General features: G+C 36.9%; 1 long non-coding RNA gene across 1 annotated transcript; it reads left to right on the top strand.

Annotated features, from left to right (window-relative positions):
• The first annotated feature begins 3,843 nt into the window (after nucleotides 1–3,843).
• On the top strand, nucleotides 3,844–111,967 carry LOC115610467. The gene is made up of 4 exons (XR_003992246.1): nucleotides 3,844–3,948; nucleotides 103,392–103,502; nucleotides 105,652–105,730; nucleotides 111,708–111,967. It is a non-coding gene; the product is annotated as an uncharacterized LOC115610467 (long non-coding RNA).
• The last annotated feature ends 9,929 nt before the right edge of the window (nucleotides 111,968–121,896 follow it).

The following is a 121,896-nucleotide window of genomic DNA, read 5'->3' as shown; positions in this document are numbered from 1 at the left end:
GGCCTACAAACAATCTGGAGAGGGACTTTTTAAGAGGGCATATAGGGATAGGAGAAGGAGGAATGGCTTTAAGCTTGAAGTGGGTAGATTTAGATTAGATGTTAGGAAAAAATTCTTCACTGTGAGGGTGGTGAGGCACCGGAACAGGCTGCCCAGGGAAGCTGTGGCTGCCTCATCCCTGGCAGTGTTCAAGGCCAGGTTGGATGAGGCTTTGAACAACCTGGTCTTGTGGAAGGTGTCCCTGCCCCTTGCAGAAGGATTGGAACTAGACAATCCTTAAGGTCCCTATGATAGCACTACAAGTCTCCATCTGACCATGCATATTTAAATGTTGTTTATATACTTTTGCTCAGCTGTATTGGAAAGTGCTCATATGTTACTGATTATCCATTAGCGATGTTACAGAATGTTTACATACTGTCACTAGTTGTTATTTTAGTGTGCTTGTGTTGTGATTCAAGTCAAGCAAATATTAAAACATCCTGCTTAGTTTACTTTGTTCTCGCAGATGCAGGAGGGCTCTCTTTTGGCTGTGGCACACTGAAGTATTTTTGTCTTAGAACTGGGTAAAAGTTGCAGAGGGAGGAATTTCCTGGTTCTGCTAAATGAAGTTCCCAAGATACGCAACAGGATCCCACAGAAATAACATTTAAAACTATGTATTCAGAGAATGGGTGTTGGAGTAGTTGACTGAAAATCTGGAATAAAAAAAGGTATTTTGTCTTCTGAAAGAGATCACAGTGTAGTGTCAAACTTTCTGTGCCTATCTACCCTTAAGTATAGTTTACATGAGCTCATCTTCTGGGAAGGAAAATAATCATGGGCTTGGATGAGTAAGAAGAGCTGGTATTTGGAATTTTGGCATCTGGGCTTGCCTTCAAGGCTCTAAATGTAGGGGATTGCCATTAAATTATTTCCTCCCTTTCTTTGTGGCATGCATTGTATGTTTCAGTTGATTCATCTCACACTTTTTATTTCAGTGAAACAGATTTTAAACTGTTGACATCTTATGTATAGGCAGGAAGGTGTTTGGGGTTTTTTGTTTGGTTGGGGTTTTTTTAAACAATACCAGGCACTGGATCCAAATCGGGATTTTTCAGCCATGAAATCAAGTTTTATCAAAGGTTGCCTTATTCTGTGAAGACTTATATTCTTAGAATAAAAATGTACAATCTTGATATTTTTCCAAATTCTTATCTTCATAATTTAAAAAAAAAAAAAAAAAATTAAATTGCCAGTAGAAAAATGAGCATAAAATTGCTTTGTAGCATGAGAATACACTTATTTGTAAGGAAACTGAGATTGACAATTATGAAGTTGTTCCTAAGGAAGGATAAATACATTTTATATAAGAAATAGGCATGGGAAATAGTGTGGTTATCGATTCTCATCTAAGTGCAGAACTCGCCAATTCCCTTCTAGGCTTGAACAAATGTTACATGAGTGAAGGCTCTTGTAAAATGTTATGTTTTGAAATAGATTTCATTAAGTTTCTAGTGACAATTTATTTCTTCCTTTATGCCGATGTCTCTTCTTATACTAATAATGGATAACTTATTTGCATATAAATAGATTTTAGTATTTGCTGAAGTAGAGACCTAATATGTTTCTCTTTTTCCATAGACATTGTTCAATAAGATAGAATACTGCAGTGATCAACAGTCATGAATTGCAATAATTCTATTGATCAAAACTCTTTAGAGTTTATCAACTGTGACACTTCTGTGAAGACCTCACAGTTTAGATACCTGTAATAGTATCAAAACCATGAAACATCTTTTGCTTCTATAAAGGTATTTTTCATGCTATCTTGGAAGTATTTACTAGTAGATACCAAAACTGTTGTCTCTTTGGGTACCTGTTCTTAATTAGTACTTTGTGTTTTCTTGCCATTTCCAATCTAGTAGTATGTTAATATTTTTATAATGCAAACGTCACACTGCAAATGAATATAATTCGGTTGTCTTTTTTTTTTTTATTCCTTGGATTATAATGATCTCAAGCTTCAAATGACTTTAAATTAGAGAGATGCATTGAACAGAAAGCTTTCATAGTATCATTCTGATATACTGCAAAATAAGTAAATTTTAGTTATACACCATTAAGGATATATGAAACCAGAGATCACTCTTAAGACTGACTTTTATTTACTAAAAATAATGGTCAAATAATATTTGATTAGATCAGTTTATGAAATCTAAAAAAACCTTCACAAACTATACAAGGATTCTTTCCAGATTCAGGTGTGTCTTCCAGAAAGGTGAATGGAAGAAACTATTCTGTACCACAGTATTACCCCAGACCTATATGTAAAAGTAAACTCCAGGCTTATACCTCATATGCCGCTAGTTATTCAGTAGCTGCTACTTGAAATATGCTGCCTCTAAACCAAGTTCTAGCTGTACAGTTCTTTAAAATCCTCTGGGAGAAAATGCTGCAACAAGTTTAGTCAATGCTTCTTGTACACTAACTGCCTGAACATGCAAACATCTTAATTTTATGTATACATCTATCTGATAGAAAGAAAAATGAGTGTGAATGTGCTTTTGTGTGTGTGTATATATACATGACTTACACTCAAATGTGCTTTCGGTGGTTTTAACGTGTGTGTCTGTAAGTTATTTTTACCAGCAGAGGTCACTCAGGCTAAAGTGAACAAATGCTGCTTCTTATAAGGAAGACATGAACTTCATTAATGGCTGTGAGATGCATACTGAAAAGCATGCATCTTCAAAAGCACATATGCAACCTACACTTGCTTTTCCTTTCTTTCACATCTCGGTTGCTGCATGTATTGATAATAGAAGATTAAAAATATTAAAAACTTATAGGCTTACACCAATGCATACCAGAAAGCAGTCAGCAAAATTTGGGGCTGTATGGGTACTTATTTTTTACTATGCTTTATAAACCAATATGATAAAGATGTAATGTTTATTTCAGATATCGATTTACTACAAAGAGGTAGCTTTCTGTGTGTTCACCTAATTTCTTGAGCAAAGTCTCATCCCTTACCATGAATTAACACTTCTTGTTTTCAAAAGATCAGTAAATAGTAATGATTACCTGGAATTTATGATATCGCGTACTTTTTCCCCTGTGCATGATGACTTTGTAAATGGTGTTCTCTTAAGACATTTTCTTCTTATATATGTTTAATGATATCTAACACAGTTACAAAATGCATCTTAAAATAGATTTTATTCTAAGCACTGCTGTTGTAAGACAGCTTTTTGAGGAGGAGGAGGATATATTCCCATGTAATATGAATACAGTGACTTGTGCAGTGTAACTGAGACTATACCGTCGCCTGCTGTGATGAAAGGGTACGCTGCAAGATCTTTTTTTATTTGATAATGATGCATAAGCAGAAAATGCCCATCATGCTGTCAGAGCTGAGACTGACAGATATTTGTGAACTGAAGTAGTTGAAAGGTGATAAAAGTAGAAACTGATGTTGCAGTTGCATTAACTTTTCTACATAGAATTTCCTTTAAAGCCATAATCAAAATAAAAATAAAAATGAAGAATCAAAGTTATAATATACTGCAGTTGTCATGAATAAAGTTAAATACGACATGCCTTTCCTGGATACCAAATTGAAACCATGTGTCCAGTTGTCAGTCCACCCAGAAAAGCTAAGTTACCACCTATCTGAAGAAAATACACAGGGTTTTTAATGTAAGTGTATGACTGGTTAGAGGATGGTGTAAGTCATTCTGGAAGGCTTTGTCATACCATTTGACATCAAAATATCGTACAGTATCTAGGAAAAATATCGGAAAATAAATTATTTCAGTGATATTAATGCTATTTTTTGTATTTTTTTTTTCTTTAGATACATATGCCTGGAGGCCAGGGTCTATGTGATTTCTCTGGGACATTCAGAGGAGTCCACAGAATTAAAGCTCATACACCAACTGAGTTGAAAAATTACATACGGAGGAGGTAAGGAGTAAACCTAATAAGTTTTTATCTATATGTATGTCTTGTGGTTTTCTATAGCTTACATCTCAATCTGATGTAAAAGAACTTCTGAAAACCAAAAGAACTATGTGACCTTAGAGGTCACCTTAGAGGACCTTCTATTTAATTTAAGCTTTTAGATTAAGTCATAAGATACCTGGGAAGCAGTTTCCCATGGCGAGAGTATTTGCTTTCCCTTCTCTTTGTCCTGTTGCCTTTTTTTTTGCTTGGATGTCTTGGTTATAGAGTTCAAAAACTCCTGAAGTTGTAAGAATTGTAAAAAATAAAATTTTAAGAATGCCATAAGTAGATACTTGTACTCCTCTATATCTGGTGAACGTCTCTGATACTCAAAGAAAGAGAAGTCGTGTAGTTCTTGAGCAATTCAGTGGGAAATGATTGCTTTCAGTCCTTCTTGAAACCAGATACAAATATTTGCATTTATCTTGTACAATACCAACAGTTTAGGTACTTTAGAAAAGAAGAGGATCATGTTCTGAGAAAGTTTTGTGCTAGGGATGTATTCAGACATATGATACTGCAGATACTGGTAAACTTCTGCATCTTTTTCATTTTTAAGTCGAAGATAGTAAAAGTTTTTTAACTTTCACTTTGTAGAAGCTTCCAGCTGAATGGTGCAATAACTTCCTAATTTTCTGTAATATAGGGGTATCTTATCCTTTATGCAGTACATTTGTTGTTGGTGAGCTAATAATATGAATGAGAAACATGCAAATAATTTACATTAAGAATACGAAACCCTAACGTCCTTAATCAGATTAGCCCCATAAAATTCTTCTGATTCATATATTCTTACTGTCCAATTTAATCCAACTACAGTTCCACACACTGTAAGAAGTAACTCTATACAATGCTTTTACATGCTTCAGGCACTAAAATTGAAACAGCAAAGATTTTTGTTTTCTTTAATTGTTTCCCACCAGAGCTTCAGGAGCCTCTTAGGTTCATAAGTCTCTGCTTTTGATTCCCGTCCCTTTGTCTGGATACAGAGCCCCTATAATGACACCCCAAACAGTGTTCCAGTGCTTAAGTAGTCAATGAGCTTAATTGGTTTACAGCAGCAGTGTTGTGGTTTAATGGATACTGCCTTTTGGCTTCTGGAATCTTTCTTCCACTGCTTGCAAAAGTGTGTAGTGTGGAAAAATGATCTTGCTGTTATGTTTCTAGAAAACAAGATAGGAAACCTCTTGCCTACTGCTGTTTAGAAGCCTACACCGCATAAATGTGATTTTATATCTACATTTCCCCTCTATTCGTATCTGCATTCATCTAGAGTTTAGCATGCCTCTCCTGTGCCTTAAGAATTACAACATAATTGGAGTAACCAGAGCCCATAAATATATTTACTTTCACGACGCAAACAGGAGTGGTAAAAGATGAGTTTTGCAGCAAGTTTAGAGAATTGAGATGTTGAGGTTCTGGAGAGACTGTTCTTTCAGCAGCTTGTTCTTACCACATGCCTCAGATCTTCTTAACCTCTAGGGTATTATCTCATAACCTATAAAAAGATCCCTTAGACAAGCATATAGAACTTTAACCTTAAAATGAGAAAGCTTACTAGTATAGTCACAAATTACAGAATTACCCTTTGTAAAACACAACAGCCAATTTACTGCTTTCAGCTTCTCAATAATGGAAAATCTTAAAATTTAATCTTGACAAACATGTGAATAATTGCTGTAAAGTCCTTGTCCAAATGGGAAAACTTTTTTCTCAGGAATGAGTAGATAAATGTTCCCCTACCTTCATCTTTCACCTGAGCATCTCATAATCTTGCAGAACCTATTAGAACCCAAATGGTGCAGGAGGGAAAGGGACCCTCTTGGCTGGTTTGTTGGATCCTGCATGCAACCTTCATCTCAGAAGGGGGGACTTGAGCAGAAATATGCGGAATAGTGTCACTGATAGGAAGAAGAGGGATGAGAAGCTGGAATAGAAGACAACTTTGCTATATATGAACCTTTAAAGAAAGTATCACACACAGTACAGTGGGAACTTTATTAATGAGTTACACATTGTAAAAGATATAGGCTATAGGTACAGATATAGGGACTAAGGCTGAGAAGAGAGTCTGCCCAAATTCCTAATGTCTACTTGAGTGAAGACATTGGCACATGGTATCTGTATAGTTGTGATTTATTTTAAAAATAGAGAAATAGCCTTAAATGAATTGGAGCCTAGAGTGTCTTTGGGGTATTGTGTTTTTTTCCTGTTTGTGGTGAACTCTGACTCTTCTACCTGCCTGACTTAATCAGCTGAGACCAATTAAAAGCACTTCTAGATGTAAAAGCTGCTCTGTTGCAGTGACAGTTTTCTTGAACGAGGGTAACAGTCTCTTGTCTAATACGGTTGTAGTTCAAGTAAGATATCTTAAGATTCCCAAAGAGGGTGGTCCTTTCATGGCCTAGCAGCACTAGAGTTTGTCCAGCTGTGCAGGCTCTCACTTATTTGAGAAGCAGAGAAAAAACTACTGTCAGTGGCTTGGTAAGCAGAATAATGTGGGAGCATGAATCCTAATAATTCCATTTACAGCTCCAAATTGAATTTGGAGTCTGCCATGTTATTTTCTGAATTGTTGTTCGATTAATTTAATTGTCCAGTAATGTTTTTTGAACAAATCTTCTACTTAGTTGAAGGGATTAATGTAGCCCAAACAGCATCCTAACAAGAGGCTTCAGGTTGAAGTGTTTAAAATTGTGTGCTTTGTTTTACTTGTAGGTAAAATGTAAGAGATTATTTTTGTCATTGGTAAAGATTTTGGAGTTGTTTCATATTCATTTTACTTGAAACATTCGGCAGTTTCTCCTGTAATGCTTTGATTGTTTATAGCCCTGTCATGGTTTAACCCCAGCTGGCAAAAAAAGTACCATGCAGCCACTTGCTCACTCCCCGCTTCCCCACCGGTGGAATGGGGAGGAGAATTCAAAAAAGGTAAAACCTGTGGGTTGAGATAAGAATGGTTTAATAATTTAAATAGTTAAATGTAATAATAATAATAATTATGGTAATGAAAAGGGGGACAACAAAAAGAGGGAAATAAACCCCAGGAAAAACAAGTGATGCACAATATGGTTGCTCACACCTGCTGACTAATGGCCAGCCCATCCCCAAGCAGCAATTGGCTCCTTACGGCCAACCCCCTTTCCCTCCACGTCTCCCCCCTTCCCCCCCCAGTTTTTTATACCAAACGTGATGTACGGTGATACAGAATATCCCTTTGGCTAGTTCAGGTCAGCTGTACTGACTGTACTCCCTTCCCTCTTTTTGTGCAGCTTCTCGCTGGCAGAGCATGGGACACCGAAAAGTCCTTGACTTAGAGTAAGCACTACTTAGCAGCAACTAAAATCATCAGTGTGTTATCAACATTATTATCATACTAAAGCCAAAAACCACAGCACTGTATCAGCTACTAAGAAGAAAATTAAGTCTATCCCAGCAAAAACCAGGACACCCTGAAATAATTAATCTAATTTCCTTATTGTAAACAAGGATCAGACCACACAAGTCAATAGTTTGATACTCTTCCATATCTCTGTTTGTATGCAATATTTTACTTTGTGTATTTCTTCATGTTTCATTGAAATATAGATTAATAATAAATCTTTGTTATTTTGTGTCCTGTTCTTATCCAATACCTTGCCGACAAAAGTATTGGAAGAATAATAAACCTCCTGCTTCTTAGATAGGAATATATTATCTCCATTATACATTCATTTTCCCATTCCTTACTGCTGCATCAGAGTTCAGGGGAAGGAAGATCAAAATGTATCAGAAACATAACTTCTCAAAACTCCTCTATGAAATTACACTTTATTGTTTGTCCTCTAATATACCTTTTTATGCCTCGGCATTCATTCACTGTAGATTTTCTAGCTTATATAAAATCTCATTAAAGTAGCAACCAGTAATGTAGAGGAACAAGTGAATAATATGTGGATAACATACTTCCCTCATCACAAAGACAAATTCATGCTTCTAATCTAGTTTGGATCTGAAATCTCTTATTTGCAAAAGCAATAATTCTTCAGACCTCTTCTAATATGTAAGATGCTCAGAATGCGAAGCCAGAAGTACGGATTTTCATTTTAAATTGCCCATTCCACATGTTCTCTGCTGGCTTTTTTGCCCTGTAGCATTGGTTGACATTTCATAGAGAGTGAGCTACCGTAGGGCTGGAAAGAATATAATTATAAGACTCGCCCACTTTTTTATTTTTCCCATTATATACCAATCAGAATGCAGACATACTTTTCATAGGTATTTAGCTTCCAGTGAGAAGTTTTTATTCTTTTTTGACCTGTGATTAAAGTGTGGCATTTTAGTAAATAAATGAAAGATACTTCCTCCATAATTCATCTCGGAAGTTATGCTTGAGAGGCTATGCAGGTCTTTGACTTGTATCATGTTAGTGGCAGCATAAGTAATTGAGAATATATTCTTAGGTAAAAAAGTGTATAGTACAGAAAATACTTCATGTTTTAAAGCAGGTATAATACAGGAATAGGAAAAGATGATATTAAGCAGCTTGTCAAATTATGTCTTTTTTTTTTTTCAATACAGTGAGAGTGGTTTAAAATATAATAAAGTTAATGAATTCAGTAATTCTAAATTTTTAATAGTATTAGAAGTTATACACATGCTTTGAGATGGTAATATTTTTTATGTATGGGTTTTTGGTTTTTTTTTTTTAAGTACATAACAAATACTAAGAGCAGAAAACTTGTTATTTATCAAACCACAGATAAATAATTTTCAAAACTAGTTCACTAGTAAATGTGTGTTCATGTTCTATGAACTTAAGAAGGTCTTGATCTTAAGATGGTGTGTATTTTTCTTTCCATTCAGAGTAGCCATGGTCTAGACATACAGTTCCTAATAAATGAGATTCTGATCCTGTTCAAATAGACTTCATTGTTTGATTGAACCCTACATGCAGTCATTTCCTGGACACTGTCTAGGAAAAATACTCGTTTTTTATCACAGCAGTGCCTGGGAGCCCTGATCAAGGCTCTGTTGTGATAGTTGCTATACAAATACCTAAGGTAAAGATCACTGAGAACACGAATGTTACACATCTGGGCTTGGAAAGAGATCAGAAAGTAAAAGGGGGAAAAATACATGCACAGTGAAATTGCAGATTGTTACTGGCAAAGTGAAAATTATAAAAGAATGATTTCCCGTGTAGTGATCTTTATGTAGCAGTCTCCTACTTTATGGTTAAAATTAAATTAATCATGAAGCTCCTGTCCTCCATTAACTAGTCACTGTAAGAAAAAACACCATTACGCAGGAAAGGTAGAAATGTTGACTTGGAAACAATATGAAGTGTTTTGCATTTATGCTAGGTAACTTAGTATTTGAATAGGAAAAGGAACATATAACTCAACATCTATCCTGGTGTAGTCATAACCATATTCAGTAATTCTCAGACGCTGGAAGGCAACAGCGTACATGCAATAAATAAGTATGAAAAGAAAAAGAACGTGTAAAAAAGGCTATTGTTTAGCTACCAGATAAGAAGCTAACATATTTTTTATAACTCATGTTTTGAAGTGAATATTATCACTTATCCATAAAATTAATGAAGTATCTGTTCTGAAAGCTTGAGCTCAGTTTGACATTTTTCTTCTTGCTTCCCTTTTCTGTTGGTCGTACCAAGCTCATAATTTGCTTGTATATTAGGTGCACAAATGCACTATGAGAGCCTCACTCCTGTTCCCTGTTTTGATATTCTCAGTATGGATGGTTTAGAAGGAAAGGATTTTTAGCTCAGTTCTGTTTAGTTAATAAAGTCCATCCTGACTACTATTAAGAACATATGATGCTTAACAGCTGAGTAAACAGGTTTTGATCTTTCTGTTCTCTAACAATGTTTTCTAAAATATTTAAAAATTCTTATAAGAATGTGTTTGAAGGAAGAGAGTAAAGTATTTAGATTTGCTATCATGAAATGTTTAGTCAGTGTGCCTTCCTGTTTTTTGACTACATTGTCATCAGCTCTGAGAATTCCAGTAGGGTTTGGTTAGTTGGGTTTTGAGTGACGATTTTTATGTGTTTTCAAATACTTTTTTCTTCCTTTTTTTTTATTCTTTCTTTTTTTTTTTGGGTGGTGGTGGTGTCTTTTTTAAACAAAGTACATATGTATATGCAGAATCTGTATTTTTCCCTAATGGCATTTTAATAATAAAAAAAACAAAACAAAAACCCCCAACTGAAGTATTCAAAGCTTTTTGGAAAACACAGCAAGAAAATTACAAATATAAAGTAAGGAAATTTTCATTATTTCAGCAGTGGTGTTTTCCAAATTTGTCATAGGCACATAGGGATACAGCAGTTGTTTTCGTATGTTCATTTTAACATACTCACTGAGGCCTTCTGTTTAGCTAATAAACCAATATTATTGAGCAAGGAGAACTTTAACTGAGGGTAAGATGGTGGCAAATCTCCAAGACAAGACCTGGGGACTTCACTGAATCAAGAGTATGCTCAATACACACATGTTCTCTGATATTTTAATTGAAACTAGCTATGCCAAGTAGATGGGCATTTGTTTCAGTTTAAATGCTGCTTCCCTTTACCCTGGCAGTATGGGAACAAGTCTGTCAGTCCTTCCCTTAACAGATTTGTGTGAAAACTCTTTGTGGTCTAGATGGTAGTTTTTTTAGTTTCTTGAATGTGGACCATTTGCAGCCTTCAGCAGAGGCAGCACTTACCATTTTTCTGTCATCTAATTTTGCGGAAGTGGTAAAATCTGGAGAAGTTTGACAAACTATATGAAATCCTATGCATGAAATACATGTATTTAAGAAATACTATGGTATAAAACATACAAATATATTTACTTAGCTTGTAAATATTATTGCTATGTGTAACATTTTATTGACAAACAGTTAAAGTGGGACCCCATTGCGAGAAGATTAGAATACACTTCTTTTTAAGTTTGCTGACTAATGCAGTATGGCATGCTTTCACATGTGAAAATTACACTTAGATTAGACAAGTATTCAGAATAAGTTGGAATAATATTTACAGTGAATTTCTGAGTGAAAAAAGGCTCCTTTTATGGAAAATTTTAATGAGATTTAAAACCAAGATTGTAAGAACTGTTCTGGCCTGTTTACTAAGTGCATTATTTTCTTGTGAGATAAGCAACAGAAATTTTGGGATGAGGTCATGTTGATTGTGTTGAAGTTTTAACTTAGTCTTGAGTTGTATTTATTTTCACATCCTATATTCACCACAGTAGACTAAGATTGATTCTGAAAAATAGAAAATTGCAGATAATACAGAAGTCATACTTTCTGTCATGGAAAGAAACATGGTGTATAAAACTCAGTATTGTAATTGCTTTTTCTAGATCTAAATACTGCAACATCAAATGTTGTATTCCTACTTTTATTTTCTTTTCAGGTATAATGGCAATGATCACTTACTGTATTACAAATCTTTGTTTTATTTGTATAGTTTATATATTAAATTTGTGGGTAAGATTTAGTGGTTTTTTTTTTAATAGATCATATACTATAGTATATTCATAGATAAGATGATCATATCTCCTTGTTTCAACTCCTGTTTTAACTGTGAAGACTACTATATATTTGTACTACTACGTATGTAGTAAAGCTTTGTTGAAATACTAGATTTCTTTGGGAAGCTTTCTGTTTACAATACAAGGTTGCAATCAAGGTCACAATATAAGACCTCAGAAACCTCACTGCACAAGAAAAACGTACAAACGCAAAAAGCGTTAGGTTATATAATCTGTATGAGTTCTAAAAGCCAGTCCATTGAGAGGAAAAAAGGGTGAGATAATCCTTTGAGAGAAACGGTTAGTCTTCAGTAGGCGGAGATTAGCCTAGCAGTCTTGTCACCTAAACACTGAAAATGAAAATTAAATTTTTATGGTAATTTAGCCTATCTCAGTGTGAAGATCATCTGAAAAATGGAGTTTATTTATCCATTTATGAGAGAAGGAATTGGGGAGTTAGCTTTTAACCTTGATGACATAGTCATTGCAGTTCAGGCATACTGTAACTCCTCTTGTGGAGTTGTGAGTTTAATCATCAGAATATTAGAGATTCCAATAGGTCTACTTGGGTTTTAGTGTGGGCTCCCATATGTATTTTTGTATACGTTCCCCAACGTTTGGCTTGATACCCTTGAAAGTCGTATTTACCTTTGTACCCTTCTCCTTTCCCAGCTTCTATGCTGTCTCTGCAAGGTATTACACTGTCCTATGCATCCATAGTGTTAGTTTCTTGCTCAGATACTGCACAAGCGGTTTTTAAGACAGACAGCCACAACAGTCAGTGTAAGAGCTCATTAAGTGAGGGCATTTGAGAAGGGAAACTGGTGTAACTGGCAAAGAGAGACTGAGTGTTTCTCTTTACTGAAGGAAAGAAAATTCATTTGTTTATGTGGTGCGGTAATAAGCTTCCAGGGCATGAACTGCAGCTTCAATGACCATTTGCTTCAATGCTGGATGCAGTGATCCATTCAATGTCTTTCATCATGCTGCCTTCTTGACAGAACAAGCTTTTTGTGTGTTCCAGGGTTTTCCTGGTTTGCAATGACTAAATGGTATTTTTCAGGTACTTCAGAGGTTTTGTGCTGATGGGATAAAAACCATCAGGAAAATACAAATTTGTGTTTATTTTAAAGAATGCTGGATACAGACAAAATTTATTGAGCAGCTTTTGAACTCAAATCAATACTGTAGTGCTGTTGGCTTCAGCAAAGCAATCTCCTTTTAAGCTAACTGGATGTCTGATGTTATGTTTCTGTTTTAAACTTTCTGAGAATAATTAAACATTGGTTCTGATATTATTTTTTTGAGTCCTCCTCCACTTGCCATGTAAAAACATAAAATACTATTTACAGAATACACACAGATTTGGACAAATTTTTATCCTAATTTGTAAACATATTTATCTTTCATTAAAGATATCTTTCATGACTTTATATGGTAATTTAAATGAAATAGTTGATTTCCTCCACCTAAGTTACCCGTGACTGGCCTTAGTATGTTCATCTTAATTATCAGCCTAGTAAAGTTCATCAAGATATTCTGATTGATTCTTCTGCATTGATTGCTTAGGACCACTTACGTGGAGGAAATGTAATGATGTTTAATGGTGTAAAACAAAAGTAGTCAACTTGGTTCTAATTTCATAATTTGTTTCAGATACTGTAGAGAATGAATAAAGCAAGACCTGTAGTAATTGCAATGCAGAATGAAATATTCCTAGAATACAACAACATTTACAAACATTATGTAAAATAGTTAATAAAGGAAAAAGAGTGTGTCCTAGAGTAGTCCTAGTGTAGTCCTAGAATACAACAACAGAACAGTTTGTATTATTATTATGGAGTTGCTAGGCATTGGTTAGTTTTAACTTAATTGCTTTTTATTCAAAACTCTGTTGCAGAATTCAATATACTCCAAAAAGCTTCATTTGTCCTCTAGTTCTTTGTGATAACTCTGTTGGGAGAAAGAGCTTTGGAGATTGAGAAACACCTTGTGCAAGCCAGTCCTAAGTTCTGTGGCTGAAGAAAGCAAATGGAGAGAGTTCAGTACAAGTCTTTATTTTTCATTACTTGTGAATATCATGGGTATGATGTTGCTCATGATTAAGATGTAAAAGAACGTCAAGAATGAAACAGATTTCGAATTCTTCTTTGAACTTTTGTTAGTAATTTCCTATTCTTTCCCCTTGTAATCTTAAAGTCTTAATTATTAATAATTTGAGGCAGAGGAATGTATTAAGTGCTATGGAAAAAGGAGGATTTTATTACTCATTTATCTGTAAATTTAACAGTGACCTTTCAAAAGTAGAGAATACTATTTGACAAAGTAAGCAAATAAAGTAGAAGTTCCTATCTTTAAAAAAAAAGGAGCAAGGAGTGTTTATTTTTTGTTGACCTAAGGGAAGCATATATGTAGCTTAATTATACACTATACAAATCATTAATGCTCTTTGTGCAAATCAGAGGACAAACTTTTACAGGAGCATTCATAACATTTAGGGAGCTAACCAGCAACAGTAATTCAATCACTTTGTATCCGTTTGTATTTTGAGAAGAGAGATCTTTCCTTTTATTTAAGTTAAAAAAAAAAAAAAATTTCTTCCTCTAAGGGAAGAATAGTATTGAGTAAGTTTTCAAAGCTCTGCAGAGGGTTGGGGGTGTGTTCTTTGGCATTCTGCTTTAGTGAAAGTTCCCTAATTAGACTTTCCCTTTGGTTTGATAATGTGCACAAGACTTTTATCCTATTCAAGAAATGTAAGTATTTGGATAATTAACTTAATTAATAAGTTTGTGTTTATGTACCACTTCTGAAAGGAAGCATATTTACTTAAGAGCCCATGTTTAGATTTAGCAAGCTGTATTTAAGCAAGATTTAAACAAAGCAATTGCAACCCTATAAAACAAAATAGCAGAACTGTATTGCACACACTCTTTTTCCTTTATTAACTATTTTACATAATGTTTGTAAAGAATGCAATTGAATTTGCTTGACAAGACTGATATTAATTATTCTAGTGATGATTACCGTTGGGATAACCTTTCATAGCAGCTCACAAAAAATACTTCTGGAGAGCGATAATGTTCTTACCAAATGTATGTAATTTGCTTAAATAGTAAGCAGTTTCCTGTAAAATTCAGAGGAGTGGATACACTGATTCATGGGGACTTCCTATTTTTTTTGTTAATTGAAATGTATTGATACAAGTAAGTATTATTGTGCTTAAAATTAAGATTGTCTCCATGGAATTTGTAGAAAGACTAGAGAATGGATTAAGAGACAAAACAAACAATCTAGCTATGGGACTTTGGGGAAAAAAAAAACCAGCATGGCTGATATATTGAAACTACATTTACTAATTTGGACAGAGAAGAACTGAATCTTGTATGTAATTTGATGGAAGCTACTGTTTTTTAAAAGACTGTGACTATGGGAGGAATGCAGATTTAAAGATTATAGCCAGATGCTGAGCCAAGTATTTGGGAGATGATTTTTATATATATATATAAAAATAAAAAATGTGATTTTTTAATATATGTATGATATATATATTAAATTTAAAATCTTGGTGCAGATTAATGCTATTATGTGTAGTAAGTTTTCAAGAAACCATCTGAGATTTGGGCCTGGGGAAAGAGAGAAGTGGGAAATAGAGATATCCATTGCTATAGGCTTAGGGTTGATTGGTCAGCTCACACAGGAAACGAGTAAAGAAGAAGCGAGGACTGATGGAATGTCATGGAGAGCAGAGAGGGAAGAAATAAGATCTTGATGACTACTGTGAAAGAGCACAGAAAACAAAGCAAAGGAGGTACCTGGAAAATCTGATCAATAATTAAAAAAAAAACCAGCTAAAAGATTTAGGAGTTTCACAGTAGAAGATTCTCTGTATCTTGCCTGTTAAGTGATTATTAAAATATAGGTTAGGTATAAGCAAGTGGATGACATTTCAGCCAGCAGAGAATGTAAAAATGGCCATACTAGTTCAGACCAGTGGTCCCACAGGAGGGGTATTCCAGGCAGCTGAGTATCCCTCCTGTGGCAATAACAAAATACACAGATATATTTGACCCAGCCTTAGAGCAGAGGGCAAGCTCCTCAACTTTCTCTGTTTCTCTGTGACTCTGATGTGGTGTCAGAAGTGGGAGTCACGTGGGAGAGAATGGTTTGGAGAGAATCAAAGGAAGCACTGGATGGACACGTAAAGAAGACTGTGGTAGGCAGATCTGTTTGAAAAGAGAAGAAAGTTTACTCAGTATTAGTTGATGCATGTAACAATATCTTTGATCTGTGATACTATTTATATTTGAGTATTACTTTAAATGCTGTATTGCTTTTTTAAAAAGACTTTAAAAATAAGAATTCTTAGAGCCTTTTACTCTGTTGTCCTTAGTTTCCTTGGTAAGTGATCATTTTTAGTTATTTACATATTAGCTCCTATTACTTAAACAAACTTTTGTATTTTTACCTTTGTATTGCAGAATAACAAAAAATAAGGAAATGCAAATGTGAGCAAAAGCATAACATTTGCATTATATTTTGTTAGAAAAGAATCTTAACTTGTTTGATGTATTACAGTAGATTTTGGGGCTGTATTTTAAAATAAGACTGCAAAATGTAATATTCAGTAAATAAATCTTGTTTCCATAATGTAGAAGATTTTTAAAAAATTAAAATTTGACAACAGCAGGATTTTATTAATATCACTTCATCCAACATCAAAGTGGTGGTGTTTCTTTTAGATAGAAAATATATGCCTTTAACCAGTACTTTAGATAATAGTTTAGAGCAAAAATTAATGTGTTTTATCCACTGTAACTGCAAGGATAATTTTGATGGAATATATTGCTGGCTCTACATTGCAATGCAGAATTTTTTTGGGACATCAAGGTGCAAATCCTAACCCCTATGCAAGGGACAATCTCTTTTGTAGTCTAACAATATAAGTACCAATAGAATAATATATATTGTTGTGTACTTGATTTTGTTTTTTGTTTGACTTAAGATGTGGCATAGAAAATCTGATTCTAGTGCATTATTAGTTGTCTCATTGGAATCCTAAGCTATGTGGTTTATCTCTCAGTACTGTGTTATAGCACTGCTTCAGGCTTAATCAGAAGGGGAGAGGAAACTATGATTTTTTTATTTTTTTTTTCTTGTAGGACTTGGCTTGTTAAGTTTGAATTCCTGCAGAATTGCATTGCGAAGTTGTTATCTGCGGCTATCAGAAGGCATATTCTTAAAAGTTTATTTTCTACTCTCTTTAATATTAGACTGTTAAAATTATACATTATTTGAAAAACACATGCCTCCGCATTATAGCCAGGCTCCCCTGAAAGCAATACTGTGTATTTATTGTCACCTGCAAAGGGCAGGCTGTGAGGTCAGATTGTGCTGGAACTAATGACTTTGGAGGAGTTTATACTTTGTGGACTTAAAAGGTCTCCCCTGAGCCTTCTCTTGTTCAGCCTGGAGAAGAGAAGGCTTGGAGGAAACCTTACAACAGCCTTCCAGTACCTAAAGGGGGGCCTGCAAGAAAACTGGAGAGGGACTTTTTACAAGGGCATATAGTAATAGGACAAGAGGGAATGTCTCTAAACTGAGAGGGTAGATTCAGATTAGATGTTAGGAAAAAATTCTTTACTGTGAGGTGTGACAGTAGCACAGGTTGGCCAGAGAAGCTGTGGATGTGCCATCTCTGGCAGTGTTCAAGGCCAGGTTGGATGGGGCTTTGAGCAACCTGGTCTAGTGGAAGGTGTCCTCGCCTATGGCAGTGGGGTTGAAACTGGACAATCTTTAAAGTCCCTTCCAACCCAAATCATTCTGTGATTCTATGACTTTAAAAAAATGGCCAGCAGTTTTTTGAAATAAGCTTTAATGTCATCCAATGCATAATCTCTACATTTGAAATAAAGTCAAAATAACATTTCCAGTCCATCATTATGTTTAATTAGAATCACAACAGATGGTTTCCCACAACAGATAAACTCCATAAACTGGTGACATTTTAAGGTTTTTTTACTGCTGCAAAATTAAGTTGTTTCAGTAAAGGGCTGTGATTTTTTTGATGGAAATTATGTAATCTCGCTACAGTGGGTCAATTGTTTTGACTTCAAATTAGTTTGGATAAGGATTAAAATGATATAGCAATGACTATATTGCTCTGTATCAGGATTTTAAAGATGAGTGAGTGGGGTACTTGCTGAGACTCAGGAAAATAATACAACTGGCAGATCATATACACCACCTGAGAGTCAGTAATATATACAATTCACTGTTAGAATGGGTTTACTGTAGAGGGTTCTGATTTATGCATGGTAAGGGATAATGCTCAGTTTTGTCCATGAAACTAAAATTGCAGCAATGCTTTGCTAATGTCTGCACTTTCATATGCCCCGTAAGAATGTCTGTACTAGGTTAAATCAAAGGTTTGTAGCTCAGAATTCCTTCTCTGGCAGTAATTAAAAGCAGATACACTAAGGAAACATGTAAACTTGGGTCAAGTAAAGAGCAATACATGTATGAAATGACTCTCCCGGCATCCAACAGTTCACATCTCAAGGACATTGCAAGTGTTATTGCTGTGTATTTCTTTAAGTAAACTTCAAATTTGTTTCTTCATTAGGCTAACTTTGCTTTGAATCTATGTGAACTTCTTGCAGCAACATCTTGCAGAAGGGAGTTCTGCAGCTTAATTTTGTTATATGAACAATTCCCTTCATTAACCACTTGGAAATCCATTAGCTTCAGTTGCTCCTCCTTAGGTCATTTATTGGAAGAAGCAGTAAGCTGCTGCTTCCTACCCAATCTCGCCATGCCTGACATGATTTTATGGACCTCTGCTATAGCAGTGCCTCTCAGTAATACTGAAAAATAACAAGAAATTAAAACAGTCCAAAATTTGTTTTGCTGCAGAGTGTACTCATAAATTTTATCTAATCTTTTAGGCCATGTGGCATTGCTGTTAGCAAGTAATGCTTGGGAATTTTTGTGGACATCTGTCTCTGCAGTACTAGCCTGTTTTAGTACTAGCCTCACACAATTGCATGTAATTTTGGGGGTTGAGACTATCATAGCAAGACTGCAAGAGATCTGCTGCTGCAAAAGAAGTGGGGAGGATTGCTTTGCAAATTTGTGGCCTTTCCATGTGTTGGAATGGGACATGCAACAGTTGCTGTTGATGACGTGATAAGGAAACCTTTATACAAAATTCACTTGGTTTCTAACCCAGAATGTAACAATACGAAAGAGAAACAGTGTTACTAGTGGTGTTTACAGAATACACTTTTATTTTTTGAGATACCTAATTATCATGTTTGCCCAGTCTTTCTGTGGCAAAAGCACCATATATAACAAGTACTGGAGGGCTACACTGCTGAAATTATACTGTAACTTATAAATGGGACAAAATTAACCACAGTAGTATTATACTTAAGTCATCATTTGTTGTTTTCTGTGATTAAATTTGTCTCATAACTATAATTGGTTCTGCATCATTTGTTAAGAAAACAGTAGAGTTATTAAAAAGCAATAAAAACCTTGGCACTTTGTCCAGTAGTCTAACACATTTAATTATTTAGGTTTTAAACTATTTTAGTGTGAATTCCCATTCTTTGGTTACTTTTTTTTTTTTAAGTAACTTTCAGTGGCTAGTTATTTAGGCAACATACCTACTAAAAATTTAAAGCATTCCTTTGGAAAATAGGCAACTTCCCTGGCATTTTAGTGGGGTGGGGGATGCCCTATATAGTAACATAACCAATATACTGTCTTTATTGTAATTTATTGAACATTTAAGTTTTCCTGTTTTGTTGTAGTAAATCTTTACATATATGGGGAGAGGGTCTGTGTTCTAAATGAAAATGATCAGTCTGCTGCATATAACATCACCAGATACTCTAATACTGTTCAATAATTACTGTAGTCTTTGTATTTCCCATGTTTTGTATTGTCAAAACATCTATCCCACATGCGCATATATTTCAGCTGGAATGAGACTTCCACTGCAGTGGCACAAGTGTCTCTGTTGACTGCAGAACCAGTGTAAGTGACTGGTTTGGACCAGACATCCAATTTATTTTTACACAGGTAAAGTTAGGTTAGATGATGGTACTCAGTGTTCCCAAGTAATTTCTGAAAGGTTATTTTAAATTCTACAAAAATTGTAAGCTACTCTTATCTCTGTAGGCTGTGTGATCTCTGATATTGTTAAAATTAAATAATACATATACATTTATTGTGTGTGTGTGTATATATATGTAAACAACTAAATGTTGGGATTAACAAAAATGCATGTGTGAACAGTAAGTTTATGGTTTTGTATGGAATGTGTATTTTTTGCTGGAATGTGTGGAGTGCCTGCATGAAACTTTACTGTGAATAAAACTCAGGTCACTTCAGTAGAAATTTCTCTGAGAACAAATTCAGGGCCTAAAGCTAATTTTTTCTCCTTTTTAAAATGTGAAAGTTGAACAATCAGTCCTTACACAGGAAAATTGCGATCAACAGAGTCAGCAGTTTTTAAGTTGTTGTCAGTGATGAAAGAGCAAAGATAGAGATTCATTGTAAGCCTGAGTGAGCAGCTTGGACAGTAGAAATGTCGTATCGGTGTTGAGGGTGCCCTTAGCATTGGTGTGCTTTTTATCAGTACGCCGGCCTTGGCAGTCTGCCGTTCAGGAATTTCCTTCAAAAGCTAAACCTCTTATTTTAACCTAAGTGCCTTACTTCATGTAGTTCGATTTAGTAAATTTGCTCTGTGTTTTTAGGATACAGCTAAAGGTTGCAAGGACTATGAAAAATATTATGACATTAAATTTTAGGTAAAAAGCTTCAATGGATTTAATAAAAAGGATCCGCCTAAAAATGTGTTTTTACATAATAGGGCTCTATAAAATAATTTCCTTGTTAAAATGGAAACAGTAGTATAAAACCGTGCTACTTGTTCACATTTTACCTTGGATATTTGACACTTGGCAGATTAAAACAGTTTCTGCAGTATGAATGTGGTGAACCTCTGCCCTTCCAGAAATGTTTGTTGTAACTGGCTGATAGATCCACATGTGGATGCAAAATTAACTGCTTTAAGCCCAGGTTCCTTCCTGCATGATGTAGTGGTTACATACCCTATATTGAAAATTGGAATTTTAAATGATCCCTGGAGGGACTAAAATACATATCAATGCAGCTACAAGACTTAATTAAAATCTGCCTTCAACCACTCATAAACGCTGTTAGATTAGATTTAGACAGATGGGAAAAATTATTATTATCATTATGAGGAAAAGACACTATCATGAAAACGAACATTCTCCCTTGTCTCATCTCCATTTGTAAACACCATGCTAATAGAAATCCCCAAGCTAAACTTCTCTGTAATAAATAACTTGTCAGTAAAATTTTATGGGATTGCAACAGCACAACAAAAGATCTATTACTGAAAAAAATAAAAAGTTCAAAAAACTAGGATTAGTTATTAAGGCCCAATTTTTTCATCTGACTGTAACTCTCTTCAGTGTTGCCAGCTCAAGGCAGATCTGGTTGCTGTTTTGCTTAGGAATCTGTTTCAGACTGTGAATCCATACTAGAATGGAAGGCTTTCATGATTCCCCTACATTTTAAGCACAAAGTGAAACAAGACATAATCCTGAAAATCTGTTTACAGTCTCTGACAGCAAACAGGTGTAAAGACCCTTCAAGTGTAATATTCCAGTATTGCATAAATACTGGAAAATCAAAAGGATGTGGAGAACCTTTCTCTTTGCCACAGTAGTTTTTGGTCATATTGATATGAGGGTTGTTAGCAACAAGAGCTGTCCTGCTACTATGAATTACTGCAAGGGGATTAAGATTGCAAAGATTTTCAAAGCTATTAGGGGAGTGCACACACACACACACACATATATATACACATACCTGCATACTTGGCAAAAATGGGTTTTAAGGTGCTTTATCTTTTCCTTAGAGCTTTAGATGTATCCAGTACATCACTGTGAATTCAGTATCCTAACAAAGAAACCTGTATGTGGCTGGAGGGAGGAGGTAGTTGCTTGCTCTCCTTTAGTCATTAGTTTTAGTCAAGGTGCCTTTCGGGGAGATGGGATAACAGATAGGTACTGTCCCCACTGTCAGATCCACTGTCACGGGTTGCATTTGTAGGGGGACAGCAGGAGACAGAGTGCATGGGGATACAGGTGCAGCTTTTCCAGTGTGGTAGTAAGATGAATGCACCTATTGTCACTGCTCCCTTGCTTTTCCGTGGCCATTAGTATGACAGTGCTGTAACTGATTACCTGACATAAGACCTGTTTTGAAATTTTTCTCTTACTTGAAGCTGTCCTTTGAGCTTTTCAACAGTGTATGGTTGTCGACTGTGTTGATGCATTGGTCTTTGTAGTTCAAGCTGTGCTATCCTTGTAGTGGCTGAAAATTTTATGTACTTGAAACAAAAGGAGGTAATATTTAGGTTTGATAGCTATGTTAATGGCTGTGTGTGGCAATGGTCTGTTATGTAATAATAGCAAAGGTCAGGAAGATATTTATCAGGGTAAGGAGAATTGTCAATATAATTTAAGTCATCAGTTTACTGTAGCAACATTCTTTGCATGCTAAACCCTTTATTTTACTTAAATGTTTCCCTCTGGGTACACTATTCAAAATGGAATAGAAAGAGTTCACTAGTTCTGCTTGAGATGATGCTACATATCATAGATCATCGCTATGCATTACACAAATTAAATGCATTGGACTTGAGAGCAGTCCATAACAGAATGGCCAGATTATGAAAAACTCATTTTGCTTCCATTCTTATAACTGCCTGGAAAATATTGAATCCTTCAGAAACTATTGGGAAATATTTTTGAATTTAATTATGCTTTTTTAGGCTTTACCTTAAAACGGCTCATCATCTCATCAATAGAACACATATGGGAATATATTAAAAGAAATGTTGTTAAGTGCTTCAGTAATGTCCACAGAATATTGCCATATTTCCAGTACAAAATCTCTTCACTCAGTAAGTTATTTTCCTACCTTATCAGGCGTTACTGGCAGTTGCAAGTATTTATGAAAATGTATTTGGCTTTTGATTTGAGATTTATTTTATTTATTGCTCTTTTAAATGTGATGCTTGCTATCTTAAGGCAAGCTGGAAAAGAAATCCTTAGCTCAGTAACTTATTCCTAGCCACATGTTTTGTGGGGAAAGGTGACCATTTAACCCATGTCGAGACTTGTTTACAAGCTTTCACTCGGCAAATCAGTTTCTAAATGTATAAATATTTTTATATATTCCTATTCCTGGGGTATGTTCTAGCAAATTTAAGGATGGCATAGTGTAGATTTAGCTTTAAGATTTTTTGCTTCTAGCTTAATCCAGATAAGCAAAAGAAAATCCTACATCAAAGTAGAAGGCAGCTTTTTAAATAGGGGTGGACAGAAGGATCTGTGGGCTCTCATCTCTTGAATCTATACTTATAATTTTATGAAAGTGTTCACATGCTAAAATTACTGAGAGTTGTTTAATTATTTTTTAATTCCTCAAAGAATATGGAAAGAAAAATACCTTTAAGAAATAGAAACCTGCTATCATAAACCCCTGCAATAATTGATGAGAAAAATTGGATGATGTAATGTTTAGATGAAATTTTACCACAAAGATAATAACACTATGATGATGTTCTATGTTCAGAAATAACTACAATCAATCAAATAGATGTTATATTAAGTTTTTTATGTTGTACTTACTCCCAAGCATAATAGTTGATGAAATTTTCAGAGGAAGACGAAGTTCATAATTGTGTGCTTAACAAAATTCCTAAAATTGCTAATGATACTTTCTTTTTATATTATTCCAAAGAGCTACATGAACCCTGGTCATGGATAACTTTGATTTATGATAGCAGTCATATTTACAATGCTTGTTAGTCATTCAGAATTGTTTGTTTGGGCAAACTGTTAATGTCAAACTAGTATAATTTTAATGATGTAATTATTTCTTTCATTACAGCAGTGCCTGCAAGCATTTCTATAGTTCGAGTTATATTAGCATTCTGTTCTAAACTACATATTTCAAGGATTTATAAATTAGCACTAAAAACTTGCTCCAAGCTGTCTTGATATATGAAGCATGAAGCATGTATATAGTTTTGGAAAAGTTTCAGAAGACTTAGTATAGGGGTTTTTTTGTTTGTTTCCCCGCCCTCAAGATACTGTTATTTCTGAGGGGTGGGCAGAAAGCCTGGAAGAAAGGTATCAAGAAAAGTATGCTTGTACATATGGAGTTGAGAAAAAGGTTTTCAGCTTTGAAAGGAGGGAATATTATCTTAATCTAAATCCTTAACTCAGCCCTTTGTAATACTTGTTTTCACTTATGTGTTAAGGCAGATAATGCTAACTGATGCGTTTTACTTTTGATGGTGGTCATACAAAAAGGATCATGGAAGGCTCAGGGTTGTGGAATTCAAGTTTCGTTCATGTGCTGCCATTTGAAAAGCTGGGTCTGGAGGCATGAAGGTGTCTTGTCATTCAAAAGGTTCAGTGTCTGGGTAGAGCTGTTACTGGCAACTGTGGGAAGAAATGTGTATAAAGAGAGAACAGTATTAAAACTGTGATGTGATGCCACATTTGGCATAATACATATTCTTGAATTTTGTTTGATAGAGAAGGGAGAAAATACTGAATTCTCTCAAGTGGTGCACTTGTTTTAGTTAAAGCCTGTAACTGAAGCATGTTACATACCTTAGGACATTTGTTCAGGAAACAGTGAATGAATTTACACATATAATTTATAAAGGTAGTTTTGTGAAATCATACATGTGATTTTTGAAATCAGATTCAGACTTGATAGTATCTTTTGCATTAATTAGACATTTACAAATGCTGTACATTTTAGTATGAGGAAGTCAGTAAATTGGGGATTGCTTTGCAAAATGGAGAACTCTGCATCATTTCCATATGCAATATACTTTTTTTGTGGATGTGGCGACCATAATATGCATCCTTCTTGGTCTCTCTGTGTTATTTTACTAGAACTACCTATTCATTTGTTCCATTTTGAAAAGTGATTGACAGCAGCACTGTAAGGGCCTATATTGGTCCGTTGCTCAGTCATTTCCAGGGCTAATATGCTAAACTTAGAATAAGAACAGGTTGGCTGGTTTTTAATTTGCTATTCCTCCAAATTATCTCTGGTATGAAAGATAAGTTGCCCTACATCTCCAGTGGAAAGTTGTCAGTGATGGAAGTTCTGCAGTCCAGATTTCACCCCTGCTTTTATCTCCTCCTTTTCTGTGAGTGCAGCATGTTTTTGTCACTGGCAGTCTGACATTTTGTTCTTAACATCACCCAAAAAGTGAGGTAACATGGTGGTGTGCATCAATTATGGTGGGAAATATGGTCAGTAAAGTCTAGTGTCATTCCTGATTCTGTTTCCAGTATGATCCAACCCTTCTAATACCTCTTTGGAGGCTCATACATTTTACTGTGAGCAGTTTTTTGATGTTTCCAGGATTAAGTCACAGTTCCCATGATGGCCTTGTTTTATTTCCTTGTCTCTTTCAGCTGTGATATGGTGTCTAAGTGTATTAAAAAGTGAGGTTTTGGCTACTCTGGCAAAACTGGGTAGCAATTATTTTTTAACACTGAGAACGGTAGACAGGGCAACTGCTGATTTTTACTGAAAAGGACAATTTGCGTGGGTGATTCAGAACAACTGTGCCCTGTACCGTTTCCCTCTGCAAGACTGAATTTGTAAAGGCCTGTGCCTGACTGTTAGCTAATGTATCCTAAGGTTATGATGAACCTGGTCTTCCTTCATAGCTTTCTGGGCACTCAAAGAGCTGTAGCAGGCTGTTTTAGGGTCTGCTAAGCATAAAGACCATAGCGGGAATGTGGGTTGGAAAGAAAAGTACCCTAAAACTGTTATCCACTCTCAGAGACTTCTGCACTGTTCTGTCAGAGCTCAGGGCGTTCCAGAAGCACTGGTATACCTGCTGTAACTTCAGACAACAGCTCTAATATGCGTAGTGGATTGGTTAAATGGTGGTTTTGATTCCCTGATAAAAAGGCAATAGCAACTCCTGAGAAAAAAGATAGGCATCATGTTGAGAAAGTTTCTTTTGTGTTTTGTTATTGTCTATTCTGCCTGCTGTTTGGAATGTGTAAAATGATTCTGACAAGCTTGATATGTGTCAAAACCCAGCATGCCCACTGGTGGGAAGATTATCATAACCCAGATACAATAAAAAGTTTCTAGAAAAGTGCCTCTAATGATGGGCTGCTTTTCTGGCACTGACAGGGATTTCTGTTTATTTTAGCAACACCCGCTAGCACCACTATAGCCAAAGGCCTGTTAGCATTTTCATTAGAAATTCATTTCAGGACTTTATAACTCAGCTGGAAAACTTGGTTTGAACTCAAGAGCTGCAAAGACTTTTAGAGAGACTGTTTTTTATTTCCTTGCATTTTTACATTAAGCAAAAGTAAATCATATTTAGTCAATAATAAATAAATGAGGAAAACCAAAACATGTTAGCTTCTAAGAATTCCACTCAGGAAAACACATAGGAAGTGTTTGATATCATCATTTGAAAACTAGAACTGTGTATAGGTATTTGTTGGATCTGGGCTGATTGTTGTGGTGTTTAACCCCATGGAATTATATTCCTTATAGTAGTAAAATTGTGCTAAAGGCACAAACGTGTGGTGTTTATCTACTTTTCCGCCTTAAAGCACATGTATGAGTTTAGCAGTTATGATTTTGAATAGTATCACTGTTTATAAGTAACGATCACATTTTGTGTCAGATCCTGACTGTCTGCTTTGTTCTCGGCAGTCAAACATGTTACCTCAAGTGACTTGACTATTTTCTTTTTTTTTTCCTTATATTCACTGGGATGTAAAAAGTAAACTCAAATTAAACGATAAGTACAAAACTAATTGTGTAATTGAATGGTTCAGTGAAAAATGAATTTGGATTTAATATAAGAATAGACTCAGGAAAAATATAATCCCATGGAAGGCCTGGCTATACGTAGATAGAACACTGTTACTCTGTAAAAAATAACTTATACGCAATATGATGGTATTTTCAGATTATGTATAACTTATTTGTGAACAAGTATTTACAGCTTCTGATTAATATTTTAAATTAATTTACAAGCATTTTTATTGGATTTCCCACCAAAACTGCTTGTTAATGTGTAGCATGTACAGTATTTATATGATGCCTAGAGTAAAAGCAGCCATATCAAAGTCCAGATAGAATGGGCTAAAACCAAATATATTGATTGTTGCTTTGTCAGTGATAAAGCAACTGATAAAGACAATTCAGATGATAGTGTTCAAAAGCTGTAGGTTTTTTATGTACACAACCACAAATATATTATGTGAGATCATCTTGGTGTTATAGTGGAGATACTGAAAAGGCTTCTTCATTCAGAGATGTGATCAGGAAGATATCAACCAGGAAGACAGCAACAGAAGGCTCAGTGTGTAAGTCAGGGGTGTGCCCTGGCAGCCAAGAAGGCAAACTGCATCCTGGGGTGCATCAAACACAGTTTACCAGCCGGTCAAAAGCGGTGTTTATCCCACTGTATTCTGCATTGGTGCAGCCTCACCTTAAGTACTGTGTGCAGTTCTGGGTCCCACGATTTAAGAAGGATGTGAAGGTCCTTGAATGTATCCAGAAGGAGGGCAACAAAGCTGGTGAAAGGACCGGAAGCAGGATCCTATGAGGAATGGCTAAGGACTTTGGGCTTATCTTGTTTGGAGAAAAGGTGGCTGAGAGGCAACGTCATTGCTTCCTACAGCTTCCTGAGGACAAGTGGAGAGGAAGGTCAAACACTGGAACAGGCTTCCTAGAGAGGTGATCAATGTCTCAAGCCTGCCAGTGTTTAAAAGGCATTTGGACAATGCCCTTAATAAAGTGCTTTAACTTGGTCAGATCTGATTTGGTCAGGCAGTTGCACTAGATCATCGTTGTTGGTCCCTTCCAACTGAAATAGTCTATTCTATTCCTCTGTATTTCACTAAGCAGCAATACATTATGTATTATATTCATGTACATAGACGAATTTCTCTTGACTTCAGCCAAAACTGAACCTGGTATTTCAGACAGGTGCAAGTATGTGGCATTCTCACTCACCATGTAGAAGAGAAAGTTCAAACACTATGAATCCTGATATGGACCCTCTTTCTTACACAGTTTCTAGGCCAGTAAGAGACTGCTCTTGAACAATGAGCTTTTGCATTTGCAGAGTGATAGATTAGAAATAAAATCAATATTGGTCATTAAAACAGACTAAAGCCCCCAGCTACTTCTCAAGGTAGTGTTTGCTGATGCATTACCAAAGCTATTCAATTGATGAAAAAGACAGTTACATAAAGAGGATAAATTTATCCTCTTTACTTTTCCATAAATACTTTTCCATACACACTGCATTAAGTGAGATTTATTTTGTATGTGCTATTGAAATTTGCAATAATGTAGATGGCTCAAGAATCTTATTTTTAAGTAGTGCCTCTCAACAGCTTCTTGAAATGTTATCCATTAAAATCTTTTAACTGATGGAAAAAATATTGCCATCATGTTACCATTGTGTAATCACAGCAAAAATAATTTTAAAGTAATGTGTAGAAACAAAAGAGCTTACAAACAATTTAAGAGAATTTGACTCTTTAAAGTGTTGAAATTTTTAAATGCTTAAACGAACATGTTTCACAAGTTAGAGTGAGAACAATGTTAAAAGAGAAGGTAGAAAAGGTAGATCTGTAAGAGATTCTTCTCCAAATTTTTAGCTGTGTTGTACTGAAATGGCGGCACATTGATGGGTCCCACTGTGCCATGAGCTTCCAAAGTGCGAACACCTTTTAAAATTTATTGGTATGTGCATCGCATTCATGTTGCTTTCATTAAAATATCTGCCACTTCTGACATTGTGTTCTGTCTGTGGAGGTCTCGCGTTTTCTTACATTGGTAAATAATGACTACTGGTTTTGGAAGAAGGTACTGGAGAGTTGATTCTCTTATAAGGGCATGCTATTGGGTTAAAAATTCCCATGGGGATCCAGAGCTGTGAGAACTTGCTAATGAGTTCCCTCTGAGGAAGGAGTCTCCTTTTGAACTGTTACCTTCTCCAGCCCACCAGTCTTCAAGGAGAGTTATAATTTTCACACTTCCTGAGGAATGAGGACACTTAATCTGTTTTAGTAGCACAGCTATCAAGGCATATTCCTGGAAGGCATATTTTAGCTTTAATTAAAGTGAGAGAGATTAATTGTTTTCAGGAGAAACCAATATAATGGTGTGCATTGACCTCTTGTACAACCCAGGCCACAAAGCTTTGCAATAATTCTCACATCCTGCTCTTAACTTCTGGCCAAGGAAAATGTGCCTCTCAATTTGAAGTCTCTGATGATAAACAGTTCACATACATCTTTAGATAAATTGGTCTTGTTGTTCATTATCTTCACTGCTAATTCATTGTCAGTCTTATTTGTTTAGCTTATTTCTGGCCTTTAGACCTTATCATGTCTTCACCTGTGTGTATCAGAAATCTGGTCCCTACTGAAGTACTTTCACAGAGTGTCCCTTTTGAATGAAATTGAATTTGCTAAGTTTCCCATTGAGATACATACACCCTATATTTTGGGTTTTTTTCAGTATAGTTTGACAAAACCAAACTGAGGTTCTTCAGATAACTTAATCATTTGGTTTGGAATGTGAGAAATCTAAAAATCCTCGTGTTTTATATATTTTAAATATAATTTGTTTTCCTGACTGTTGATTATAGTTTCTCTGGAAGTGTTTGCGTGTGAGAAGGAAAGCAAATATAATGACATGTTATCTATCATAATATTTCTTTTAAATGTTAGTCCCATCTCTCCTTTGAAACTTAGGGCTTACTGATTTCATGAATGAAGACTACACAATACTTTAAGGGAGAAGGTGAAGGAAAGCATGGAGCTGAGTTCTGAGATTTGTAATCACTTTTCAGATTTCAAATTAAACAAAACAAAGAAAACATAAAGAACATCTATTTGAATGTTTTACTGAAATAATTTGTTTCAAGATATCTATTTTCAGGTTCTTTCCTCTCGTTTTGCTCCAATCATACCAAATGTGGAAACTGAGACCTAGAAAAGCTGTTCAATTACAGTACAGTTATGAAGAATATTCCTGGCAGTCCTACTGGATGGGCACAAATACTGAGACATAACATTGTCCATATGCAGCGGTTAACATCACAGTTCCTCTGATAAGAGGGCTGCTAAGAACTTTAATCTTTCAAATGAGTATAATGTTTATGTGTCTTCCTACAACAATAGCCTTTTCCTGTGCCCCTAAAGTCATTCAAAGGATGGGTCCAGCACTAATTCACATTGGGTTTTTTTGGGTTTTTTTTTAGGAGTTAGTAATATTTCTTTCTTCAGAGGGAAGGCTTTTGATTGTCATTTTAAACATTGAATAAATTTACCAGTTAGTGACTTGTAAAATTTTATATATGATAGGATGAAATCCCTGGTTAGGCACTGGCTGTAGTGGTTTCCAATAGTGAGCCTTAAAATTTTATTTGTGTCCCAGGAAAGAGGAATGTGTTTCTTCATGAATTCAGTAAATATAAATTTGATTTGAAATCACTGGAACAGGAATTGTGGTCTTTAAGACCACAGAGGTTAAATATGGCTAAATAAAGCTAGCTTAGTTTTACCAGAACAACCTTTTTTGTTCTTGCTATGACCCATTCATTTTATTACAAAAAAAAAAAAAAAAAAAAAAAAGTAAATGATTATTTTAAAAAGAAAACAGGATTTTTTTCTTAGACCTTAAGAATATTTTTACAGATACCTCTTCATGCTTAAAATGATTCAAATTTGAAAAGTACACACAGCTGTTTAACTGTAACATGTTTTGCTGGTTTTCACAGCCACAGACATTCTACTGAAATTGCTGTGCATGTGCAAGTTTAGTTTGAATTTACATATCAAGACTCTGTTATAAGTGTTTTGTTTTTAATGGAGCAGGCAATATTCTGTACATGTGTGTGACATTTTTATTTAAAAGTAAAAAAGCCTCTGTTATTCCTCGTCATGACCTACTTGATTTGTCTTCAAAACACAATTCATGCAAATAATGTCTAGCAAAATTTCATTTACAAAGACAGATGCTATTTCTTGATACGTATGTTTTAATGTAATGCATTTCATTCATGTGTCATCCATATAGGCTAGAAGCTACTGAACTGAGGAAGTATGATTTCAACCTCAAACAGCTCAGCTTCAAATGTTAATATGCTAAGAAATGCAAATAGATGATGCATGAAAAGAAGAAAATAGAAGGTGAGAGAAAACCTAGTAATCCTGGTTGAATAACTCTGTGGGCAGTATCACACGTAGGTGTTTTTAAGAGGAAATGGCATATTATTTTCTTATAAGACATTAACCTTCTCCACTAGCACTAAGTCAGACGCTGTTCCGTTTGGGAAAATACTTGGACCTAAAAGGGATTCTGTTGCAAAATATTTCCACCATATTAAACATCAGAGTAAACTGAATTCAGAGAAACTTGCAACTTCTACTTAGAACTTGAGGTAGCTTATGTGTTACTTCTTTAAAACCTGTGAAGTAAGGTTTGCAAGAATTATACAGTACAATAACAGTATAAAACTTATATAGTATTATTACGGTATACAGTGTCATACAGTAACAGTATACAACTTTGTTGATGCACAAAATGAGGCAGAATACAATTTGCCTAGTGTTGATTATAATGATATACAGGTCTAGCACTAATAAAAAGTGGGAGGAACTTTCATCAACAGAGGAAGCAGATAGAAATGCAGGATCATAGAATCGCTTAGGTTGGAAAAGACCTTTAAGATCATCAGTCCAGCAGTTAATCTAGCACTGCCGTCTAGCACCAGTAAACCATGCCCGTAAGTGCCACATCTACACATCCTTTAAATACCTCCAGGGATGGTGACTCAATCACTTCCCTGGGCAGCCTGTTCCAATGCTTGACAACCCTATAAGTGAAGAAATCTTTCCCAATATCCAATCTAACCCACTCCTGATGCAACTTGAGGCCATTTCCTCTTGTCCTATTGCTTGTTTCTTGGGAGAAGACAATGACAAACACCTCACTACAACCTCCTTTCAGGTAGTCATAGAGAGCAATAAGGTCTCTCCTGAGTATTCTCTTCTCCAGACTGAACAACCCCAGTTCTCTCAGCCATTCCTTATAAGACTTGTGCTCTACGAAGCTTCATCAGCTTCGTTGCCATTCTTTGCATGCAGTCAAGCACCTTAATGTCTTTCTTGTAGCGAGGAGCCCAAAACTGAACACAGTATTTGAGGTGCAGCCTCCCAGTGCCAAGTACACAGGGACAATCACTTCCTTAGTCTTGCTGGCCACACTATTTCTGATACAAGCCAGGATACTATTGGCCTTCTTGAGCATATGGGCACAAGCTGGCTCATGTTCAACTGGCTGTTGACCAACATCCCCAGGTCCTTTTCCACTGAGCAGCTTTCCAGCCACTCTTCCCCTAGCCTGTAGCCTTGCTTAGGGTTGTTGTGACCTAAGTGCAGGAACCAGCACTGAGCCTTGTTAAACCTCATACAATTGGCCTTGGCCAACTTGGTGTAGTCTGCAGACATTCTAAGAGTGCACTTGATCCCCTTCTCCAGATCATTAATAAAGATATTGAAAGAACTGTTGCCAGTACTGAGCCCTGGGGAACACCACTTGTGACTGGCCGCCAACAGGATTTTACTCTGTTCATCCCCACTCTTTGGGCTCAAACATCCAGACGGTTTTTTTTACCCAGGGAAGAGTACAAGCTTTAATAAACAAACAGAGCATATATATTGATTTGGAAGGTAAAATACTTATGTATCCCTTTTAACAATGGAAAGGCAGTTTGGTGTTGCATCTCTCTAATTAAGAGAACAAAGCAGCGGTTATATCTGCAGATTTCTGTTCCATCATCTTTGTAAACACAGCTGTCACATGAAGTGGATTGATAAATGCCAGACCTCCCTGGAGTAGGAAGAGCTTCCCCCCTCCCCCACTGCAGCAGAATCTGAAATAACTAATGTGAAGTGCTTTCATTATTTCACTTTTTTTTTCTTTTTGCCATAATGGAGATTAGACTACAGCTGTATTGTACCTGCTATGGCATTTGAAAAACAAATTATTTTCTCATGTTCTGAAATGTTTCTTTCAACCTTCCTCTCCTCCAACATTCAATGTTATTTCAGCTTTTAAAAGAATACAAATCATTATAAAACTATCAGTTGAAATAACATGTTCAAATACTGTTCATCTCTATATTAATCTGCCTTTATCACCGTTGATTTTTTTTTCTTTTAAATGAAGGCTATTGTTTGTGGTCTATTCAGTTAATCTTCTTAAAACAGAAGTATTGCATTGAAGAGTCTTTAATAATATATGCTCTCTCACTAACTTTCTGGTATCCTTTCATCACTGATTTCTAGAACTGCTTAATTGCTGTAAGCCTCATAGTTCATTACTTGTTAAAGAAAATAACTTAAATCTAATGAAGCCCTTCATTTAAGTGAAAATTGTTTTTTAATTATATGAGCTTGTACTTACCATTATGCAGCAGTTGTTTCAATGTCTTTTTGGCACAAATCTTCACAGATACTCTCCAATGAGCTCTCTAGCTCAACTTGTACCTTGGCTAGTGCAGTTGCCATCTGAAGCTGCTGCCAGCTTAGCTGCCAGAAGATCTCTCTTGCAACTGTGCAGCCCTGTCATACCCTACTGCAATTGCTAGCAACTGTCCATAAACTTTGCATTGAGTTTGCAAGGACTGAGGCTTGTCGACTTGCTCTCTCTGAACTCTTCTTGACCTCCTTGCAGCTTTGCTGTACTTGGTTTAGCTGTGGCAGCAATTTCTCTAATTGACCAGATGTCAGTGGCTAATTTGTTTTAATTTCTAAAAAATCTGTGTAAGTATGACAATAGTTTCTTATAGATAGCTGGAACAGGAAATTGTTTTATGTAGAATGAGATTTTTATTATCTAAGACAGTCATCATGCAATCATAGAATGGTTTGGGTTGGAAGGATGATGTAGTGTAGAGAAATACAGTCCTGGTATGATAGCAGAGGCCTAGGGAAGGATACACTGTGGAAGAGTACAGGATGCATTGGAGAGGTGTACTGATGTGGGATGATAGGAGATGGGGGGCACAGGCTTGGCACTGTAAACTCTGCAGGTATAAATGAATCGCTTATGGTCAGTTAAAGAAATGAAGACCTAGAACTGGGCAAAACGAGTTTTAGGGGTTACAAGGAGAACAAATAAGGAGTATCTCACCTGCATAAACACCACCACGTATGTAAATTCAGATGTCTTGTATAGCTGCACACCAATGAAGAGAAAGCAAGGTTTAAAAGCATGTTGGGAAACATAAAAAAATGACCCCAAGTTCTGGGTTTAGACAGAAGAGAAAGCCGTCAACAGGTGATATCAGTAACCATTGCATCACCCATTGCAAACATCGGAATGACAACAATTGTCTTAGGACCCACAGGAAGCAAGAGCATAATATCAGAGAAAGGAACAAAGATTTCTGTGTATAATATTTTTAACTGTATTATTATTAAAACTTTCTTGAATAGAAGCATTTTTTCTCTTTTCCTTATACCAATTGCATGCATACTCATAATGATTCTTGGATTAGACTGTCAAGATTTCAATAGTAATGCCATGTTAGATTATTATACTAATGATAAATTCTTGGCTTTATATATAAGGCACTTTTTTCTCTCCCCATAAACAAGATTTTGAGCATAATGCTCTGCAGTGGTCAACATCTATTTGTGTCTCAGACCTTGACTGATTCCAGAAACCTCCATCTTCTAAGCAGGGAGAGGCAAAACTATATCTGGCTTGCAGAAGAGATTTGATCTGAGTTTATATATGACCTATCCTCAGATGTGCATTTAAGGAGGAAAAGTTCATCAGCTATATTTCATTGTTTATTCTTCTTAGACTTAGTCATTAACCTACTGATGTTAGTTTTGGATTCTCCTGGTTAAGCGTTTCCTTAAAGGGAACAAAAGATTTAACGGTCCAGGCTATTCACATACTTAAGTATGAATTTTACAAGCGTCTATTCTGGGTGTATTTCTTTTCTCACTAGCAGCCAGCCTTCTCCCAGAAGAAAATGAGTCCTATTCTTATATTTAGCATGATGACTCGGCAAACAACATTTTAATTTAGCTTTGTTTGTCCTGAAGCAATATTGTGAAGCTGTTGGATCAGCTTGTATCTAATACTTAGACAAAAATGATTCATATGGAGCTTCAGCAGATTTCTGATCATATGTCACTTTGGATACGGTGACTACTTCCAGAAGGCGAAATATGTTTTTATAAAAATAAGTAGATTACAGCTGTGGCAAACACAGTTCCTTTATGGAAGGATCATCATTGGGTCTGCACAGCTGAAGATCACTTCTTAAAGTCTTCTTTTTACAGGGCCAGGCTCCAGGATTTCATTTAGACTATTTTGATCTATGCCAATATGAAAGACTGTGTCCAAAGGCTTCAAAAGTGAAATCTAAATTAAGCTGAAATTATACTTAACAGCAGATAAGTGGTCTGAATTTCTCCATCTGCTTTTACTTGAAAGTTCATATTAACTAGGATAAGAGCTTTTTGACTGTTAAAGTTGCAGTAATATACAGACTTTCCATCTACAGACATTTAATCAATTGGGTAAAGTAAATGACTTGTTAACTTTGCTTCCTATTTATAGTTGGTGGGGGCTTCTGCCATAGCTGTTACGTGTGGGATCTTTTAGCCTGGAATTACTAGGAATTGAAATAAATGACTGTAAAAGCCACCTGGGAGAATGCACAGTAGTTTTCTCTTAATGCCTGTGATTGTGTTAAGATTTCAGTGAAAACAGTGTGCCCTAGAGAAACCAAAACACACCCCTGGTAGGTACAGTGTGGATTCTAGAGAATTTAAAGTGGATGAAGAGCTGCTGTCAAAGACACAGAAAGGTAATAAACAAGAGATATCACTGCTGAGCAAAATTAGGCACTTTCTGTGGCTCAGAGGTGTCAATTGACTTAACATTTGTGACACTGTAGAGCTGGGGATGGTGCAGAACAGTATCACTCAGTGCGGAGCTCTGTGAAGAGTTTGCCCAGGTTCACCTAGTGTCTCTACAGGGTGGTATAAATGCATCAGGACTGACTCAGGTATTTAGATTTATGTGTCCTTGGCCTTATGCAGTTCTGCACAGAGAGAAAACTTATTGCACCAACCCCATGTCCTCATGCAAGCAGAAATTAACCAGTGGAAAGCACCAATTGTTCTTATGCGCTTGGCACAGGAGGTGCACAATTGTGTATGTAATCTTTCTTGCCAGTGATACATAAAATTACCAAGATTTTGTAAAGGAGGGTTAACATGCTGCCTATCTTTTCTGTAATGGCTGAATAATTGCAGTCTATGCCCAGGAAGTGAAAGATCTGGTTCAGTTCTCTTTGAGCAATCTCCAAATTACTGGTAACTTTGTGTTTTACTACTAACTTTGTTAATGAGTTTCACCCTGTGACTTCTTAATGTAAAGAACAGAAGCAATTGCTAAGCTGTGCTGTCAGCAGTACCTGAAATAGCTCATTTAGAATTAGCCATGATGTTACTTGGATACGGCATTCTATTTTGCAAATTAGACATACCCACAGCTTATTAAAGCCCTGTCTATTTTTGTCAACTGAATGGTAAAGAGTGCTGGAGCTGTTAGCAGTTTTCCTTCCTGGGATACTAAAAACAGTATAACCGCTACTGGGAGATAAACTTACTAGTTCAGATGCAGCGTCATCCTAATATTAGTGTACTACTTTCTACATAGTATTGCTGTGTATTGTGTAGGCAGATAATCTTACTGAGCTCCCTCTGCTGTACTCCTCAGTGTACACACTCCAGACTGCTAACAATCCTCATTCTTTATTAACTTCAGCATAAGGTTGAATGTCAGTTTAGTATTCACTGTGGACAAATTAGAACATTTAAACAACCTGTTCCTTTTTTTAGTCAGATTGTTACATGAAATGTTTTCAGATGTTTTGGAGATTTGCCCTACTACTGGACTCTGTCTTGTAACAAATGTGTTTTCCCTAGACTAAAATGCTGAAGATATTTTCATAAACATGTAAATCCTTGCCTGCTTGATTTTAATGTCTGTTCCCAGATTTTTGACTAGAAAATAGCTGAAAATTCTGCAGTCTACAAAAACTTGATGATTAAGAAAATAAATTGTTTGTTTGTTTGTTTTGTTCTAATATATCTCAGAAAGTTATTCTGTTCTTTTGTAAATGAGAAAACAAGTCTTTGTTGTCTTACAAGTGGACAACAAATGGTTTCAGTATAGGTTCATGCTGCTTTGTACTAGAGGATAAAGCTAAGTCACTTTCACCATTTCTTCTTTTTAATTTTTGAGGATGAAAGGCGTGGATGTGCTTCATTGGTTAGATCTGACTCAAGCCAGGGAAAAATCAATGAGTGAAGAAGTGGTGTATCATCTGGTAAACTATAATAATTTCTTTTAAAGAAGAGTCTGTAACTTGTCAGTACCATGTCAGATTTCACATTTTGATGAAAGTGAACCATGAAACAAAAGGATAAAGGAGAGCTGTGTTCAATATTCACAACTTGTTCCTTGATGAATATTTTTCCACCCCTATTAAAATATAGAAGAAAATGTAGAAGAAAAAAAGGCAATTGATTAGCAGATTGAAAGACTTCAGAGATTTTTACCTCTTTGACGCAACATAACATTATGTACAAAGCATTCAGGAAAATACCTATTTCTTTTGTGTTTCATTTTAGGATGCCTTTTTGAAAGATATATAATATTTTGAAAGCTGACTTTCATTTGTTTGCAATATTACTCTGCTGACTTTTCCCATGATCAGTCACATGCCAAAATATAAAAGGTCATGTAGTCAAAGGGATAATGAAGTGGAAAATAACAAGAATGCATTGAAGTCTTTCCTTAGAAGGGAGATACAAGGCACATGTTGGGTAAAAACCATGTCTGTAACGGAGTGTGAGTAATAGCATTGGTGCAGTATTTTACCTTTATATTTGTTGCTTGTGTGGGTGAATATAAAACAATAAGATTCACATAGAACATGAGTATCTGTGTCTGTTTGTAGAAAAGTGGCACCATATGGAGTACTTTAAAAAGCACTAGGCTTGCAGATCATTCTAGTTCCATCTCATGGTAAAAAGTCTTTTCAACAAGTCCATGAGATGTAGCAGCTCTTTCATTTTAGTCTGTGTTAGTACTCTTATTAATTTTTCTATTTCCTTTATTCTTTATTACAAAGTGCATGAAAATGTTTGCTTTGCAGCTTCTGCAGCTTAGTCCCTGTCTGAAGAGCCCTGGCTGTATGATACCAATTTAATTTCCATAACAATAATTTATAACATTGAAAGAAAGGACGATGGATTAATTTGAGAGAGACATCAGAACAGGCATATTGTTAAGAATGTACTGTTAAATTTCTCCTCCACACTTACTTTTCAAATTCCTATGCCCTCCATTTTTCATGAGAAGGCCATTGATTTGAAGCGAAAATAATTTGCAATCACAATTTGACCCCCCAAAGGACTCTTCTAGTTCTCAAGCTTTGAGTGCAAAAAGTTTTTATTTATTTTGCCCTGTTCTCTCTTTTCATAAAATGTGTAGATTGGTTTAAGTCATAAGTTTGCCCTGTTTCTTCTACATAACCCCGATGATTTCTTTCTCTTAGCAGCCATGATTCTGCAAGTGGTTGCCCATGAAGTCTTTGCCAGACTTTATTACTCTGTGTGTAGTGATATAATAGTGCTCTAAATTGTGTTTCTAAAGCAAGAAGACTAATGTGGATTTTGTTTCAGAGGGTTTGTGGCTTTCCTGCAGTTCAGAGGGATATAAGCTGCTTTTGTGGTCAGGCAATCCATGAACATTTCTTAAAAAAAAAAAAAAAAAAAAAAAAAAATTTCTGATTTTTAGAGAGGAAAAACCTCCCAAAATAGATGCTATAGTGTGCTAAGAAAACACTAAATATAACCTTTGGAGAGACACTGAGGCCAGACAAAACTGCTACCTGCTTAATTTCTCAATGAAAAAGAAAACATCCCTCATGTTAACATCTGATGGTTGCTTGTGGAAAAGTCAGCTATGTCATATTTTGCAAAAATAAGTTAGGGATATTCTTACTCATGTCTTGTAACTTCTCTTTTTAATAATCATGGGTTAATTTAAATTTAATTACTGTTTTTAATTTTGGTGTTAAAAAGGGATGGTATTCTAGTACAGGCTTTCAATCTCAGATAATTTTTGAGGCAGCTACACTTTCTGGATAGGATCATGTAGGCTGTCTTATAGCTAAGGCTAGATCAGTGTTCTTCATTTGTCGGGTTTAGTCTTGAAAGAAGTCAGGTTCATCTTTGCCATTGACACATTTTTATGCCAGGTGCTCACCTGGAAAAAGGAGCCATCTTTTTTTTTTTCAGGATTGAAATAATACCCAATTATCCATTATATCAATGTGTAGATAATATTCAGTATTACATTAGTCATTTTAGTCATTCCTAAAATACAATATTGTCCAATAAGCCAAACAGAAAAAGGGAAGATTTTACTATTCAAAGGTTGGATTAGGGTACAGAGGTTCCTTAGTCACAGTTCTTTTAATTCTAAAGTCTTTTGCTTGTTTAGCCCTCCAAGAATACTCAGGTGAGATAGACCATTAAGGGCAGTTAGTAAGACCTGCATGAGCCATAAAATGCCACTGACTCCCACAGTAATCTCTGATATGTGTTTTGGAAGTTGTTCTGATTTAGATACAGACAAAATCTGAAGAATTCTCCATATCTTTCTGGACCTAGACTGAATTCTGATGTTTAAGGATAAAATAAAAAAAGATATTTTTAAATCTTCTGGTATGAAAGGTATTTCAGTTTCATAAAAGTGTAAACTAGCACTAAAATTAAATGAAAGAAGTCTGATTGCATGTGTTTCAGTGCCAGACAGCCTCCAGATTTATTCTGCAAGAGATGTGACAGTTTTGAAGGCACCAGGTTGAATTAGTGGTTTCTCTAAAACACTTTGAGCACTTTATGCTTTTACGCAGTAGTATTTTTGAGGCACAGAATGTCGTCACAGACTCACACACTTAGGCAAAGCAGCTTTGGTGTGAAAATCTTCATTGCTTGCTAGAATGAGGTTCTGTCCTAAGTAAATTTATTTTCACAAATCTATGCTTTCCACCATTCTTCAGTGAAATATGTGGATCTTCTTTCAAATGATTGCCCACTGCTGGTGTAAGCATGCAGCTGTCTACTTGAGCTCAGTGTCTTTGCCCAGCAAACATGTTTCCAGAGATTATTATTGCTTTGTCGGGAAAACTGGATAAGCTGTACTTAACCTTTCTCTCGGCTGTTACCTCAAAATGTAGTTTCTTGTTGTCTGAATTTAGGAAACTTATGTTTCTTTGGAGTTTTAGTAAATTATCACTACCTACTGTTGGTGACGTTGAAGCCTCTTGCCTTTCAAAACTGCCTCACAGCTACAGATACCTGTCAAAGGTTTTGGCTTTTGCGAGCAAAGCATCATGAACAAGAGCCTAAAGAAATCCTCTATCCCTGGGTTTGCTCTTTCTGCAAAAGAAAGCCCAGTTTTAGATTTATCTCTGGAGTGTATCTGTGAGGAGGGGAGTAGAAGTCAAAAGTCTCAGGGTTGTTTGCACAGTCTTCAAAACCTCAAAGTGTGCAAGCTCTGCAGTTCTGGTTTGTAGACCACAAGCTTGTACTCTGGATGTGGCTACTCTGTCCTGCTTTGACAAGATAGAGAGTGGAGCTCAGGTGGAGTTCCTGAAACAGCCTTCCTTGTTGGTTATATTGACTGTAAGGACTGACATCAATGACACAGGAGCCATCTCTCCCATTCTCTCAGGTCTCTGTTCTGTAAACCTTCACGGAGGCCCTCTGAGGTCTTGACTTTTGCTTCAGCTGGATGAGATGATGTAGCTTCCGCCAAAGCTGTGGTATGTGTCTGATCAAAGTATAGCTTTGTTGGGATAACTGAACTCCAACTGAAAAATACTAATCTTGCATTCTGAAGCTGTGCTGGATGCACAACAGTTTTTGAGTTCGTAGCTCAAATAATGAGTTTACCCATCCTCTGTTGCTGTAAAATGTCACTCTTGTTACTCCATCAAACATTTCCAATCTTTGAGTGACTGCTGCTGTCATTTCTAAGACTGCTTTCTCTGTTCACTGAATTGAGGTGACTTGGTTTGCTACCTCACATCACAGTATCTCAGCTTATAGTAACTGAGACACTGAATCCTTGAGATTCCCCTTTCATAAGGTACTATTTATGCTAGTACATATTTTCTGCTATTTTATTGCTAGCAAAAATTATACTCCTCCATGGGTTTAGACTCTTCAAGGAGTATGAGAGAATAAAATGCAGTATTAGTGGCTATGTGCTATGCTTTTGGCTCCTTTAACAATTATTTTATATTGCAATTCAAAATGGGAACAAATCCATAATGTAAATTCCTTGCTGCAGCCATTTTCTGCTGATACTGAAGGTGCTCACCAACTCTCAGGATAGGATTTTTAGGAAGGTTAGGGGAGACGTCACAAAATCATTCACTGGTGATGCCATCATGCATTAAAGATGAGAAAGTTGATAAAGACTATTAGCAAGAACTGAGGAACAACTGATCTGTGTTTATCCTAACAGAACTGGATCCACATTTTTCCATTGATGGTAGCAGTGATGATGTTTATTGTGTAACTATCTTTTTACTTCTGTGTAACAGATCTTTTTACTTCTATAATAGGTAATCAAGTAATATAGTAAAATTTGTAATCCTTGCTTATGCTATCAGTATGGAGGTTATAATTTGTTGTTCTTAAAATGTCAAAATGTATGAAAAATAGATTATTATGGTGTTCTAAATGTTAATGCAAGTTGTTTAATTTATTTTGTATAATTTCCTTTTCTATATATTATACTGGAATTTATCTGCAGAGTATCCTTAAGGCATGGGTCTCTTCATTTAGGCTCTTACATTTTTAAGGGCTGGAAATAAACCCCTTTTGCCTTTTTTTCTTTTTTTCTTATATTAGACCACTGCACCTTTTTTCCTTAGTTCTATTACTAACTGAGAGGAAAAAAGTCAAAAGATACATATTCTGCTTTTCTCACAGTGCACAGCCTTGCACTGTCAAAAATGTCACAGGTTAATGGTACAACTGAGCTCCATTTATCTTATTCTGACAGCTCGCCCAACCTCGTACATCTAGCGACAGCATCCCTCCTAAAGTAAGTGACATTTTTAGCCTTTGTTCTTTTCATATGGGCCTGTTAAAAGGATTTATAGTAATTCTACATTGAGTTTATAAGATGTCAGTTGTTATTATATGAAATTACAGTTGAGAAATTTTAGGCTAATTTAGTTCCATAGAATAATTAATATAATGTTGAAAATTAAAGTCTCAGCTTAAAAATCTGAAATGATAGGAGTGGATTTTGTGAAAAATGATGGCATGTATTTTTAATTTCACAACTTTTCTATTACACTTGTTTAATAATTTATGGAAGCTAAAAAAGGCCGCCATGTGATAGACAGCAACCTAATTTTATCCTCAAAAAAAGTATGAGTCCTAACCAGTGGTTTCTTATTAATGACTTATAAAATGTATCAATTTTTTTTTGGCTGGAGTGAGTTTTATAAAACCAGGGCTAACTAAAATCTGAATATTTCATATTGAAAAAAATATTTTTTTCATTAAACATGTTAAAATTGACTGTTGTGTCTTTATAGGCAATTGCTGTTTGAAAGCAAACTGAAAGCCCTCCCAAACTTGTCATATTTTCAGAGAAGCTTGATTAAATTAAATTTAATAGATATCATCTTTAACTTTGGATTGCAGAAACAGTTGGTATTTTTACTCTTATAAGAAGCAGCAGTTGAAATCATGTGGTGTTTCAAATGCTTTCTTCTGAGTCTGGATAAATACGGTGTTTGATACAAAAAAGGATATTTGTCTTTTATGATCTGGGTACAGTGCAGCTTTATTGAATTTTGTGGAGACTAGAAAAGAATAGAATAGTACAACAATCATCTAGTCCAGCTCAAAAGCTTGGGCAGAGTTCTGGGTACCTCTGTGTTTTAAGCAAGTCCATTTTGCTCTTAAAAATGCAATTCTTCATTTATAGATTTGAAGTAATAACTACTTCCCTTGTGAAAGATCTGAAATCTTCTAAAGAAAAAAAAGAAAAAAGCATGTCTACTTACAGTTTTTCTTTTTCGTTCTATGTTTTGTTCAATATTTCATTTGTTCTAAGCAGATCACATAATCATTCCAAGACTATTTTGTAACAAATCTGACAATTGTAAGAATATTCCCCTCCTCCTATTTACATACCTGGAACAATCCATTTTTATTTGAAAATATTTACCATTACTTTACAATAACCATTCTTTGTGTTTCCACATAATTTCATGTTTTAGTATTATTTAGTAGAAAGTGTTAAAGTTAATGACATTTCTTTATCAGTTTAAAGTTTTGGAAAATGTTTACTTTTCATAAGGTTCAATATGCATGTCAGCACAGCTAATTTGAACATCCAGGAGCAAAGAATGAAAGTCAGGGACACACTCTGAAAATACGATTCACTGGAGAAGTGAACCCTTAACAGAGGCCCATCACTATAGAGCACTTAATCCATCTTTCTCCAGAAAACAGCCAATCACAAATACCTCCTTCTTAAAGATTAATTTTGAACTTTTACAGAAATACTATGGCTAAAAAGGCAAATATCTTTGGGATTTTTTGTGTGTGTGTGTTTTGTTTTTTGCATGTTTGCTTTTTATATCTACATGTTGACATGGGAATTTTATCTTTTCTATGTATGCAACATAAACAAGCTTGAGATGGAACATTAATAAGCTAAATATATGAGTTTGGTGTTCCTTTTCAAGAAAGAAAATTCATACTGGGATCGATCCAGGGGATAATTACATAATACAGAAACTTGTGAAAAACAGATTTTGTGAACCTTAAGGAAGAACAGTCTGAAAGTCAGATAGATGTAATCAAGATAGTATGGGCAGATAGACAATTAGAGGTACAGTGGTTTAAAAAAAAAGGCATAAACAATCCTGATATTGCATGAGAGCTGGATACTGTCCTGTCTGTATTTACTCAGTGATGTGCTGCTGGGTATTTCTGTCTTTCAGATAAAGGCCCCAGGATATCCAAGGTTTGAACTTACGCAAGTTAAACCGTTTTTCTATCATATAGCAAATTAAGTTTTGAAAAAGATTACCAGATACCATTATCTCGGGACTTGAAAAGCAGAACAGTTACCTTTAAGAAGACATGATTTTTCCACTAAACTGCATGAGAATAAACTGAGAATGAGGTAAAAATGAATGCAGTTTTTATGTCTGAAATCAGGAGATTGTTGTTTCTGGCTTTTCCAGAGTCTGTCAATCCATCTTCTGGTGAGAAAAGTTAAAATACATAGTAGCAATGTAAGCGTAAGCATAAATAAAACCACCAGCATTGCTTGGCTGGAGTTTGTTCCCTATAATCAACAGTGACAGATGAAGGAAGATAACACCAGTCTTCAAGGTGATGTCAGCTTTTCAATGTATTTTAAAGTAAATTATGTTGTTAGCTGAAAATTGAGCTACTTTTTCTTCAGTCGATCGTTGCTAATAGATTTCTAACATAATGGAAGTTTTATGACAACGGCTCAAGTTTCTTCAGGTATATTATTGTAGCAAATTGACATATGGTAATAATAACCAAAACTGTTTTATTTCAACATTAATAGTAGTTCTAAGAGATTAATAAGTGAGATGAAATAGGCTTTTTGAGTTCTTGCATTTTACACAGAGGTATAGATATCTATTAGAAATAGTGCTGCTGTATCATCTATGGAAGTTATTGTGAAGATATTTTGTATATGCTGAATTTCATGCTCTAAAATTTTCTTCTTTGATGACTTCAATTTTAATTTTAAGATATAAAAATAATAATATTATATTATATGGATTAAGGGGTTCTGCCAACTAGTTAGTACAAGAATAATTAGAGTAAAATTCACATTAACCACAAGTATTAACAGAGCAAATTTTCACATAATTACTAGCAAAATTTAGTGTTTAAATTAATGAGTTTATGCAGTGATAAATGTATTTTTTCTGTAGTATTGGTGGATAGTTTTTCCCTTACCATTTTTTTTCTATTGTATCATCACGCAGCCATCTGTCAACATCATATTGTGAACATTTCTTTAATTTTTTTTCTTTTAATTACTTGAATGGCATCACCTGCAACTAGCTGTCAAACTAAGTGAGTAGATTCCTTTCAGAGTAGGTATTTGTGCTCTGTCAGTGCCAAGCTACCCCAGATAGACTCTTATAATTTAGAATCAGAAGGAGCTTAACTAAGTTGCTATCCAAGTTTTACTGGCATGTAAATAGTTTAAATATTATTGACTATTTCAATAATGGGTTTTCAGTCAGAAGTTGATTTAATATTGTTGTAGTTTAAGCCCAGCTGGTAATTCAGCTGAGCCTAGGACAAATATATATATTTAGTATATGACATGAACCAATATAAAATAACCATGAAAATAGCATTTGAAGTAAATTAATTTTAAAGCAGTTAATCAGAAAATGGTTAAAATTGTGGATGTATAAATGTATCCATTGTGTTTTGTAGCAGCATAGAGCATCTCAAGTTAGAAGGAACCCATAAGGACATTGGGTCAGACTCCCAGATTCTTGCAGGACTAATTAAAACTAAATCATATGACTAAAAGTGTCGTTCTGTAATTTCTTACAGGTGTAAGATGGGCTGTTTAATACACCAAATATCAAAATAGTGGGTTTTATTTTAGCCTGATGCAGATGTATCTACAATCCTGAGCTATTCTAGGTTTACTTCACTGTAACTGAGACTACTCTGACTTCCCCACAGCTATCTGTCAGGCCAGTAGCACAGCATAAATAAAACCAAGGTCTTTGTAGTTCCGTCTGCTTTCTTCAAACATGTATCAATAAGAGAAGAGCATCAAACATCCTAAAACATTGGTTTTGTTATTTGACAACAGAAGTCTTCTCCAGAATGATATATTCCTTCTCAGTCTTAGGAATTTGTTTGCTTTGGTGGATTTTCTTTGTTTGTCTTGTGTATCTTGAGGTCATCACAGTTTCTTCCCTTAGGTACACTGTTTGTGAATTTATTCTGCCACAGGAACATATTTTGAAGGGCAAAGAATCCTGGGGAAAGAGTGAAGGACACTAGGTATGAGGTAGATCTACAGTCTGTTCAGAAATGCTGCATTAATTGCTCTGTGTAACAGTTTTACAGAACCTGATTAATTTCTCTATTTTTCTGTATTAAAATGCAGACATTTCTCACTCAGTGGTAGGACAGACTTTCTTAGACATTACAGAAGAATTTTAAAACTGTGGATGAGAACATTGTCATTATTGAAAGCTGGAATTTAGCCAAGAAAATGGAATAAACATGTCTATTCCTGGAAAAACCATTATATCCAACTACTCAGAAAAATAAGATGTATGTCTCTTTCAAAGCACTTCCAATTCGTTAGTTATTTTTAGCATAACAGACCCAGCATGTGAGGACTGTATAGAAGGATTGGCTTGGTACTGAGTAAAAGGAATACTTCTGAAATGAAGTGCCAGTGCATATTGTAGTTTGCACTCATCCTTCATGGCTACACAAGATCAAATTTTCAAGGGTATTTTTTCTCTTTTTTTGCTGTAGAACAGGTGAGTTTGTACACTGTCATCTGATTACAGTACTCTGCTTTTTCCTTACATTTCTCATTTTCCTGTGGAACATACCTCCATTATTACAGAGTATAAATCTTCACAGGAGCATCCCATGTATTTTTATTTTGTTTTGTAGAGTTGAGCTTTTGTTATGGTATCATGTCACAAATAAGCATTTTTAATAGGGTTTAGACTTTGTATTGAAAGCTTGGTAGTATGCTGCTCTACACTTCATCTTACTCTGAGAAGCAGAGGGATCATATTGCACTGTGAAAGCAAAGGAAACCAAATATTTCAGCTACCCTGTTTGTCTGATATTGTGCCATGTTTTAAATATCCCTTGAAGATAGGTTTTGCAAGTCAATTCACCCAGACATGTTGCCATCTGAAGTGATTGATGTTATTGTGTCTGATCTTAACCAACTGGGCCAATCATCTATAGTGACATAGTAATAGAAATCTCTTGTAGATGTTCCAAATTAGTTTATTAATGTATGTAAGTATAAATTCATATAAAGCGTAGGTGAATGGAGATGTTAACATTGAAGAGTTAGCTAGCTGGGGGAGAGCTTGCCGAGTGAAGGCCAGTCAAGCATAGAAGATAACAGCTAGTCAGCTAGTATAACTATTGCAGCTTCAAAGAAGGGTAGGAGGGAGGAGGGAAGTCAAAATCTTTTCCTCAATGTGTTTAAGGTAAGTAGGTTTGGGCAAAGGGAGGCTCAGTCTTATTGGGATTTCTGGAGAATCCCCCCGAAGGGTATAACTATAAAATCTTTCTCATGAGATCAGGGTTTCCTCTGTGGTATGAACTGGTGATATAGGACATGCAGGAAGAAATAGTTATTCGTTAGGGGATGCAGGGAAGAAAAAAGATCAAAACAACTGAATATGAGCAAGATTTCTAACCAGACTTCCAGTTCTGATCTCAGTGTAAATAAACTAACCCTGATTTTTCATTCATGTCTTTAGCTATTCTGTAAAGCATTTTTAATTCTTCAGTCTATTTTGGATGTCAAAAGTAAATATTTTTATATTAACCTGGTTTTAGGTTAGGTTATCTCAGTATACTGTCTGACATCAGTGTGTTCTTCACATAACTGATGAAGCTAAACATTCAGTGACCAGAACACTATTTAGGACCCAGCTCCTCAATCTGTTACTCACAGGCACCTGGAGGATATGAGAGTATGCCTAATGTTTCGCAGGTCAGTTTTGATTGCAGGTACTATGAGGATTAGGAAAACAAAAAATGCCATTGTTGAAGCATGAGTATCCTGAGGAAGTTTTGGACAGCTCCCCAAAACGTGGTTTCAGGAAAGGCAAATTCTCACAATACTGTTGATTTTCAAAAGCTACATGCAGTTACTGGACACATTAAAAGCTGTGTCTGGTTTTAGCAAGCTTGCTTGGAAAAATTTGGGTTTAGGAATGTGTGAGAGGTAAGTGACCTTTTAACTATTCAGCATCCAGTTTAACTGGTTTTCACATTGCAGTTTTTCTAAGTGCTTTATTAGTAAATGTATCCACATTCTTCGTAAGCAATCTGGAGTCTCATAACCATGTTGTTACAAGCCTTTACTGCATCACATTAGATGGCAGTAATATGTGGCAGGGAAGGAAAGAGATAGTGTTTGCTGTCAAGAATGGGCTGAGCTTTGAGGCTGATGTGGGTATGTGCTGAGCGGACAGCTAATGTGCAGCTATCTTCTTTCTGTACCCTTTGATTCCTTTTGGTGTGCCTACTATGTCCAGGGCTATTATAAGGGAACATTCATGTGCTTAGTGGAAAACAGCTGTGGCTGCTGTTTTATGAAGTTGGTTTAGTTCCCAAATCTGTATGACAGTACTAGGAATAATAACAGTTTGGTCCATTATTTTTTGCCAGCAGAATAGCCTAGCATCACATATTTAAATTGCTATCAGTTCAATTTGCTAACTCTTCCTCTGTTGATTTGGCAGAGACGACCAAGGAACAGAATGCTGTTGTCCATTTAACTGATTGAAAAAAAAATCCCTATATGTAGATAGCTAGAGCTGGAATAGAAGATTCTACTGAAGTGAGATGTCCAAGGACTGAACCCAGTCTTGCTAAGCACATGTGAAATAGGTACAGAGAGGATGTAGGTTGTCTTTCTTTTGTTTGAAAGTGTGAAGGTTAGAGAGAGCACTCATCTAGAAGCAAATACCTCCATTTCCTAGGACCAAGGGACCACCCAAGGGAGTCAAGAAGGGAGTCTTGCTAAAAGTAATCCACTGTACTGGGAAAAATACCAGATTAATGAAATATACAAAGTTAGGGGCAGGAGAATGTACAAGAGCTCTGCCTGGCTGAAGGAAATCCTGGGTCCCAGTTCTTGAGACAGGGACAAGAATCCGGCTTTACCACTTCCTGGTCAAATTCTTTATTTAAATGCTTTTACATAATGGCGAGCAAGCTTATCACTGCTTCCAGCACCTCTTGCACCATCTCTCCTCATTGGAGCCTTTTCACTGCGAAGGCATGCCTGAAGTGCAGCACTGCAGGAAATAGTGTTGCAGTCTTGTGTGTGTACTTAACTTTGTGGCTTTTCGTTTCCGATCAGCTGACTTAATGCCTTCTTCCCTGCCAGCGCCCTATGCTGAATCACATTTTTAAATGGCCACCTTTCCCTATTCATTGCATTGACAGTGCAATCCTAAAGTCTCTGTTTGTGGATCTCATTCTGGACACAGATGCTGAGAATCTTGAAGTGGTGGCACTTAGTGTTAATTTAATGTGATAGAAACATTAACATCAGGCAAGTTCACGTCTTTCTGATGTTGCTTGAGATGTCATTATTGTTATGGATTATGATCAAATGTCTCATTGCCAATGCTGAAAAATTCTTGTAATTTGCAGCTGCTGAATAGATATGAGGTAAAAAAATGTTTGTAGTTACTCACTTAGGAAGACAGTACAGTGATTGCCTAATGACATTTTTTTCCCCTGTAACTGTACTAAAACATAATTTCAATGAGTGGAGTCAAAGTCAGAAGCTATAAATTGTCAAGAGTATGAAGTGTGGACATAAACATATGAAATCCTGCAGTAATGTTACTGGTTGAACAATTTTTCAGTTCTGTTTGAATCCTTTACACAGACAAAGCATCATTTGTCTTACATAAAAATAATTTTTTTTATATATGTAGGCTATGATCTTTTATGACTAAAGAACAGTCTTCACAAATTTTGATGTTTTTATTATATTGGAAATAAAACCAGCCACTGGTTGATTCAGAAGTGTATTATTTTTTATTATGCAGCTCTTTCAGTATTGTCCATAAAACAAGGTAACCATCGAGGCGGTGTATTGCTACTCTAATTCTGACCTGCAGTTTTGTTTCCCCACTGATAATTATTTTACATGCATTACAAACCTAAAAGAACTGTGTTTCTTGCTGGATATATACATATAGGAGAAAGTGCATATTGGCCTTGGGATGGCTGCTATATAATCCTGTATAATCTTGACTTTCTCAGATTCCAAGTTAATGAAGCTAAACCTGTAGTAATTGCTTTCATAATGTGATTACTAGTGGCATATTTGGGCAATTGGGCTATGACCCAGCAAAACACTTAAGCACATGCTCATCGTTGAACATGTGAGTAGTTTTGAGGAAATCAATACTAGTCTCACTGCTGGGATCCTATTTTTGCCTTGAAGCACTTTGCTGTATTTGGCTTTTGATAAATAAACAAGCAAAATTCTTGAAAATGCTCTATTCTTAATTACAAAATATGTTTCAGTCATGCATTTGACAAGTTTTAATTAAAGTAGTTTTATATAAATTATATGACTCTGGATTTATGTACCCAATATACATTTATGTGCTTAGAATTTATCACAATGTCTTTTCAGTATATAAACGTTATTGTATTTATGTTCTGTAAAAGCAATGAAGTCATAATATTATCCTATAATAACATTTCATTTTGCTGTTAAGCCTTTGGTGAAAAATGTAGTGAAGTATTCAGGGGGTTTCATTATATACTGCACATCTGGAAAATAGATTAATGTTTTCTGCATGTGCAATGAAAGTCTAGGTATTTAGCTAGTGTTAATATCCCGCAGAATTAGTTCATCATTTTGCTGTAGATGTAAATGAATGCTAACTTGATATTGGAAAGAGTAGGAATCAATATAGGGAAACTGAGTTAAGACTAACCTTCTTGTTCAGAACCAAAGTACTGTTTCATACCTTGTTTTGTGCTACCTTGAAAAAAAAATGTTCCTTTTCTGCAAGAAGAGGTTTTTTTTTTTTGAAACCTGAGTGTCTGGTTTGAGTGTGTTCCAATAAAAAACCCAAACACAAAGAAGTTGCTGTTTTAGGCTGTGAAAATACTTCATGAATTTGATCATGAGGGATGAATTTGGATTTATTTGACTATTGAAAGAAATTTTTTAAAAGAGCTAAGACTGTAGACACAGTCAACTGTTGTTCCACCACCATGGAATGTACTGGCATCAGACACTTTGGAATGCGTGTATCTGAATCAGCAGTAACAGTTATTCAACCAGAATATATTTCAGGATGGTTACATTTTTTTGGGGGGGAATTTCAGCTGTGATATTTACTTCAGCATAATGGCCCATCACAAATTATCAGATTCATTCAAAAAAGCAATGACTGTATATTTAAATTCTCAATGACTGTGTACTGATATTAAAGATTGTCTATTTCCAAACCCCTGTCATGGCCAGGGATACCTTCCACTAGATGAAGTTGCTCAAAGCCCCATCCAACCTGGCCTTGAACACTGCCAGGGATGGGGCAGCCACAGCTTCTCTGGGCAACCTGTGCCAGGGCAACCTTTCTACCCTCATAGTAGAGAACTTTTTTCCTAATATATAATCTGAATCTCCCCTCTTTCAGTTTAAAGCCATTCCCACCTTGTCCTGTCACTACATGCCATTGCAAAAAGCCCTTCTCCAGCTTTCCTGTAGGTCCCCTTTAGGTATTGGAAGGCTGCTATAAGGTCTCCCCAGAGCCTTCTCTTCTCCAGCCTGAATAAGCCCAACTCTCAGCCTGTCTTTGTATGGCAAGTGCTCCAGCCCTCTGACCATCTTCACGATGATCATGATGATCGTTGCTTGAGCAAGTCCACATCCTTGTTATGTTGGAGGCCCTAGAGCTGGGTTCAGTATTCCAGATGGGTCTCACGAGAACAGAGTAGATGGGGAAAATCACCTCCCTTGACCTGCTGATCGTGCTCCTTTTGATCCAGCCCAGCATACGGTTGACTTTCTGGGCTGCAAGTGCACACTGCCAGGTCATGTTGAGCTTCTCATCAACCAACACCCCCATGTCCTTCTCCTCAGAGCTGCTCTCAAACCATTCTCTGCTAAGCCTGTATTTGTGCTTGGGAAGTTTTTCCAGGCAGCAATGTCAGCGATACAAGCTGCATTGAACTGGGATGCTTCCTTCCCCCTGTCCTGAGATCCTTTTCCTGTGTAAGTGCATGGACAGATATAGCAGCTTGGGAAGTATAGTAGTCTTCTTCAAACCCATGCTAAAAATCAGGCTGGAATAGCATTTGGATTTCCAAAACTCCCAACCATAATTTTCCTGTTAAATACCCAGCACAAAAGACAACAGACAAAATGCCTGGCATATTTGGGAATCTTTTCATCACACAGCTACATTCTTCCTACACCAGAAAATCTACCTGTTAAGTATGGCAACCTTGTATTAGCCTTATCACATATTAAGTGTATCAATCTTTTTGCTGGTGATTGTCCTTAGTTTTGTTACTCTGTCTCCAAAATAGCACTGAAAATATAATTTTCTGTACATATCATTACAACTTTGGCACTTGCCCTTCATGCCTCTGGGCTTCTGTATCACGTATATACTAACTTAAGCCTTTTTTTGGTGTAGTGATCTCCCTCACTCTTTTCCACTAGAGCCTCAATGACCCTGTTGGATATTCTGCTCTTAAACCTGTGTTTATTCATATAAAATAATGAAACAGAGATTAAAATTAATATAGTTCTGTACTATTTGTAACCCATTAAACATGCATAAAGAAAAAAGTATTCTTTCTTCTTGTTTTACCCTCATCAGTGATGTGACATTTGTAGTCCATATATTGCCTGTAAAGTAGATTGTATGCTCTATGGCTTGTCCTCAGACTTGCAACAGGTTTTCAATTTATATGCCGAGAAGGACAAAAAACCCCACAAAATAGTCGTAGATAAGCAGTTGTCCTGGGTTCAGTTATAGCAGCCATTTTTCTCCTTCTTAGTAGCTGGTGCAGTGCTGTGTTTTTAACTTTCAGCCTGGGAACGATGCTGATAACACTGATGTTTTTAGTTGTTGCTAAGTAATGTTTACTCTGACCAAGGACTTTCTCAGTCTCATGCTCTGCCAGGGAGGAGGGGAAGCCAGGGGGAAGCGGAGACAGGACACCTGACCCAAACTAGCCAAAGGGGTATTCCATACCATGGCATGTCATGCCCAGTATATAAACCAGGGGGAGTTACCCGGAAAGGCTAGATCACTGCTGAGGTTGGGCTGGGTATCAGTCGGCGGATGGTGAGCGATTGTATCCTCTCCCCTTGTTATTTCCCTTATCATTATTATTATTAGTGGTAGTAGTAGCGATTTTTTATTATACCTTAAGCTTGGTTACTGGACTGCTCTTATCTCAACAAAGGCTGAAAGACAGCAACTCAGTGAGAAAATACGGAAGATATTTACTGAGAGGGAAATCTTTAATTTCTGAAATGGATGAGGAGCTGGCATATGCTGCCTAAGTATTCGGTTGATGTTGTTGTGTACATAGAGGATGTAGACTGTAGCCTTCACCAGAAGCTGAATGGTAGTGAGTTGGAATTTGAAGAGCCCATAGAGGAAAGAATTGCAAATAATCAAGATAAAATGAGCATGGGACATCCATGTTTGTCATTTGAAAAGAGTATTCGTGTGGTGGTTTTAGGTCTGTATAATCAAAGACAATTATTTAAATCAAGCAATTTCAATTGAAAAATAAAATCTAAGTGGTTCTGCAAGTGTATTTATAGATCACACATAGATTACAAATTTCATAACGAGGATTTTTTATTTCAGCTTTAATTCCAATCCTAAGTAGGATCTGATACTTCTGCTACGGCATTTACTCTGCGATTTTGTAGAAGCAGTATAACACAAACATATAATATATATCTCTTTAGAATTTGGATAATTTATTTCTGATTTCAACACAGTTTTGTTTTCTACTATATAGTTAAAATTATACAAGAATTTTTAGCCACTGTTATGCTAAAGAGCTGGTTGTCTGTTGTACACAGGTTTATTTATGGCTAGTGGCAGTGATAGTTAGCTGGTACTTATACAGCCTGCCATTTACTCCAACCATCCCTTATATATGATGATTTCACCTGAGAAATTCTCTTCTGAATTCAGTGACGTTACATGAATCCAAAAATACATGAGTACCTTAACACCATTGTTGGACCAGATAAAATCAATATGGACATCTACTTTTCATTCATTGCTAGATGATTCTGAACTAAAGAGTTGTAATAGATGAGTATTTTATATATTGCAAAATATGTGGAGGCCCATTTCTTACATGTCAAAGGTGTTTCTGCTGTTCAGTTAAAAATGGGGCTGGCTTTAAGTTATTTTCACTTTTCAGTCAGATTCAATTTAGCTAGGCTTGATGACGTTTTGGTTGAAACTGAAACTGTATGTTTTACACTAGATACTCCCTTTTGCAGAGGGTCACTGTGGGGTCAAGTTTATGTTTTAGGATTGTATTTGTATTCCTATGCTCATTTTAGCTCAACATGCTGACCTTCACACACTATTCCAGATGGAGCTGCTTTTGGTCTGTTGCTTAGTTTCTGGATAGTTACAGAAGAAAGGTGCAGGGTAGAATAAAAAACATTTCTTGTCATTAACTGGGTATTTCTACATGTGTTTTCCCTCTTAGAAGCATTCAAGTCACCTTAGAAAGCTGGTAGTATACCTTCCCTGGTTACTTTTGACTAAATACTTCCCTCCTCCAATGCATGTTAAGTTTTTTGGAAATCAGTGAGGTTTGAACACTGATGATAAATTTCTTGCCCTTGTTTTGTGTGGCATGATTTTACACTGCATTTTTATAAACATGCTTTCTCTTCCTGCAAATGTTGAAGAGTGCCAATTCTGGCATCCTTCTGCTCTCCAGCTTTCTTCAGAAAAGGTTAATTCAGCTCATGTAGTTCACAAGCTGTGAATTTCCCTGTTCAATACAAATATCTGTGCCTGAGGTTTTCCAGTCTGTGGTCTGAGAACTCTGTAGATAGAGTTTGTTAAGAGTTTTGAACAAGGCAACCTTCTGAGAACACCATAGGAAAGGAATTTATGACACAGCAGACTTCTTAATTGAGACACCCATCATCTTAGAGTCCAATGTGTTGCTTTTTACTGCAGCCCATAGCATTTTACACTTGGGCATGCAGTAGATGCCAGATTTTTTAATACATGTTTTATATGACATAATGTACCCCAACTTTCACATCTCTGCAGATTATGACCCTAAGGCATCTTTGAGACTCTTGGATGAAGTATATTGCACATGTGGGAAATATTATTTTTTATTAAAGGGAAATAGCCTTAATTACTGCTTTAGCTATCTTGTTATTTCCCTTTTAAAACCCAGAGTGATAAATATGGCAATTTCTAGGTGTTTAAAAGCTAACTGAAAGTGTTTAAATACATATTTTATAAGATTAAAAAAAAAAATCAGTACAAAAGCTAAGGGCCAAAGGAAAAAATGCATGCAGATAAACAGAAAAATTGCATAGTTATTTTTACCTAGCGGCTTTTGAATAACTTGTAGTTTTTACCTCATTTTTTGCTACTTTCTTGTTAAATGTGGTGGTACCTCAAATAATTTGCACACTTGTTTAGTAAGACTGCTACTGTCTTACTAAATGTGTTGGCCTCATAAAATTTGTGCCATTATTTATACACAGCATCAAATGTTAAGGATTATAATTTATTTTAGCCTTTGAACTGTCTTTTTAAGCTCTAGAGTTTTTAAGTTTTGATAAAACCTCTTCTGGTGGCTACTTTTATTTTTCCACCTTCAGTACATGAGAGTTTAAGATATGGAGTGACAGTGATGTGCTTTGATTTGTTTTGTTGTGTAAAGATTTTATTGCAAATGTTTAATGTGTTGCTATTGATATTACTAATTGCTATAGTAACAGAAATTTTTATCAGTCACTTTTTCTTGTTTCTGTCCTCTATTTCTATGAAGATGCTACTTAAGAAAGCTTAGAATGACTAAGATGCTCTCTGCAGTTTCCTTTCCACTGCATTTTGGCATAAATCCCACGTATAGTCCAAAATGACTTTGATGCTTATGTATGTATCAGACTGCTAGAATGCCTGCCACATATAGTCAGTGATGTATTTGTTACAGCTGCATACGTAGGGAACTTTATTTTTATTCTACAATTTATATACAAGTTCTCCGAATCCCTGGAGAGACTTAACACTTTTATGGAATCCAGATCCCATAAAAGAGAGAGGAAATCTAACTGTGGAGCTGTTAATCTTTCTATCCAGGAAAAAGGTGAAGTCTGCAGTATTTCTTTGTTATCTTTGTTGGCCAACATACCATGATTTAATAACTGTTTTTCTCTCACAGGTCCTGTTTTAGGAAAAAAAAAAAAAAAGAGGTTCAGTGGCCTCTATTTTCACTTGACCTTATATATAGAATTACATTAGGCAATTTTGCCGCCTTCTTTTCTGTACCACACTTCCTAGAGAGTTCTGTAAATCCCTAAACTAGCAGATCCTTTTTCTTTAGCTGAAAAACAGCTACTTTGGTGCTTTTCAATCTTTCTGACATTCTAAAGGTCTAAAAAACCTTTATGGAGTTTGGGAACAGGGAAATAGTCATCACTGTGAAAGTGAAAGTTGTAAGAATATCTGTAATGCACTTTAAGCTTACAGTCTGAGATACTGGCCTCCACTGCATTTGATCAAATACTGTCAGAAAAAAACTACAAACACACAATTTCATAAATTTTCTTTCTTGTACTTCTACAATTAGTTGGTTGTTTTATGAAGACTGTAATGGATTGTTGTTAGCAGAGTAGCTTATGTTGATTTGACCTTAATTCCTATTGGTGTATAGAGTAGATTCTGAATTCAGCATTTATTTGAAGTTTTATAGTTTAACATAGGTTAAACTTTATGGTCATCTAATTTAACAAATGAAATCCCAGTTATTTTATGCTAAAAAGCAACAAAACACACAAGGGAAGAAAAAAGTATGAAATAATAAATTTATTTCTAAAGCAATTAGTAGAAGAAAGCTATTCATTTTGGTATTTGTGTAATTCTTAAGTTCCTGGAAATGTAATTTGCTCAAGAATATATTTATTTATTTATTTTTCAGAGTGGAGAGAGTTTTGCCATCACATTCATGGCATTTTCTGCAAACATCAGGCAAGTAATAAAAGTGCTGCTGATGTCTCCAGATTTTGGTCCAGATATATGTTTTGCTTTTGAAAAACTTCTTTCAGCACCCGTCTTCTCTTTGCTTTGGAAATAAACTAAGCCAAAATGAGAAGTGAGTTCCCTGGCTCATGTCCCAAAGTTTGAGGAGATAGTTTCTTGCTCATGCAAATTCAGAGGGATTTAGCATATTTTTCTGCTTAATTCACAGAATATTATTTCTGATTCTCTGATTTATTAAGGTCTTTTACCATTGCGAGAACAGCAAGGTAATGCAGATTGTGTGAATTCAGGTGCAGAGTGTTTTCAATAGCCTACAAATCATAAAATGTAATTTTCTTTTTTAGTTCCTAGTTCGTAATACTAAATGGTTTAGAAAATTGTATTAGGCAATTTTCTTTAGTGCATTTGATGTAAATTGCACTAATATTGTGAAATGCCTTTGTTTAACATATCCTTTGTAAGTTAGATAAATGAAGGTTTCTGAAGGATGGAATTAGCTGAAGCTCATTATGATGAACAAGATCCCATTAAATTTGGTTAGTTCTTTGTGCTAGCGGTGCCAAGCCAAGTAACTTCACCGTTCCTTGTAAGACTGGTTTTGCCTGTCTATGCATTGAAGGAAATTTCTTCAGTCATGTAAGCATCATCTAACATGTTTTTTCCTTCGACCTTACAAAATTGTTATTATTAGCCAATGACGGTTTTCCCATGAGCATAATGATGGTTTTGAACATTTTGTAGTTCTGAAAAAGAAGTGGAGACCAGAGAGCGAGACCATGAAGGAAAACATATATGGGCTTTGTAACTTCTGCATTAACGAACACTGGCCATTAGCACTAGATTTGTCATGTGGTCTGAAATGCAGATTGTGTCCACCTTTTGCCCACTTTGAATAAGGAAGAAAAAACACTTTTCCGTTTGTTTCATTTGTGGCCTAAGTTGGGTGTGGGTATTAGCAGTTCTTATGCTTACAACATCTGAAAGCACAGAAGGGGGAGAAAACATGGCTTTGTGTTAATACCCTCTCTGATTCCTGCTCTAAGTGGATTCGGTAGATTGAGTACATACTGAGAACTACATAGAAACTGTTAATGGTAATGGGTTTTCTTTAATAATGAACTTAAAATTTGGGATTCCTACTGCTACCAAAACAGTGGTTCATTTACAAAAAAATCTGTTATTCTTTTTGTGTGATCTTTACAATGAAGAATTGCTGGAATTTAATGGGACTACAGAAGTATTAGAACAATGCATATTACATAATTTGTTGCACTTGAGAGCTATTTGGAGTCTCATACCAACTGTTCATTGGTAACTGCAACCAGAGTAACAAACAGGAAGTTTCTGATTTTTTTTTTTTTTTTTTTTTTTAATTTTTCTGAGAGTTGAACAACCAGAGAGGAGAGGGGAAAAAAAACCCCAAAACAAAACCCACATGAATTAAAGCAGTTTTTTTAGGGTTGGACTTGAGAGCTGTGGTACGAAAAGCCTTTTTTGTCAGAATTCTGTGGTAGGACATGTACAGTGGTATTTCACTCTAACTGCAAACATAGACTTTTGTCATAGTATGAAATTGGAGTTAGGTCTCAATAAAAGTAAATTGTAAACTTTTCTTACTGTGGATCTGATATTTTTCATATACTTCTACCCAGTAGGTATATGAGACTTCGTGGATACTACTTGTTGTAGAACCCTATTTTCTTTGCTTTTAAGAATGAATCCTATTTTGTTTAGAGAAGATGCCGCACAGGCATTTTCTAGTGAGGGAAGGGTCTGTTTAAAAAATAGATCAATTTTCCTTCCTGACTTCCGGGAATGACAACAAAGAGCTCATTCAATCCATCTAATAATGTCATATCAAAATTCAGCTGACCATGAGTTAAGGATGCTGCCTTCCCATGAAGCAAGGCAGTACCTCCAGCTGGGATACATCATTTACCAAACACAGTTTATAATAGGCCTGAAGAGGCCCATCACCTCCTTTTATGAGCCAGTTGTGCAACTGAATGGCCATGATAACATAATGCTAGATCAACTGAGTGACAAGCATAATAGAGGAGATACTGGTAAGTGGTCAGGGTAGGTGTCTGAGGAAGGATGACCAACATTTAGCACATGGCACAGCATTTAGACTTCTGTCACACAAATAACCACGTTTCTTCTTTATCCCATCCTTGGCCACTTAAGTCAAAATAGCCACTTATATTCAAAATGATTGTGTAAAACACATTTAATTGATAATTAGAATTTAATAGAGTAAACAACAGTACAAATGCTTGACATGTGAAACATTTTTCTATCTTTTTGCCTTAATATAAAATATTGCTTATATATTGTAATAACTTATGAAAATATCTTGATTGTCTGGCATAATAAATATTGTTCATGAACCTTCACGCAGTTCTGTTTGTTTCTTTTTCCTGAAAATGAAAATGGTCTCAGAAAAACTAAACCAGAAGATTATTTTTCAGAAAGCAGTAGGAGGTGATGCTTATTTTAACAGGAGTTTTGATTTTGGTCTAATGGCCTTCATATTTTCAATTCCATTTTATGTTTTAATGCTGTATCACTCTTTAAATTCTTTTGTATGCTAGTGTCAGATAGACTCTCATAACGGCTAATCACAAGTGATGCTTTTGTTACCAATAGAAATAAATATTTTGGTATTAAATAGACTTTAAAATAAACCCTGTCTGTATTAATTTAGAGATGCCAAGTAAGGGTCTGGAACAAAGTCATGAAAGCCAAGTACCAGTTAGTCAACAAAGTGAAGAACATCCCCAAATGAGAAGTGAGTCTGTGAACACACGTAAGATCATGGTTGGAAGGTGGCAAGTGTTGAGTGCAGCTTTCAGGGCTGGGCCCCTGGGGATGTGAGGGTTAGGAAGAACAGGGCATGTGCCCTGTATCATACAATCCCTTTCACAAATTTGTTCAGTGTCACCATGAGCGTCTGATGAATGATTGTACTGTTCCATTGCTCTCTGTCCCTTTGACCTGACAGACTGGTTTCAGACTCTGAAAATGTCTATTTCAGTAACTTTTTGTTGCTTTGACTTCTCTCTAAGTGAACTTTCTATCACTATAATTTTGCAGTTTTTCTTTCCTCTGGCTTCTGCCACTGGAATCCAGTAGTTAAATCAGATCTTGTGTCTTAATGGTAATCTTTGCATTTAGTCATTTTCTACAAGATGATTTTAATTACGATTCATTAACTGCATGTAAATTCATAAATTATTCCCTCTGTTTTATAAAGTAGGGATGTGTGTGTTCATAAGGGACTAGAACAAAAAGAGGTGTAGTTGAATTAACTGGTACAGAAATAAGGAATATTAATGAGAAAGGAGAAGGTAATCTCAGCCTTTATGAAGGAGAAATTCATGTGATGCTACTCTCTAATTCATTATGTTTCTAAATTATTGCAAGATAAGGTTTTAAAAAATAAGCTGACAAAATATATTAATATACATCAGTAGATTCAACCTGAATGCCAAGGAGTGGTAGGGAATACGCTTCTGCACAAAATACAAAAGAAGCATAATATGAAATTGGAAGAAAAGATAATTGCAGAATCGAACACACTTTTTCTTTAAGAGTATTTTGAGACTGGTCTGCGCATGCCCTTTTTAAATACTATTGATGCAAAGTCAGCTCTGATTTTATAAAGCATTTGCTGGAGGCAGCTGATGATTTATGCATGTCCTGTTTGCTTCATTAAGCATTTTTCATGCATGTTTCTGAAGACAGAATGCTGGACTAGATGCACCACTGATATGCTGTGTTATGGCAATTACATTCTCCATTTTCCTTCCTGTGTACCGCTTTTTAGTCACAGTTTCCATTTATTCAAAAAATACCTAACCATTTGATACAAGTTGTTAAATGTAGTTCTTTTTCTTCACTGGTTTACTAACTTTTACTCTTTGTTACTTTGGAGAGTATGATTAAATTCTGAAAAGAGACTTTTTAACAGATCTTCCTATTCTGTGTTTATTACCCATAGACGATTTTCAGTATGAAAGAAGTCTGACATTATTAATAAGATTAATAAGAAGTCTGACAAAATTTGGTATCATTTGCCAGAATGCCATTCTGAAGTCATAGTTGTTTGTGCAATACCAGCTCTTCATTGTTACTAGTTGTTAATTTTCTGGTTTTGAGTAACTTTTTTCTGTGTTTCTAATTCATTTCCTCAACATATGTTAAGTATTATGATAGAATAAACAGTCATATTAATAATTTTTTTCTCTCCAGGACATTCTTATGGTTAAACTTGCTTGAGGTTTGTGCAGTTATTACATGAAGTGTCTGTAATGGTAGCCAGCTTGTTATTAAGAAAAAGATAATGAATGAGAGTAAAAAAACCTGAATAGTTGTTTCTGTTTGGTTTCTGTTTGTTTGTTTGTTTCCTTTGTTCTATTTTGTATTAAGAAGCTTTTTGAGAATGATGTGTGTTTTATATGTATAACTTTCAGCATATACTTTTTAAAAAAAGCACAGTCATCAAATTCAAATTTGTATTTGTCAGAGTCTTGAGGAGTTTTCTCAACTGTCAGATTTATTTTTTTCTGTTTGTGAAAGGTAATTTCCAATCTGGGTCATCTTCTGGTGTTTTTGCACAAATGTTGAGCGCTCCATTTACACATTTATGTTTCTGTTTCAAAGCTGAAGCATTTCCTTTACAGGTGATGAAGAGATTGACTGCTGTCTAGTGCATGTTGAGGGTCTGTAGCAGGATATCTTGATTAAATTTTAATGGAATAGTACACATAAATTTTAATTTTAAAGTGGTTTTGTATCATTTCATTAGGTAACTGTCACCTACAGTATACAAGAGATGACTTTTTGGATAGCAGTTCTATTATATAATAATACATCAAATGTCATCACATGTCAGAGAACAAGTAGTCTGGCAAATAGGCAAAATATATAGTCTGGCAAATACATGTGAATCTCCTTGAGAGTTAGCATAAGATACTGTTTTACTTTTCATGCTAAGAGCGAGACATATAGAGCACTGAACTTTCAGTTTTCTTAGGTAGGTTTGGTGTCTAACTACCACAGTTTCTTTGGCTTTCTTGGGCAGTGTCTGTAGCTGTTATGATACTACTACTCAGTGCTCAGAGAAATCCATGTAAGTATTATTATGTTCATGGGGCAGCTTGGCAGACTTGTCAAAGTTTTACCTGAAAAATCCAAATCAGTGAAGGGGTTGGTGGTTTATAATAGCTTTCCATCAGCTGTGCTTGACTGGTATTTAACCTGGTAGGGAAAATGTACTTTTCTAATCATAGTGTATTTCCTCCACCAAATTTCAAATTTCCTGTGAGCAATGGCATCAGTTGAACTTCTTAAAAAATAAGCAGAGCCTTTTAAATCAGTGTGAAGCAACCTACATTTCAGTTCATTTGCAGTTCCTCTCAAAATATTTTTCTGACACCAAAAACATTATGACTTAGCATACTGGAATATGTAAATTACATAGCAGTGTTTATGATGTACTCTTGAAGATGAGGCTGATGACTCAGATGTTGTGATATGCATTCCATGGGATTTTGGCAAAATGATTAGACTTCCTAACAGCCTATATATGTGTGTGTGTGTGTATATATATATATTTATTTTTTTTTTTTCCCCTCTATAAGTAGTCACTGGCCTTCATGGAGATTTATAATGTCATAAATATTAATATGTTTTTTCAGGGTTATAAATAATGGTTTGCTTCTTAAAAGCAAGTAATATAGATTTTTAGCAGAATTGTAGCTTCTATATAATAGTGCTGTCATGCCTTCCATTTACCACGTCTGATGATTTCTTTAATATCAGAATTAGTAATTAGGTTCTTGTAAATGGAAAATAGGGAGTGACATGTGAATCTGCTTGAAAGTTAGCATTGAGGCACTGTGCATGCCCGTGTCATTATATTCATCTGCATCCAGAGAAGCATGTATTCTTCTTAATCTGCATTTGGCAATCAGCTAACTATAATATACAGTACAAAACGGTCTTAATAATGCAACAGTGAACTTTTCTGTTTAACACGTCCTAGTAGGTAGCAGAGGTTATTTTTCAGATTATTTCAGTATTTTATAGACTCTTGAAGTGAGTTGGACGATGTTTTCAGCAACAGAGAAACTTAGTGATTCTGAAGGTTACATTCTTTACATGTTGGCCTATACATTTGTATATGCCTTTACAGGAAGCCTATAGATTTCTAAAGATGTCTTGAGAATAATTAATTCTCAGCTATGTTTGGGTATTCTAGGGAAAAGGTATTGAAATATCTTCAATGTAAGTAATGAAATGTAAGTAAGGAAATGAATGTAAGTAAGGAAATGAAAGTATTCTATGTTGCTTAGTTAACAAAGTGCATAGTCCAGCTGGGAGTGTTTTCTATCCTGAACGTAGTAGTATTTATTTTTAGCCTAATACTGTGATTAAAATGATTTTCTATTTATTTGCCTTCTTGAACTGAAAGATGTTTGGTTGTGTTTTGTTTTGTTGGGTTTTTTTTGTCCTCAGAATTGACTAAAAGCACACCTTTAATAAAAGCATTACTGTAACGTGCATACAGGGAATTTTCACACAATCTGTGGAATAGAAAATTGAAGAAGCTTCAGTTTCATTATGTCCAAAGACATTTTTTTACTCTTAGAATATCTTAATTCCACTTTTAGACATCTTATTAGACATATCGTGTATTCATTTTTTTTTCATAAAGAATCAGTTCTTGCAGTGTTTACTCAGAAATTCCTGTTATGTTAAAGAGATTTCTATCTAAGTATAGGTAAGAATGTTGACCCTAATACTTTTATCTTTTGTTTAAAAGTTAAAAACCCGGTCTTTTATGAATATATAGGAAAACCTTTTTAGTAGATGTGCAATAACAAACTAAAATTGATATATACCAGAAGAGACATTTTGCTTTGCATATATTCAGGGTATTAAGTTACAACTTTCATCTTACCTTGGTAGGAAAAAACCCTATAAGAATACATAGACGTTATGAAGTACTATAGAATAAAAACTGTTCTGATTAAGTATCTTTCATATAAAGCTGTAAACAATTGCTAGGAGAAATAATGCTTTTTAAATGTGGCATTTTTAAGAAACATGCTTAACACAAGAATTCAGAGGGGATGAAATTTACTTTTATGAAGAGAATCAACTGAAGTGTTTCAAATCACTTAAAGCTCAATTAAACTGTTATGAGAATCTGAGTGGAATTATGTGTGAATTTTATTCATTACTATTTTACACCAGTTGATTAACTATTGAAATACTCTGTCTAATTGTCATGTCCAATATTAAGAAACTGTGTTAATGACCTTTGAAAAGATTCCTAAAATAAGTCTAAAAAATTATTAGGATTTGAGTTACTTAATCTCTTTCTTTTAATCAAAAGCAGGTTAATCATACCAGACATCATATATATCTGCAAGAGCCAGGTCCACTGAAAGATGGAGGTATCTGAAGATGGCTTGGCTGAAATGGTAGCAACTAATGTCAGTACTGCAGTCCTGCAAAATCTTTGCTCAGATGTCACCACTTAACTCTTGACATTCCTAAATTCACCGGGAGCTTCTTCCCTGTGTGGGTGACATTTCCACATGTACCATGCCTTCTCCATGTGCCACAAGCTGCTCATGCTGAGTAGCTCAGCATTTAGTGTAGCCTGGCTGCTGCCACACACTTGTCACGTCTCCATCCTCATCTCAAGAAAGACCCAGATATATGCAAGCAAGGTTTATGATTTATCCTCCCTCCTAACACAGGAACCTTATTCTTATGTATATGCATATGCAAGCTATGATCTAATGCAAATTCATTTCAATGGAGGCCTAGAAAATCAACAAATATTGAGAGTCTGCTGGTAATGCCTGACTATGTGGCAACTAACATATATTTGGCATGTAAAATTGCAGGTAACTTTCATTTCGTTTACAGCTCTTAGAGTTTGCTGTATTCCAAAAGAAAGAAAACATTGTGCTTCTGTCCTTGAAAAAAATATAGATACAAAAAATTTGTTTAGGACAGTCATTTAGGTGGTTAGTGTTTTCACATGATTTTTCAGGACCTCTTGGAACCCAAATATATGAAATATTTCAAGTTTCCCATCTCAAAGTCATTCTTAAGTTATATTGTCCATGTTCAGTCATATAAGACCATTTTTTTTTGCCACCCAGAGAAGTCAGATTCACTGGGGGGGTGTGTGGGGGGGGGGGGGGGTGGGGTGGGGCTGTGTGTCTCTGAAAAGACAGGGTGACTCTTTGGTCACAAAGATGAAATTTGCAGCTGTCTTCTATTTTAAAAGTAGCTTCATGGTTTCTCATTAGCAGGAGATACACATCAGTTAATGTCTATTCCAGTAGTCGTATTTGGGGTACGAGAAAACGTGTATATGCATGTGTATGTCTTCGGTTGTTTGCAAATATTTCAGTATTTGGGGTTTCATTTGTATATACAGATACTTGTAATGTGTTTTGCTTAGTAATCACATATCTGTAACTTACCCAGATTTACATGCTGATATTTCATATTTGAAACCACAAATAGGTTGATTTGAACCCATTTTTTCCTGATGCTTCTTAGCATATAGGTGAATTACAAACTACAACTAGGAAGCCATATTTGCAGTTCTATGCATGCGTATCTATGCATCTTTGCGTCTAACTTCATTTTGTATATTTTTTTCTATTCTTAAGCAATGTAATTTCACATAGAGGTGGAAAAGATTACTTTGTAAGCAAGGATGTGTGAACATAAAAGGATGAAAACCTTATTAAATGTCTGCAATTAAACATAGAAATATACTGTGGGTATTTTGGAGCCTTTGTTTAGGAACCTTTATTTCATTTTGATTCTATGATTTTGTTCCAACTATTGGGCTATAACGGTAAAGTTTGATATCATAGTTCAGTCAGGTCCAATGTAACTATACAAGCTGTTTCACAAAATACATGAATTTTGAGTGTCTAAAATTATCTCTGACCCCAATTTATTTGTTTTATAGAATAAGCCACTGAATGTAATGGAGAAGTTAAACTACTGATGATTTGGGATATTTTAGTACCAACTGATTCCACAGAAAAAGCTGCCACTAATCCTACGTGAGACTTGGGATTCTCAAAAGCCAGGGCTAGGTTTCTGTGACCATTTTGTAGATAGGCAAAGGTGAGAAAGTGGATGGTCATAAACACGTAGGCAGGATCTGCCAAGTCTGGGTTCTTTCAGTGGTTACTTCTATTGCAGTTATACCATAGCCAGACAAAAGAATTCTTGGTTCCTGTCTCGTGACTTCAGCTGGAGGATATATGTGTTAGGACTATGAAGCTCACACTTGCTTCATATATCCATTTACCCCCACCCTCCCACCCCCTCCAACCTGTGTGCTTAATAATACGATTTCAAACCCATGCATTTGAAAGAAATAGTGCACAACACATGCGCATTAGTACGAATTATATCCTTTGTTTCTCTGGCTACTTTTAGAGAGATTTGATTTTTTTAAAGTTGAATCAAGGCTTTGTTATGTGAAACATATATATGTATTTTTAATTTTACATAGGATTGCTTTTTCTAAACATATAGTTAGTGGATTTGTTCAACTGCTTTTAGACATAACAGGCAAAACTCTTATCCACCTCAAGTTTCTAATTTTCTGTTGCTGTAACAACTGTTCTGAACACTAAATTTGCATGGAATCAACAAGGAATCAAATATAAGACCTGAGATAGATAACATCATATAGTATGCCAATAAGCAGGGGAGGGAATGCGGCAGAAAATCTGTGATATAACTTAGATTTCCACAAACTGTTTTGGTCTTGACAGAAATCTGAGGCAAATACTCCCCTATTCTTAGCTTGGGCTGACTTTTGTTGCAGTACAATGATAAGATAGAAAGGTGCAAAGGATACATGAATTTTGTTCACTATACCTTTAGACTGTATCCAGCACAGAACTTTTCAAAGTTACTCTTACTAGCTTTCGGTGCCAAGAACTCTTTTTGTTGCAAAGATGCTACCAGCATCCTTACGTGTGTCTGCTGAGAAAGGGAGGAAGCTTAGGGACCATTGCAGTCATTCTGTATCACTGCAATGCCCATATACAGGAAGAAAATACCATGGGGAAGGCCAGGATGCTGTTGCACTTCCTTTGTACTTTCAGAGTGAAATCTAGGGGAGCGGGAGGAAAAGTTCCATTCCCTTGTGTCGATTGCTCACCTGAAACACAGTGTTATTTAAGTTTCTGTTATGAACCATCTGTTGTTTGTTATTAGAACTGCAGTAACTGATCTTTCCTCATTATTGTTTTTGCATACGAAATGAGCTCTATTTACTGGCTTCCCCCAGGCTTCAGTCATTCTGTTTATTTTGTTACATACTTATGAAATCTTTATGAAAGAGGAATGAAGTACATTATGCATTGTATAAATGTCTTGCGTCTGCAAAGAAGCTTTCCAGAGAGACAAAGCATTGCTCAAGTTTCTTGTGTTTACTTTATACAGGTTAAGAAACTCTATAGTATACCCTTTCCTTCCCCCTTTTTCTTTTTGGGGATTATTTACTAATGGCTCTAGGCTTTCCCAATTGTTTGTACTGATTTGAGATTTGTTCTTGTGAAACAAAGCATTGCTAGAAGGGGAATGAACTGTTCTTTCCACTGCCTTGTCTCCAAGTTTAAGATTAGCGCCTGATAGATGGATTTATATGTCAAAGGTTTATGTTCTGTGATGTCAGAATACATAATTTGAAAATTAAAAAACATGTTTATCTGTGTTCAATTCATATGTCTTAGGCCTCATGGAGGGGGTAGTCTAGAGCCTGATCCACATTCTGGCTCCTGGGAAGATTTATGATGTGCCGAAGCACTTGCACTGACTCCAGAAGTGTTACATCTGAATCCTTAAATGTACAGAGTGGAAACTCTGTTTTTGTTCATGTGGGACAGGTTAATTCACCTATAAACACTTTATACATTAGATTGTCTAAGTTGTTTTAAAGATTATCTGGCTCTAGACAATGTTTGTTATTTTTAAATAGACTTGAAAATGCCCACTACAGTAATAAAGTAACTGGGGTCACCTGTTCCCTAACAATGCACTCTTTGATCATAATCTACAGTAGAAAATGCATATGTAAATCTTTAATGTCTGTTTCTATACTTGTTTATTCTCATCTGACATGCTGGAATTGCTTTCTATGTTTTTAATTCAACACAATATTTGTATGTTCTAGGTGAACAATGCTTCTGTTCATTTTGATGTATTTTGGTGTTGTATAATTCAAAGGCTTCTCTTTTATTTTGGATTTCAAGCTTAAAGTAATTCAACTGAACTTAGATCTACCTTGATATTTCTGATACATTTTCTTGTCTGCTTCCCTAATTAAAAGAAAAAAATCAAAACATGTTAGCATGATGCTTCATGGCTGTCTTACCCCATATCAATTGGATTTGCTTTAACCTAAATCTTCACATTAATGGTGTCCGTGTTAAGAAGGTAGTTAATCCTTCTGTGGTGTTGTACTGAGCTATACATAATTTTTATTTTATATCTTTGATTTCCTGTGTAGAAGGAGGTTATTATGATTTCCAGTCTGATGTAATTAAGTAACTTTAAGATCTCCTTCAATTGTGTCACTTAAGGAAGCAACTTAGTTTAAGGTAACCAAGTGTTTTCTTGTTTTGACCAGTTGTTTTTCATTTGTTCTGAAAATACATTTTCCTCCCAGAGGAGCTTTGATTTGTTTCCAGGAGTATATGCCTACTAAGTTGCCATTGACATACAGAAATATTATTTCTATCTCTGTTTTGTATGAGTTTGTATGAGTCATCATAGCATGAAGTTGTCAAAAGAAATTTTTTTACAAAGTTGGAAAGAGCACTTCAGAGGGTTTTACTTTTGCTGATTTAGTTCTAGGAAAGCTAGGCCTGAAGATGGAGTATGTTTAGGATGTTCAAATACTAATTCTTTCTTCAAAGCAGCTTTGTTCATAGGATTAGTGATGGGATAACAAATTGGTCATTCCACAAAGGCTAGGCTAGCATATTCAGAATTGAAAAGTGATGGTCAATACTGTAATATTATAGTGCATTACATTAGAATCAGCTTCCATGTTATCAGAGAACTGAGTGTACAGGCTATAGATACAAACCATTTAAGTGATAGAGAAATACCACTGGGTATCTATCTTCTGCTTTCAATATCTGGTTATTTAAAAGCACCCAGTTCTGGTGGGAGAAGAAGAAAGCTGGCAAAACATCTGTATTTATAGATGTATGTATTTATATATTCATAAGTAGTGTATGGGTGTTCTGTCGTATCATAGAGGATGTGTAGCATTAATTTGGCTGTACTGGCTGATTATTCTGAACAGGTAAAAACTTGCCAATGGAATTAGTTGTGTTTAAACCTAAAATTTCTGTATGACATTTTTTCCACCACAAAGGCCCTCTGGGATATATTTTTAAAAGTAGTATACTATTTATTAAAGCAATCTTTTCTTAGCTGCATTCTTTTCCTAATCAGTGTTCAAATATTCTTGCTTTGGCAGAATAGAAGTAAATATTGCTGTCAAATTCACTTTGTCCTTATGAAAACAAGGAAAAACATGAGACGTATGAAGACATATACATCAAAACATACATCAAACTGGCAAGCTGGAAGCTAGAATTTCTTAATAGGAGCAATAGAAACACTGCTCAAGCATGCTTCTGAAATACATTAGTACCTTTTAGGTAATCAATCATACTAAGGAACTTCCTAGTCTTAAAGATTTTCTGTGCTATTTTAACTGATCTTACACAAGAACGATAATTGTGCTATTTTACTGAAAATAACCTATCACTGAATTCAGTATTTATGAGAAACAGATTGCAGAAAGATATGGTTGAAAATCAGCACACTTTTAAATATTTATGAATCAGTTAAAATATCACCCATATTTTTGCTGTTCGTTTCAGATTGTAAAATAAACTGCAGTGATTTAAAATGTGGTTTTGGCTAAATATAGAAGTAGTTTATGGCTGTAAACAATTAACAGCCAAGTGTTGATAATCAGCTCTTGTTCTTGCAAAACACCAACTTAGCTTTAGGTATGGCGATTTGATATGGTGATCTGAAAATATGTTTTCCTAAGAGAGTTAACTATTTACCTACTGAAAATGGTTATGCTACAAGTATCAAGTATAAATTTAAGGAAGGCTATTTCTCGACCTGGCATTTGCAGACGGGGATGTGAAGGAAGTAGTGTACTGTTACAGCTAGGTCTTAGGAAGGAAGGGAAGTATTCAAGACAAATTTCAACGCAAAATAAACCTTGTGAAAAAGCTTAAGACCACTCTCCATCTCTTCACTTATGTGCAAGCAAAAAAATAATCCTCCCCCTTGAGTACCTTCAGACGTATTGAAAGCCTTTTAAAGGATTGATTTTTGAATTAATATCACATAGTTGTGTATTTCTTTTCATGTGTATACCAAGAGTGAATAACCTACAGACATTTTCTGAAACTGCATTATCTCTGAAAGGGGTAATTTCATCATCTTAAGCATGATGTTTAAATGTACTGTAAAGACTTCAGAATCCCAAAGATACCTGTGTGGCTCAAGCCAGAAGCACTCCATACTTGTTTGCTCACAGTAATCCCAGCTATTGCACAACATCACGAATATGTTGTCCAAGGAATTACTCCTATGTCATACTTCAGTCATCAGACCATGAGGCAATGAATTGTCAAGATACTGGTGGTTCCAAGTCAAGGAAAGTCAGCTGAGGAATTTTGATATTAAGGTACTTGATCCATTAAACCAGTTTATTGAACAATACATGTTGGGTATGAAAGAGTAGTTTTAAATGAAAAGAGGAATTAATGTTCAGTATTCTAAATTTGTAACTCAGAATAATACTTTGGGAAAATAAATCCAATTGAGAAAGAATAAAGTAAAATGATTTGTAATGGCAAAGATCTGTATTCCGGATAATGTTCCATGATCTCTATAATTTACTTTAGAAGACGTGTGATAATTGAAGAAATCCAGAAATGCATTTTGTTCTGAGTTTCAAAGGTTCTAAACAGAGACTCAAGATTCATTACTACCATCTGCTGCCTCCTAAATGGCTTTGAAAATTTGCATGCTTTTTACTAAATGCTAATGAGATTTTAACATTTTTCTCTGTGAAAGAACTGAACTGAGCAAACCTAGTACTTTTTACCCCGATTCTCTCAACCTCTTTTTACTGAAACAGAATCATTTGATAGTATCAGCCATCAATTTCACATAATTGCCTTTTTCATTCATACTTGTTTTGTCTGACAGTATACATCGCAGACAATGCTTGTGTCAATGTTTTTGTAGTTTCTTAATTACGCACTGTCAATGTTGAATGAATGTTTTAAGAGTCTCTGAGTATCTACATACTCTTTTGTCACCTTTCTTAACTTTGTATGCCATATTGAGGACTCCTAGTAATTACTGTAATATTACTTCAGAGAAGTTATGTCAGCCTGCACATGCCATTAATGCATTAATGTGTCAAAACAGCAGTGAATGACACAGCTCTCAGCAATCTTAAAAGCTACTAATGGTAGGCCAACTCAGAGAAATTGATTTGTAAGCAACACTAAAGCTATAAAACTTTTGTTCTGAGATATGGCTTCACAAAGTCTTTTTCTTACATTTAGTGCATGAGTAACAGCTGCTTGAATAAGTAACAGTCTGTAAGTTCAAATGCTTCATGCTATCATGCTAGGGTGTTCCTGCCAGAAGAAAGGTAGCAGAATGACAGAACAGTGAAAACAATTCAGTTGTTAACATTGAAAAAAGAAAATCCCAAATACTGCAGTGGTTCACCAGCAGGAATCTAGAGTAACTCAAGAGGTGAGAGGAGTAGATCTTGATTTGAATTTTAATGAGTGAGATTGGACTCTAATGTGAACTATATTTATGAACTTGTATGAAAGCCATTTAGTAACTAGAATTATAAATAACTGACAGTTAACATTAAAACAGTGGAAAAAAAACCCCAAAAGCCACCAAAAAATAGCTGGGGCAGTGGAACGGTGATACAGATATAGGGAAAATAGTTTTCTAATGGCTCTTGAGTTACGACCTTTCTATGTAGCACCCACTTCAGCAGCCTGGAATTATAGTTTGCTGCTACCTGACTGGACACAGGGGAAGGAGAGAGCACATGAGAGAGGTCTCCCTTTCAGAAGACAAAAGTGGTTACAGCTGCAAAAGGTTTGAGGTATGTAGTTTCTAAAAGGTAATACATTCAGAAATGTGTCTCATGATTCCTACATCTACATATTATGTGTGGATATGAGACCATTTTAATTTTCCTGAATGGGGTGTGCAGTTTAACTTTCCTGAACTTATTTTTATCAAAAATCCATGTGCATTTATCACAAACATAGGAGAGAAAAGTGTCTGAAAGTTTCATATCAAATGTCAGTAACCAACTAAAATCCTGGCTATTTTGATGTCAGTGGGAGCTGTGTTACCAACTTCAATGAAACCAGAATTTCGCTGTATATGTTCACATATATCTTATCTCCCTGCAGAAGTGAGGGCTGGTAGGAAAGCAGATGGGTTACTGGAAATGAAAAATAAACAAAAAGCAGCATAGAACAGGTGAGGAGAAAGCAGGTTAGTTTAAATGAAGTGAGAGGCAAAGAAATAAGAAAAAGAACAGAAATAAGATAAGGCAAAGGAAAGCTGAGAGAAGAACAAATGAAAAAGAGAATTATAAGAGTTTCCTAATATTTATAAGAGTGAGCTGAGAAGTTTAGAATCTTTGATCCACATAGTAAAATGTTCTTTCTGTTCAGTGTCAGGATAGCAAAAAGCCAGTGACAAATACAGCCATTAACCTGGGGGTGCTCTAAGGGCTCTCGTGTTTAATGAAATATGCAGTTGGGGGGGGGAGGGGGGGGAAGGAGACAGCAGAGAGGGGAGTTTTCTGAGCAACCGTCTCTTTGTGACTCCAATAATATTCCCCACCTGCCTCCTATAACACCTGTCAGTAAATCATGCTAGGAAAGCAGAAGTATTTTCTACTACTTCATTGAAGAACTTCATTGAAGAATTTTAATTTCTGAAAAGAAGCGGAAGTTACTGAGAGCTAAAAAGAAATTCTTCAGTCTTTGTTTTCCTTTCTTTCCTCTTCAGGTATTTTTATTGTGGTCGTGCTGGCCTGAGGGCATAGGCAGATTTATATGCACCTTTTATTAGAGCAATTAGTGTTGTTTGGGAAGAAAGAGACAAGCTTTTGAGGAAGCATAGAAAAAAAAAAGGAAGTCCTTATGTATCCAGAAACTTGTCTACTTTTTTGTCTTGAAAGTGTCCATTCAGTGTTTAGGAACTTGATGTCCTTCCCCTTACTGGCATTTGATGGGGATAAAGGGAGGAAAAAAGTTATTAAAAAAAAGAAAAAAATAATCCAGACATTTCATCTTTCCTACCTACACAATTAGTCACTGTGATTTTCTGGTGCCAGAGCTGAGCTCCATCTCAGCAAAGGCTGACAATGACCAGAAAGGTACACAAACTCTGTTTTAATGCACAGGAAGTTTTTTGTTATTATTTTTAAGTTGCTTGGTACACCTATTCATAAAGGGAGGTTTGCCGTAGGTTTTGTTAATACCTGGACTTTAAAAATGAGCCATGAAAAGTTTGTGGAAAATGAGATATGACTAAACTTGATTAAAAAGGGTTCTGCAAACCACAAGATACTCTAGTGGTCATCCATGCTGAGTTTAGCAGATTGCTGTCATATTATTATTAATGGTAAATGCTGAACATCAAAACCAGAACTGTTTATAATTCGTAAGTTCAAGTGTGAGTTCTCCTGTCTGTTACGCCCACACTGTGTATTTTGGATTTTTCAGGGTATTTCCAATTAAGTGTACAACATAATAGTGTTAAGTCTTATGCCTCTCTTAAAAATTACTAATTTAATCTTTGAATCCAGGGTTCTTTGAATCCTTTTTAGCTTAAAGTCTTAGATTTTTATTTTTTTTTGGGGGGGGGAAGAGAGAAGAGAATTTATGTGCTACTCTTATGAGCATCATGAGAAAAATCTTCTAACAAACTTTTATTTCAGTTTATCAAGACCCACATTTTTTTCTTAACTATTTTTCATGTCCTATAACTTCTTCACACAGAGGAATGCCATTTCGTAGGATTAATTTTAAAAGATACACTGAATGCCATGCTACAGCAGGAATCCACAATGGACATGGTTTAAAATGACAGAAAGAAACCTTAAATAATCTTTTGGATTTGCAAGGATAAAGTGACTGAAATGTTCTCTTGGGAGGGTTATTAGGTAATGCTAAGTATTTTAACAGAAATTACTCTCTTTTTTTTTCTTATTATGTGTGCAGCATTAATGATTATCATGTCATTAATATGGATTATCTTCTCCGTAAGATGGATGTCATAATTATCATTGTTTAGGAATTTAACATGTAACATTAAGCAAGCTCATAACAAGAATTAAGAATATTTTGCGATCTAGAAGCAGTCTTTACAGATATAAGAGCTGTGTAGTAGCGGTCCCAAAGATGCTGATTATTCTTACCACTGCATTAAATCAGTGTTTATTTGCTTAATCATTATTTCTTTTTTTTTGCTGTAATTACTTTTTCAGCAAAGTTATACCATTATTTTCACCCTGTCCTTGGTATATTTAATAATGTTTACTGTCATAACAGGCAGATAGGTCAAATAAAAACATTTAGCTTTGCACAGAAATGCATTCCTTCACAGTGGAGAATATATTTTATTCAGTACTTCCTGCCACCAGAACTAGTGTAGACATTGATGCACAGGTACTCAGGCTTTTTTTTCTTTTTCCTGCCAAATATCGTGACACAATATATAGCCTTAAAATTATTTTGGTTTTAAACAGAAAGTACTTTTATTGACTGGCATGACTGAATAACCTCAAACTCCAGGAAGATTTAGATCCTGATTGTACCTGAGGGCTTTTTCTATAGAAGAGGTTTGAGAGAGACAGACATCAAAGGTCAAAAATCTAGATCTAAACTTTATGACCAGCTGTAGTCTTGGAGGTGTGATGCAATTTAGAGTTTCAAAGCAAATAGTTTATCCAAAATTTGTAACAGCATGCTTCTAGCTGTTGACATAGATTCTGGATATATGACAGCCATACATTTGCCTGGGGTGAAAAGTGCATTTGCATCGGCTTGTCCTCAGCTCCAAGGAGCAGCAACGTGTTACTCTCACAATATTGTTAGCTACAAATTCTGAATCAGCACCTGTCCTGAACAGTGTCAACCTGGGAGATGCTTCTTACAAGCTGGTCAAGCTTAGAGTTGCTTTCTGTTGCCTTTAAATCACCTTCATATCGTGACTTCATGTAGCTAATGAATATTTTAATCCAAAAAGCTGTACGGAGATGCAAATAGCTAGAACAAAGGCTTCATTTCTTACTGCCGTTAAACCCAAAAGTTGATGTCAAAAAGGTGCTTTGGGAAGCACAAATCCAAGATTTGAAACCTTTATTGCATTTACGTAAATTTGCTCCTGAAACACTTAAAAATTTCTTGGCAAGGTTAGACAGACCTAGAGACAGCAAATTGTTTTAAACCGCTTATAATGCATATAGATGAGGTAGGCTTTTTGCCAGAAACCCTTTTTTCCCCGCTTTCCAGAAAAATGTCCTGCTAAGTTCAATCCATTGAATTGTGGCATTGCTTAGATGCTGAATTATTGGAACAATATTGTAAAAGAGCAAAAGTTGATGTAGAAAATAAACATACACTGAGAAGACTATAAAATGTTTAATAGAGCTGCTGTCACAGTTGTGCTTAATGGTTCTTAAATAATAATGCAAATATTACAGTACCTCCGAGTCTTCAGAAATATGCATTTCATTAAATAGGCCTTTGTAATCAGTTGGGACATAATGATTTCTTCTACACAGTTTTTATTATGAATAAAATGAATTGTAGCTTACTCCTTTAGTCCTTCCATTTCAGAAAGGCAAGTGAAGCACCACACTCATATTACACATAAAAACCAAATCTTTCCATTTGCTTAAATTCCATTTTGGTGTAAAATTTATGTCACTCAAAGAAGTAGTGTAATATTCTAGAAATACTGCAGTGTCATAAATGTTTGTCGTGGTTTGAGCCCAGCCGGTAACTCAGAACCACACAGCCGCTCGCTCACTCCCCCCCTTCCTCCCCCTGCTCCCAGAGGGATGGGGAGGAGAATTGGAAGAATGTAACTCCCATGGGTTGAGATAAGAGCAGTCCCGCAACTAAGGTATAATACAAAACCACTACTGCTACCACCAATGATAATAATGATTAGTGAAATAACAAGGGGAGAGGATACAATTGCTCACCACCCACCGACCGATACCCAGCCCGACCCGAGCAGTGATCTGGGCCTTCCGGGTAACTCCCCTTGGTTTATATACTGGGCATGACGTGCTGTGGTATGGAATACCCCTTTGGCTAGTTTGGGTCAGGTGTCCTGTCTCTGCTTCCTCCCGACTTCCCCTCCTCCCTGGCAAAGCATGAGACTGAGAAAGTCCTTGGTTGGAATAAACATTACTTAGCAACAACTAAAAACATCGGTGTTATCAGCGTTGTTCCCAGGCTGAAAGTTAAAAACCACAGCACTGCACCAGCTACTAAGAAGGAGAAAAATAACTGCTATAGCTGAACCCAGGACAGTATCCACCCCTTATTCCATACCATTCACGTCATGCTCAGATCCCACATCTCTCAACACACCATCACCCCTGTCCCATATATACACATATATATACACCCACACCCACACACAGAGAAAGATATCATTCCCTAGTCCATGGACCAATCCCTGTAAAATTGCTGAACTCATCCAGTCCATGATGTCAGGCTCCATCTCTTGTAATAGTCTTTCAGGGCAGGAGGGACGGTATGTAGTGTTGGGTTGTTGCCTGCTGATGATACCGCCAAACTCGTCTGGTCACTGCTGAGCTCGTCTGGTTTCCTCAAAATTCATTCTTTGTTGAGGTGATGATCGGAGGGAAGTCAGGGTCAATTGCTGGTGACCTGAAGATATCTAGCTGGTGGGCTATAAAAGTGTTATAGAGCAGGCAACAGCGTACAATTGAGTTCATTGGCTGTTTTCCCCCAAAATCAAATCCCCTTGAGGTACACATCGGACTTCCCCATCTTCCCCCATTACCCACCAAGTATATCCAGGTCCCTGAGCAAAAGCAACCCCACGAGTGGGTTTGCCTTTACCTGAAGCAGGAATAACCCAGACTGTCTTCCCCAACAATTTCTTTATGTGCACCACAGGAACTTTATCCCCCTCTACAGTATGTAAAAGTTCTGATTGGGCTGGGCCAGCCCTGTTGGCAGATCCCCTACTGTTGACCAACCAGGTGGCTTTTGGTAAATGTGTATCCCAGTGTTTGAAAGTCCCACCACCCATTGCTCTCAGTGTATTTTTTAACAGCCCATTGTACCGTTCGATTTTCCCAGAGGCTGGTGCATGGTAGGGGATGTGATATACCCACTCAATGCCATGCTCTTTGGCCCAAGTGTCTATGAGGTTGTTCCGGAAATGAGTCCCATTGTCTGACTCAATTCTCTCTGGGGTGCCGTGTCGCCACAAGACTTGTTTCTCAAGGCCCAGGATAGTGTTCCGGGCAGTAGCGTGGGACACAGCGTATATTTCCAGCCATCCGGTGGTTGCTTCCACCATGGTAAGCACATAGCGCTCGCCTTGGCGGGTTGGTGGGAGTGTGATATAGTCAATCTGCCAGGCCTCCTCATACTTGTACTTCAGCCATCGTCCTCCATACCAGAGAGGCTTTAACCGCTTGGCTTGCTTAATTGCAGCACATGTTTCACATTCGTGAATAACCTGGGCAATAGTGTCCATCGTTAAGTCCACCCCTCGATCACGAGCCCATCTATATGTTGCATCTCTGCCTTGGTGGCCTGAGGTGTCATGGGCCCACCGAGCTAAAAATAATTCACCCTTATGTTGCCAATCCAAGTCCATCTGAGCCACTTTAATCTTAGCAGCTTTATCCACTTGCTGGTTATTCTGGTGTTCCTCAGTGGCCCGACTCTTGGGTACACGAGCATCTATATGGCGTACCTTCACCACCAGGTTCTGCACCCGAGCAGCGATATCTTGCCACAATGCAGCAGCCCAGATGGCTTTACTTCTACGTTGCCAGTTGCTCTGCTTCCATTGCTGCAACCACCCCCACAGGGCATTTGCCACCATCCATGAGTCAGTATAGAGATAAAGTACTGGCCATTTTTCTCGTTCAGCAATGTCCAAGGCCAGCTGGATGGCTTTCACCTCTGGAAACTGACTCGATTCACCCTCTCCTTCAGAAGTTTCTGCAACTTGTTGCAGGGGACTCCACACAGGTGCCTTCCATCTCCGATGCTTTCCCACAATACGGCAGGACCCATCAGTAAACAAGGCATATTGCTTTTCACTCTCTGACGGTTCATTATATGGCGGGACCTCTTCAGCACGCGTCACCTCCTCTTCTGGTGACATCCCAAAATCTTTGCCCTCTGGCCAGTCCATGATGACTTCTAGAATTCCTGGACGACTGGGATTTCCTATTCGAGCTCGTTGTGTAATTAGTGCAGCCCACTTACTCCATGTAGCATCAGTTGCATGATGTGTAGAGGAGACCCTGCCTTTGAACATCCAGCCCAGCACAGGCAACCGGGGTGCCAGGAGGAGCTGCGCTTCAGTTCCAATCACTTCTGAGGCAGCTCGAACCCCTTCATAGGCTGCCAGTATCTCTTTTTCAGTGGGAGTATAGCTGGCCTCGGATCCTTTATATCCCCGACTCCAAAAGCCAAGGGGTCGACCTCGAGTCTCCCCTGGAGCTTTCTGCCAGAGGCTCCAGGTAGGACCATTCTCCCCAGCTGCGGTATAGAGCACATTTTTCACATCTGGCCTGGCCCGGACTGGTCCAAGGGCTGCTGCATGAACTATTTCTCGTTTAATTTGTTCAAAGGCTTCTTGTTGCTCAGGGCCCCATTTGAAATCATTCTTCTTCCGGGTCACGTGGTAGAGAGAGCTTACAATCAGACTAATTTGGGATGTGCATTCTCCAGAACCCCACAACACCTAAGAAAGCTTGTATTTCTTTGTTGTTAGTTGGTGGAGACATTGCTGTTATCTTGTTGATCACGTCTGTGGGGATCTGGCGGCGTCCATCTTGCCATTTTATTCCCAAAAATTGAATCTCCTGTGCAGGTCCCTTGACCTTATTCCGTTTGATGGCAAAACCGGCCTTCAGCAGGATTTGGATTATCTTCCTCCCTTTCTCAAAAACTTCTTCCGCTGTATCACCCCACACGATGATGTCATCAATGTATTGCAGGTGTTCTGGAGCTTGCCCCTGTTCCAGTGCAGTCTGGATCGATCCATGGCAGATGGTAGGGCTGTGTTTCCACTCCTGGGGCAGTCGGTTCCAAGTGTACTGGACGCCCCTCCAAGTGAAAGCAAACTGTGGCCTGCATTCTGCTGCCAAAGGGATTGAGAAAAATGCATTGGCAATGTCAGTTGTGGCATACCACTTGGCTGCCTTTGGCTCCAGTTCATATTGAAGTTCTATCATGTCCGGTACGGCAGCACTCAATGATGGTGTGACTTCGTTCAGGCCACGATAGTCTACTGTTAATCTCCACTCTCCATTAAACTTTTGCACTGGCCATATGGGGCTATTAAAGGGTGAGCGGGTCCTGCTGATCACTCCTTGGCTCTCCAGTCTACGGATCAGCTTATGGATGGGAATCAAGGAGTCTCGATTGGTGCGATATTGCCGCCGGTGCAGTGTTGTGGTCGCAATTGGCACTTGTTGTTCTTCGACCTTCAGCAACCCCACAACAGAAGGATCCTCTGAGAGACCGGGTAAGGTGGACAGCTGCTTAATTTCCTCTGTCTCCAAGGCAGCGATACCAAAAGCCCATCTATACCCTTTTGGGTCTTTGAAGTACCCTCTCCTGAGATAGTCTATGCCAAGGATGCATGGAGCCCCTGGACCAGTTACAATGGGGTGCTTTTGCCACTTCCTTCCAGTCAGGCTGATTTCAGCTTCCAGCATAGTTAACGCTTGGGATCCTCCTGTCACTCCAGAAATATAAATGGGTGTCACCCCTTGATACCTTGATGGCATCAGAGTACACTGTGCACCGGTATCTACTAGAGCCTTATACTTCTGTGGGACTGATGTGCCAGGCCATCTGATCCACACAGTCCAGTAAACCCGATTATCCCTCTCCTCCACCTGGCTGGAGGCAGGGCCCCTCTAATAGTGATCATAAAATTCTCCACCTCTGTCTTGTAGAAAGGGATTAGTATTCCTTATCACAGGAGCTGGAGTAAAATCAGCTCTTTCACTCCATCTGGGAAACTGCTCACCAGAGACTGGAGCAGCAGCTTTCCTGGGACGATCATCCTTGACCATTGTTCTCCTCTTCAGTTCACGCACCCATTGCTCCAGAGCTGAAGTAGGTTTTCCATCCCACTTTCTCATGTCTTCTCCATGATCCTGCAGGTAAAACCATAGGGTGGCCTGTGGCGTGTACCTCCTATATTTTCTTTCTCGAGCAGTAGGGCGCCTTCTGTTAATAGCTGAGACATAGGTTGGTACGCGTGGGGAGCTGGATAGATCGGATAAATAGTCTCTCAGTTGTTTGAACTCCTGGGACAGTTTTTCCACAGCTGAAATGATGGAAGGGGTGAGATTGTCTTCGAACTCTCGGAGTTGACGAATCAGGCAATCCACTGTTCGTGTTATTCCGTCATTCCAGGTCATTGATGCCAGTGTGTGGGCATATGATGATGGCGCACTCCGTGTAAGTTTCCGCCACATGGGTCATGTACATTCGACTTCATCTGGATCTACGGATGCGTTCCTGGCATCCGGCCTACGATAGATCATCTCTATAATGGCTGATTCCCTCAGGGACTGGATGCCTTTCTCTATCGTGGTCCAGTTGGCTGAGTGACTCGTAATATCGTCTTTGTAGGGAAACCTTTCCTTCACAGCTGCCAGGAGCCGCCTCCAAAGACTGAGGGCTCGCTTCTCTCTTGCAATTGCTTTGTCAATTCCTCCTTCCTTAGCAAGTGATCCCAGCTGCTTGGCTTCCCTACCTTCTAGTTCATGACTGTCGGCCCCATTGTCCCAGCACCGGAGCAACCAGGTGACAATGTGCTCCCCTGGAAGACGGGTAAAATCTTTTTGCATATTCCGCAGCTCGGTTGAAGTCCGGGGTCGAGAAGTGACCTCTTCTTCTTCTTCCTCTTCCTTTGACCCTCGTAGTAGTAACTCTTGTTCAGGTGCTGTTGCATGTAGTAATGGCATTGGGTCTTCATCTTTCTTTGCTTCGCGGGTTGCTCTTTGTGCCGCTCGTCTGCTTTTGCTTACAGGGGCAACAGACATTGTCACAAACTGGCTATTTGGTTTAGCTGCAGTGTTTGTCACTGTGGTTGGAGTGGCTGCAGTGTCTGCCACTAGGATTGGAGTGGTTGCAATGTCTATTGCTGGGGTTGGTGCAGCTGTTGTGCTTGGGAGTTGAGTAACACCAACAGCTGCATTGTCTGTTGCTGTCGGGGTTTGAGTGGCTACTGTGCTTGTCACTGGGGTTGGTGTGGCTGCGGTGCTTGGAGTAGCCACATTGTTGCTGTCGGGGTTTGAGTAGCTGCTGTGCTTGTCACTGGGTTTGGTGTAACCGCTGTATTTGAAGTTGGAGTAGTTGCGTTGTCTGTTGTGGTCAGGGTTTGAGTACCTGTTGTGCTTGTCACTGGGGTTGATGTAACTGCTGTACTTGGAGTAGCTGTGTTGTCTGTTGTAGTCAGGGTCTGAGTAGCTGCTGTGCTTGTAGTTGGCATAGCTGCATTGTCTGTTGCTTTGCCATCAGATCCAGAGACATTTTTTTCCCTTTGAAGGTGCTGGATAGTGTTGAGCAGGGCTCTGTAGGCGTAGGCCAAGCCCCAGCACGTTGCCATGATTTGTCCCTCTCTGGTATAACCAGGACGACAGCACACCTTGTTTAAGTGTTTTACTAGTTTTTCCGGATGTTGCACTTGTTCAGTGGTGAAGTTCCAAAGCACTGGAGGGGCCCACTGGCCTAGATACTTGCCCATACTATCCCACACACCCTGCCACTCATAACTGTCCAGCCTCAGGGAAAATCTCTTGGTGGTCCTCCTATATCGTCGTCTAACCCTAGACCAGATTCGAACCTGATACTGCTGAATTTTTGAGATTAAACGAAATAGGATGTTCCTAGGACAGGATGGCTGTGGGTAAAACACACTCCGTATGTGTGCCAACATGCTGATCCCCAGCACAATCAGCAGGCAGGTTTCAAGGGTATTCAAAGGCCATCTAAAACCTTCAGAACTCTCAACTGCTGTTGCAAATAGGCTGGTGGGGGAACGGGGGGTGAAAGAGAATGCTTCTTTTGTAAGTTTACCCCCTGAGGAGAAAAAAAAAGATATGCAATTGCTAAAATATTTCATTATATACCTCCCAATGTATAGAGGTGATGGCCACGCTGGAAGCACAAACCAGACCAGTTTCATGATCAGTGAGTCTATTGTATTACAAGTCATTACCATGAAGTACAGTGAAACAAGAACCTTAGCCCAGGCCCCCCAGCCGATAAACGCTAAAACAGCAAATAGTGGCTGTAAGTAAGGTACAACATGCTGAAACTCTGAGATCAAGCGCAACAAGTCTGAGAGCCAAATAATCACCATTGTGACGAGTAGTAACAATGAATGCTTGTCACAAATATGATTAAACACACTCTGGTCAGATCTGTCGTTATCTCAACCTTTCGTGCCCCACGTTGGGCGCCAAAAAGAACTGTTGTGGTTTGAGCCCAGCTGGTAACTCAGAACCACATAGCCGCTCGCTCACTCCTCCCCTTCCTCCCCCTGCTCCCAGAGGGATGGGGAGGAGAATCAGAAGAATGTAACTCCCACAGGTTGAGATAAGAGCAGTCCCGCAACTAAGGTATAATACAAAACCACTACTGCTACCACCAATGATAATAATGATTAGTGAAATAACAAGGGGAGAGGATACAATTGCTCACCACCCACCGACCGATACCCAGCCCGACCCGAGCAGTGATCTGGGCCTTCCGGGTAACTCCCCTCGGTTTATATACTGGGCATGACGTGCTGTGGTATGGAATACCCCTTTGGCTAGTTTGGGTCAGATGTCCTGTCTCTGCTTCCTCCCGACTTCCCCTCCTCCCTGGCAAAGCATGAGACTGAGAAAGTCCTTGGTTGGAATAAACATTACTTAGCAACAACTAAAAACATCGGTGTTATCAGCGTTGTTCCCAGGCTGAAAGTTAAAAACCACAGCACTGCACCAGCTACTAAGAAGGAGAAAAATGACTGCTATAGCTGAACCCAGGACAATGTTGTAATGCGTTGTGAACAAGTGCTTTAAAGTACTTCAGTAACTTTAAAGTATAATCTGGGAGAATGAAAAATTAGTTTAACTGCAATGTGTTAAAATGCTGTAACTCTTCACGGAAAATACTTTCATACTTGTAAGAATTTTTTGAACATCTAGAATAATGACATGCCAATGTATCTTTTAAAAACCACATTTGCTATATGGATGCTTTCTAAAATTTTTTGGAAAATAAGAAGTACTCTACATATAATATGATGAGCCTAATATAAAGCCTAACCATCTGTTTTGTTTACTTCACCTTTTTCTTGCCTTCTCTTTAGTACTAATAAATGCATGGTCCTGTTCTGTAACTGCCCTCATCCATAAGTATGCTGGTGCCATGATATCCCAAAGTCCGACGAAATGTGCATAGTGGCTGAATGCTGGGCAGATGGCAGGGTAGTCCTACACACTGATTAAATGTTCATGCTGTGAAGGTGCAGGTAGCTGAAACTTTCTCTTCTTACTTCAGCTTAATCCAAGATCATGCTATTTGGCCTCACTGGACAGACATTATCTGAAAGACAGTTTCTGCTACAGAGTGTGCAGGCTCTTATGTTGGCATGTGAAATATGCTGAGCTGGTCATGCTTGGCAATTATTCAGTGTCTTACCTGTGCAGAAGTTTTGCCTGATCTCTGGGTGTACCAGTTGTGATTACTTCTGGCGGAAACAGCATTCCAGTGAAATGTTCCTCATGTCATTCAGACTAAAATGTCTTTGAAATGCTTTTTATGAAAAGTACTTTTTACTGCTCAGACTTCTAGTTTGGCTGATTACCAACTTTGAGGATCACTTTTTCCTCTCAGTGGGTCTTCTACTGTATATATATATATATAAAAAAGCAGGACAAAAGTTACACTGTGTTTACAATGTATTTGTATTTCTGCTTATGGAACTAATTTATCTTGGCTTTCCATACACTTGCTAATTAAAGAGAATTACAGGTTGTGTACTAACCTATTTTGAAGCCATGTGATTGTATAAGCCTGAATGATTTGTATTGTTAAAAGCACAAGAACTTTTGCTGTGCATGAAACCTTCACCTGTTGTATAAATCAGTATACAAATGTGTATAAAATTGTATTTAGCTATAATAAACTCCTGATTTTTTTTTCTAATATTCTTGAATCCTAGAAGTAACGGTAATTATAAAATCTCTGTTGTCTAATCATTTTATAGAATTTGTCTCTGTAACTGTTGCAACCATTAAAATTTTTTATCAGCAAGGGAGAATATGCTTGTTTTTCCAGTTATAACCCTAGATATTCAAATTTCCATTGAAAAGAAACACTCTTTGGAAGACATTTCAAAGTTCATTATTATTTCTTAACATTTTAGAAGTTATTGAAATGCATACTACAGCATAACTTCATTAGGCTGTTTTCTAAATCAAATGATAAGAAAGTTGTAATTGTATGTTAAGATCTGTTCTGCTTTCTTATAACTATTCTTCTCCAAATACGAGAAAACATGTCAGAAAATGAAAAAAAACCCAAACTCAACAAACCCCAAACATCTAAAATTCTGAATTTACATGCTCTTCAGCTCTGGGTTCCTTTTGGAATTTCTGTATCTTATACCTAGTGGCAGGCTGCTGTAAGAAAAATAGACGCCTTTTATGAGGAGTCTCACAGTTATTAGTAGGGTTAAAAACCACTCTACTAAATTTTTGCCTTGGCTCATATTTTGCCTCAATCTTTTGTATTGCTCACTTCGTATTTTACATAAAAAAGCAAGAGAATATAAAAAGAGAGAAAAAAATGTAGTCAAGCAAAAAAATGTTTGAGAAAAACAGTAAATGACTGATGTGCGTAACTCTTCTGGGAAATAGCATACGAAATTTGTTATATGGAGGAGAAGAATAAGTGTAACTGCGGAGTGTGAACAGAAAAGTGTCTGGGAGGATGATTCAGATAGTAGACTAGCAAAGCATGTCTGTCACTGCTCTATGCAGCACAATACCTGAAGACTGAATGGAAGATGTGTATTAAATACATTATAGTAATTTTCTATGACTGTATATATATACACATGCATAAGAAAAAAATGCTTAGCTGTTCTGTACTATATAGAAAAGACATTTTTGGTTGAGACAACCTCTTAAAAATCTCGTTAATTTTTATAGCAAATGTTAGATGCCCTTATGTGTAATTGAAAACTCCCAGGAATGTGAGCGGCTGTGTGTGAGTCATGAATTATCTCCATGGAATAGCATGCTATCTTATTTTTCCTTTTAATAAGTGTTTTCTGACTGTTACATTTGTAGGCATTGGGTAAAGACTGTCTGTCTGCTGTTTTGGATACTCAATCATATACATTCTTATTGCTGAGGATATTGCGTGCTGTTCTGAACATTCGCCTTCATAGTTACAGGATTTTGCTCTAAGTTGCTGGTTGATAGTAATCCTAGTGTTGTACCTATGCATTCAAATGGGATGGATGATGTCTACGGTAATAACTTCATTCCCTTTCTGTCTATCCCTCTTTAAATAACCATAGTGTATTTCTAAAAATGGCACCATGGACCAGATCCTGCCATGGACATCATGTACATTATCATACCATACAGGAGTGGAGAGCTTTTAGGACCCCTAGAAAATTGGTTCTTTCAGTTCTGTCATTGGAAAGGATACCTTGTTTTCTATTCAAGAGATAAAACATATATCTCTTGTGCCTACATTTGAAGAAAATCCAGGTTGGGGCTTGAGTCACAGTACTAGGTTTTAAAATATTTGTAAGCTCTTCTGTTATGTTGGAGGCACAGACAATGCTACAGGATCTGGTAACAGCATGTGGTAGCAGGAGTTGTAATGAATGTGTGTTTTCTGTCAGATACTCAAATATGCATAGTTCATCTTGAAAAAAACCCCACAAGTTCTCCTATTTATTTATTTATTTTGAAGAGGGAGAGTTGCTTTACTACTGAACTGATGTCTGAAAATATTCTTGTAATGTCCTTGGTAGATAACACTAATATGTTACAAACTGCTGGACCACACTTGGTGCACTGCAGGTGAATTAAGTCACTATTATGATGTTTATGAGATACTCAGTTAAACTTTACAGAGATGTAGCATGCATAAGTGCAAAAGGTCACACACGCACATATATATATATATATAAAAAAAAATTCCAAATAGAGAGGTCATTTTTCTTCCTAGACCACCAATTTCCTTTGGTGGCCCCCTGAGCCTACCATATATTTTACCTCATAATCATGGCAGTGCAATAATTCTCAAGCTGAACCTTTTCAGAGAACACAGCTTAAGTTTCACCAGCAGCAGGAAGCATCTGACCGAAAAGCAAGTCATGATCTTGTGGAGATGGGATGCATGCTGTGAAATTCTGAGTTCAGTGTGGTTCTAGGGGAGGGGACAAGTTTAATAAATTCCTTCCCAGAGGCAGCTTTTTTCCTGGTGCCTGAAGTTACAATAGGCATTTTGTTCAACTGCTAAACGAAATTCTTTACAGAACTTAATTGTTAAAATAACATAAAAAACACTAACAATTTTTCTACTGCTATCCTGGTAGCCCATGCTGATTTAACAGTCTGCATCATTTTCATCAAAAAGGAGATTTTACTTGAATGTTTTTACTAATGTTTAAAAACTGTGAAGTGAAATACAAACAGGAAATTAAGGTATTAATGAGTGAAAGAGCAAAGTTATTGTTATAATTTAAACACACTCTGATCGGTTATAGATCCATATCTCTGCAGCTCACTCAGCCCTTAAATTGACTGTTACACTGTGTGCATCATGTACTATCTATTCAGTAAAATTGTAAAAGGATGGCATGATAGTGCTTGTGAGTTGTATTATTCTATGCTCTCTGCATCTATTCATTTTGCCTATTCAAAATTTATAATACCATGGGGTTTTTTTATAACATTTCAACTGGTTTATCCGAGAACACTGAAAGACCATAGAAGCATACAGAGAATCATTTGTCTACAAGAGGCAATTACTCTTTTTTACTGCGACTGTTTCAATATTGTGAGTTACAGAGCTGTGCAGACATCAGCTGCTCTTCCATGGAAATAACTTATTTAAAATGCAGCAAGAGATAACTACCTGAAAACATATTTCACTCCTTCGTTCTGCTATGCATTTGGCCTTGATCCAGCTTACATATAAATTAAATTTGTTGTTTTCAAGTAATTTATTTTTGATCATGTTTGCGTGCCTGACTGACAATAACAGTTTGCTTGGCTGATGGTAACAGTAACTTACTTATGCTCACTGCTGTCCTGGAAGATAACGTTCTGACTTACTTGATTTATCCATGTACAGTTATATCTTCCTGAACTAAGGGGTCTGTACCTGGCTCTTATATTACTGGTGTATTAACATTAACCATCTATTAATGCTCACAGCAAGGATCTTTTGAATATTTTACAGCAAAATAGGAGGGCATACATCATTGTCATTTAGCCCTGTGTGAATAAATATTTTGTGATACTATAACTTTGAGAATGCAGCCTTGTAGGTTTTTGCATGCCTTAAGAGGTTTTGTGTGCGTTGTAGTAATGTTATATAGCTGGATTTAAACACAGATGTTAGAGAGATGTTGGTAGCAAAAATCCCATTTTTCAAGAAAACTGGAAAAATGCTTTTTGTAGTGAGTGTTTGCAGTGAATATTTGCAATGAAGTTGTATGAGGTTTATTGCAGGTAGAATATTTGGCTTTTTTTTTTTTAATTATGTAATACACAAAACATAGCTGGTGGAAGAATTATTTTATTACCAAATTTTTAAATGAAAAAATTGTGAATGTTCATATTTACTGATGAGAAAGTTATTTCTTTTGTTTGTTTGTGCTGTTACTTTAATCTGCTCAATGAGTTAAAGCATTAAAATAATTAATGGCTTGGCATCAGTTGGAAAAACAAAGCAAATTTTTGAAAGATAAAATCAGTACAGAAATGGACTGCTAAAACTGCTTGTTGCTCTAGAGGGCAAAATAAACTTTTAAATTTTATGGGCTTATAAGAAAACTTTAGTTAGGATTCACTTCCTAGTTTTTACTGTAGTGTTAATTATCAGCTATGGCCAGCAATTACTGCATGAAACTGTTTAATGATTTGCAAATAGTACAGCAAGCCAAGTTCTAGCTCACAGAATACTTTCATTTAAACTTTTTTCATCCTATTTACAGTAAAATACTTTACGCTTAAGTCCAGTCTGAGATGTCTTCAAGGCTAGCGTATTTTTTCATGAATGTAAGCATTTTGAGATTAACAACAATTTTAGCTGAAATTTCTAGGAATTAAAGGTATTTCTTTTTCAAATTGGAACATTTTCTGCAATTCCATTTTTAACGTGGTAGATTCCTGGGCTGGGTTGTTACCTTAAAGTTCCAGGTTTTCACTAGTTCAGAATTTTTTAACAAGTTTTCCTTAATATACATAGTAAGCATTTTCTGGAAGACTAACTGATTCTTTTAAAAGTGATACAACTTTAATTGCTTTCCCTATTTAATAATAGCTTGTTCATTTTCTTGTTTATGTAAGAAGAAAGGCAAGATGTGGACAATGTGGTTTAATTGCACTGCAACATCATTAACTTGTCTGGGAACTCTGCTGAGAAATGAATTGTGCAGTGTGGGTCATTGTTCTTTCATTGATTACTTGTGCTTTTTCAGGGAGTATGCTGCCAGTTGTCTTCCTACTAACTTTGCTCCAAGTAGTTACTAAGACCCTTCTGTACTAGGGTTATACTGTTACTAGTGAAAAAAGATTGTTTTACTGTTGTACTAAATACTGAAGGGTTTTGCTCCCTTGTTTCTCAAAAGACATTTCCAGCTCCACTTTCTAAAAGCTCAACTGTTTTAATGAAATGAAAATTAGACTGGCCGCTTGCCAGGATGCAACAATTTAAGTTGTGCCTTCTCTAACTTTTTATCTTACAAACAGAGTGTAATCAGTTGTGAAAATACTATTTGCATTCCAGTAGTAATTTTGAAGTCCCAAAAGAAACTAAATCAGCACCCAGGCCACATATGGTTCTACTGTCACCAACAGATGTAGGGTGAGAAATGCTGATTTGTCAGGAAGATTGTGTGATCGCAGACACATCTGCTGTGAACTGTAACGAGCCCTCTCACCCCCACTGTACAGCTTCCACGTGAGTTTAGTACATGTCACTGACATCTATTGACAGCTTCTTCCTTCTAGCAATGTAATTCTTTCATGGTACTTGTTGTAGATCATCCTCCCATTCATTTTGTGATTTTTCTACTTAAATGTGGTACCATCTAAAAACTTTTCATGATACACACCGACAACAATGATTGTTTTGTAATTCAGGGTATTTAAAAAATGGCAGTTTGTGATTTTATATATGTTCAACCTGGTTATCATTAAGCCTGTTCTAGAAGGGGAAAATAGGAAGTAAAGGTTTTCAGTATTTTTTTGTGAAACTTGCACAGCTACAATGCTAGACAAAACAATTTTAGAAATATCCCTTATTACCACTGTAGCTGAGTACTTTTTGTAGAGCATTAACCGAACATGTCTAACATGTCATTTAGTGAACTATTAGTATGTTCACTAAATGAACATACTGCATATGCCATTTCCTTATTTATTTCTCTAGAGAATTAAATACTTAATGTGATTTTTTTCCCTATACTTCTGCATATGTATGTTAGAGAAGACAGTTACAAGAAGCATACCCAGACAGGTCTTCAATCAGGAAGTGGTGAGCTTTATGACGCTTCTTCATTCCTGTGCAGGTGTTTTTTGTCATATTTTTGGACCAGATGAGCACTTTCTTTTTTTTCTCCAGAGGGATTATGCGTTGGTAAAAATGAAATGCTGAGCTTAAGAACTCATCTAATTTCAGGTGGCACTTCTGATATGCAGAACTGGCTGTCCTGAGGTAAAAACCAAGAATATATAACAAGTTGTGGTATTTGAGGGGTCCTAAAAAAATATTGTCCTCATCTGTAGGGAAGTCTCATTGCTGAAGGACTGGAGTTTTGTTGAATTGAGGCATGATGTCCTGTGCTCAGAAAGTGCACTTTTAGAAAAGTGCTTTAGAAAAGTGCTCAGAAGTGCATTTTTAGCTAACTAGACATGAGATGAAATGCTACTTGTGAATGCTGTTGTGTGAAAATTTGCCAGCAGTGAAAAACTTAACACTCCTGCCAGGGACCCAGCTAATTAACTGCAGTTGCATGCCTTCTTGTAGTGTTCAATCTTTGAAAGTGTAAATGCCCAGTCTTCCAGGAACTGGCGCTGGGGGTGATTTTTGTTCAGAAGAGAGCAAAGTCTGTTTGTACAGCTTTTATAAACACACATATTTCTGTCTGCCTCCTTGGTTAGAAATGAGAAGTTCCTGGCTCTCCTAGGGTGGGCCGATGCCAACCTTATGAAGTTTAACCAAGCCAAGTGTAAGGTCCTACACCTGGGTCGGGGCAATCCCAGGCACTGCTACAGGTTGGGCAGAGAAGAGATTCAGAGCAGCCCTGCAGAGAAGGACTTGGGGGTGTTGGTTGACGAGAAGCTTAACATGAGCCGGCAGTGTGCGCTTGCAGCCCAGAAAGCCAACCGTATCCTGGGCTGCATCAAAAGAAGCGTGACCAGCAGGTCAAAGAAGGTGATCCTGCCCTTCTACTCTGCTCTCGTGAGACCTCACTTGGAGTACTGTGTACAGTTCTGGTGTCCTCAACATAAAAAGGACATGGAGCTGTTGGAGCGAGTCCAGAGGAGGGCCACGAGAATGATAAGGGGGCTGGAGCACCTCCCGTATGAAGACAGGCTGAGAGAGTTGGGGCTGTTCAGCCTGGAGAAGAGAAGGCTGTGTGGAGACCTCATAGCAGCTTTCCAGTATCTGAAGGGGGTTTATAAGGATGCTGGGGAGGGACTCTTCCTTAGGGACTGTAGTGGTAGGACAAGGGGTAATGGGTTCAAACTTAAATAGGGGAAGTTTAGATTAGATATAAGGAAGAAGTTCTTTACAGTGAGGGTAGTGAAGCACTGGAATGGGTTGCCCAGGGAGTTTGTGGATGCTCCATCCCTGGCGGTGTTCAAGGCCAGGTTGGACAGAGCCTTGGACCACGTGGTTTAGGGCAAGGTGTCCCTGCCCATGGCAGGGGGTTTGGAACTAGATGATCTTAAGGTCCTTTCCAACCCTTACTATTCTATGATTCTATGATTCTATGATTCTAAACTGTGCCATGTGTGCTGGAAAGACACTTAGTATCTCATAAGTGTAGTGTTTCTTGAAGATAAAACAGCAGAGTTTTGCTCTATGGGATGCTGCTACAGATATCTATTTGTATCCAACCTGGAGCTACACTAGGACTATGTGACTGTTTCCAAAGACGACATTCTGCTGTTCTGACTGTTCCTGTGAGGTGCTGGATTTTCGGGTTTTTCTGGGTAGCTTATTTGCACTTGGAATTAGTCTAGATTGGGAAATGCATCTACTTGTGCTTTATCTACAGGAGAAGTCCCCTAGCAAAATGACAGGTGTGAGCTCATCTGCTTCCAGCATAGTTGCAGAAAAGCAAAGCTGGTATCTCTGTTCTCCTAAATGATAATGCTAAGATTTATCATTAATTCGAAAAGACAGGTTTTACACATACTTTGAGAGAAATAGATGGCTGAAATGGGTTAAGAAATGGAAGTGCTTACAAACCATTCATTCTTTTGCATATGTAGGAAGAAAGGCAGGATGTGAATGAGGCTGGAGAACAGCTTTACAGGGTACCTTGTGAAATTTGCAAGACTCAAGTGGATTTCAGTTTACACTCTTTCAAGACATAATCCTCTCAGTACTAAATCCAGACCAGATGCTCATTTCAGGAAAATGGAGTTTCTGTTTCTTTTAATTAATGCTCTTCAGCTCCTCATTTTGAAGCCTGAGGCCTTGCTAGTCTTCTCAAGAGAATCTTTTTCACTTTTCCCTCACTGACCACATACTGCTACTGTGAATCTGCTAATGCAGAACCAACAGTTGTGATGTAAACATCATTTATTTCTTCAGATAGGTACAAAGCCACAAATTTGCGATAAAATTGCAATATGTGTGGTCAATATTGACTAGATGTTTTGGTCTTCAGGTAACCATTTTCCTGAAGGGATGTGACCATTTGTGAATAAAGCGTACATCTAAAGTGTATTATCTAAAATAATCTAGTGGTATTTATATGTGTTCCTTTATTGAACCTCCCCTGGGGCTTGAGGCCATTACCTCTTGTCCTATTGCTTGTTACTTGGGAGAAGAGGCCAACCCCCAACTCACTACAACCTATTTTCAGGTAGTTTTAGAGAGCGATAAGGTCCCCCTGAGCCTTCTCTTCTCCAGATTCACCAACCCAGTTCCCTCAGCTGTTCCTCATAAGAATTGTGCTCCAGACCCTTTCTGGACCTTTGTCGCCCTTTTCTGGACCTGCTCCAGCAACTCAATGTCTTTCTTGTAGTGAGGGGCCCAGAAATGAACACAGTGTTCGAGGTGCAGCCTCACAAGTGCCAAGTGCAAGGGGATGAACACTTCCCTGGCCTTGCTGATATAGGCACATACATATAGGCTGCCTGGGCACAAGCTGGCTCATGTTCAGCCATCAATCAGCACCCCTAGGTCCTTTCTAGCCACTTTCTAGCCACTCTTCCCCAAGCCTGTAGCATTGCATGGGGTTGTTGTGGCCCAAATGCGGGATCCAGCACTTTGCCTTGTTGAACCTCATAGCATTGGCCACAGCCCGTTGATCCAGCTTGTCCAGATCCTTCTGCAGAGCCTTCCTACCCTCCAGCAGATCAACACTGCTAGCCAACTTGGTGTCGTCTGCAAATTTAATGAGGGAGCACTCAATCCCCTCATCCAGACCACCAATGAAGATATTAAACAACACTGGCCCTAACACCAAGCCCTGATGGACGCCATTAGTGACCAGTTGCCAACTAAATGTAATACCATTCACCACCACATTTGAGTTTGGCCATCCAGCCAGTTTCCAGCCCAGCAAAGAATACACCTATCCACACCATGAGAAACCAATTTCTCCAGAAGAATGCTGTGGGAGACAGTGTCAAATGCTTTACTTAAGTCCAAACACACAATGTCCACAGCCTTTCCCTCATCAACCAGGCAGATCACCTTATCATGACCTTACAATGAACTTCATTGTATACTGTATAGCGCACAGAAGAATTGTAAAATTATCTCTAAATACTCAAGAACACTTGATAATCTAACCAGCAGCACAGTTTAGCCATTTAGTGCCATAAAAAGAATTAGTCTCCTTAGGCCAAAGAAAATTTGTCATTTTTAGAGTCTACGAAGAGGTAATTTTGCTGAACCAAGTTCACCTTTAACTAGAAATTTGATTTTAGTGTTAAGACTGAATGTTGATTGCCAGGCTTTGCAGCTACAAAAGAGAGTTAATAAAGAATGATTTTCAAAGGCCGGAGTGACATATTTCAATCTTAGGAGGAAAAAAATATGTATATGTGTGTGTGTACACAATAATTATATACTAGTTGGATACAATCAGAAATAAAAATAAAGTAGTATAAACAAGTAGGCGAGATCTTTTTTCAAGTTAATGCAATTTCAGTGAAGTGAAATTTGATTTGCACATAAAAAACAGTTGGCCTGTATTTTTATTTAGAGTTCTAGAAAATATTCAAAATGAAAACACTTCCATGAATTCTAGTTGGGCTATGTTTTGTCTCTGAAGTTTCAAGCAAAATGTAATATATGATAAGCCATGGTTCATTACAGAAATATTACCATTTCTATTGATTTTGTATTCACAAAATATGCACTTTGTACGTGGTTCCAGTGCAAATCAAAAACAACAAACAAAATTTTCATATTCAATGCAATTGCAGTTGAGAAGTGATTAACGTGCATTTACATAGCCTAGCCCATATTTAGCAATGTGGCCTTGAGTGTTTTCATGGTGTGAAAGTTGCTGATTGATAGACACGCTACAGGAGTTCAAAGTTTATAGTCTTCCCAATTAATAGGTTGAAATCATAGGTGTTTCCAGGCCAGTCATTTGGTCCAATGTGTGCACAGCAGCTTACAGTATAATTCCAATTTCCTCTTGCTATTCAATTAATCACATACAAATGGTGATATGAACACTGACCAGTCACATGTGACTGCTTGGTTACTCTGTTTGAAGTGATCTTTCCCATTAGTTCTTTAATATTCCTCTTATATTCTAGGTCTCATCGTTTTTCATGCAGCTTTCCAGATTGCTTCCTGGGAACAAATAACCATCAGTGCATAACTTTTGCTGTGTTAAGGTTTCCTTCTTTCCCACTTATTTTCTTTTCCCACTTTTTATTGTTAACTGCAATTCTTTTTCATTCTGCTTTCTGATCTCACTTCTTGTCTCTTCCCGGCCATCTTTTTAATCACATAATCAAAGTCTTCAGAAATACGCACTAGCTGTACTGTGACTTCCTGATGCTTCTCCAGGATAAGGTGCACCCTGTGTTCGTCATTTGCTTTTGTGATTGCTTGCTTTTTCTCTTTCATCCTTACGTCAGTATCTATATAGGGAATAGAGGGTTCTCTAAAAACATGGTTTAGGAATGCAGTCATTGAATAATGAACACCAAATGTCTGAAGTCATCAGTGTAAAGAAACATTTGCAAGTGACACTGACACTGAAATGTGTTTTTACAAATTATTAATAGGACAATTACAAATAACAATGAGTCACATCATGGGTGTTTCACTGACAGAAAGAAGGCCTGTAAATGTTAATCATTCTTCGCAAATACATTCTGCAGACCATATTTCTGACTTGTTATTTGCAAGGTAATTTTAGCTTTCTCTGAAACCTGAAAAATTTAAAGTAATATGGAAAGATGTGTCTGCCTCAGTTTAGAATTCCTATATAATGTTCCAGAAAGTTTTCGAAGGGTTTTCTCCTGCTAAAACAGTCTAAGGTGGTTTAAGAGTAACGAAAAGAGATAAAGGATTTAAGAGTAAAAAAGAATGAAACTTTTTTTTTCCCCTGCATCCACTGATGCATATATAATGTAGTAGTGCCATCTGATTTACCTGTACTTATGTATTTACCTTTTTTAGTGCACTTCTTTTACCTGGTCATTAAACTGACTTAGTTTAAGTACTAATTTGCCCTAGTAGTCTCCAGAATGTCCTGCCAAACTCCTTCAAACTTACTACCACCAGCCCTTTTTCCAATCAGACAGTTCTTCTTATATTTTTTTAAAGAACATGACAATCAATTCAGGACATCTATTTAACCTGTTATAACTTTAGTTTTTTACCCTTTAAGAGTCTTTCCCTGAAATCTTATTATAAAGCTATGGTCCGTTCCAACCCAAACCATTCTGTGGATCTATGATTCTATAATTCTGGGATATGATGCCTTTGTGATGAAAAAATATATATAGCACCTGATGAGCAGAGGTAGACATTTGAAATATCTATAGAGATTTTGATTTAACGTCACAAACCTGAGAGCTCTTAATGTAAGTGTATGTTGGCACAAGTACTCCTTGTATACATTGTTTTTTTGAAGCGCTTGGGGAAATACAAGGTACGCTTAGGAATAATATTTTGCTAAACTGAGCCTTTTAATTAGTTTCATACATAATAAGTCCATTGTCAATTCTATATTAATTTAATGTGTGTAATCTTTTTATGGTATGCAATCAGGAAATAATTCATGATTTCATGATCTTAGTTAAGCACTTGATACAGAATATGAACTTATAAACATGAAAGAATTTGCACCTAGCTAAGAAATACTAAAAGAAACTATATTGCAAGCTCAGTAATGTTTTCAAAGTCCATAGGTACAATGGCTTATAGTAAAAATAGATGTTGAGTGATGGAGGCAAACAGTATCTGCTTACAAGGCCTCACAGCTGTATTTACAAACTATATCTATATATGCCCCCATCTTTATCAGTAAAGATGTAAGCATGTAGTATGTAAGTTTGTATGCTTCCATGTGTTATAAGTTTGTGTTAAAAGATTGCTAATCAAGTGGATGTACTCTTTGAAATATTATATTTTTTCTGGCTTTGCAACTGTGCTACTTTCAGTTAAATAAGAGATTTGGAGTCTCCACCCATTCTTTGATCAGAGGGATTATCACTCTACTAGTATAAAACATTGGAGGACCATCAGCATCTCATGAGGATAACTGCTTAGAGGGGCTAGAGGGAAAGAGAATAGGGAGTGCCATGAGCGTTGTCAGTACTATCAGCTATATTACTTTGCTGTCAGTAATGGGTAGAGGCCATGGGTTTTGTTGTGTTTTGTTTTTAGAGTCCTATTCATAAAAATGGAAGTGTGATTACAGACAGCCCCTTGAACATGAAGAAGTAAAAGCTGTAAAGCTGCTTGCTAGCAATTAGGCTTGAAAATGGCGAAATCGTAATAGTTAATAGAGACATATCTTTAAAGAAGGCGTATTAAGGAAAGTATCTTCAAATGAAATAAAAAACCTCGGAGTTTGCTATATATTTGTGTGGCTGGGAAATACTAGAAAAATGCTATTGTCTGTACAGCAAAAGAAAAAAATGTTTTTTGACTGAAGTCTGAAAAACAACATTAATTAAATCTTTTCCTTATATTCCTGAGTTTTGTTGGGTTTTTTTAATTTTTTTTTTCCTTATCTTTGGAGATTCAAAGTTGTAATTAAATTTGTTCTTTTTTTTTATTGTTTTTTATTTTTTACTTAATACAGACATTTTACTTTATTATACATTCTTTTTATCCTAAGCATTTTGCCTCCAGAAGAATTTTTATATAGCAGCAAATAACAAATTCCATTAATGATGTAGTGTGCAATTGGGATTCAATTTCTTCAGAGAATTATTGTATCTAATGTAATCAATGATGGGAGCTTAGTAATCCTGACCCAGATACATGGTGATTGACCATGGAATGCTATTTCATATTATGTGTCTGTAGTGGTTGGTCATCTGTATGTTATGGAAATTATGTATGCCAGCCACTAAAAGAAGTCTAGGTTTCTGCTGAAACAATAAGCGGAAATGATGTTCTTCTATAAAGCTCTTTTTATTAATAGCGCTACAGCTTGAGCTGGGTGCCTCTGAAGAGGGACCTAAAACAAAGAAATCCCTGGGCAATCATATTGTTATGATCTAAATTCCCCACCCTTCATGCAACAGTTTGGACCAGTAGTAATATTAAGGTCGAGGGTATTCCCATTCTTCATTGGGGCATTTTATTGTCTCTAGGAAGGCTATTTCTTTTCTTATCTCAAAGGTTGCAGCTTCTGTTAATGAGTATAGTTTCCTTATCTTTTTATACTTGACTAAGTAAAAGTTAAACATATCTATTTGAAAGTTCATAGCAAATTTAGCTATTAATGCTAAGCAAGTTATGCTAAAGAAGTCCTATATAGGTAGTACACCAAATTGCATAACATGTAAAAAGTAGAAATGGAGATAGATATTCAAGGGACAGGATAGATCAGAGGACTGGTAATGTAATCCAGGTCTCTTCACCTCTAGGTCACTGGTTCATCTCTCTCTCAGGTTGGTAGTAACTAAAATTCATTACCATCTAATGGCTGGTCAGCAGCCTATGTAAAATGAGTTGCTGGTCTTAGTGAAGTTACTACTGGAAAGGTGTTCATATCATAAGAAACACTGTAATTGGCACCTTTTCTGATTGATAATCTATTTAATGGGGCCACGCACTTTATTGTCAGAGAGATGAAGCTTTGTTTCTAGCATGCTCTGAAGGTTTGTTATTTCTCAACAGTGGAGGTTTTTCATTCAGAGCAAATAAAAAAACCAAACCGTGTGCTGTGTTATTATGTTGTGTGTGTGACCTCTGTGCCATGCTGTTACTGTTTGGACTACAACATGAGAGAAAAATATGAATGTACACTCACAGCTTACAACCTTTAAGGAAATTCCTTCGGAGGTAGGAAGGATGCTTAGGGCCTAATCCTAAAGTACTTTGGCACTTCATACTTTCCGGGTCCCCTGTGTTCCTGCACAATCCTGCAATGACTAAATCAGGGGTATCCCTACCTCTTTTATTTTTTTTCCTTGTCTGCAGTTTTCTGGCAAAAAAACAACACTAATCTTTGTTCCAGCTTTCCCATGTTTTCTCATGTTTCCTCCCAAAACATCTGCCATTTGGAATATTCTCTTAAAGTGTGTTCTGTGGGAGCTCTTTCATTTTCCTTTTTTTTTTCTCCCTCTTCCTTTTCCCAACTGTAAAATTTGAGGGTGATTTACTAAAGATATAATCTCTGTCATTTGTAGCTGAATTATGTATTCCTACTTATTATGTGTACGTACAGAGCCACAGCCATGGTAGGGAAAAAGCTGATGACTATACGAAGACACCAACGCAGCATGCTGATATGCTCAGTTCATTTCATGGGCACGTCTGAATACTGTAGGATGGCAGGATACTCAAAAAGCAGTGGGCTTTCCTCCGTTTGGGAGGAAAGTATCACGCTCCATTTTTCACTCTTCTTCACCAGAATATTGCTGGCAGACTATGTTTTGCTTTCCCTTCTCATAGGGAAAGTCACCATGAAAATAGCATCTATCTGGAAGGTGGATTACACTGTTTCTAGATTACATATTATTTTGGGTAATGAATGTTGAGACATTGGCTGCTAAGGATAGATGTTGACTATTAGTCCTGTGTATCAGCAGTTTCCAGAATGCTTGAACTTTATATTCAGAACCTAAAAGGTATGTTCACTTTAAAGTTGTTGGTTTCCACACTCTATGTAATCTTTAAATTACGTTTTAAATCAAAGCAGTAAGTAAATATAAGAAATTAAACAGTTTTTAAAAATCAGAACCATAAATGCAAAATATTTTTATCTTGAAAGATTTTTTTTTTCCAAAATACTACTTTTTCCATTTTTTTTCCTTTTTCATTTTTCCTTTGAAAAAAACCATAATTTTCTTTATCATTAATTCTAGCCTATATATCCACTAACTCATGACTGAAACATCACCTCCGGGATTCATGGTTTTCAAAGAGGATTCCTATACCAGGGTCCTGAATACATATTTAGATATATAAATGTATGGTATCTGAGTTTCAGAAATACCGAGCTTTTGCATTTTCCAGCACTATTTAAAAAGTAACAATTTAAAATCCAAAGCAGCACAGCATAGTAAGTAATAATACCCATTGTGAGAAGTTTTTAGTGTTTCTCTCTATGGAAGAATTGGAAATGATTGTGTATACAGTGGATATAGGTGTTCTGTTCTGACCAGCAGTTTGCCAAGGAACGATAAAATCAAGATTATTGTAGAGTTTTGTATTGTGTGTGCCAAATCCCGATCCAGCTGCTGTATTTATAACATGGTTATTTTACGTTTGTGTACCCACAGATAAACCTATTGCTCAAGGACACCAGCCTCAAGAGAATATTTAATGTTACTTTACAGAATTCTGATCCCACTCAGACAGAGAGTACTTTTGCAAAAATGAGACAGTCTGTCATGATCCCCTCTGTGTCTACTTAGGAAATCTATGATGGTGAATATTACTATATTGCTAGAAACCTTAAAATTTCAAAAGATATTATTGTATTTTCTAGCATAATGTCCAAAGTAGAAATATATCTACTCTTATTTTCTTTGTCTGACTAGGCAGTGAGTGCCTTTGTTCTGTATAGTGGAGAAACAAGTAATGTACTCACAATTCCCCACCTGTGCATTCATATCTGCACTCAGAAGCAATGATATTTGGTTAAATACATTTTAAAATTAATTTCAGAGCAGAATCCTTCACTGTTAGCTAGAATGAACTATAATTGTTGCAGGGATGGGTAAAAACATCTATTTGATTTCCATTTGTTTTCAAATATGTGTTTTCTTTCTGTGAATATATGTTGGAGGAACTGAAAAGTTACACGCAAATGAAATATAGATGGAAGGCTTCTCCACAGACAATTTTTTTCTCTCTAGGAAATAGGGCGATGAACTTTCAGTGTTGTACTCTGTTACTGTGGAAACATTTATGATTATGAAGGCTATATTCTGAATTTACTAGAGAAGCAGACAAAAGAAACTGAAATTCAAGAAACATTTAATTTAAACAGGCTAAAATAACATCAAAGAGTATTTAGAAAACTGACATAACCACTGAAAACTCATTATTTACATGCAGTACTACAGAGAAAATGCAATATTAATTTCTGTCTGAGTTTCCATGTTAGAAAATGGTGACTTTAATACTTGCTTCCCAAACAACAAGCTTTTCTTCTAGTAATGTCTCTTATGCAGCATACTCTTTATGTTTCGTTAACTGCTTAGGCTGAAATATAACTTCCTTCTGCCCTATTAGAATCCTGCGGGACGGCAAAGTCATATCAAATCTATATTTTCTACATTTTTCTTTCTTTTTGTAAAATGTTTGGGTCTATTGATACTGGTTATGTCTTCTTCATCCAAATTAGTTGGAAATATTTCCTTATTTGCTTACCAATTTGCAGATTTTTTTTTTTTTTAAGGTAACTTGGTTATCTCAGCCTGCCTTTATTATTGCTAAAAATCTACATTGCATTTCCAACTGATTCTAAGAAAAGAATTGAATTGTTCCTGTAATTTTTCATCTAATGTCTGCAAATCTCAGTGGCTTTGAGCCGCAGTCAGCATCACTGGCCTGTCAGCTGAACCTCAGATTGATATAATTTGTTTTCCTGGCATGAGATGTATGCTATTCTGCATATTGAGGAACCACAAGAAAAGACAGTGAGCATTTGCGCTTTGTTAAAGGCTGTAAATGGGGTGTGAGTAGGAGAAGGTGACTATGAATTCAAGATTCTGAATATCAAGGTACATTGTGAATACTTTTAAAGTGACCAATTACCCTTTAATCTTTTAAGCTACAATAAAGATTTTGTTTTAATTCTCTTCTCTGAATAATTGTCTCACAGTTCCTTCAGCAGTTGCGGTCCACCATATACATTCTGCTAATTTTAGGCTGACTAGTAATTCAAGTAAAGGTTTACAGCCAAGCCTAATATGCATAGATCTTGATACAGTTCACTAATTACCTACAGTATCTGGATAAATCTCTTGGATACAATTTGCCCTTAAAGAATTTTCTTTATAATAAGCTAGAAAGGATTTGAAAACATTTCTTCAATTCAGGTTAAGTTACATTTAGTGAATCATCTTTTTCTTTTTTCTGTTTCACACAGAATTTAATCCAGGATTATTACATTACTGACAGACAAGCCAAAAGCTCTTTTCAGTCGAGAAATTCCTTTCATGGTGATCTCCCACAGCTGCTCAAAATAGCAGTTCTTATAGCTTCCTGATAAAGGAAAACTGTTCTTGCAAGAATTTTTTTCTGCTCGAAACTTTTTCCTTCTTACCAGATATCAGTTCTTCCTTACTGGATGCAATAGTCCACTATTCTCACAATACAAACAAAAACCCAAGAATTAGATTTTTCTCCTAATTCTTTTCTAAGTAACCCAGAAATTGTGTAACTTTATAATTCTGCATAATGTGAAAACATTCGCTCTCTATCTTCAGTATGGGGAATTAATTTATAGCCAGATTGACCCAATAGAGCTGAAAAGTCTGTCATAGACATAGAAAAGAAGGAAAACCTGTGTTGTTCTTTCTATGGTTGATATCTGTACAGGCTTCAAGCAGAGGAGATACTTCCTTTGTCCCTTCCCTTTGAATCTGGGAGGGTGGTCCCCAGCACCCCTAGAGCTCTTGTAAGAGATTCACACCTTGGAGAAAAGATTAGGGTGCCAAGGTTTCCTTATCTGATTGTGTACTTCTGTGATTTATTCAGCCACCTACCTGCCCACCTTTCATTGGAATTATGCTGGTAACAACATTCATAAGTAAATTTTACTCTACTGAATGATGGCATGCCATGACATCCCTGGTGAATCAAAAAAACTCCATGTATTCTGCTCCCCCACACCTCCAGGGAGAGCCCCCGGCCAATTGAGGGAGTTCTGCTGTTGTGTAGGAAGTAAGGTCTACAGTAGCATGGCTGGAAGGTAAGACCTACAAGTACCATTACTCAGCTATACGCAAAGACTTCCTTCCTATTAAAAATAGGTTCATCCTTGACAACAAATACAATCCAGGTGAAGGGAAAGGTAGCTCTGAAGAGAACGGTGGGCATCATCCTCCTAAACTGGACAAGCACGGTAAACCAGAGGAAAATAGTAGAGTCATTACTTAACCGTTACTCATTTTTTCAACATGTTTCTTAGAGTACGAAGTAGAAATAGTAGAAAATTGTTGATTGTGATAGTGGATAATGACAGGAACTGCCTATTGTGGCATGTCAAATAATGCCGTGCTACTGCTCCCCACTTCTAGCATAGTTTTCCTTGTGTTTTACAAAATACTCTGAAAATGCAGCATTGTACGTCACACGAAAAAAAGCAATTGGGCTTCAGATGGCTTTCATTTGTGCAATTCTCAGGATAGTGGCTGCTCAAGTATTGGAATTTAAATAATTAAAAAACAAGCAAACAAACGAAATAAACTACAGTAATTTGGAAATCCAGGCAGTGTCTTTTCAAGATCTGTTATCACAGATTTCCAGTACTGGAAAAATCTCAAAATTATATCACTGGAATAAGAGTTCTCAGACTGCCAAAGCTATATGACACATATCTCTAATTGTTATATTTTGTACAATATTATATCTTCAAAGTATTGTTGGCCCTATCCTTTCTCATTTTGATTTTTGGCATTAAGCAAGTCCTAGATTTCATGTGTTAGAAATTTTCTCTGAATCTCTTATTGAAAGAATAATAAAAGCTGTACCTCTGAAAGCTAGGGTTTTGGGGTTTTTTCCTCTTTTTTTTTTTTTTTTCCCCCTGTGTTAATGGAACCTGGAAGTATGCATACTAATTAATTACACTGAATATACTATCCAGTAACTCACACCCTCTACAGTATTTCTTGCAAATAGATAGCAACCAGAAAAAGTAATTGAGAATATTTTTCATGGAATACACTGAGAGGGTAACCTACGTAATGTAGCTTAATAAGTTTTCTTCATCTTTATTGTCACTGGTACCACTTTTTAGGGATGGTGGAGGCATTAGGATGAACAATTGAAAGCAAGATTAAAAAGCTTAACCATCTACCCATGAAAAAAGCCCAGTCTTCTGGAATGAGGCACACCCACAAAATAGACGGTAAGCGCTTATATATAATAAATAAATGATTGCTCCTTATCTTTTCATATTGATATTTGACCAGTGGGATAGAACAAAGAAAATAATAAGCCTTTAATAGATAAGAACTTTTGAAAATGGAAAATATGTTCACCTGTTAATTCTGATTAATAATTTTGAGTGCAGATGTAAAACTGATTTTATGTAGGTGCTGAATAGATGCAAACTGCAAGTCTTAGCTAAACACTGAAAGCTAAATACCGATTAAAAAGCATTCTGCAACATATCATTGCAATGCTCAGCAATAAAGTGTTTTAAATTCACTCTAGTCATTGATAACTCCCTTATACTACAACCTAATAAAGTCAGTGCTTAGCTACTAGAGCTCTTCCTACTACACAGTAATTCTCAGCAGTTGTAGCTCTGCAGACTTCATAGCACAAAAAGATTCGTGAACTCCCTTTAGCTAACAAGCACACTCAAAATGAGAACAAAGCTCTGCAGCCAGGGAAACATGTTTCAGAACATTTTTGAAAGTAGAACATTGATGAAAAACGTTAATCTTTTTGTCTGAAAGAAAGAAAAGACCTGTATGAAGATAAGTGAGTGCTGTATTTATAAGGTAAATGACACCCAGCATAGCACAGTCATCATTGTTTATTGGATATCTGTAGCTCTTAGGGTAAAAAATATTCTAATCAGCTATTGGTTTGGAATAACTCATTTTGTGTTTGTCCTGCTTCACTGATCTGGAACATGTTTCTTTGAAGTGCTGAGCATACCTGACTTGATTGTAAAGACTTCTGTTATACTAAACATCACAAAAAAGAAGGAACGCACAAATTTCTTAGTACAGAAGCTCCCATTGATGTTAATAATAATGTTGTGATGTTAGAAGAGAAAATATTTTGTCATGAAATCTGTGCTAAGACTTAAGGGACTTGTATGAGCATCCCAGTTATTTTACTAAGAGCTGGTATCATTATATAAAATATTAGCATAATTAGCTGTCTTACAGAATTAATAACTCATCATAAAATTTAAAGATTTCAGCTATTTCTGCTCCTTTTATTTACAGAAAAGCACCCTATTTGGCAATACACAAAACAAGCTGTTGATGTGTTTCCTGTCAATGGCAGTTTTCCCATTTGTTGCGGTGACTGCATTTGAAAGTTCAGAATGGAGCAGTGCAGGAGACACATTGCAAAAGAATAGGTAAAAAAACCCAAACCAAATCGAAACATATGCAATTGCCCATTTGCTTGCACATTTGTCCTTTGTGGCTAAAGTGATAAAAAGGGCATGTGATCATTGGTGATATATACGTGGTGGTGGCAGGAGAACAGACTCAAGATATTTTCATATGTGCATGGCAGATGCTGCCAAAATACCTGTAGAAATCACAGTGTGCAATGGTCCACAACAATCTTGCTGTTCCCCGGTGACATAACTGAGTAAGTGCATCTCAATTTGAGATGACATTTAGGGTGGACTGGTCTTTACTCATTCACCAAGAGAGCTCTTCCAGGGTAATACGACAGGGCACTCAGCAGCTAAGCAACCTTACAGCCCTTCAGAAGGTAAATCAAGGTTTGATTTTCTTTGCTGAATAGGCAGGTGATCGGCCTGTGTCCTCTCCCTGCAGTTTGAAGCCTGCAGGGGGAAACATATGCAAGTCACAGATGGACATACGAACAAGACACAGTGTATACAAAGCATGCTGTAAGAAGAGGTTTGATTTTAATGTGTGTGGATTGAGGGCTTAAGCTCATGGTGCTGGTTGTTGCCTCAGCAGATACAACTCTTTTCAATTAAGTTTATAGGCAAGTGTAACTTCTTACATCATTAAAAGATCCCAGGGAGTTTCTCACTCAATGGTGGTACACTGGATATTGTGTTTTGACTGGATGCCACCCTTTCAATTCCCCTGTGGTTGCTCTTTTTACTTTTATTTTTTTTCTCCCTCCCTCTTTGGTGCCTCAAGTACTCGGTTGGGTTTCTAGCATGAATGCGAAAATTTCTTTTTATTAAGTCACAATTATCACAGAATTTGTTTGAGGGTTTTTCAGATAGTCCAACAGAAGAAGAGGAAAAATTTTTGTTCATTCTGTGTTTTTTGTTCTCTGGACATAACAGAGTAGCATTTTTCTTTCTTTTTCCTTTTCTTTAGAAAAACCGAAAAGTTTTAAAATGAAGAGCAAGTAAAAGCTTCAGCTAATATTTACTAATACCTTGGAAGAAATTGCAAGGTAAGATAATAATCTGTTTCATCAAATAAATTCCTGGTCTATTGAATGTAGAGAGATCTGTATTCTTCCGTATTTGGAAGGTACTGTAGAGAATGGAATACAGCGCTATGTTTTATGGTCCTTGAGAGATACTGGCACAGTGTGGAGAAATTAAGAAGTTTTATGGAAAACAGGCTGACTAGTGGATGTGATGATGTATCCATAGTTCTCATAGTTCTATTCATAGGGTCATATTTGTATTCACCCATACATTCGATGAATTCCTTTAAAAAACAGCAACCCAGTGGTCACAGTTACAAATTGGAAAGATTAATTTTCCAAAGGGCAAAACCAAGCCAGACCATTTCTGAGAGTCTTCCCCTCTGACAAGGGAAAACACTGCCCTTCAAGCAGATTTTTTTGCAGCACTGGTCCTATAAATTTAGGGCAGTGCAGTGATGGGACCTGTGGGTAACAAGGGCTCAGGAGTCTGAAGCCCAGCGTCGTGTCACCTGTGTGGATGTGGCTGAAATAATAACCAGCTGGTCTGGAGCACTGCCTAGTTCCCTAAGAGCCTGGGGTGAGCAGAGCATGTTTTTACTCTCAGCTGTCTGCTCCATTGTCCTGAGCAACTTACAGGCCAACAGTATGTTACCTTCACATGGCACAACAGTCAGGACTGAAGATGTTTGTGCTGTGTTTAGTTGTAAAAAAACCTCTGAACAAATAACACTTCCATTGTACAACCTTTACAGTCTGAGCCACAGTAAAATAGCCAAAAAAAAGTTGAGGGAGAGGGGAGGGAGTTGAGCTAAACTTCCTGACCTTGCAACAGCCTCAGAACTTTTCATGAGCTTTGATACTGATTTTCAGGGGCTTTTTTCTGAACCTGCAATTGTTAAAAATTAGCCAGTTCACAGAAGCAAGGATTACAGCTCAGCTTTTGTTCTGACTTTCTGCTCTTAGTGACAAAAGCGCTGGGGGGATTGTTTTAAAGGTAATCCCTGAGCACTTATCTTTGGCTTCCAGATAGTATAGGCTGCTGCTGAGCAAGCAACCAGCTACAATGTGTAAAACGTATTCATTAGAAGTACTGACAGCCCCAGTTCAGCTCTGGCCTCGTGATTAACAGTAGAAAGGAAGGGGTTTGTGTGGGGGGGTGAAGTTTTAATCTCCACCCAGGAGTTGCATGAGTAAATCCTGTTAGAAAGAAAAGGATCTGAGCACATGAGTTTCACACATCATTTTGACCATGTCCCCATTAAACACTTCATGTGAACAATGTCAAACCACAATGCTGGTAGATTTAAAACAAAATGATGTGTGTCGCACTACATTTCACACAAAATTGTGTTCAGAGATTTTCTTTTTAGTTTGAAATGTCTTAGATATAATTTTAGAAGGATCTAGGATTATTGGGGATTAATAATTCAAATCTTTCTCTCCTATATTTAACCTTTACCACTGAATTGTGGAGAAATTGTAGAGAAATGCCACATCACCAGTTGTGAGGGCAAAGGCACTTCGCTACAGGTGCTATATATTTAGCCCTTTATAAAAGAGTATTTCTTCTGAATTTTTTTTTTCTTTTGGAAGAGAACAGTCAAGATAATGTGGGAAATTCTACCACTGAAAAGTCAATAAACAATCTGAGCAATGCAGGAGGCTGATGCCTTTGTCCCAAGACATGACTTTCAGCTTGTTCAAGAGTGTTTTAATTCTATAGCTAAGACCAAAAGCCTGAGTCTTTTTATATCTGCATCCTTTCCACATTTTTCTCCTATTAGTAACAGTAGCAGTTCAATACTAGGAAATCTGCTGCATACTTACCTTATGACCTTAGCTTTCAACAGTTAATTAACGAAATTTTGGGATTTACTCATTTTGCAACCCCCTCCCCCCCCATGTAGCAAAGCATTGATATAATGAGTTTAATTAAGCGAAAATGGATGTTGGCTTACAATGTTACAAAAGGTTGCTACGCGCCAATAAATCATAATTAAACGTATTTAGTGTAATAGTAGGAGTCATTCAGAGTCAAGTTGCTTGTAACAAATGTTAATTGTTTCCTTAAATGACAAGACCTTGCAATTATAAAGAAAACAAGCCAAAAGCCCAGTTTTGCTAACCACAGGATGTTTACATTACAAAGAATATCGGTGGTTTATTCATGGGTAGTTATTCAATATGATAAAAAGGTAATATTTGGGGTACCTGGAGGGGTTTGAATGTGCCTTATTCTGTTTAAAAAATGCTTGCTAGTTATTTTAGTGAAGTGTAGTTATGGTTAAGGCAGTGATGTCTGGTGAAATATAGAGAAGCCCCAAGGGAAAGCTTCATGGCTTAACTGTATAGGACAAAGTGCTTTGAATGTGAACTCTGCTCATTATGAGGTAATAACTAAGAAACTTTTAGGGCTCAAATGGGTAATTTATAAGCATGCAGTGAGCACATGCATGTAAAACAATGGGATTATTGAGATGAGTAAGTACTACACTGTTGCAGCTTCAATGAACCACATTTTAAAAAGCAACCAACGTTTTGTTCTTGTGTGTGCTGTTTGTGCTTACACACGTGCTTTTAAATAACATTTTTGTACATGTCAAAATGTTTGTACAGAAGAACTGCCCATCCTGTATGTAAGTGTGAGGAAGTCTTTGAGGGGAGAATGTACTTTTCTGTGTTTGGAGAACAAGTACCGCATACTGGGCATTGTTGGGATTAAAGTGCAATGAAGGACAATAACCACTGCATCACTAGTTTCCATTTTTCTGTTGAAGGTACTTTGCCATAACTACTTTCCCCTCACCATCATTCCCCTATGCACACACACTTTTCTGAAGGCTGAAGGGCTGATTGTTAGAGCCAAAAGGAAGGGTACAATTCTGCTTTCATGGCAGTTGGTCAGAACAGTGTCAGCATCTCCGAAGGCATTGATTTAAACTTAGGCTTTGGGGACCTGCGTTAACAGAAGAGAAATGCTGCATGTGCAAGTGTTGCAGGGAAAAGAAATAAAGGTGGGAGAGTTCAATATAGTAACATTTGAATTCTTTTGAGTCCTATTTACACACCAAGTGAAAGAAAGTCTTCAGTGTAGAACTCTGTTGTTATTAAACTAAACATGTAAAGTTAGAATTATTTTATTTATTTCTTCATTTGTTGGTCTCAATTCCTCCAGTCTTCACAATAAACAATTCTGGGAGAGAGCGATAAGAAGCACCTGCAGGCCTCCGTGTGATCTGAAGGACGCAGTAGGAGTATAAGGAATTTAAATATCATTCATTTTCTTTTCCTTTGCTTCTCTTTCCCCCGCCTTCCCCATGCCATTCTGCATGGGAAACAGTCAGTCATTCAGAGCCATGGACAATGACCCCCTACCTTTTGCAGCCAGTATCAAAAAATCCTTTGGCAAAGCAGACCTGGACTCCAGCTAGCTTAGCACTGCTGGAAGCCACATTCTGCGCTGTTGGATGCTGGCATTCATGAATCATGGGCTTGCACTGTACAGTGAATACCTTCAATCATTTGTCAGAAACAGTGGCTGACCACTCCCTGAGCACTCTATATATTTCCACTTTTGTTTTAACGCCTTTTCAGTTTTCACAATGAGCCTGTGGAACCTCACTGGAGTCAAGTTCCTTTCTGATTAAAATGTCTTTTCTTTAAACCCAGCTTTGCAGCAGGGATGCCAGCCTGAAGGGCGCAGCATGGCCAGGGTACACTCCTGGTGATTGATACAACTTCACTTCCTTGATGATTATCCCAAATAAATCTCATTGGTATTTTCAACCATGATGTAGATGCCCTTTACATCCATATAAATCTTCAGGGTAAGGAGAAAATTAGCCAAGTCCAGACATTGATCTTGTGAGGTAAATTGTACCAAGGCAGCAGGGGCTCCATTGATAAACAGTGAAGCAATGCAGATAACTTACCAGCTTACTTTTAATCAATGCAGCTTCTCACAATATATTATTCCAGGAATGGGTCTAAATCACTGTGCACTATAAGAGTTGTTTTCCAAACCTTTTAATCTAATTGGAAAATCTTCCTTTCTACTGGTAATAAACACTCACTAAACTGTCTGCACCTAATTGAGCTGTAGTAATTTATGTGAGCTCCCTACTGTTTTTTCTCCCTTTAATCAAACAGACTGCTTTATGTCTTTAACTAATGAAACCTAAGACTTTGCCAAGTAGATTTGATCAAATGCCACTGCTGAATAAATCTTCATTAACACTGACATGTCCCACATCCTCCCCATGTCCAACTTCATCATTAACTCAGAGCAACATCATCATAGAAAGGTGATGGCCACTGCTTTATTTACATATATAATCAAGCGATAGTCGTCAGTGTCACACCAAATAAGAATGTGAAAAGATGATTTATTGCAGCTTTTTTCTCAGGGCTTAATAATAGTAACTGCAGTGATGATTTTTTCCTAGAAAGGAGATCTCAGTACCCTAGGCATGCTAGAAATGCCACCAGCTGCCATGAACATTCATAGGAAATTTTCCCTGTTGTAATAGCTATTCAGATTGGTCCTTCCCCTTGATAAATACATATTCCTCTCCACCTAGTAGTGCCTTTCAGAGGTACTCTAGCTAGCTTAGGTAGCAAGACCTGTACAACTGTTTGCCACAGGAGTATAAGTGATCCACACATATGTTACCTAGCACAAACCCTTTGATGATATTCCTGGATACTAACCTAAGCAGCAACTGCCATTACTAAATAGAGTAGTAAAAGGTGGTACTCCTATGCTGAAGGAGACAATGAGAGAGTTGTTCAGAGTGTGCCAGTATTGACCAGAATTAAAGTTATGGGGGAAAGAGAAACAAACCAGCCCTATATGATGTAAACCAAAAAAACTGATCGTGCAAGAAATGTTTATTTGAGCCAATGAGAAGTGATTGTTAAATGTTATAACAGAATTAGTGGCAGGCAAAGGTATTGGGGCATCTAAAATGACAAAAATGTGAAAGAAAACTTCTTTTTGTTTTTTTCCTATTGGCATACATGACTTTTTTACATGTAAAAAATCAGAAGTGCCAAAGGAAATGCTCGGAATACCAGTTGCAGGTATTTCAATGTAGTCTCAGCATTAACTGGAAAGTCAATGGGAAGGAACCCTTTAGAAAGTCTTTGTGTTGCTCATCAAACCTTTAGTAAGTGGTAAAACACAAAAATTTAGGAATGCGAGTACTGGTACTTTTGTGGGAAATGGGATGAGTGCTGAAAGATGAGTTGGGAAATGCGTATTAAAATGGAATTGGGAGGCAGGGGCTATGATGTCAAAGACTTTATATTGGTAAACTGGACAAGAAACAGCCAATATATATTGAAGAAGAATGTAATTTTGGCGGTGAGGTTTGTCAGAGGTCTGGTGTCTGGCAGGTAATGAAGGCAAGACAAAGATGTTGGCAGACATTCACTTGCCCACCCACACATGCTTAGTTTTGCAGAGAAAAGTAAAATGTGTTGTGATTTTCAAGACTGAATAGAGCCACATCTGACCTAGCCTGGCGTTTTCCTGTCACAGAGGAAAAAACCCAGCAAACCAAAGCTTCCAGGACTGCTGAAATATTCTCTAGCAACTGTAGAAGCCCTAAAACTCTGGAAGGCTCCATGACTTGAAAATACATGTATAGATACATACATGCTTTTGTGTGCATGTGTATATGAAAGAGGATACATACCTTGGTGTAAGAACTTACGTTATAGCCCTGTGTTACAACTATTCCACTGTAAGAAAGGAAATTACCATGATTTCAGATGTGTGGTATACACATAAAGCCAGTTTAAAAAAAGTGTGTATGTAGTTTCTGAGAATCAGACATCACAGAATTCCATTCATACATCATTCATCTTTCTGGGCTATTATCTAATTTTTAAAGAAAGCATCCAGCATATCCATTAAAAAATGCATATGATCTGTTTGGATCAATTGCCTGCCAGTCACTGCTTTTCCTGGTTTTCTTTTCTTCTTGTTTAGCCTACTGAATGTGAAAAAGATGCTCTGATCGACTTGAGTATGCATACAAACAGAACCAGCAGCGTAGAGCGTGTTTTACAGCTTATGCTGTGATACTGGAAACCTGGAACTTGTAGGTCAATGGCACTGTTTTATTTCTTTTTCAATGATGGAAGAGAGAAAAGGATGAACTACAAGATGATCAAAAAGCATTTTTCCACTGCTGCTCCTTGATATACTATTCTCTGTAATATAAATGCTATAATAAATCATACTTTCTGTTTGTTCCATGTCTTGGGGTCAGTGTTCAACACACTCTGTGGAACTGGCTTTTTTATTTTGTTTTAATGAAAGCCTGTGAATATGCTCCAGCCAGCTTATCTGATTGTTTGTTCTGCTCAGCTAAGCAAACCATGCAAGTGTGCCTTAACTAAATTATCTGCTGCAAGTCTATACTGCCGTAATTCCAGTAGAGGCTCCTCCATCTGTTTTGTTTTATTCTCTTTCTTGTATCTTTTTCCCACTCACTGTTTGTTAAAAGTAGTTGAAAACAAAAATAATCATAAAAAGAAGCTTTATACAGTTTCTCCCAGCAAGCAAGTCTGATCTAAATGCAAAAACACTTTAAATTCAAAGAATAGTGTTTCCTGACCTAAAGTGAATTTATTAAAACAGGCAGCATCCTTGCCTTCGGGTAGTCTCCATTCACATTAATATAATGAAAGGATTACTAATTTTAGACACATACATCTAACTGCCAGCTATTTTCCCTAATTTTAAAGAATTGGACATGAGATGTTACCCAACCTCTGTCTGTGTTCAAGGATAATTGTAACAACTAGTTCCCTTCCTTTATTGGACTTACTTAAATCTCAGCCACTAGGAATAAACTGTGGGCAGAATTCTTGGAAAGAAGAGCTGAATGGTGAGACTGGGAAGACTGAAAAGAAGCATAAACTAGTTTCAAAAAGCATTATACAACTTCAAAAACTTACTTAAAATATTTTCTTTCCTTTGAGTTTCTGATCCACTCTGACAAACCTGTACTACATCTTTTGGGGGCTGAGTGTGAGAAGGGATTCCTAACTGTCCTGTAAGACTGATGGCTTGAAAAGCTACAACTGACCTGTCATCAGACAGTTCTCTTGGAGAGCAGAGCTTAGCAAGTATTCTGACAAGTATGAAAGAACACTTTGATAAGGCATATCGCCAACCCAACAAGATGCAGGTAGGTGGGTGAAAATTTGCAGGACATTTGTGCAACATATTGCACAGCTTTATTTTTCCCATTGTTATGTCGTGCCCTCAGCTCAGCATTTTGTATTTTGCTTTCCATGATTGTGTGAAAAAATTCAATTTCAAAGAATCCAAGGTTATGAGATGCTTGTTTTCCCAGCCAAAACAGTCTCATTTGACTAGGAGTCTTTCTTGCCAAAGCGTCTTTAAAACAAGTCTTGCTGAATCAGGGAACACTGTTATTTAAAACTTTCCCTTGATCGCAAAACCGCTGAGGAAGTCAGTGGATGAGAGGGTACCTGCCTGGAGTTATAGACGTGTCTGCCTGATTAAGAAGAAATAATGATCCCATTTCATGGAATTATCATTTTTCAAGATAACTTACCGGTATATGTGCATAGCCTTGATCTAAACAACTACATTCATATAATTTGCCTTTTACTTTTCTTCTGAAAAATTTCTCAACACTGTCTAGAACTGCAGGATTACTTCTTTTACACAGAAACAAAATGAGGAATGAATTCAATAATGTTATCCTGTCTTGAAAGTAAAGCAAAATTCATATGTCTAATCTCTCAAAAATATTTTCCTTTTCAAAGTTAATTTCTAGTAAGACTTCAGAAAATAATAATTTCTGTTTATAAATGAACTAATGCTATGCTGGTCTATTTCGCAAAATCAGAGATAAGATTCAAAATATTTCATACTCATGATATGCTATGAACAATGTTTGCTTTATCATATGGTAGAAAGAGAAATTAACTATTAAGTGTAGATCCAAGTCTAAACTGATTTTGAGAGGTCAGTCAAAGCAATTGGTGTAATGGTTTGGTTCCGTATAGTGATAGACCTCTGTTGTGAATGTCTAAACCTGGATGGCAGACTTTTTGTGTCGTAGGCAGTGGTTTGAGATCCATTTGAAGCAAGATAAAAACCTAATAATCAGTAATCTTCTCAACATAAATTTTTATGTGGTTCAATTAGTACAGATAAGTGACCTCCAAAAAAGTTTGGAAGTTGCTCTTAGTTTAGGTGTCAAACTCTAAACAGATTTTATAAACTTTACCTAAATAAGCCAAATCTTTTGATGCAGTCAAACTTTCTCAGAGAATAGGCTTTTTCAGAATATTTTTGGCAACTTGTTTTCATAATTGAATTGAACATATGATTAGCAGATTTCCTTCTCCACTGTTTTGGTCTTTCTAGTTTTATTACCTAATACAAAGTCTGCTGAAATCAATGGATTCCTTCCTATTCAGGATAATGAATTTTGCTCTGGAATTCTCATGAATGATGAAATCATGAATTCATATATTTTTAAGGAGTTTTTAAAAAAATAGAATTTAAAATTTTTACAGATAGAACCACTAGTGTTTTAGGTAGGGATTTGTATTATTTTCTGATTCTGTGTGCTATACTTACTTTCCTATGCCTAGATATTAAACTTCCTCAAGGAAACTTGCCATAGTCAGTTTTATATTTGTTATTAGTGTGGGAAGAGAGTATATCTTTTCTCTTTGCTTTCCCTGGTAAAGTGTATATTGTACTCAAAATAATGTATTAAGGTCTAAGCAGAAAATATGACTGACTGACTATGCTTCGCACTACAGATAGTAGAGTGTGAAGCACTATATACACAGAAGGTAATAGGATATCTCCCTGCAAAGTCTAGCTTTTCAAAATCTATTTTTTTATTTTTTTTTATTTTTTCCTAGATCAGTAATCTGGAAAAAATACTTATTGTGTCAGTTTACAGGTAAACTTATAAATATCGTTTGACATCTAAAATAAATTTTTGTTACTGTTTTAAAGCTGATCAGTTTGCTTGTAATGTAGTTTTTCCTCTATTGCATCATACTCATACATTTCTGTTGCAGAAGGCAAAATGGCCCTCCTGTAACTAGTAAGCATTAACAATATCTTACAGTGGGAGAAAGAAGCCCAGCTGCCAACTTTTCAGTGGGGTAACTACACTTCAGAGTGCCTCAACCTGTAGCTGATATGTGTTTTCTAAGGAAACTTCATCTGCTTAGGCAAATATGAAATCAACATTTAAATTGAATGAAAGTTTGAGTAGAAGATAGAGTGATGATGTGATTGACAGATGTGAAAGCATTTTCATTGTGAAAATTGTTGGCTTTAAAGGCATCTTCCATTTGCCAGAGATAAGTCATAATAAGCTGGAAATTACAGGCAAGCTCGTCAGATGGAAAGGTAGCACCTCTCTGTAGCAGTGGGAGCAGCACAAACTACTAAAAGAACAGTGTACTGACTGCATAAACAAAGCATTCTCTGTCCTTGGTCTTTCAGGTGATGGCTCAAGGTGCAATATGTCTCATGTACCTTTACATGTCTAAATAACAAACATCCTCACTTTAGTTAATTGCCTAGACTGCCTTTACATATGGTGAGAAACAGCCATTTCCAGCCAATGACAGATGATCCTTGAATGAGATGATCCTTGAATGAGATAAGTCATGCCTCAGATGCGCTTCTCCAAGTGTCTAAATTTGGCTGAGATTAATCTTGCCCAAATGCCTTATGTGCAATAGTTCAGTCATGCTCAGGTGACTGGAGTCAGAGCTGGGTTGGGTTGGTGGACAGATTCTCCAGCCTAGCTGAGCCTCCAAGGATGCTACTGAAGCAAGGCCATTGGGCCTGCATGGCCTTAAACTCTGTGAGGTTCCAGAGTTTGAGATTACACACCCTTAAGCACTCCCTTTCCTTTCTATAAAGCGCTTTAAAAATCACTGTATCTTTTCTATCTACAAATCAATCTTTTCCAGATTTACCATACTCATAGATGTTGATGTCCTCTGTGTATAGCTATAGTTAAGAAGAAACTTCATGCCAATGTAAATTATATATACCATAAAAATTATAGATGAGAACATAAATATAAAATTGAGAAAATTTACTAGGTAAGTGGAAGGCTTCAATTTTTACGTTCCCACATTATATATCATTACAATTCTATCCAGCTGTTCATTCCTTGAAACTTGGTTAAAGTGCTATATTTAAAGATTTATGGACTAGTTTCCTTACAAATATAGGATATAATTATCTGTGACTTACAGACAATGACAAAATTGAATCACTGTCATTTGTGCCTTGGAATTAAAAGGTTACCCTATATTTATATTTGCTTGAGTTTATGGTATCCTGAACACATGAATTTGATAATACATGTGCAATAATATTTTGTGAAAGTCATAGAATACACTGAAGCCAAATGTCAGTGATCAGCTGTTCTTTGGGAGTTGCAATAATTTGCAATCAGCTGTGTTTTTTTTTTCTGAGATCCTATATGTCAATTTTGTGTCACTTTCTGGGGATACCTAGGTGTCATAAAAGGATAATCTGTATTATTATTTACAGACTTTACAAATAAACTAAAAACATGGAAGTGATTGACTTCCTACGGAAAATGTAGCTGAGTTGTAAAATATGTGGAGTGAAGATTATGTTTTTGTTCCATATGAATTCCCACAACAATAAGCATAATGGATTCTGATCCACAGCTCAGATTAATAAAATGATAGCATGGGAATTGTAATGGTTGATCCTCTCATGTGTTGAATTGCTACCTTCTGACTTTCCTTCTTTTCTTTTTCCTTAGGTTTTATATCTTTTCACATCAGTAGTTTTCTCGAGTTACACTTGCAACTAACACATGCTCTCTTACCTACACATTAGTGCAATAGCAACAGCTGAACAACTTCTTACAGTAAAGGTGGGTTATGCAGTGGATCTTAACAAAACTGGGCCCCAAATACCCAGTAACTGAACAGCAAAAGACTGAATGAACCCCAGGTTACAGTTAGTGCTGAAGAAGATGCCCATGATGCAGGAAATAACTAGTCTGTCACATAAGGAAGCCTGCTGTGGGGGCTTTGAATATTTTTTATTTGGTTGAGTGGTCTTTGCTGGTCAAACTGCCAAAGGCAAAACCAGGTCATGCTGGTCATGTTTCTACACTGTACCTCCAGCCTTTTGAAATGTTGAAAAATTGTCAGCTGGTCAGTTTTTATTTTGAATTGAATTCATGCCATGGAGCACATCCAGGCAGTTCTTATTTCCTCACTCTTTTCTTCTCTCAACTCCACTCTCCAGGTATCCCCAGTCACTCACTGATTCTCAGCTTATGCATTAGGCCCTGAAATACTGAACTGTAGCTCGAGAGATAAAAGTAGCAATCCCCTGTCATTTACCAGCTTGGCAGGCCTCCCAGCCAGACTTGAACAGATTGCTCTTCCTGCCTGTGCTTCGAGTGTGTCTCATGCAGTAATGGCATCCGGGCACCCTTGGCATGGCTTCGCTTGGCTACTGTGAAGAAATCTTTTACTGACAGTGTGATGTGAATCAGAATCACACTGTCCTACTTAAGGACTGGCACGGGTGGCCACCATTTCACGGACCCTCTGCTTCAATCATCCCTCTGCATCTTTTCTTTTCACTCTACCATGGTTTCTTGTCCCTTAGCACCAGAGTCTGGGCCACCCATCCCCAGTCACAGGTTTATAGTCATAGGCTCTCTTTCCAGCAATATGTAGGTACATGAACATGGAATTCTTCTGGCCTCTTAAGACACAGTGGCACACCCATATTTGTCGTCTTCCTCACCAAACAGACTAAGTGCCATTGCCACCTTGAAATTTTCCCTCTCTGGGCATTTTCCTCACACTTGTTCATAATTCCCTTCTGCCAGTCATTACTGCTGTCACAGACATAACAGCCGAATGAAGCAGAAGCCTAAACCTTGACATCTTTGTTATTAGAGAGGATAATTAGCAATAGCACCAGCTGCAGAAAGCTATAGCTCTTTCACTGCTTTTTGGAGACATATCCCACTGTTCTGGAAACAACGGGAAACAAGTTTTCCATTTCAGGAACTGTATGCAGCTGCATTCTTGCTTGTGGGACCACTGCCAGGCACCAGCCGATGCATCTTAGTACAGCTTGCTCACAAAAGTCATTCAGGAGGTTGGTATACACACTGTGTGCACATAGACGGAAGATAGCCAACGTTGCAGTACCAATATGCAAATACCATCCCAATGGCGTTGTAGGGGTCTTTTTCTGAAATTTCTTCCAAGGCTGTCTCTGACCATAGAAAGCTGGTCAATGGAGGAGGAACTGCCAACGAGGTACATACAAATATCCCCTCAGTGTACTGAGGGCAACATAGCATGTTGTGCTGGCTAAGTGGATGGTGAGATGCATGACAGTACAGCATGTAATATAAAAAGCATGTCCCATGTGATTATGTGATCTTGCCAGGTCTGGGTTTCATTGGTAATCAGAAAATAACCTAATATAGCACACGTCCTGCATTAATGATAATGGAATGCCATAGACCTTGTATAATACTCCTTTCTTTTTGCTATAAAATCTGTGTAATACCTCTTACTGTCTCACAAGAGCTTAATGAACTTTACAGGATTAATGGATGGAACCCTGAACTAGTGTAAATTTTAATCATTCAGCTGAAGTAGAAAAGCTACTAAGAAAACACGTAACATTGACGAGACTTACGAATAACCTCTTCATGTAAGGCCACTTTGAAAGGATTTTATAAAAAAAGCAATGTGCTGTTCTCAGTCTTTGTAATTACCGTGTTTACATGTAGGATCTCAAGAACTCTGAAATTTTGATATCATAGATATGTACATGAATGCGTGATTACTTAAAGCATACTGCTACAGAGGGATTCCTCCTGTTATTGCAGAATATGACATTGTGAGTGAAGTGTGAGGATGACTGATGCAGAAGAGGAATGGACATATCTTGAGCAGTAAGCCTTGGTTCTTGAAAATAGTAATTGTCGACTGTGTTGATTTTTGTCTCTGGTGAGTAACGGTTTCAGCACCTTGGCTGGTTTCCTAAAACCATTCAGCAGGCATCCCTGGGAAGTGCCTCTTTAATCCGAGTCTTTTCTTCTCATCTACAGACTGCCTTGGGATGAGTCTCAGTTGGTTGTGGTATGAGGGCCCTGGGTAAAAGAGTTCAGTGTAGGGAGTCTTTGTGCAAGACAGATGGCTCTTATTACAGATCTTTGCATTACAAATTGAGGGTAACCAATCACATGACAGGAGGTCTTGCTCTCACTTTCTCCTTCCAGGCAGGTGTCCTTTGTATAGAGGTGGGCTTTCAGGCTCTTTCTGCAGCCAAAAGCATGGAAAAGTTACAGGAAACATGCTGCCCCTTTGGGGTACCTGTGGTACAGTCTGACCCAGTATTTTGGTCAGGAGCACAGGATAGTAGCTTGTCCCTGAGGAATTTAAGGTAAAATGAAGCAAAGAAAATTGCTAATAGGACAAACCTCCATCCATCCACGCTGAGTCTGATAATTTCTCAGCAGTAATTTAACCAGGAGAAAAGTTATCTATGCTTCAGCCTCTCTGATGAAGAGAGTGGCTTTATAACAATACACCCTATTCTGGGGCAACTATTTTATCCAGATTCCACAATGAGGGTTTTATGAGGAGGTAGGTGGAGTGCTGTTTAACAAACACAATTTCTATGGAAAGGCAGTGGTTACTAAACAATTGATCTCTTTTTATAGAGTCTATTTTTCTCCATTTTGTTGCATTTCCTTTTTTACTACCGGATGTTCAATTATAGTTAAAAAGACAAGTTCCAGATTTGGTGCCAACATGCTGTGGTTTAGCTCATGATTGTGGCTCTGCAGCATGAAATGTTGCTGATACCTTCAGAATCAATACGTCCCTTGGACAACATGGCTTTCCAGATTTTAGTCTAGTTGGACAGAGTGTCTCTCTGTCTCTTGTTGCTGGTACTGATTGCAGCACATTTAGCCCCAGCAGATGGGAAATATGCTCACCACTTGTGGCTGATGCGTGGTTATAAAACATTGTGGAAAAGGGCTAGGAGGCGTAATGATAAAGATCAAATTGGGATTTTGTCCTATTGGCTGCCTTCTGTGTGGACAGAAATGTGTAGAATGACTTGTGAAGCAGAGTAAAGGTTGTTGCCAGGTGTGTTCTCACTTTATAGTTCAGGTGACAGACTAGAAGTTACCATATAGCATTAATATGTATTTAATATATGAAAATGCATTATAGTATTTTTTTTGGTGGTTGTTGTGAACATTTTTTGGCACTCTTGTATGCAAGTTCAAACCAGGACACCAGCTCTGGCCCTTACAAATCTGAAGAATTTCAGAGCTCAGTTGAAATGTTACAGTTTGGTCCTGTCTGTGTCTGGTAATCTTGCCTACGTCAGAGCATATCAAGTTTACTCCTTTATGCTATTCTTCTCCTTAAACCCTAGGCAATATATGAAACAATACAAGCTTTAGAAAGTCGTTCTCCTGTTTTGGCTGATCCCTAATTACTTCAACCTGCAGTAAAATGTCAGTCTAATTATCTGGTTACTCCTCTCCTGGGTCTGATGTATCCTGGAGGTGTGCGCGGTACTGTGGTACGCAGGTCTGACTGACCTAGTGCACCTTCCATTTATTAGACTAGCCTTTTGCAAAGCTGGTCAAGCCTCTTGTGTCTTCAAGACACTGTTATTAATTTGAACTCCGTCAGACAAGGCTAGATCTGAAACTTTAGCAGACTACAGGGAATTGTGAGAGTAAGGCTGAAGAATCTTATCTAGACCTAGAAAGAGTGTGTCCAATTAACTAGGTAAATCGTAGCTTTTGGGCTTTTATCAAAATACCTGGGCAGTCGTATTCTAAATTCTCTGTTTTAATTGATTCTGAGGAATTAATGTACAAAAGAGAACCTACTGCTTTGTTACTCCTGTTGTAGCAATGTTGTATACTTGTAAGGGGTCTCTTGGTACGTGTGGCTTTTCTCTTGTTCTTTTAGAGTTTTCTTTTTTAAAAATCTTGCTCCTAAGCCAGCAGCTCTACACTGTCCTTATTTTAATACCTCTCAGTATAACTACAGTAAGTATACTTAAACCAGCTAAACGTGCTAAAAATGCACCAGGCACTAACATGAGCCTAAGCCTAATCAGTTTAGGATTAAGAGGCAGTTCTTTATAGTGCATCAAATGAATAGGGAAGTGGTGTTTCCAAATAGCTCTCCGGTTTTATGTTTGCACAGAGAATTCCTTGGAGGGCTATTATTATGTGCAAGAAGAGGTATGCTGTGAAGATCCATGTGCTAACAGCAGTTAGTTTAAAGCTGGGACCTGAGGTGAATGGACACAGCTCAAGCCTGTTGAAATGTTTGAGAATTCAGAAGTGCTGCGTTAAACTTGAAAGGACTGGAAAATATCTCTGCACTTCCTAATTTTGACCAGAAGAGGAAGCGGAAGGACCATCATGAGAAATACCGTTCCTACAACAGTTTTCAGCTGGCTTGGAGTACAGTACAGCTGCTTGTGCAAGTCCACACCCCTAAAATTTAGTGAAGTTTTGTATAGAAAGCTTTTCAAAGCCTCCAAAGCATGGATTATTTCTTATATGCCATTCTCAATAATGCATAGACCCAAACAGAAAGAGGAAAGAAGATCACAAAAGCTAATAGTTAAAGGAGATCATGAAAGCTAATAATTTTGTCCTCTGCAACATCTTTTGTTATGGGAGCCAAAATATTTACCTGATCAATTCAAGTGAGTATGCTTAATGTTTAGTAATCCAGTTTAAAAGATCAGGGAATCAGGTGTCCAGTTCTCAGTGAATGTCTATGTGATTTTTTGATCCTTATAGGGACTTCTGAAATTCCCAGTCCCAGTCAGAGAATTAGTAACTAACATATTAAGCTTCCAGACAGTGTCAGAAAATACATTTTTCCTATACAAAATACTACACTCCCTAGACTTTTAAACAAAAAATTCTTCTTTTCATCAGAATTTCATCATACACCCCATGTTTTTGTTTTGTTTTGTTTTTTAACTAGGAGAGCTGAAAAAAATGATACCTCAAAGCGTTTCTATAAACAGTATTTCAACAATCTGCGGTTTCTTTTTTTGTGATTGCATATCTTACTGTAGT

Source organism: Strigops habroptila, chromosome 7 (genome assembly GCF_004027225.2).
Source record: "Strigops habroptila isolate Jane chromosome 7, bStrHab1.2.pri, whole genome shotgun sequence".
Taxonomy (NCBI): Eukaryota; Metazoa; Chordata; class Aves; order Psittaciformes; family Psittacidae; genus Strigops; species Strigops habroptila.
The sequence above is the reverse complement of the archived record's forward strand: the minus strand, read 5'-3'. Positions and strand labels throughout refer to the sequence as shown.